This window comes from Camellia sinensis, chromosome 2 (genome assembly GCF_055761805.1).
Source record: "Camellia sinensis isolate YWXY chromosome 2, ASM5576180v1, whole genome shotgun sequence".
NCBI classification, from domain to species: domain Eukaryota; kingdom Viridiplantae; phylum Streptophyta; class Magnoliopsida; order Ericales; family Theaceae; genus Camellia; species Camellia sinensis.
The window spans coordinates 19,537,636-19,681,814 of NC_138962.1; the positions used below are offsets into that span (position 1 = coordinate 19,537,636).

Here is a 144,179-nt window from a genome sequence, read left to right on the forward strand (position 1 = left end):
TGTTCTCTTTGGGTATAAATCCGAAAATTATCAAATCAGCGTCATTAGAACTGGTTACAAGTCTGGCTTCTTACATTTTGGCCTTGCGTTGATTGCTTTTGTATACTAAGATAACCATTAATTTATTTAAAATGCTGCAAAAAACGACCTGTTCGGGTATAATTAATTGTAAATAATTATTTTGATAAGCAAATCAAGTAAAACCAATTGGGTTTGAAACTTATGATATATTAGTTGATATCTGCAGGGTTTTGGAATTTTTCGAATAGCGTAGAGTGGGTTTTTAATTTTCAGAGTTAGTGAACAGTTCGGGAAAACCTATCAAAAATTCTATTTTATCTCAAAGTCACATTTAATTAAGTTCCGACCGGAACCCATGTCTTGGGTGATTTTAGACCTTGAAGAACATGAATTTAGGTAATATTTAAGAGTAACGGTGAGTTGGGTTGAGCCGTGTTAGTGCGCTTTAGTTGAGGTTACTTAGTTCCTATTCTTTAGTATTTTTAAATTAGTAGTGACGTGTAGTTTTTATACTTGGTTCAGGGCACTAGTTGGACTTTTACACTCTATTCGAGGATTACATTATTTCATTTCCAGGTGAGTAGTTTCATGCTACATATTTTTATAAATATTCCCTTACCCTGAACTGTTGTTAAATTAAATTGTTGTTTCATGACTAAATTGTTTTGATAAGTTATTATATTATCAATGTAATCAAATTATTTCTGAAATATGTGTGAACTTGGCATACTATAAACTATTTGTTTTGATCTCATGTTTATAATGATGAACTATCATGTTTTGTGAAACTGATGTGTATTGATTACTAGGACCATCTGTGTATTTAGTCTTGGGAAATTATTCCACTGTGTGTAGTGACTTTGGCCACTAGGGAACAGATCCGGGTTGGGCCGTGATGACTCTAGTGCTCAACGATTGTAAGGAAAAGACCTAGGTTAAGCTAGGTGGTGACCTTCAATCGAATCGTCTTTGAGAAAAGGCCCAGGTTGCCACCCTGAGGATGACTCTTAGTTCGGTATTGGATCCAACGGGGCTTATAGCCTTGAGAACTGTATGGTATGTTACTGTTTATTTTCTTGGTACCTAGAAAATTATTGGTGTTCATGTTGTAATATGTTTTAAGTGAAAAATGTCATTTATCATGTTCTCGAGAGACATGAGGATTTTAACTGTTGAACTGTGGAACCTTCTTTTTGAAACAGATTATCTTTACCAAACTGTATGCCAATCTAGTTCCTATGATATATATCTTATTTTGGAATTGATCCCTATTTTCAAAAATGTATATATTATCCATGTTGCTGCTCACTGAGCTATCAGCTGACTTAGTTGTTTACCATTTCCAGGTGTAAGAAGGACTTAGAGTGGACTCATGGCATAGCGGGGACTCAATTGCATGGATCTCTAGGACATTCATTTATTTTGTTTTAGACTGTTATGTCAAGTTTGTGCATATTTATATTCATTTTTATTGAGGTTCATTTAGGATTATTTTGATATGTAGGTTGTTTTTATCCTATAAGTTTGGATAGTATTGATTACGGTTGATTTTGCCGTTTATACTTGTGGCATGACACTGGATTGAGTTTTGGTTATTTATTAATGGACTATTTTATAGTTATTCAATGTGTATGGTTTCGTATTTAGGCTTACGTGTGCCTTGGTCTAAGGCCCTGTGGGCCATGGCCGGTCATACCCGGGTTTGGGATGTGACAATTGTGGTATCAAAGCTGTAGTTTATCGAGTTATATATCTTGCATTTCATCATTTAGACGAGATCCGAGTCCCTATAGTCCTTAGTAGTGTATGGTTAAGTTAGTTTTGTTTAAGCTTGTATTGATCTTTCTTGATTTCATTTTAAAGGTTATGAGCTGGTACCTAGATATTTACACGGATCGTCTATTCCTTGTGAGCCTTTGATGTTTGTATTACCGTGTCTACTCCATTCGGAGAAATAGTAGTGTTAGGGGATATTTGTAGATCTTGTGAGATAGAGTTAGATGGTAGAATTTTTCCAGTGGATTTGGTTTCTTTAGAGATGAAGGATTTTAATGTGATTTTGAGAATGGATTGGTTGACGAAGCATCATGCCTCTATTGATTGTTTTAGAAAGAGGATAGTTTTTGCTATGCCAGGGCAACATGAGTTTTTCTTTTAGGGAGATGGGAAAGGGTCTTCTATTTGTTTTATTTCTTCCATTCAGGCTAACTGAATGTCGAGAAAAGTGTGTCATGGTTATTTAGCTTGTGTAGTGAGTACCGAATAGCCATGGCAGAGGTTAGAGCAGTTACCTATAGTGAGGGAATTTGTTGATGTTTTTCCAGAGGATCTACCTTGACTTCCTCCAGATCGTATGGTAGAATTTTCCATTAACTTGGTCCCTAACACAACACTTATTTCTAAAGCGCTCTATAGAATGGCACCGTTAGGCCTAGTGTTTCACCTTGGGGAGCACATGTGTTGTTTGTAAAGAAAAAGGATGGGTCTATGAGATTATGTATTGATTATAAGGAACTGAACAAAGTCACAGTGAAGAATAGATATCCTTTGCCACGCATTGATGATCTATTTGACCAATTGCACAGAGCTTAAGTATTCTCTAAGATTGACTTGAGGTCAGGCTATCACCGGTGAAGGTAAGGGATAAAGATGTTCCTAAGACCGCTTTTAGAACCCATTATGGGCATTATGAGTTCTTGGTGATGCCTTTTGGTCTCACAAATGCACCAGCCGCATTCATGGATTTGATGAACAGAGTATTCAAACCCCGACTAGATAAATTTGTGGTAGTGTTTATTGATGACATTCTAATTTATTCAAGGAGTAAGAAGGAGCATGAGCAGCATTTGAGGGTAGTACTACAAATCCTTAGGGAGAAGAGACTGTATGTAAAATTTAAGAAGTGTGAATTTTGGTTGAGTAGTGTATCCTTTTTGGGTCATGTGGTGAGTAAAGACGGGGTATCTGTGGATAGCTCGAAGATGGCAACAATTTTTGATTGGCCACGACCTACTTCTGTGACAGAGGTATGTAGCTTTCTAGGGCTTGCTGGATATTACAGACAGTTTGTGGAAGGATTCACCCGTATTGTTTTGCCACTTACCAATCTCACCAGGAAAGGGGTAAAGTTTGAGTGGAATAATGATTGTGAGTGTAGCTTCCAAGAGTTTAAACAGAGATTGACATCAGCTCCAATCATTTCCTTACCTATAGACGGTGGTGATTTTTTGATTTATAGTGATGCTTCACGACAGGGTTTAGGATGTGTGCTCATGCAGCATGGGAAGGTGATTGCTTATGCGTCACGACAGTTGAAAGTACATAAGAGAAATTATCCTACGCACGACTTGGAGTTAGCAACAGTGATTTTCGCTCTTAAGATCTGGTGACATTATTTGTATGGAGAGTCATGTGAGATTTACACTGATCATAAGAGTTTGAAGTATATTTTCACACAAAATGAACTAAATTTGAGGCAAAGAAGATGGCTTGAGTTACTAAAAGATTATGATGTGAATATTTTATATCATCTGGGGAAGGCAAATGTGGTTGCAGATGCCTTAAGTAGGAAGGTCGCAGTTGGAGAAGGTCGCAGTTGGAGATGTAGTTGCTTTGTCTATTGAGAGTTGTTTAGTGGAAGACATGAGACGTTTGAGGCTTGAGGTTGTTACGCCTGGTGATAGGGCTTATTATAGTCAATTGACAGTTCAGCCAACCTTGAGAGAACGGATTCGTTTAGCTCAGGAGATTGACCCCCAGTGTGAGCGTATTAAAGGAGAGATGGCAGAGGGTAAGCATGTAGACTTTGTGGTTAGTGATGATGGGTTGCTTAGATTCCGTAGCCGAATTTGTGTTCCTGCTTGTGGTGATTTGAGGAAGGAGATTATGACGGAGACACATAGTTCTAGTTACAGCATTCATCCTAGAAGCACTAAGATGTATTGGATTTTCATGAACATTTTTGGTGAAATGGTATGAAGAGAGATATTGCAGAATTTGTGGCTCAGTGTTTGGTATGTCAACAGGTTAAAGTAGAACACCAGAAACCTATGGGGAAACTACAACCCTTACCTATGCCAGAGTGGAAGTGGGATCATGTTACCATGGACTTCGTGTGTGGATTACCTCGTACTAGTAGTAATCACGATACAGTTTGGGTAGTTGTTGATAGATTAACCAAGTCAGCACATTTTATTGCAGTACAAATGAACCATTCTCTAGCTCGATTTGCACAGTTGTATGTGAAGGAGATTGTTAGATTGCATGGTGCACCTGTGTCAATAGTGTCAGATCGGGACCCTCGTTTTGTGTCTAAGTTTTGGGGTGCATTACAGTCAGCTATGTGTACTCAGTTAAATTTTAGTTCAGCTTGTCACCCTCAGACAGATGGGCAATCAGAGAGGATTATTCAAACCCTTGAGGATATGTTGAGGGCTTGTGTTTTAGAATAGAGAGGTAATTGGGATGATTATTTTCCACTTATGGAGTTTGCATATAATAATAGTTATCATTCTAGTTTGGGAGTAGCTCCTTATGAGGCTTTGTATGGGAGGAAGTGTAGGTCTCCTTTGTGTTGGTATAAGGTTGGTGAGAGGCAAATGTTGGGACCTGATTTGGTTGAGGATGCTACACGGAAAATTATCACCATCAGAGAGAGATTATTGACTGCTCAGAGTAGACAAAAAAGTTATGCTGATCATCGTATGAGAGATTTAGAGTTTCATGTGGGGGATATGGTATTCTTGAAAGTATCACCATGGAAAGGAGTCATCAGATTGGAAAGAAAGGAAAGTTGAGTCCTAGATACATTGGTCCATTTGAGGTATTGGAGAAGGTTGGTGAGGTTGCGTTCCGTGTTGCTCTACCCCCTAGATTGGTAAGAGTGCATAATGTCTTTCACGTGTCTATGCTGAGGAAATATGTGCACAGTTCGTCACATGTGATAGATTATGAGCCGCTTCAGATTAGAGATGATTTTTCATACGAGGAGATGCCTGTTTAGATCTTGGATTCAAAAGAAAAAATGTTGCGTACAAAGGCCATTAAATTGGTTAAGGTACTGTGGTGTAATCATCTAGTTGAAGAGGCGACATGGGAACGCGAGAACGAGATGCTCGAGAAGTACCCACATCTATTCTCATGATTTACTCAGGTTAGTTTCAAGGACGAAACTTTTCTTTTAGGTGGGGAGAATGTAAGAACCCGAATATAAAGATTTAGTAAATAATTAAATAATAATAAAATTACAATCTCAAATATTTTATTGTGAATATTTAAGTGCAAATTAAATCCTATTGGAGGGTCATTTAACTAATTTTAAAACCTAAAATAAATTTATAGTGAAAGTCTTTAATTTAGAAGGAAAATGTATTATTTATAAATAAATAAATGTCAAATTAGTAAGCATATGTTGATCAAATAATATTTGTATTTTATTTAAATTAATGGAGAGAAAAAAAATAATATAAAACAAAGAATATTTATTTAGAGTTTTGTTTATATATATATATATAACAACCCTAGGGTTCCTAATCAACACTATAGCGGCAGCAATAGAAATGTGAGAGAGGAAGAGAGAGCAAGAGATAGAAAAGAGAGAGGGAGAGAAAGCACCCTTGTGTCTCAACAACTCTCTAAGGTATTAATCAATCTATTCTTGTTCTATTATAATATGTTGTTTACATAGTTATGGTGCTTGTGGGTGTTGTGAGTTGGTGGAAGAAAAAGGAATGGATTGGCTGATTGTGATAGTATTCTAAAAATTTTAATTGAATTCATAATGTTGCTCCTAAGAATATTAATCTGCCAGCAAACTTTAGAAATCATGAAATCATATCAAACGAATAAATTTTGAACTAAAATTTTTACAGTAGATCAATTACATGTTGAATTGCATATCTGAATTTTTTCATAATTTTTGGGAGTCAAATCCATATAAACTGATACGTTCAAATCTGTCCAGAAAATTGGTTTAAACAGTAAATTCGGGAGTGTTGTTCTTTTTGGGTATAAATCCAAAAATTATCAAATCAGTGTCATTAGAACCGGTTACGAGTCTGGTTTCTTACATTTTTGGCCTTGCGTTGATTGCTTTTGTATACTAAGAGAACCATTAATTATTTAAAGTGCTGCAGAGAACAACCTGTTCGGGCATAATTAATTATAAATAATTATTTTGATAAGCAAATCAAGTAAAACCAATTGGGTTTGAAACTTATGATATATTAGTTGATATCTGGAGGGTTTTGGAATTTTTCGAATAGGGTAGAGTGGGTTTTTAATTTTCAGAGTTAGTGAACAGTTCGGGAAAACCTATCAAAAATTCTATCTTATCTCAAAGTCACATTTAATAAAGTTTCAACCGAAACCCATGTCTTGGGTGATTTTAGACCTTGAAGAACATGAATTTAGGTAATATTTAAGAATAACGGTGAGTTAGGTTGAGCCGTGTTAGTGCGTTTTAGTTGAGGTTACTTAGTTCCTATTCTTTAGTATTTTTAAATTAGTAGTGACGTGTAGTTTTTATACTTGGTTTAGAGCAATAGTTGAACTTTTATACTCTATTCGAAGATTACATTATTTTGTTTCCAAGTGAGTAGTTTCATGCTACATATTTTTATAAATGTTCCCCTACCCTGAACTGTTAAAAAATTAAATTGTTGTTTCATGACTAAACTGTTTTGATAAATTATTATATTATCAATGGAATCAAATTATTTCTGAAACATGTGTAAATTTGGCATACTATAAACTATTTATTTTGGTCTCATGTTTATAATGATGAACTACCATGTTTTGCGAAACTGATGTGTATTGATTATTAGGACCATCTGTGTATTTAGTTCACGGAAATTATTCCAGTATGTGTGGTGACTCTGGCCACTAGGGAACAGATCCGGGTTGGGCCGTGATGACTCTAATGCTCAACGATTGTAAGGAAAAGACTTAGGTTAAGCTAGGTGACCTTCAATCAGATCGTCTTTGAGAAAAGGGCCAGGTTGCCACCCTGAGGATGACTCTTAGTTCGGTATTGGATCCAACGGGACTTATAGCCTTGAGAACTGTGTGGCATGTTACTTGTTATTTTCTTGGTACCTAGAAAATTATTGGTGTTCATGTTGTAATCTGTTTTAAGTGAAAAATGTCATTTATCATATTGTTAAGAGACATGAATATTTTAACTGTTGAACTGTAGAACCTTTTTTTTGAAACAGATTCTCTTTACCAAACTGTATGTCAATCTAGTTTCTATGATATATATCTTATTTTGGAATTGATCCCTGTTTTCAAAACTGTATATACTATCCATGTTGCTACTCACTGAGTTATCAGCTGACCTAGTTGTTTACTAGGTGTTAGAAGGACTTAGAGTGGACTTATGGCGTAGCGGGGACTCAATTGCATGGACCTCTAGGACATTCATTTATTTTGTTTTAGACTCTTATGTCAAGTTTGTGCATATTTATATTCATTTTTATTGAGGTTTATTCATGATTATTTTGATATGTGGGTTGTTTTTATCCGATAAGTTTGGATGGTATTGATTACGATTGATTTTTCCGTTTATACTTGTGGCATGACACTGGATTGAGTTTTGGTTATTTATTAATAGACTATTTTATAGTTATTCAATATGTATGGTTTCGTATTTAGGTTTACGTGTGCCTTGTGCTAAAGCTCTGTGGGCCACGGCCGCTCATACCCGGGTTTGGGGTGTGACATAAACGGTTATAAGTTTCATTATATATACCAAAGGCTCTAATGTAAACAAGTTACAAAAATCAGAAAATATTCTTTGATCTATAATCACTCACATCTATTCTCTGAAAAATTCTATGAGAAGTGTTCTTCAATTTACATCCTCTTTCAGAAATTTTACACTGAGGCGTATAGCTTTAAGCACATCTTTCCTATGTGAGGTTTACAGAAAAACCAGAGCTTTATTTTTGTATCTATCTTTGAGAGATAATTCTTGTAGTTTTCTGTGAAAGTAAAAACACTTTCTTTTCAACATTGTAAGAGTGTAGTACACTCGGTGTTCTTAACTTAGAAAGTCTATATAAAATCCGTAGAGGATTGCTCTATTTGTAAAAAGGTTGCTAGCACTCCTGTGAAGTTAGAGCATAATGGAAAATCTCAAGTGAAGCTTGAGGAGTGGACGTAGGCCGAGTTGAAACGAACCACTATAAATTTGTTTGCCTCTCTCTCTCGTATCTCTTTGTTTTATTTAAATTGCTTTAGTTATATTTCACATTTTCACTGTGCTAAAATCATTAACTGATATAGTTGTTAGAACACTTGTTTTAATTATTTTTGTTTCATTAACTATATTTATCTATTGGACTAGTCATAATTTTTATTAGAGTATTATTAATTTTTAATTGTAAAAACCTAATTCACCCTCCCCCTCTTAGGTTGTTTTTTGGGTAACATATATAATTAAAAATGACTTAAATATACATTAAATTTTACAATAAGAAAAATGACTAAAATAATGTAAATTGAAATATCGAATAAAAAGTAAACAACCTATAACAAAAATTACTTATTTTTTTTGGCATTTTTAGTTGTAAGATTACTAATCTAGTTCACTTAATCCAATTTTTAAATTGAATCATTTTTAATGGATAATTTTTTTTTTTAATCTTTCATTTGACATAATTGAGTAAATGTAAGATTTAATCAACTTTAATTTGAAAAGAATAATTGTAAGTAGTATAGTCAATCATATTCTATACATAATTCATATATTTGGAAAATAACCATTCAATAATTTCAAATAATTTACCACATCAATAAGTTTTTGATTTCTTCCGATAAAAATTTATTAGTTTTAAATAATTTATCATCATATCAATCATCTATTAATTTTAAATCATAACAGATTTTTGTTTAGATCTTTTAAATTTCAGTGAGATTTTTTATAAGCTAATATAATAATTAACAAAATTTAAGGGCCTGTTTTTTAGTCAATTTTTCAGGACTCAAAGTGACAGCTTTGCCAACTTATGCCGAATGCTGGCCTTGTACTCATCTATTATTTGATTTTATTTAAATTTGCTTCTATTTACAAAGATAAAAAACAATGATAATGATAATAATGGTGAGCTTTAGTTAAGTAATTTGAAATTTTGTAGTGAGAAAAAATAAGGAGAATACATATATGTAATTAAGATGTACTATAAAAAATATTTTATTTTAAAATTTAATATATATTATTTTTATTAATAAAATAATATTAAAATATAATAAAAAATAAAATTTTGATTAAACGTCCTTAATAATTTTTTCAATGTAAATAGAATCCCCATCTGTCGTATTAGCTTGGGCCGCCCACTGCTGCCCAGTAGGCCTTTTTCCATTTAGCAAGTCATGCAAGTAGAAGTGAAACTTGCCAAGTTTGGCATGTGATCAGAAAGTTGAAATATTAAAAATTTATTTAAAAAGTTATTATTATTTATTAAAAGTTAAAAAATATGATTGTATAATTTTTAATCTTAACTTTTCCTTACATACTAATTTATATAATTTTTTAATACACATTTTTTTATAAAAAGTTTAAAAGTTAACCTAAACAACCATATTTTCTTTCTTAACTTTTTAGTCTAAAAAATTAAAAAGTATACTTATTTAGAACATCTCAAACAATCCATTCTACTTTGAAAAAAAAAATTGAAAAAAAATTGGAAAAAAAGTTGTGGGTTTCATATCATTACTTCCATGCATGCTTCTGTGGAGTGATCCAGCTAGCATGGGGAGCGTGGTCATTATTCCACATGACATGACTGACCAATACCCTTTATTCATTCTAACCTCCTTATTATTTGTCAGAAATTATTCACTCTTTAAATTTCTCTATTATTTGTCAGAAATTATTCTCTCTAAATTTTATTAATGTACATTCTTAGAATACATGTTAAGTCATTTTAAAACATCGGATATCATCACTACAATATATAAAAATTTTAGAGATTAAATTTTTTGATTTTTAAAAATAAAAATTTTGTTACAAAAGATATTTAAAAATCAATTTCTATCGTCATGATAATAGTCGTTAAAAGATCGTCTCAAAAAGTTAAAAAAAAAGTTTTTAGTGACAATTTTAAAATTGTCACTAATAAATACACTTGTAGAGACAAAATAATTTGGTTTCAAAAAAGCTTATTTTTAAGACAAAATTTGATCCAAAAAGATAATAATTCAACACTGATGTCCAATTTTTATTGTTAAAAATATAATGATGACACTTTTCGCAATAAAAATATTTAGTTCCTAAAAGTAATTATCTTTATATTTTGCTTTCTAAAACTTTAATTTTTTTTTGTAGTGTATCATAAAAATGAGTGCAATTAAAATGTTCAATATCTTTTAGGTTTTCTTAACATATATGCTTTAAGAGTTGATGTTAACAAGACCCTTCAATCTTTTTATAGTAAAGTTAGATGTTGCTCTAAATTAACCCTTCAATCTTTTTATAGTAAAGTTAGTTGTTGCTCTAATTAATAGATATCGATCTAAACCATATGGTGCATCATTTTTGTATTGGAGTTCTAAAAGATAATGCGTTAAGTATCAATCTGTAAATAAAATAAAGTATCGCTAGAAAAGTATTGAATAATATCTTCATATTTGTTGGAAAAAAAAAAAAAAAACTTGAGACGCTTGAATTTATATATAATAATGTGGACTACTCTATGTTAGTTATTAATTAGTTTAGAAATCAGTCATCCGCCGCCACATTAATTTATAAGTCATGGTTAAAAAATATCAACATTTCTAATAAAATTGCACAATAAATGTTAAGACCACCAAAATGTGCGGAGAAATGTTTTACTGTGCAATATACACCGTATGTAACTTTATATAAAATTATGTAAATTTTCACGAATTAACATTAGTTCATAAAAATTTATGTAATTATGCTAATTTATGTTGTAACTTACTCATTTTTGTGAGAGTACTTATATAAGTTCGTCAAAATTTACGTAATTTTGTGCAGGTAGTATATGGTATGCAATGCACGCCAAAGATTTTTCCTTTTACCATTCATACTTTTCACATTTTGTAGGTTAATGCTATCTAGGCTTAAAAATTAGATTCACTTTTTAAATCCAATGATATGATAATCTATTAAAATATCTAAGGCAGTAATATATTCTCTAATTATTAACTAATTATCTCATTTACATTATTAGGTTTAGAAAGTAAACTTATGTATCAAATTTTTTTTTTTTTTAACATATGCACCTCTTTCTGAGGATGCAAATTATTTCCCCTTGCTTGGAACTCATTCAAGCAGTCATGGCCTTGCACTTCTGTTATATTGCAGTTATAGATTCTGTCACGTTCTATGAAAAAGAAACAATATTGAGATGGAACACCATTCTTTGACAACCACACTTATAATAGCTGTAAAAGCTTCCTGTGTTGGTCATTTGTGCTTTTGTGTCTAGTTTAAAAAACTTATGATATGAAAAAAGAGAAAATTAAAAAAGAAAAAGAAAAAGAAAGAAAGAGAGAGTCACAATGTGTTCTACGAAAGAGAGGTTAATTATTTGATTTGTCTTTAAGTGCAGTTGCATGGAGTCGTGCTTTTTCTTACATAACATATTCATTCACAGAACCAAACACATATGTCACAACAAACAACAATCAAAACTCAAAGCTTGATGACGACCACACACAAATACAATAAAAATCCACACAATTCCAACAAACGACACATAACATGCCTAACAAGACGAGGCGAAAAAATAAATAAAACAAAAAATAAAACAGAGAAGCATAACATGAAAACAGGAAGGAAACAAACTAGGCAGAGAATAAGAAGACTCTCCACCATTACTACTACAACTTAAAGCTTAATAATGTTGAACTATAACAGTGTACTCGACAGTGGCATTACCCGAGGCAGCATTGAAAAAATAGGTGTTTGTGCGTACTGAATTCCACACTAGATAAAAGTGGATCGGGGCTCTGCACTCAGTTGGACTATCCAGGGACTGAGGTTCCTGCCACAGGGAACACTGTTACAGCTGCCCGGCCGGAGTTGGTCAGATAACCCCTCCTGTGTGGGAATTAGCAATCTGAGAAGAAATGCATAGAGAGTTGAGTTTGTATCTAAGTGTGATTTTTCTTGGAATAGTTCAGTTACCTTCAACGTGAAGTACATGTTGTATATATAGTGTTCCTTGCTTGCTTCTCAAGGTGGGTTCATGGAGCTTGGATGCTGCCAGATGTCCTTTTAGCATTGCTCAAGGTGGGGGACCACCTGGTAGTTGTCATTGAATGCATATACTCATTGTAGTCATGCTGATAACAAACCACATTCCTTTGATTCAACAACTTCCGTGATTCTAGGTGTAGGGGACCAGTTGAGGTGGCAACTTGCACATGCACACATTCACAACTTCCACGTTCCCTTGGGAGGTTTCCTCAGCTCGGTACCGATGTGCCTCAGCTCGGCATCATTATGCCTTGTCTCGACCTTTTACAGGATCATTCATGGAGATGGGCTGATCCATTTAGATATCTTTGTATGGGCTCGGCCTATTTTCAGTTCAGCCCATAGGTTCAGTCTTGCAGCTCGGCCCAGCCCAACACCACGGCTGCACTAGCCTTTCCACTGCGGGTTGGGCCCAGGTGCTTGAGGACTTGGGCAGACTGTTGATCATGAAGTTGAGCTTAATTGGTTTGCCCATATACTCATCCAGCCCACTTGGATTCGGACTTCAGTGGATTTGGCCGGCCCAAGGCTTGGACCCGACCCATTTCACATTCAGCCCCTTCATTTGCCCCCTAGCTCGCGCTAAGGTTTCCCTTGGGGGGAGCTATTGTTCTGCTTCCCAAGCGTCGCGTCATTTCGGTTTTCCCCAGTTCGGCCTTGGTGACGGCTCAATCCTGACACAGAATTCCTGCATGCGTCCTTTCATGGCGACACATGGCGATATGAGATAGGTGTGCAGAGATAGTGCGTCGATTCCATACTGAAGGTCGTGCTCCCTGTACCTACGCACCGGCTAGTGCAATTAATGCTCTGGCTATCAATACAAATCCCTTCGTCTGCTTTTTCGTTCCTCTAGAGAGTTTCAGAGAAAGAGAAAGAACTTTTCCCGTTCCTTTAAACCAATCTCGTTGGTGCCCTACTCAGACTTTCTCGCCGCTGATCTTGCTCTGCTACCACTGTTCTAATCTCTGTAAGTCTTCTTGTGATTCCTCTTCTCTTGCCTCTTTTATCTTACTCATCTTGTTTGGCCCACTCGCTGTTTGTGTTCCACACTCTGTTATCTAAGTCCTACATCTTTCCCCTTAAGTTTGTTAAATGGGGAAGTTTCGTTCACTGGTTGATACCCCCGAGGCCATGGCTATGTTCCGTCTGGACTATAATATTCCCAACGATGTTACCCTTTCATTGATGAAAGTAGACGCCAAGCGTATGGGCACAAGGAATACCGTTGCTTTTCCCATCGCTGCCATAGTCGATGGAGGGGTTCGATTTCCCCTTGATCCGTTGGTGCGCCGGTTTCTGCATCAAGTCCAGTTAACCCCAATGCAAGTATCTGTGAACCTTTTCCGTGTTGTTTGCGGCGTATCCGCCCTCAATAGGCAATTGGGTTTGAACCTTGACATATGAGATATCCTTGGTTGTTATACTCTTTCTCATAACAAAGACCACAGCACGTATTACTTGCGTGTTCGCTGGTTTGATTGCCATTTGGTTACTGGGTTGCCTGATTCGGATAAACACAACGATGATTTCTTACAAGTTGGTGGAAACTGGGAGTTCCCCGCCGGAACTGAGTTTCAGTCTGAGCATATGCCCCAAAAAGACGGCTACCCAGGTTCGGGTCCCCTCTTCTAATGCCTTTTGTATTCCTTACTTTATTTTGGATATTGCTCTAATGGGTCACTTATTTTTTTGCAGAGGCCTCTCGTTTCCAACGAAGACCGAACCGAGAAAATGCTGAAGCCATAAAAGCTGCCCTGAGGTATAAAAAGAGATCTGCACCCGAGTTATTGGACTACCAGTCTACTTACCGCTCCATTATTCCAAAGAAAGCAAGGCTCGCTGCTGCCCTTGTGGACTCTAATACCGAGACTGACACGTCTCTTACTCCTTTGGTCACGAGGCGTCGCAGGAGTCAAGGTGCACTTTCTGAGAGAGCGCCCTCCCCTGCCCCTGGTTTCACAGGGGGCGGGTCTGTGGCGAAGAGAAGGGTGTTGGTGGACTTAGAGGCCAAGGCTTTCGGAGCCTCCGATGCTTTGGAAACCCCTCTGGAAAAGACCGAGGCGAAGACCCTCATGGAAGTAAAGATGGAGGTGGGAGCTTCTGGGACCCCTGCGACTGCTACCGAGCCCTCAGCTTGGGTTGTTGCGTGAGCAAAAAAGAGAAGAAGAGAGGCTGGCAAAGTAGTGGTGGGGGAAGCTTCTGAGGATCCTGCTGAAGGTGAGGCTTTTGAGAAATGGGAGCCGCCAATGTCGCATGAGGGCAGGCCCATTTCCACTTCTGATTCAATTGTGGCCTCACAAGATTTTGCCTTTGATTTGACTAAGTTTTTGTTGTTGTCGGTTGACATCGCTGACCACAATGGGCCCCGTGATATTTCTATCCTGAAGAGGACCCTTCAGATGATGACTACTGTAAGTGTTTCCTCGTTTTACTTGTCTTTGTTGTTGCGTTGCTGTCTCATTTTCTCTTAATTCTTCGTTGTCCTTTACAATGTATCCAAAGAATGCATCTTTCCATTACCCGTGCTGAAGAGCTAGAAAGGGCCGTGTTGGAGGCCGCGATGAACGCTGAGAGACTGATATTAAGCTTGGAGACAGAGAAGGAAGGACGCCGAATCACGGAGAGGGAAGCATTTCGTTTGAACAAGATTGTCGCTTCAGCTGAAAAATCGAAGGAGGCTGTTATTGGGACACAGGCTCAACTCGAGGGGAAGGTGGCCGAACTGGAGGCCGTTATTGCCGTGATGGCTGCCGAGCGTTCTGTGCTGGAAGCCAAACACTAGCAATAGGGTTGGGAAGAAGCTGGAGCAGCCTATAAGGAAGAGGTGCTAGTGCTGCGAGATAAACTCTTTCTAAAGGGTTGGACGAGTGCTTTGGCTGCTGTGCTGGTTCCTGAAGGCTTTTCCCTGTTTCAGGATGTCCCCGTTCCTTCGAGATCCTTGGGTTCGAAGACTCTTTCCATCCCTGTTGTTCTTCCAGCCGAAGTTTCCCCAGAAGCTGATTCTGCAAGCAAGACCCAGGACAGTAACGTTGTCGCTGAAACGATAGATGTTGAAGGGATTGAAACCCTGGAGACCGAAGCCGTGCAAGACATGGTTAAGGAGGCTTCTACTTCTCAGGAAGTTAGAGCTGCCTCTACTTTTCCTCCCGCAGACGGCCTGGACAAAATTGTTGATGCTGCTCCTAAGTTGCCCTCTGTTAATGAAAATTAATGTTGAAAGGATTTGAACTTTTTTGCTTTTCTGTTTTGATGTATTGTGGCTCGGTCTCCATGACGAGCTTTCTTTCTACACATGCCAAGACAATTTTTCTTTTCTCTTTTCTTTTCTTTGCTGCTAGTTATGAGGCCATCTGTGCCTTTTGTTGGATGGTAGAATTTTCTTTTTGAACTTGCGATCTGATGCTGTTTGGCTTCTATGTTTGAATGTTTTCTATACTACCTGCCCCCGGCCGAGCACTGTCGGGACCTCGGGGTCGAATAGGTGCTCGGTCTGGTTCTGTACTGCTTGCCCCTGGCCGAGCATTGTTGGGGCCTCGGGGCCGAACTGATGCTCAGTGTGGCACTGCACTGTTTGCCCCCGGCCGAGCACTATTGGGACCTCGGGGCCGAACTGGTGCTCGATGTGGCTAACTGATATGTGGTATGGCTGTGCTTGAGTTTGTAAGTGGGTTTTACTTAGGTCCAGGTTGGTTTTGAAAGAAAACAATTGTTTGCCCCCACCTAGAGCTAAGTAAGATTGGTACTGAAGATTGTGCCCTTGTGTAGAATTGCTTGAGTCGGTTTCAACTTAGATAGCATAGGCGCATTTGAATGCCATAAAGGCATGGAGAGGTGTCTTACTCAGGTCCAGGTTGGTTTTGAAAAACAATTGTTTGCCCCCACCTGGAGTTGAGTAAGACTAATGCTGGAAGTTTACTCCTGATAGAACCTGGGCATGCTTGTTCCAACTCTATTTGTTTGAGTCAGTACTGAAGTGTTGACGTGTTGGTACTTAAGGAATTCAGTGGATTCAAAGTTGTTTACTTAAGATATGTTAGTGTGGTTTCCACCAAGCAATTCCACTTGGCTAAAGTCCAATTTAGTTGCCAAACATTATTCCACCAAGCAATTCCACTTAGCATGTTTGAGTGCTAACCAAATTTAAATTCCGTCCAGTCGTTTTGAAACTAAATCCATTTGGGTTAAAACCAAAGTTAATTTCGTTTGATAAACATCAAAGCTAATTCCATTTGGTGAGGACCAAAGCTAATTTCGTTTGATAAACATCAAAGCTAATTCTGTTTGGTAAGAACCAAAGGTAATTCCGTTTAATAAACATCAAAGCTATTTCCATTTGGTAAGAACCAAAGCTAATTCCGTTTGGTAAGAACCAAACCTAATTCCGTTTGATAAACATCAAAGCTAGTTACAAGAATTTGATAAATTTGAGAGAAATGGGGGAGCATTTGCATTGGTCAGCAGATAAATGCCTTTACATCCTGATAAAGAAGTTGGGGGATAATTCTATTGATAGTATTTCTTGAGATTTTCTACATTCCAGGGCCGAGGTATAGCTCTGCCATTCAAATCCTATAGGTAGTAGGCTCCATTTCCAACAATAACTGTGACTTTGTAGGGACCTTCCTAGTTAGGCCCAAGTTTGCCCTCACCAGGCACCCTTTTGTGATTCATAACTTTCCTCAAGACCAGTTCTCCTAGTGTAGATTGCCTCGGGAAAACTTTTTGATTGAAACTCTTGATGAGCTGCTGCTGATACGCTACGAGTCTGATCAGTGCTGCTTCTCTTCGGCCCTCTGCCATATCTAGTGCTTGTGCAATAGCTTCCTCGTTACTGGTGCTCTCAAATAATTCAGACCGAAGGGTTGGGAGGCCGACTTCTAGTGGGATGACGGCCTCCATTCCATAAGTTAGTGAGTAAGGTGTTTACCCCGTAGATCGTCGTGCTGTGGTTCGGTATGCCCATAGCACGTGGGGTAACTCTTCAACCCATTTGCCTTTGGCATGCTCAAGCCGTTTCTTTACTCCATTGATGATGGTTTTGTTTGAGGCTTCAGCCTATCCATTGCTTTGCGGGTACCCTGGAGAGGAGTTCCTATTCTCGATCCTGAGGTCAGTACAAAACTTTCTGAAGATCTTACCATCAAACTGTGTTCCATTATCTGCAATCAGTACCCGCGAGATGCTGAAACGCACTACCACATTTCTCATAACAAACCACCTCGTATCTACTTCTTTGATATTTGCCAATGCCTCGACTTCAACCCATTTAGTAAAATGGTCAATTGCTGCAATGAAGAATCGCCTGTTCCCCGTGCCTCGCGCCAATGGTCCGACAATATCCAGACCCCATTGGGCAAAGGAACATGGGTTGGTGAGTGGGGTGAGAGTTTTGGCTGGCTGATGAATGAATGGAGCAAACCTCTAACATTTATCACACTTCTGTACGTACTGCTGCGCATCTTGTTGCATCCGTGGCCACCAGTACCCGTGAGTGAGGGCTCGATGTGCCAGTGACCTTCCACCAACGTGGCATCCACAAATCCCATCATGAATTTCGTAGAGAACATTCTCAACCAGATTTGGATGCACATAGAGGAGGTAGGAGCCAAGATAGGAGCATCTGTAAAGCTTCCCAGATGGTGAGATCCAGAACAGAGCTGACTTATGTCTGACCTTGTTGGCTTCCCTTTTGTCTTCGGGGAGTGTACCAAATTTCAGAAAAGCAAATATCGGATCCATCCAGCTCGGCTCTAAGTTGTTGCAGAGGACAGGAGATGCAATACTTGGTTCTGGTACAAACTCAACCCAAACTTTTCTAGCATCCTTCGTATCCACTGATGAGCCGAGGCATGCTAGAGCATCAACGTGGCTGTTTTTGTCTCGACTGATTCGTTCCACTCGTATGGATTGAAATTTTCTAAGTAGGTCCTTGGCCTTGCCTGCGTACATAGCCATTCTTTCAACTCGTGTTTCATAGACCCCAGAAAGCTGGTTTACCACTAGTTGTGAATCGTTAAAAACAAGAAGTTGTTCTGCACTGAAGTGTTCGGCGCTACGTAAGCCAGCTAATAATGCTTCATACTCGACCTTGTTGTTTGAAGCCTTCCAACTGAGCCTGAGAGCCTGTTCCCAGATAAACCCTTCTGGTGAAATAAGTACTACTCCTGCCCCCGAGCCTCGGTCATTGGACGATCCATCAACATAGAGCTGCCAGATGTTTCCAATAAAGAGTTTCCATGCATCCGAAGCACAGGGTTTTCCTTGTTCGGTGGTGCATGGCACCTGTGCCGAACTCGGATCCCCCGATTCGGTACTCTAGGTGAGAGCAAATTCTGCGACAAAATCCGCTAAGACCTGGGCCTTGATCGCTGTCCTGGGTTGATATCGAATGTTAAACTCACCAAGTTCTACCGCCCACTTTGCTATTCGGCCAGAGAAATTGGCTCGGCTGAACACAGATCTGAGGGGGAATTCAGTGAGGACGTTAATGGTATGACCCTGGAAGTAATGTTGCAGCTTTCTTGAGGCGATAAGCAGCGCGTAGGCTAATTTTTTCAACGGCAGATACCGTGTTTTGGCATCTAGTAAAGCCTTGCTGACATAATAGACAGGCCTTTGTTCCTTGTTAACCTCTTGAATTAATACTGCACTTACAGCATGATCTAAGACTGCTAGGTAGAGGTATAGCTCCTCTCCTAGCTCTGGAGTGGACAGAAGGGGAGGTGTACTGAGGTATTTTTTGAGACTTTGCAGTGCTTCAGTGCACTCGTAACTCCATTCAAATGCTGCCATTTTCCTCAAAAGCTGGAAGAAGGGCTTCATCAGATCTGAAGATTTGCTGATGAACCGATTCAGTGCGGCCGTCATTCCGGCCAGTTTCTGCAGCTCCTTAGCCTTTGTTAGTACTTTAAGATCTTGTACTGCTTTTATTTGGTCCTGATTCGCCTCAATTCCTCTGTGAGTGACCATATATCCCAAGAACTTTCCTGTTCCTACCCCAAAAGTGCATTTCGAGGCATTGAGGCGAAGCTGATGGTTTTTTAAGATGTCAAAAACTTCTCTCAAGTCTGTAAGATGGTCTGTAGCGAACTTACTCTTGACTACCATATCATCTATATAAGCCTCCATGGTTTTTCCCAGTTGGTCCTTGAACATCCGAGTGACCATCTGCTGGTAGGTTGCCCCGGAGTTCTTGAGGCCGAATGGCATCACTCTGTAACAGTAAGTTCCTCTTGGAGTGATAAATGCTGTCTTTTCTTGATCCGGACCGAACAGTGGTATCTGATGATAACCGCTATAAGCGTCCAGAAAGCTCATGTGCTCATGCCCTGCTGTTGAGTTTACTAGTTGATCAATGTGAGGCGGAGGAAAGCTATCTTTAGGACAAGCTTTGTTCAAGCAAGTGAAATCAACGTAAACTCTCTATTTTCCATTCTTCTTCTTGACTACAACTATGTTGGACAACCATTGCGGGTACTGAACTTCTCTGATTGCTCCTGAAGCCAGGAGTTTTTTTACTTCGGCAATTACTGCTTCGGTGTGCTCAATTGAGGATCTCTAACTTTTTTGCACAATGGGCCAAGCTGAAGGGTTGATGTTGAGCTTGTGGCAAGCAAATTCTGGGTCCAACCCTGGAGTATCATATGCTGACCATGCGAAAGCGCCTAGCGAGGTACTGATAAGGAAGTACTTTTGTGGGTCATCCTCTTTTACCAGGACTTTCTCCAAATCCTCTACTATTTTCTCCTCTGGAGCTCCCCCTACATATTCCAAGACTGGCTGTTCGGCCACTTCTACCATCTGTACCCGATTGCTGAGCTGCTTTGCCTTTAATGCTGCCATGAAGCAATGTTTGGACGCAACTTGATCTCCTGAGATCTGCTCTACTCCGTGTTCCGTTGGGAAACGGATGAGCTGGTGATAGGTTGAAGGGACTGCCTCCATTTGATGAATCCACGGACGGCCAAGTATGGCGTTGTAAGAGGATGGTGTATTAATTACCAAGAATTCTATCTGGAGGGTTTTTGTTCCTGCCATGACTGGCAACACTATTCTGCCAAGCGGCCATTCTGGCTGTGAATTGAAACTGACCAACAGGGCTGCTGCTGGGGTGAGGTGCTGCTCGGAGAGACCAAGCTTTCTGAACAAATCGTAATACAATATATTTGTTGCACTGCCTTGATCTACTAAGACTCGTTTTATATCAAATTGTTTCCCAATTCCCACAGTTATAATCAGTGCATCAATATGTGGGTGATGTATGCCTTCTAAATCCTTTCTAGTAAATGAAACAGTGCACAAGGGGGATTTAGGTACTATACGTACCTTTTTCGATACAGGCTCCACTGACATGACCTGCTGAATTTGCGCAGCCTCAGTGATCTCTTCCTTTAGTGCCTCCTCAGATTCCTGAGTCGCTGTCCCGTGGATCACATTTATTATCAGCCAAGGTGGATGCTCAATATTTGGTTCTGGCGGTGGGTTCCCCAGTTCAACCACTTCCTTATCCTAATCAATGTAATCCCTTAGGTGTCCAGCTGCCACTAGGTCTTCCAAGTGTTGCTTCAGTGCCCTGCAGTTCTGAGTCATATGCCCCCTGTCTTGGTGGTAGGTGCATCTGAGCTTCTGATTGCGCCGAGCTGGATCTCCCAACATTTTCGACAGCCAAACAAAGAAGGGCTCTCTCTTGATCTTTTCCAAGATTCGATAGATTGGCTCTTTGAATACAGTCACAATGGCTTTGTGGGATTTGGACTTATCCACTTCATTCACTGATGTTCTCATCGATCTGTTCTCTTTTTGTGCCAAGCTGTTTGTTCTATTGACACTTCCTCGATGGAGATCTGACCATCCTCGAGGCGAGCATACTGTGCAATCCTGGCACGCAAATCTTTCAAAACCGTGGCCGAGTGCTTGGTAAGTGATTGTCTCAGCTTACTTTCCGGGCGCAGACCATGCTTGAAGAACATAACGGCCATCTGCTCACTGCACACATTTTCCTCCAGGTCATTGTACTCTTCCCAGTACCTCCTAGCATAATTGCGCAGCGTTTCCTCCTGCTCCTTTCGGAGGCTGAACAGTGTATCCGGCTCTTTCGGGATCTTAGTGTTGGAGACGAACCTGGCTAGGAACTCTTCGGAGAGCTGTTTCCAACCATGGATTGATCTAGCAGGGAGACGATCGAACCATCGAAGTCCAGTTTCTCCCAAGCTAGATGGGAAGACTTTACACATCAGTGCCTCATCTTGGTTCCATAGGGACATCATCTGTCTATAATGGCTAATATGTGTTAGCGGGTCTGACTTCCCGTCGTATGAAGTGAACTTTGGTGGGGTGAATTTCTTTGGAGGTCTCATGGTCTCAATCTCCGGGGAGAATGGCGAAGAGACGAGCCTGTCCAGCGCCTGATGTTCTCTCTGGTGAACAGTACGGTCTAGGTGATCCTGATGTTGTTCGTTCTGCCTATTGCCTATCAACCAAGTACGAAGGTCCTGAGGAGGGTATTCAGTCTGTTGGCTAACTGTCTTCTATTTCTTGGCCCTTCTCCGGCGTGACCCACGGGTGTGACTGCTTGCTACCTCACTCTGTACCGGGATAGGCTGGCTTTGTTGCCCAGACTCATTCTTGGGGAATTTCTTCACTGGTGGCTCTCTGGATGAGCTCCTCTGTCGCAAACGAGAGGGCTCCGCTTCCGTCTTCTTTTCTATCGGATCACCCAACACCCTCTTAAGTTGGGCTTTCAACTCCTGTATCTCCATCTCCATGGAGTCTATGATGCGATCTCTATAATCCTTTTCTAGAAGAAAGTGATGAGAAGAACCTCTAACGAAGAGTAGTCGATGCTCGACGGATTCGGGGGTTCGATTATTGTTTCCAGTTTGCTCCTCCAGGACTGTTGGGAGTGCCAAACATTTGTCCTTCGTTTTCTCCGTCTGTGGAGTATGTGTCGACGGCGGAATGTCCTCAATCCCCATCGCCGGAACTGAATGCAGAGCTCAGAGATGAAGTGATCCACGCTCACCGCACCAATTGTGCGTACCGAATTCCGCACTAAATAAAAGTGGATCGGGGCTCCGCACTCAGTTGGACTATCCAGGGACTGAGGTTCCTGCCACAGGGAACACCGTTAGAGCTGCCCGGTCGGGGTTGGCCGGAAAACCCGTCCGGTGTGGGAATTAGCAATCGGAGAAGAAATGTATAGAGAGTTGAGTTTGTATCTAAGTGTGATTTTACTTAGAATAGTTCAGTTACCTACAACGTGAAGTACATGTTGTATATATAGTGTTCCTTGCTTGCTTCTCAAGGTGGGTTCATGGAGCTTAGATGCTGCCAGGTGTCCTTTTAGCGTTGCTCAAGGTGGGGGACCACCTGGTAGTTGTCATTGAATGCATATACTCATTGTAGTCATGCTGATAACAAACCACATTCCTTTGATTCAACAACTTCCGTGATTCTAGGTGTAGGGGACTAGCTGAGGTGGCAACTTGCACATGCACACATTCACAACTTCCACGTTCCCTTGGGAGGTTTCCTCAGCTCGTTACCGATGTGCCTCAGCTCGGCATCATTATGCCTTGTCTCGGCCTTTTACAGGATCATTCATGGAGATGGGTTGATCTATTCAGATATCTTTGTATGGGCTCGGCCTATTTTCAGTTCGGCCCATAGGTTCAGTCTCGCAGCTCGGCCCAGCCCAGCACCACGACTGGACTAGCCTTTCCATTGCGGGTTGGGCCTAGGTGCTTTAGGACTTGGGCAGACTGTTGATCATGAAGTCGGGCTTAATTGGTTTGCCCATATACTCATCCAGCCCACTTGGATTCAGACTTCAGTGGATTGGGCCGGCCCATGGCTTGGACCCGACCCATTTCACATTCAGCCCCTTCAGTGTTTAACAGAGCAACACCACGGGCCAACCTGAAAACACCAGTCCCTCCGATCACTGGCAATTCGCGTTTCGTCTGAGTTACTGGGTTGGAGCCCAAAACAGTGAGAGTGCTTCCATTGTAGGTTCCATCGGTGAAAACTATATCAATGGTCATAAACAGACGCATGTCCTCTTTTGAGGACAAACCGTACAGTCCCTGGGCTCGACCCACCACCTTGGAAGCTTGTGAAGGACCGACTGTTAGTGGATCATCCACCATGTAGGTTAGGCCGAAGAAAGTGGGGGATGTGGGGCTGGTGTTGGATTGAGCCACGATGGTTGTGGTTATGCCCCTCAAGTCTTGGAGGTAGAAATGAAGTTTGGTCACTTTTTGGTTTGCTTTGTGGTGAGGTCGTGGAACCATTGCTCCACTTCTTTGGGATCCTCGGCAATGCTACAAAACACTGGCATGGCAATTGCCATTGAGCAAAGTACTACAATCATGCCTAGCTTCCTCATCACTCTGAACCTCTGTGTGTGTGTGGTAATTTAGTTGGATAAAATGAGGGTAGACTATTCGGACCTTCTTATAGATGGCACTACAACAAAAACACATTTTAGTGACACCATACTAGTGGCATGTTCTTAAAAAATGTCACAAAAAGAATATTTTGTGGCATTTTTTAGAAAAATGCCATAGAGCCGCAAACATACAAGGCTCTAGTGACATTTCAATTAAAAAAAGTGTCACTTCACTACAACAAAAATGTCACTACAACAAATTTACACTTTAGTGACACTATACTAGTGGCATGTTTTTAGAAAATGTCGCAAAAATAAAAATTGGCATTAAATGTTTTTGAAAAATGTCACAGAACCACAAACATATAAGGCTCTAGTGGCATTTCAATAAAGAAATGTCACATCAATTTTATGGCATTTTATAAAATAATGACATAAAAAATTATGTTCGTGACATTTACTAACAGATGCCACTAAACTTTAGTCGCAATGACATTTTTTAAAAAATATCAGGACACTAGATAGGTGCAAATTACTTTTTATGGCACTTAGGTAAAAAGTGTCATAAACAAATATTTTAAAGCATTTTGAGAAATGCCACTAAGCCAAAAACTTTCCAAGCTTATAATGGCATTTTTGCAAAAACAAAAAATGCCAATATATTTTCTAAATTTTTAAAATGCGGTAACTGATTAAAAATAAATAAATTAAACTTAATATACACTACAGGAAAAAGCACATTCGGCGACTAAATTTCCTGACCAAAAAAATTTGGTCGCTGAAAGTATAGCTTTCAACGACCAAAACAGCATTAGTTGCCAAAAGTAAAATTTTTTAGTGACTAAACAATTTTAGTAGCCAAAAGTCTACAATTGGTGACTAAAACTAAGTTTGGTCGCTGATTATATGAGTTTTAGTGACTAAAAAATTTTTAGTAGCCCAAAGTAAAACTTTTTGGCGACTAAAAAAATTTAGTAGCCAAAAAGTCTACAATTGGCGACTAAAAATAAGTTTGGTCGTTGATTATATGGGTTTTACCGACAAAAAAAATTTTAGTAGCCAAAAGTAAAGCTTTTTGGTGCCAAAAAAAATTTTAGTAGCCAAAAGTCTACAATTGGCGACTAAAAAATAAGTTTAGTCGCCAAAAGTGGTCTTTTTTTATTTTGCTAGTAAATAGTTTATTTTACAAAAATTATGTTCAATAAAATAATTATGTTTATACATATTAATATGGATGTATGTACTATATAAATAATATATGTTGCATATATAATCATGTGGTACTATAGAGGTGTAGTGGGAAGAGTGTGGTGTATAAGGTTTATGGTGCGGGAGGTTAGCGGTTCGAGTCTCCGTAAGAACGGATCAAATTGTTCTACAACGAACTATCGTCATGAATGACACTTGATAGCGTCACGAATAGTGCCTACCATGACATTAAAGTGTCATTGAAAGGTTTTAGTCTTTATGGTGTAATGACACTTATAAGTGTCACTAACTCTTTTTTTAATGGCGCTTGATAGTGCCACAAATAATATCTACCATGACATCAAAATGTCATTAAAAATTTTTAGCCATGATGGTGTGGTGACACTTGCAAGTATCTACCGTGGCATTAGTATCTACCGTGGCACGGATACAAATGTCACTTGTTCAAAATGCCACAACACTAAAAAAATGTCATTAAACCAATAATTTTGTGGCACTTTCAAATGTCACTAAACTAAGAAAATGTTGTAGTGTGGGCTAAGTAAAAAGGTAGTAATGGTGGATGTATAACACGAATGCCGGACAACAAGATTAATGATATAAAATAAAAAATAAAAAAAGTAAAAGAAAATTTATAAAGTAATATTTTTAGTTATGAGTCTATCACTCTAAATTTAAAATTTTCTCAAAACACATTGTATTTATAAAAAAAAAAAGTTACTATGATGTAAATCTAGTGAATTGCTTTGTACAAAATTTTGGGAAAATAACTTCAAAAATATTACAAATTCAAACTTATCTATCCAGAAATGATTTAGAATTATTATATTGTGGTTCAAATTTATTCTATACATAAATCACACACTACATAAATTCGATCTCAACCACATACCTTCATTTGGGATAAATTCAGTATAGTTAAAGTGAAGTTCATAGGATTATTCAAATAATTTTTTCCTTGAAAAAATTATTCCAAAATGCATCTAAAATTTGAATGCATATATAGTTCAGATTTTAACTTAACGTGTGATGTCAGTTATATCTGAATCAAATCTAATTCACACATTTTAAATTGGAGAATGCCTCCAATATTTAAAAAGAACAAGAAAAAGAAAATGCTAGTACGTATAATCTTATTTTTATTTGATTTTCACATTCTTCAAGACAAGTGAATACGTCAATTGTGGGGTGTTTTGGGAAATTAGTAAAAAGTTGACTTTTGACTTTTTACCAAGCTTTTTGACTTTTTTAGAAAGTGATTTGGGAAGTTAGTAAAAAGCTAGCTTTTGGCTTTTTGGGTTAATATTTGTTTATGGCATCAAATCAAAGTAAAATGACCAACATACCCTTGCCAAACTTTGGAATTTTACTATTTTACCCATGTGCGTGTTTTAACAATTTTTTGGGAATGTAATATTAAAATTTTTCAATTTTATGCAGTGCAATTTATAAAAGTTATAAAAATATTTAAAAATTCAATGTTGCAGTACACATGACATGAAAATTACAAATATTATTAAAAATTCAATGTTGCACTACAGCCCAAGTTGATGTCAATGTCACACCAGCTCATTCTGAATTGATTTTCTCACTTCGTTCATATGTATGTCATCATCGCCCTCTGGTTCACCATCGTCGTCATCAGAAACACCCCCAACATTTGGCATGTCATTGAAAGTAAAATTCTCTGCAGTCGCAACCCTATTGAACGCTTCATTGTCATTGGAGTTTTGGCGTATAAAATTATGTAGTGCTATTGAAGCCCTAACCAATGGCACCTGCATTTTCCCAAAATCATATCGAGGCATGTTATGTAGGAATCCCCATCGCGCTTTCCAAACTCCGAACGTACGTTCAATTGCACTCCGTAAGGAGTGCATTGTGTTGAAAATTTCATTTGCATTTCTTGGCCGTCCAGTAGTGCGAAACTCTTTCTGATGTTAGCGGCATCCCTTAAACGGCGCCAAAAGCCTTTATGGTTCTTTTACTCCGCATTAACAAGGTAATATTTTCCTGATTGTAAGTTGATAATTTTGCATTACTAACATCATTACACATATCAAATGCAAACAACTAATAGAAAAATTGACCAACCCTTATTTAGCTAACCCTCCTCTGGGTTGGGGAATTGTTTGGTCGGGTTGTGAAAACCCGCATTTAATTATTCTAAAAATAAAAATAAATAAATAAATTAATGAATAAATTGTATCTAGAGTTTGTCTGAAATATATTAGCGTATAAGTTAGTTTTAAATTAATCTAATTAAATCACTAACAAAGACATTATTAAGAATAATAATTTTATGGGTATTCAATATTTATTGTTTATAAATTATTTTAATTAGGATTTAACATGATAATTATTTTTACTGAATACCTTAGTTAAAAATCTTAGTGTATCAATTTTGAAAAATCCATACAAATACACACACACACATACACACAACAAAAACAACAACAACAACAACAACAACAACAACAAAATCTGAATCGAATTCTCAGTGGCAAAATAGTGCCTCTTGTTTGTTTAAATGTAGGAACCCTCACCTCATCATACTTCTTGGATTTAGAAGATACGAAGTGACTAGAGAATGATGAGAAGAGAGAGAGAGAGAGAGAGAAAAGCCTCAGCCTCAACATTTTTATATATATATGCATGCTACTCTTTGATTAGAGAATGTAAAGGAAACCTAATAAAAGAAAATCTGCGAAGTGGAGTGAGTTAACAAGAGGAGGAGGTTAAGAAGGTTGTATATTTTTCTACCATTTCACTATCCCATTTCAATCCTACAACTAAGTAAGAAAACCCTCTCAACCCTTTCATTTTTTTTAATTGTTGAAATTTTTAGATTATATTCATATGATAAAATGACTAAACTTACAGATAGAAATTTTTATATATATGTATATAAATTTTGTGATGTGTATATCAAATATTTGAAGATATTGATAGTCTTAAAGTCATGGTATTATTGTGGAAATAGGTTTGCACGTGTAGTTTATACCATTAAGGAGAGGATTGAATATTTTATTTGGTCCTTGAATCTACCAGAACATTTGTACGACTTTTTAGACAATTTTATACTCAAAATTTGAAGATAATTTCTTTTACAAAGTTGTTGAGAATGATGTCTAGTTCATCCAGAAATTTTGGCAACAATTATTGAGCTTTGTACAAATTTATACAAATTTTTAATTAAATTTGAAACTGTAAGACAGATTTTACTATATGTTTGAAAATTTATAAAAAAAAGTTCTATATTAAGCCAAATCTGGTAATTTCTAACTAAAAGATGAAATTTGAGAAGTCTAGTTTCATGATAAATTTTTAGATTATGGAGTTGATCTATGAATTTAAGTATGGAATTAATTTAAGAAAATGTAATAAATCTGTGTCATAAAATTTCTAGAAATTTTACAGAATTATTTATAACTTATGTTTTGGGAAATTCTTTCTAAAAAATTACTTAAACATCTTTATTGAATATTCTGTACATTTGCACGAATTTTAGAATTGTATAAATAATTTATTTATAATTTTTATTACCTAAAGTATAATCTAAAATTTTCTAGACAGGTTTAAGATCATCACTTCAATCATTTATTTGGATAAAAATCAATTATTGTGTTCGTCTAATTCATCAAATATTGTAAATTAGTAATCCATGTATGGGTGTATTGTGGCTTATTTAATATTGTGCTAGTCTAATTTTGTAAATTAAAAATTCATGCATGTGTGTGATTATGGTTTATTTTCTTTGTACCTAAGTTATTATATTCATACTATGGTTTAAATTAATTGTTTATTTAAATTTTGTACATTGAATTATTATTGTGTGACATGTGTAATATTTTATGTTGGGAATTTTAATAAGTTGGTATAACATTATTAGTGATTGAAATTTGTATAATTTGTGATTAATATAAAAACTAACCAAAATGATTAATGGTATATGTAAAGTTAATGATAGAGGGTTAATACCGATTGTTCAGAGTGAGCCCTGATTTTTAATAATTTTTACGTAAATTGTGTCGCGAAACCCTAAGATGGTAAGGGGCTTATTTGAACCCTTATCGGTATTTGGTTTTGGAATAAGGGTGGGTGTGCGAGTGGCACGCAGGGAAGTTACGTACCCTTAGCAGACCGTTCCCTTGGGGCAAATCACGGATACCACGGCTTGGCTATATAACTCCGAGCGTAGGCATCTTTGGTAGTTCTTGAATATTTGACCAAGGGGGGGTTTCCAAATTAACCGTGGCCATGACTTAGTGGTTGCTAAGAAAATCTCTTGGGTGAAATTTTAAGCGTCACCTAAACTATTAAAATTGTCGAAATTATTATAATAGTTGTTACGTTTATCATGCTATTAATTATTATTATTATTTTAATTATTATGGTTTGATTATTTTCTCTTAAAAATGATGGTAGGTTGATTATATTTTCTTACTGTGTTGCAAAACTCATGACATATATTTTGTTACCTTGGCGTTTCATGCCAGATTATGTTAAAGAAGGGATTGAGGCTGAATTTGGAGCTGCTACTAATATTGAACCTTGGCTAACTTAAAGTCAAAACTTTATCAAAATAAAATTTTATTATCTCTTGTATTAGTATTTAAAAATGTTGTGACGTTGAATGTGAATTTGTAATTTTATTTTTGTTGTTGAACTTTGACTATTTGAGAATTTAAATTTCCTATTTAGTTGTTAAAATTTTGTTTAGCAAGTTATTTGTTATTTAAATTTTATGATGTTCCAAAAAGAAATTTAGGGCGTCACACGGGTCCTGTGTTACTTCGTTAAAAACTATTTCGTTGTACATACTACCCTCCCATCTGCAAGATATAAAAGTAAAACACAAGTCGAAATCACACATTGCGAATATGTTTTGCGTGTGTCGTCCTTCACAGCCAAAATATAGGGCTGCCTCCCACGGCGGGAGATGAGCCTCCATGTGTTTGCCATTAAGCGCGCCAATACAGTCCTGCACAAGCATACAAACCAATTGCGTAAATGTAAAGGACAAATGCTTTAACCTGAAAATTGTTGTCCCTTCTTTTTTTAATGTGGTTACAATTCATGAAATGTTCGAAAAATGATTACACTCACTCTGAATGGCAAATATTTTCGTCGGGACTCTAAGTACGGATGTTTGCTGTGTTGTGACCTTATCGGTCGACAGTGTGCAATCGTAAACAACTTCATCGCTTTAAGAACTCGTATTACATGGCGCCATACTATTTCTGTCGAGTGTTGGAAACGGTCTTCAATATCCCAACTCGGGAAACCTCGCAACACGAATATGAACATGCCGACACTCTTAACAACATCCACACCATGGGGACACTGTGGTAGTGGGAGGCCAAAATTCTCAACTAATGTCTTGCACAACAATAAGAACACATCCTATGACATCCGAAAATTTCACTGAAATGCTTTATTCCGACCTTGAAGCATCTCCTCCATCCACATGCGACCAGTGAATGAGGATGTGTGAAACAGAGTCCTGTCAACATACGCGTACTCATTGGCAACGCGTGCAATTTCCATCCAAATCATTGATGTCGTCGATTCCATTTCTCCGATCGTCTCTCGTATCCACGCATTTATTTTGCCATTGCATACAACTCCCGAGCTTGTACCCTCTTGCGATTCCATAGACGTTCAAATAAATAGAAAAAAAAAATTACAGGTTGTAGTTCGCATTTGCAACATGGGTCGATCAACTCCATCATATATAGCCCTTGTTTCACATCTTCAAGTACCACATATCATACTGTGGCCACGTGATTACCCAAAGATGAAATAGGTGACAATATCACGTGAATGGTTGTACATTCCCCAAGTTTGTACAATATTCTAGTCTGACTGATTCCATATAATTGAGCAACCAAGTTTCATGGCCCGTGAAAGTTAGTTTGACACATCAAAGAACCTAAATATTGCATCAGATATTTTAGTTTAAAGAAATCTAAATAATTAAGTAAATCATACAAAAATTTGGAATTAATAACTCAAAACGAAAATATAAATAACTAAAAAATTACCACCATAAATTACTAAAGCACAAACTGGAAACCAAAAAAAAAAAAAAACAATGAATAGAATTAAAAAATAAAGAATTGTACTGTACAAAAACTAATCAATGACCACGAACTTTTTTTTCGTAAATATAGAACTACAATTACATAAATATAAATAAAAGATTAAATAGAACGAAAAACAAAAAAAAAAAAACTGTATAAATATATATGCCATACATAAATCGACCACAAAATTACAACACAAATAAAAAAATACAGATATACCATTTACAAAAAAAAATAGAACCACAAACCAGTCAATAAATAAATCATACTGAGTTATAAATAAATAGACTTTTTACAAAACACGAAAAATAAATAATTATACCAAAACCAACAAAAAGTACCTCCAAACCAAAACAAAGTTAAACCTATGTTTGCACTACATATATAGGGCCTGAACAAAAAACAAAACATACATGATGCACCAAGCATAGACTCCATGGCCATGAAACAACAGTGTTATCTTGTGCCTTGTACACTCAAGATAGTGCCCACGTCCTGCACATTGGGTGAAAAGCTAACTACGGATTCCAACATTTATAAATTAATAAACGTCCAAAGCCAAAACAAAAAAAAAAAAAAAAAAAAAAAATCCAATGTGCACCACAAAAAAAATAATAATAATAAAATAAAATAAAATTGTAATACAAAACAGTCCACGAAAACAACAACTGAAAACAAACTACAGTCCCATGGTAGTAAATATTAAATGACAATCCAAGCACAAAAGCCTAGTCCAAGTCAACAATGCCATCACTCCGGAACAACTCTGTCCCCCGTTCATGATCCCTGCCAACATTGGCCGGTGTGCATACACACTTCTCGGTCAACCAGTTCACAATGTAATCCACGGGGAGGGCCATGATGATGTCCCGATTATCGGGTGAATTCATTATACCGCATGTGAATAAGAACAACTTATCGCTGGGCTCCAATCTAGGTGTGCTCATAAGCCTTGCAAAACAGTCCCCCACAGTGTTATCACACTTTCCAGTGACAACATATTGCGTAATTTTCAACTCCCGGCTTTGCTTGCTGACTGCTTCCACGAGGTTGTCCATACTACTAGCAATAGTACCAAGCGTTGGCCGCTTGCGACATTTTGCATTGGTTGATCTGTCCAAGGCTAACTGCGGGGGAGCATCGTCGAAGAAGGAACTGTCCACCACATTCCCCCCGACAGTGTCATGGCCCGGCTGTGGTGGTGTGCCAGCACTGAGAGATCCCATCCCGCTGTCCTCATTGGCATTTGCCGCGACAGTAGCATCATGGCACACTTCAGTTGGAGTTCATGCATGTTTCCCAGTTGCAGCTTGGCCAGAGTAAACCCGCTCTATGACGTCCAAGTGCTCTAGAGGCTTGGTCCTGAACTAAGCACATCGGTTGTTCATCTAAGACAGAAGAAAACACATATGTAAGTAACAAATGTATTTGCTGGCCTGAAAGTGTAGCACCAATGACAATAAAAGCAAATAACAGTTAACTACGTAATTGAAAATGTACACCAACCAATTGTACCGTTTTACTTTAAGGGATTAAATGTTATAATAATAAAACTATAAATGTAAGCATAAAATTAAGTGTACACATGGCAAGTTGTGCGGCGCCCAAAATATAAAGTAAAATAAAAAAAGTCGCAACTAATGAAACCGATACAAATAATTTTTCTAAACGTGCCACAATTAGCTCGTTGGATAACATTACCATATTAAATAAGTGCTTTGATTTGTAAAAGTAGTAACGTAAACAACATATGGCACTACAAATCACAAATACTGGTACTAGAGTAATGGGAAAAATAAATGGTTGCACTATGTGCCGCTTGCATTTTGGCCCACCAATGGTCAGGTGCAATGAACAAACCCATCTCATGGTTGTACCCAAGCCCTGTCAAGCCATGGTTGGCATTCTCCAGCTTCTTCCACGCTACCCAATCTTTCTTTAAGTTGTCAAATTTGTTTTTCATTTGTTTGGCCAAATGTAGGAGTTCGGTTTTGTCCAAAAATTGGTTCGCAATGTTCTTATACCCAGTTATCGACAATCTGCACAGTTGTCGATTACCAACTTCCATTTCAACAATGATGAGTTGAAGAAATAGCTTTGTATTGTCACTACCGAATTGGCATTTGTGGACTGGTTGTTATTGGGTTACTATACTTTCTTCTATTTTGGTGGATGAACAGTTTGTTGCCATGACCAGTGCGCTTGTTGTAGCAAGAATTCGGCGAAATGCAAGCCTGCTTGTAAATTAAATGAATTATCAGTTTAAAAGAAAGTATAGTACATATTTTCTTTCATGTCCGAACATGAAATCGAATTCCATAGACAATTACTGAAGTTATATAACAACTAATAGTACAAAACGAGAACTCCAAAGACGGTTTCTATAACATGTTGGGGAAATATTATGTAACAAAGGACGAACACATAATCCACAAAAAGTACATAGATACTACAAAAAGAAACTATGGATGTAACATCCATGCTTAGTTGCACAAAGCAGGAGCGGGAGCAGGGATGCGTGGCCATGTAAAGGAGTCGTAATATGGGAGCGCTTATATATTATTTTTATTGAAATATTTTTAATTTATCTATATAAACATTTTAAAAAAAATTAATTAACATATATATGTTAGAAAAAATTTATTTTTATGTAATATTTAATTAATTAAATACAACATAAAAAATATTTTTAAAAATGACTAACAAATAAAAGTAGTGAAGTGATATTTTTCAGAATACTAGTCATTATCTTTGAATAAAATTTATTATATTTTATTTAATAAAACAACATTTATGTTTTATTTAAATATATTTTTTTATTTTTCATCTTATATATTATTTTTATTGATAATATTTTTAATTTATATATATATTTTTTCAAAAAATATATATAAATATATTGTGAGATATAATTTTTTTTTCTCCAATTAATATTTGAAATATATTATAACTATCATAACTTGTTATAAATTATATTTTATTTTGTGTTGTTAGATTTTACTTAGAATTAAAATCTATTTATTTTGTGGATATAAAAATTAACATCAACTTAATATATATATAACCCATTACATTTATTTATATTTATAAAGGTAAAATAAATAAATAGAAAATATATGAGAATAATTATAAACATTTAATATTTATATTATAATCAAGAAAGAGAGAAGAGAGACTCAGCCGAATCAAAAAAAAAAAAATTAAAAATTAAAAAAAACAAAAGAAAGAGAGAAGAGAGACTCAAACAGAGGAGAGAGAGAGAAGAGGAGGAGGCGATCGAGAGCGAAGAAAAGTAGATCGAGAGACGAGACGAGATCGATTGACGGAGAGAGGAGACGAGATCGATCGATCTAGAGAAGACGAGTCATGAGATTGAGAGAAGAGGGACAAACAGATCGAGAGGAAGAGAAGAAGACAGATCCGCGACCAGATTCGCGTTTCTCTAGCATCAAACTCGCGATTCTTCTACGAATCTGAGTCAGAAGCGCAAAATCGTGCTTTTGAGGAAGAATCGTGAGCAAGTTGAACGACTCCTGCTACTAAGCATCCATGACAACGCATCACATACGAAACAACACCAAAACAACGACGTATAAAATATTGACCACAGTCCTAAGCGTATGTAGGCTCTGATCTATGCGAACAATGTCCGTCCGTAACCCCATATCGACAACATTATGTGGGTGGTCAGTAGCAAATCTGTCGTTGCGAAACTCGTCACACCAACCAACCCACACAACACACCATTGCCGTATAAAAGTGAAATAGATAGTTAGCATGCATGTTATGCGACAAAACAACAAATGAACAACAACATGACTAACTGCATAAGAGAAGGGCAACACAAATGCACTGTACGACTAGGGCAAGCGTAGTACGCACGACCAGGGTTTTCAGCAAATCTGGATATCTTGACAACGCAATGTCCAAAGCCACATGCACACATCCTCGGTGGCCATGATGAAGTGGCAGTTGACATGGAGGACACCATCTCTATAATCCTTCTATTTTGTTGGAGATGTTATAAATTGAACTAACATGATGTGGTGTGAAGAATGAAAGAGTATAACTGAAAGAATTAAAACTATATGAACAATGTCAAGCCATTGAAAGTTAGTTTCCAACAAGGCTCATTGATATGCCCAAACCTTTTTTCTTTACTCTCAGTTAGAGAATCCAACCTTTCAAAACTTTTTTGGACTCATTTAGCTTCATGGTGGTACTTTTGATTTTAGGAGCAAGCATTCATTGTTTTCACTAATTCTTTAAATGCTCTCATGAGTGATGGACGCAGGACAAGTTGTACCTGTCTATCATACTCTCTTAAATTTATATTTAAATGTTAAAAAAAATGAAACTTTGGCAAAAAATTTATATGAATTATGTTGTTTGTAATAACTTAAATTGGTTGAAGGCCATAAACAAGTGTGAATTCTCCTAAAGTCATGAATGGTTGAAAATCAATGGCCCAAACTCGTGAATTAACTTCTCTACCTGTTATGGACCAGGGCTATAAATGAACAAAGTCTAATTGGAATGTAAGTAGTTGTAGTTTAATTTGAAAATGTATTCAAAATGTACTTGTTTATCAATCAAATTAATCTCAACAGAATTTTAATCAAACTTATCAGGAGCGGAATTCAAGTAACTCCATTTTTTATAATGTATATCATTGATTCATACCAAATAATAATTGTTCGAACTTATTTTGAAAACTTCATAAGATTTAAAATGTATTAAAACTTAGTTTATTTATATAAAAGCTTATACAAATTATTTTGTAACAAGTCAAACATAAATTAAGCTCAAATAATTTAATCCATTGTATTGTCTTACCAGCACTGTCGCAACCACCACCAATTATGAAGCTATTCATCTAGTTTTTCCTCTTCTAGAGCATGGAATTGTATGTACCTTGGTTTCAATTCCACTAATTTCTAACAATCTACCAATAATGTGTGTACATAAGGAAAAAAATGGCTATCACAAAATGTGAAATTTCACATCTCTTTCTCTGTTGTGGTGTCTTCAGTTATGGTAGTTAAATGAGAGTTTGTCTTCACAAGATGGCTAAAATCCAAAGCCCTCTATCTCCCTAGGATTGGTCCCTCCTTCTGTAAATCTTCTTTACGATCAAACAATCTGTAAAATTTTCCCTTTTTCACATGCCCTTTTTGATCATGCGTCTCAATTATAATATGGTTTAGAAACTATAATGGCATCATAAATTTAGCTTGACAGCTCTATTTAGAATCCTCCTATCTAATTTTTTTCTTCACCCATTTCAATTAATCAACAATTGATCCCATAGATAAAAATGGTGTAAAAAATTGAATTGTTATATATATGGTGATTACAGAAATACGGTGAAAAAACTGGAATTATTCAACAATTGAATTATTATATAATCAACAATCGATCCCATAGATAAAAATAGTGTAAAAAATTCAATTAATCAACAATTGATCCCATAGTTCACTAATTCTTTACAGAAATATGACAATTCCTATAATAAAATTAGGTGTCGTTTGTCTGTGTTCACAGAATATCGACGCCCAAACATCGGCTATAGACATCACAGAGGGCAGGATCTGACAAGTGGAAGCAAATATGGAGCAATATTACAGCACACAAGTGTTATACACCAGCTGATCCCTTGTTTTTTTAACGAATTTTCCATGCAATTTGTTCAGCACATAGTTGCAAACAGACCACAACGGAGGAGGGTTTGTGGGCTTACCTGATCTTGCAGACCCATCGACGACAAGTATGTAGACGGCGATTCCGGAGGCAGCGTTGGCAGGCGACAACTACGTCGTGGGTTGTTAGAGGGAGTTGCAGAGTAGGGCAACGGCGAGAGGAGGAAAGCATAGCAGCGGGTTTAGAGGAGAGAATGAGCAAGTGTTTTGCCCTAGAACCCAATTTGTTAACATGGAGGGCATTTACATAAGTTGATAGGGCAGCGTTTTTATCACTTCCCAAATGCTGTTAGTGTTGTTGCGTTTTCGGCTGGCTCAGCGTTTTTTCGCATCAACAAAAACGTTGCATTTTACTACTCTTCCCAAAATGACAGTGTGTGTTTTATTGATGTGAGCTCCATTAGTTTGTGCCTTAGGCCTCATTTGAAACATATTATTTTAATAATTTTTTAATTTTTTATGAAAAAATATACAAAAAAGTAAAAAAAAGTTATGTAATAACTTATAATGACTTTTTGTTTAAAATATATAATTGACAAACGAGATCTTAAAGTGATAAAATGAAATTACGTATAGGATTAGGTTTCTCTCATGTTCATACCTCAACGTGAGAGAATTTGAAGGAGCCGTGAAGCCCACTATAGATCTTGATTCAATGATCTGAACCGTTTACATTGAATACTCATTGAGTAAAATATTAATGCAAAAAATCAAGATGATCAGATATTGGTAATTATATGTTTAAATCAAATTTGTATTACAAAAAATGAATGATTATTATTCAAATTATATTTGTTGTCCATTTTTTAAAAACAAATATGATTCAAGTATATAGCTACCAATATTTAATTATCTTATTTTTTACATAAATATTCTACACAACAAGTCAAAAAAAGTAAACGGTTCAAATCACAGAAATCAGTTCTAAAATGGGCTACCAAGTTGCTTCTTTAGTTATGGGCATTGCTACTGTAATTCAAAAGTTAGATTCAATTTTTAAATTCAATAATAGGACATTCAATTAAAATATTTAAGATAATTTCATATCTTTCATATCTTCTTTAATCATTAACTAATCATCTATCTTACACATCACTAAATGTAAAACGTGGATTTATATATTATTTTTCTGTTAGGAAATTTTTTTCCTCCAACACAAAATGTAAGTATTCCTACAATCCAAGTAATGTGGTAAAACCTGATAAACAAAGAGAATTCTATCTTTAGGACAAAATTTTCGATGTTCCAAAATTTTCATTAAAAAAAAAAAATTGGATAAAGAAAAGAATAAAAATTCACTAAGCTAACAACCCCATCAAAGTTATGGCTTTCCAACATATTCACAAAAAATAATAATAATAATAAATAATAATAATAATAATATTTATATTGGAAGTTGCAGGTCTATTATTTAATTTAATTCAAACTTGATGTTAATTAGGCACAACAACATAATGACTTGCAGATACAAAATAACAAACGTGGTCTCCACCGACACTAGGGCTTGTTTGGTTTGTTTTTAGGAGAGTTATTTTTGAAAAAAAATTTTGAGAGAGAGTTTAAAAATTTTTTTGGTTTGTTTGGTTGTATATTTTGAGAGAGTTGTTTTTTGGAGAGTTTGGGATGATTTGATATTTTGGGAGAATTTGAGTAGATATGTGTGAGAGAAAAAGTGATTGAAAAGAAGAGAGGAGAGAGAAAAAGTGATTTTAAAAATTTTTTGAGAAAAACTCAAACCAAACAATTTTTTAGAAATTTTTTTCTAAAACTTATCTCCCAAATTCAAACCAAACATACCCTAAATTTTTAAGGCTTAAACGAAGGTGGCTTCCTAACCTTAGAAGCCTGTTCGAACCCATAAGCAATTTCAATGAGTTTAGGCTCAGAACCTCTCAATCCTCCGAAACAAATCCCGTAAGGTGTCCCACCTTCATCGTAGCCTGCCGGAACAATTATTCCAGGATATCCTCCAATTGCAAGCACCGGAGAACCTTGTGCAAATGGTGTCACCAATGCATCCAATTTGTATTTTCCCATCAACCTCTCAAACCCATATTTGGATGCTCTTGTTAAATTCAGCAATGCTTTCTTCTCTAATTCTCCTATTCCATTTGTTTTTTCAGATTCCAAGAAGTCGTCTTGACCATACTCGCCAATTTTTTCCTGCAGAGCCATGAAATTTGTTCAAAATAAAATTGCTTTAATCTCTATTGAATTTAACCCAACCAACTTCGATTTGTTTAATAAATGAGCGGATTTGAATTGAGTTCTGTGGATAAATAACACATTTTGATTTGACCATGCCCGCCTGTTTTCCACCTCTACTTCTAATTAAGATCACCAACTATATATTTTATAAGATCAGATCTCTTAATGTAGAATCAAATCCAAAACAACACCTCTTAATTGTATACCACTATAAATCAAGTTGTATTATCACTTTGGGTTGGGCTTGTCTCGACATGAATTTTGGGCCTGTGTGCCCATCACAATCCTACTTTGATAGGCTAATCAGTTTATTTTATAAATATCTATGGGTAAATAATTAATGAAAAAATAAACGTACAATAAATGTCATTTTAAAATTAAATTGTTTATTCTATTTCAAGACAACTATGATGAAACATGTAATTATAATTATTAAATTAATCTGATTTTATTTTATTTTTTTGTAAACGACTTAAAAACAAGAGTTTAGAAAATAAACCAATTGAATCATCAAAATAGGTCTATGATTGGTCCATAGATCTAAATTGAACGATCTAAGAAGACTGAAGAGATGTCCTACCCAATCTCTTTATTATGTAAAATTATGGCAAAGAGAAACTTAATATATACGAAGAGATGTGGCCATAAACCATGTGTGTGTAAAGCAGTTGAACAAATCATGACAATTTTGGTGTGTATACTATATATATAATACTGTGAGTGATAGTGTAGCATATATTGACCTAATCAATCAACACTTTCATAACACAGGACATGGTACTTACCAAATCAGAGAATTTGTTGTTGAATGCTATTATATCTGCCAATGATCTCACTGGAGAAGTGATTAGCCCTTTGAGATAAGCATTTAGAGACAACTTCAGCTCAGCTGTCATCGCTATCTGCTCACCAATGAACATGGAATCTTTGATGGTTTCGTAGTTTGGTATTTTAATATGGTCAACCAAAATTGCACCTCCTTGCCTTAAATGTTGCACAAGATTTCAGAATATAATGTCAGGGTTAAAGTTTACATAACAAATATAAAGAGTGATAGTGTAATGTTTACGTTACCTTAATGTCTGCAAAGGCTGCTTAAAAAGTTGAGAAATGCCTGAATTTTTTGGGAAACCAAAATAGAGATAATTTGATATCCCTAATCTCTTGCCCCTAAGCCCATCAGGCTTGAGAAATTGCACATATCCACCATTTGGAATGTATTTTGAAGCTTCTCTTGTTGCCACTGCATCATGGCGATCATAACCCACAATGGCATCCAGGACATAAGCAGCATCTGATACCGTCCTGCAGATTGGCCTGCAATAGTAAGAAATGACCAAGTTTTATGTGGAGATGAAAAGGTTAATCAATGCTGTTAGAATTAGTACAGATATCCAACTCAAAATTCATTGGGGCAGGTTGCATGAGAGACGAAAGAGGTAGATGGGAGTTAAGATCACCCATGTGACAGAGCAGACGAGGGACGAAAGAAACGGACTCTGGTGGAGGCTTCGTCCACTAGAGATCATCCAAAACCTAACAACGATACTATGTTCAAATTATTAGCGACATCTGAGTTAAAATCAATTGACAATGGATAGAGAGAGATCTCTTGATTAGATAAAACCAATGCCGATCATAGGCATAGGCGAGCAAAGCCACCGCATAGGGATCTCTTAATCTCATGTTTTAACTAATGCAATAAATTGTGACATACCCAACAGTGTCTTGCCTAGGGGTCAGTGGGATGACACCTCCTCGGCTAGTGAGGCCTACTGTGGGTTTGATCCCAACCACAGAGTTGAAGCTGGAGGGACATAGTATGGACCCATCTGTTTCTGTACCCAGTGATATTGCTGCCAAATTTGCAGCTACTGATATTGCTGATCCTGTGCTTGATCCACATGGGTCTTGTGACTCCACATACGGATTCTGCATCAAACATGTTTTCTACATTTTTTTAGAGACAGCTATATATTATCAGGATATTTATCGAAACTTTTTGCCTTTTATGTCGACTCATCAAGTTTCTATTGAAACATGATCCAAACAAGAAAAACACTTGCCATTCGTAGGTTATTTTCAGCATCTCAAAAATGTTTGAAATATGATTTTCAAATTAAGTTTTGAATTAGTGGATGCTACCAAAGGAAGTGAAGAGATCATTACACAAGAAGGAAAAGACCCATAGAATGGTTGAATTTATTATTTCTAAAATTAAATAAATCTTCTTAAATAAACAAACAATGTTTGTCGTATGAATATAAGTCAGAAATAAAAATAAACGCAATAATAAATATCACTTTTTCTTTATTTATTTATTTATTTTAGTCCAAAAATATTATGGACCATTAAAAAATTATCCCAAAATCCACTCCTGAAAAAGTTGAATGTATTAACTAATAATGATACTTGGAAAAATAAAATAAGACCCAATTGAATAATATAACAAAATGCCATAACAACAAAATATTTAAAATTTATTAATTTACAGAGCATTAGTTTTAGTTTAATCCAACATGTATGCACTGTTTGGCATATCCAGAACCAGTTGAGAAACAAATAAAATAGCAACATTACCACAGCTTGGCCGGTTCGAGCACACCAACCACTAGGGGCCTTAGGGGACCTGCCATGAGCCCACTCGCTCAAGCTAGCCTTTCCCAGTATGATAGCACCAGCTTTCCTAAGCCTCACCACCACCCCTGCATCCCTCGGCACCACCGATCCCAGCAGCGCATACGACCCCGCCGTCGTGTTCATCTTATCCTTAGTGGCAATATTATCCTTCACCAGAATTGGAATTCCATGTAACAGAGACCTCGACACGGTTGCGTTGGCCTCTCTCTTTAAATCAGCCTTTCTTGCCAGCTTGACCGCATCAGGGTTGACCTCAATGACTGCTCGAAGGACTGGGTTGAGTCTTTCGATTTCTCTGATGTAGAATTGGACCAGTTTTTTGGAGGTGAGTTTGTTTTGATGGAAAGCAATCTGGATATCGCGCACTGTGGCTTCTCTGATTGGGAATTCACTGCTCACGGTGTCAATGTTGAACCCGAATAAGGCTAGACCTAGAAACACTAGCAGTGTGTTGTGGAAGTGGAATGTGGCCATAATGACAGACTGGAGAATAAACTTCGATTTTGTTCAGGTTTGGGTAATCAGAATTCACTTCTTTATAAACGGGTGCAAAGCAGTGGGGAGTCAATAAATTAAATCGGGGCGGTCACTCATTAATTATAATATTAAAAAATTTATAAAATATTTTATATAAATTTTTATGATTAACTTGAAGAAAGATAAATATATATATATATATATATATTATTTATAATTAGTATATCATGGATAATATATATAAAAAAAAAAAAAGTCACGGATATAAGTTTAAAATAAATTATATAATGATAAAATAATTTTTTATAAAAATTTTTAATAAAAATTTAATATAATAGTAATATCACGTCATCATTGACATATAATATCACCACCCAATAACAAAGAAAAACATAGAGGATAAACCACACATGTCAAATGTACCTAATAATTCAATAAATTCTAAATTTTTATTGACATTAATTATAATTGTATGTCAATAATTATTATCCAAAAAAATAACTTAACAGGGGGTGAATTAGGTTTTTACAATTAAAATAATAATACTCTAACAAAAATTATGACTAGCACAATAGATAAATATAATTAATGAAATAAAAATAATTAAAACAAGTTAACAACTGTGTCAGTTAATGATTTTAGCACAGTAAAAATGTGAAATATAATTATGGCAATTTAAAATAAATTAAAGAGATAAGGGAGAGAGAGGCAAACAAATTTATAGTGGTTCGGCTTCAACTCGGCCTACGTCCACTTCTCAAGTTTCACTTGAGATTTTTCACTATCTTCTAGTTTCACAGGGGGGCTAGCAACCTCTTTACAAATGAAGCAATCCTCCACAGATTTTACACAGACTTCACAAGTTCAAACCCTTGCAAATCTTAGGTGATTTACAATCACTCTCAAGATTTCAAGAATACAGTGTTTGCAACAATTTATAAGATGAACTGGTATTTTTACTTTTAAAGAAAACTTACAATAAATATCTCTCGAAGATAGATATATAAAATAAAACTTTAATTTTTTTGTAAATCTCACACATAAAAGATGAGCCTAATACTATAAGGTTCAGTGTATAATTTCTGAGAATAGATGTGAGTGATTATAGATCAAAGAATATTTTCAGATTTTTTTTGTAACTTGTTTACATTAGAGGCTTTGGTATCTATAATGAAAATTATAGCCGTTTATAGCCGTTGTAGTCATTTGAAATTATAGCCGTTTATAGCCGTTGTGCTTCCATCATTACCAATTTGAATATGTTCCACTCCATCATTACAAATTTGAATATTTTCCACTTTAAACTTTTGAACCTTTTGACCTTTTGAACCTTTATAGCCGTTTATAGTCGTTGTACTTCCATCCTTACTAATTTGAATATCTTCCACTTGAACCTTTTGAACCTTTTGGCCTGCTGCTGTGCTAGGCTGTTTGAACCTTTGTTTTGAACTGTTTGAACTCCTGATTTAATCAAATATTAAATACATTCTAACAACATTTAGGATAAAGGTTTAGGTGAGAAATAATGAGATAAAATAAATTTTAATTATTTCTTTTTCAAATAAATCATCAAAATAAATTTTGATTCTATTTTTCTTTTTCAAATAAATCATCAAAATAAATTTTGATTAAAATATTATTAAATAAATTATCAAAATAAATTTTGGAGTCTATTTTTCTCTTTCAAATAAGTTAATACATAATTAAATAAATCATCAAAATAAATAAGTCTAACAGATAGACATCACGATTGTATTGAAATTTTCATAGATAATAATATGACTTATCGTAATATCTTTATTTTCAATAAAAAAACAACCATTATTATCCTCATAATTTTAAAAATGTCATTGATATTTCACTCTAAATAATATTTTATAATTTTTTTTTGTTTAAAATATTTTCTTTATATTTACACAAAAAAAAAAATTTATTCCAAAATCCAGGGGGGGCACGTGACCCCCCTGGTCTAGCTGTGGCGCCGCCACTGGTGCAAAGGCTAATGCTGTTGGGCACGGGATGTTCTATATCCAAAACGCGTGTATCCGGAAGTTTTCAAGCATGAGAAGAGAGAAATTCTAACAAACACAGAAATAATAACACTTCTTTATAAAGGGTGCAAAGGCTAATTCTATTAGGGGTGTTTGGTGGAGCTTTTTTGAGCCAATTTATGGCTTTTGACTTTTAAAAAGTTATTTTGGACTGTTTTGTTAAACTTATTTCAAACAGTTTTTTATTCTATCAACTTATTTTAAGTTAAAAAAAACTAACTCTGAGAAGCTGTTCACCCCTTATTTCTGATTATCAGCTTTTACTGTGGACATGTTAATTCACGGTTATACTCTTAGATTTTTTTTATTTTTTATTTTTTTTTAAAATAGAAAAATACCCAAATGGACTATAAAATATTATTATTATTTTTTATGAGAAATGTAGACAAATAGTGAATAATAAAAAATAAAAGTTAATTGAAAAAGTTACCCACAGCTTATTTAACAAACACTACTCAGCAACTTAAATCTATAATCCAACAGTTATACCAAACAGATTAACAACTTCTGATTAAAGTCATAATCTATAATCTATAATTTGTTTTAACAGTTACACCAAACAAGACCATTGTGCAAAGGATGTCCTACAATTTCAGAATTTTTACTATGAATTTTTTCGACTTATTCCCTGTAGTTAGTGGCCCAAAGAGTTTTACTGGTAAAGAAATTCATACTGAAGACCTTGAAAAAAAGTAAACCCCCATCTCTCAAATATTATCCACCACGCTAAACCCTAGGGGTTGCAACACCAAATTCCTCACAGCCATACAAACATAATACCCAAAAAATCTGAATTTTGATTTTCTGGAACAGTAACATTAATCATAATAAAATTTACACAAGTTTGTTTTTTTGAGAAAGTGGAAGGGCATATTATGCACCATGACATGACCCATTGTTAATCTTTTGTTGTTATTGCTTTTGATTTTTGGCACTCAGAAAAAGATAGTTGTTGCCCCCAGAATGGTGGACACAGCGACGCATGCTTGTCCCTAATTCCACTTTTATCTGTGTTGTCTAAATCAAGAAAAATGATTATTTTGAAAAGTTGGTTAAAATTTAATTTTTTTAAAAAAATATATGTAAAATGATAGAGAGATCATAATATAATTCAAAATAAATTAAAAATTTAAAAAAATAATTTTTTATTTTGTTCCCAACAGAGGCCTATTTGCCCTTTTTAGTTGCTGGAATCATCATTGAAAATTTGAAATTGTGCTTTCAAAAAGTATGCTAATGTTCTTACAAGTCACCTCCAGAAATGAAATCATTAATGTCCTGTTTGGTAACGTTTACGTTTTCAGTTTATATTTACAAAAATTTTATAAATTGGTTTTTGTTTATTTTTAGAAAAACATAAACTACAAACGTGTTTGGTAATTGACAAAATGTTTAAAAAAATTTAAAAATATAAAAAAGAGTGAGAAATGGCAAGTGGTGGCAAGTGGAGGCAGAAGACGGTGGTGGAAAGTGGTGACGGTGGGTGGTGGTGGTGGTGGTGGGTGGATGGGTGACCGTGGCGGGTGGTGGGTGGTGGCGGTGGTGGTTGCGGCAGGTGGTGGGTGGTGGTGGCAGGTGGGTGGCGGATGGCGGGTGGTGGTGGGTGATGACGGGTGGATGTAGGTAGCGGGTGGTGGTAGCGAGTGGATGGTGGCAAGTGGGTGGGTAATGGTGGCGGGTGGTGGGTGGTAGCGAGTAGATGGTGGCAGGTGGATAGTGGTGGCGGGTGGTGATAGTGGGTTGGTGGGTGGCGGTGGTGGGTGGTGGGTGGTAGTGGTGGTTGTGGTTGTGGTTGTGGCGGATGGCGGGTGGTGGTGGCAGGTGGGTGACAGATGACGGGTGGTGGTGGTGGTGGTGGTGCTGCTGCTGGGTGGGTGGGTGGGTGGCGGTAGCGGGTGGTGGTAGGTGGTGGTGGTGCAGGGTGGGTGGGTGACGGTGGCGGGTGGTGGTGGTGCTAGGTGGGTGGGTGATTGTGAGTGGGTGGTGGTGGTGGTGGTGGTGGTGGTGGTGGGTGGTGGTGGCGGGTGGGTGGCTAGTGGCTGGTGGTGGTGGTAGTGGTAGTGGCGGGTGGTGGTGGCGGGTGGGTGGTGAGTGGTGGTGGCGGGTGGTGGTGGCGACGAGCGGTGGATGGTAGTGGCGGGTGGTGGGTGGTGGCGGTGGTGGCGGCGAGGGGTGGGTGGTGGTGGTGAGTGGGTGGCAGGTGGGTGGTGGTGGCGAGTAATGGGTAGTGGTAGCAGGTGGGTGGTGAGTGGTGGTGGCAGGTGGTGGTAGGGGGTGGGTGGTGGTGGTGAAAGACGGTGGTGGAAAATGGTGGTAGGTGGTGGCTAGTGTTGGGTGGTAAAAAAAAAAAAAACTTAAAACTCAAAACAGAAACATTTTTTTTGAGTTTATATTTTTTGGCTAAATTTATAAACTGAGACCACTGATTTATAAATCAAAAATTTACCAAACAAGTTTTTATTTGAGTTTTTAAAATTTTTATAAATATAAACTGAAAACTGAAAACGTAAGTGTTACCAAACGGCACCTAAGGAATTGTCTTTTTTTTTAAGTGGTTGGAATGGGTGATTGCAAATTGCCCACTTAGGAGCCTGTTTTGGGAGGCCCAATAAGTCTGCTTTTATTCAAGCATTCTTATTGTAAATAAATAATATATTTTTTTATTAGTGTAAAATAATATGACTTATCATTTTGAATGAGATCAATATACTTTTTGAATATAAGATTCATATTTTGTGTATTGTTCACACGTGTTTTTGAAGCGGAAGCTTTGAAAGCTTTTCTCAATGAAGTAATATGATGTCAACCCAATTCCTTCAAAACTAGCATTATGAACTTAAAATTAAGAAAAAAAGGACAAACAAAACATGAATCTTACATTGAATACTTTTATTTTTTTATTTTTTATTTTTTTAAAAATAAAAAAAAGACCCAAATGGACTATAAATATTATTATTATTTTTTATGAGAAATGTGGACAAAAGTGAATAATAAAAAATAAAAGTTAATTGAAAAAGGTACTTCACAGTTTATTTAATAAACACTACTCAGCAACTTAAATATATAATCCAACAATTATTCTAAACAGATTAACAACTTCTGATTAAAGTCATAATCTATAATCTGTTAAGTTATAATCTATAATCTGTTTTAACAGCTATACCAAACAAGACCATTGTGCAAAGGATGTTCTACATTTTCAGAAATTTTACTCTGATTTTTTACTTTGAATTTTTTTGACTTATTCTCTACTGTTCGTGGCCCAAAGAGTTTTACTTATAAAGAAGTTCGTACCGAAGACCTTGAAAGAAGTAAACCCCCATCCCTCAAATATTATCCACCACGCCAAACCCTAGGGGATGCAACACCAATTTACTCACAGCCATACAAACATAATACCCAAAAAATCTGAATTTTGATTTTCTGGAACAGTAACATTAATCATAATAAAATTTACACAAGTTTGTTTTTTTGGGAAAGTGGAAGGGCATATTATGCACCATGACATGACCCATTGTTAATCTTTTGTTGTTGAGCATTTACAATAGACATACTAAGTTGTGTATTAGTGTCGATTGCCAACTTTTGGCTAGTTGAGGGTATTGTTTGGTGTTGCAGTGGGCCTGTTAATGTGTGTGTTAGGAGTGTCTGTTAAAATCAGTTGCTAAGTTCTTTGTTATCTGCAGCGAGTGTTCTAGCGATGGAAGGGAAGCGTTTTTTTTGTCTTACGGTTGATCGGTCAACGGCAATTTTTTTTTTTATTACTTTTTGGGATTTTTTTTTTAGACTTAAAATTTTTGATTAAACTAAATTATATTATTTATTTATTTTACTTATTATATACATATATATATATATATATTTAACACACACCTTAACACAGTCCTTAACACATCCATTGCACCACAACTCACTCTTTAAAATTAACAAACTCTTAACACATCTTAATAAATATTTTTGAATCCTATTTTTATCATTTTTTATCATATAACTCACTTTAACAAATAATTTTAACTATCCTATTGTGATGCCCTTATTGCTTTTGATTTTTGGCACCCCGAAAAAGAAAGTTTTTGCCCCCAGAATGGTGGACACAGTAGCGCATGCTTGTCCATAATTCAACTTTATCTGTGTTGTCTAAATCAAGAAAAATGATTATTTTGAAAAATTGGTTAAAATTTAATTTAAATTTTTTTTTAAAATATGTGTAAAAAGATAAAGAGTTAATATGGTTTAAAATAAATTAAAAATTAAAAAAATAATTTTTTATTTTGTTTCCAAAAGAGGCCTATTTGCCCTTTTTAGTTGCCGAAATCATCATTGAAAATTTGAAATTGTGTTTTTAAGAAGTATGCTAATGTTCTTACAAGTCACCGCCATAAATGAAATCATTAAGGAATTGTCCTTTTTTTTTTAAGTGTTGGAATAAGTGATTGCAAGAAAAATGATGGAGACTACTAATTAGTGATTGTATTAGGGATGTGACAGTGGGTCCCACCCACTGTCACATGTGTTTTGTATCTTAGTTTTTATTTATTTATTTATCTTTTACTTACAACATCATTAATGGTGGTATTAATAGTAAAAATTTAATAGTATGTAACATTATTGGTGATTGCAAATTGTCACTTTAAGAGCCTGTTTTGGGAGGGCCAATAAGTCTGTTTTTATTCACACATTCTTATTGTGAATAAATAATATATTTTTTTATTAGTGTAAAATAACATGACCTACCATTTCGAGTGACATCAATATACTTTTTGAATGTAAGATTCATATTTTGTATATTGTTCACACATGTTTTGAAGCGGAAGCTTTGAAAGCTTTTCTCAATGAAGTAATATGATGTCAACCCAATTCCTTCAAAAGCATTATGAACTTAAAATTAAGAAAAAAAAGACAAAAACAAAACAACAAAAATCACTAATACAATTTTATTTGCACTTTTTTGGGGGTATAAAATTACTAATAAAATTTGACTTTAAGCTAACCATTTTAACAATGCATCATTAGAGATGCTCCAAATTTTGTCCAATCACATTTTGTTTAACCTCTTGCAATTTTGAAAGAACTGGCTTAAGCTTCTTAGAGGATCCCCACCGGTTTTCTTAAATTTTATCTTAAAATATTATTAAAAAATTTATTCTCTATTTTAGGAATCACTTTTTCATTTATTTCTCCAAACAAACTCCCTATTCTTTCTCTATTCTATTAACAAACTCTCTATTTTTTTCTTTATTTTATTAAAATATAATTTTTAATTATAAATTTAATAAAAATAAAAATTATAAATGTGTATTGCAGTCCTTAAACAAAGCAAAGCAAAGCAAATATATATATATATATATATATAAGGGAGCTACAGTAACTCCCTACAAATAGAGAGTCACTGTAGCAAAAACTAATTTAGGAAATTATTTAGGAGATTTGATGTAGGTGGATAGGGAGTCATTTATCCCTTAAAATAAGGAAGGAAAGGGTTTAGGGGCTTTGGTTGGGATGCTCTTAGTGTAATATTGCACTTTCCTTGAAATCACCAATTCTTTAGTGTTAAATCATTTGGTCCAAGCCTGTACAACTCATATTTCTCAATGAAACAACAGAGATACACAGATTTCCCTCAGAAGATCCATAGGCAAATTCATAAAACAAGGCCTTGAATGTCAAAATTTAGACAGATGCTTTCTCACTTAATTCTGACGTGGAGAAACAAGGAGGCCTCCGAACCTTGGTGGCTTGTTCGAAGCCATAAGCAATTTCAACCAGCTTCGGTTCTGTGCCTCTCAACCCTCCAAAACAGATGCCAAATGGCATTCCATCACTGTCATACCCTGCCGGGACAGTAATAGCAGGGTACCCTCCAATTGCCAGAATGGGGGAAGCACGTGAACCCGGTGTCACCAACGCATCTAAGTCATTCTCTTTCATCAGTTTTTCAAACCCCTCTTTTGAAAGTTTTTCTAAATTCTCCAATACTTGGATCTCTTTCTCACCAATCCCTGTTGACTCTTCAGCTTCAATGAAAGTTTGTTGACCATACTCTGCTAGTTTTTCCTGTAATGTACGAGGACTAATTTTGTTATTTTCATCATATATATTAGCAATGAAAACAAGCATAAAAGTTAATGGCTTTGAAACAGAATCCTTAATTCTATGTTTGGTAGGAGAGATTGTAAGGAGAGAGAAAAGAAAATAAACTATCCAAGATTTGTAATGAATTCTAACTCCCAATTAAAGAGATCAAGACATGTCTACCGGAAATGACATCCCACCTAAGGATAAAATTCAAGTTCGTCTGCCAAAGAATATGAATCACTGTAATATAGGAAGAGTTAAACAATATTCATTAGAGAATCCAATACTTACCAGTTCAGGATTATTCTGGTTGAAGGTAATAATGTCTGTCAGTGACCTCACGGGCGAAGTGATCAGCTCTTTCAAGTAAGCATTTACGGAGATCTTGAAATCAGTCGCCATCACCATTAGTTCCCCACTTCGATGGGGATCTAGAATTTCATCAATATTTGCTATGTGCAGATTGTCCACTACAATCGCACCTCTTTTTCTTGAATTTCCAAGAGGGCAATCACATGATATCAGTACAGTTACGATGAAATTTCAGGTACATAAACTATAACACTCGTGTACACAGGCACCCCTTGTTTCTGTACTGTTTTTTCACATCTTAAAAATTAGCCATGCATGGGAAGTAAATTGAGCCCAATCGGTGTGAAATGTTATGCATGGTCATTTATATTATCTATCCCTCTTAACTTTAGTTGTCCATTCTTGAATTGTTTGTAGAGTGGCAAAATATGAGAGAGAGATAATAATTCTTACTAGTATAATACCTCAATGTACTGAGATGATCCTCAAAAGATGCAGCTATGGCTGAATCATGAAGCTTATCCACAAATGGACTTCTGACAACACCCAGTCTCTTTCCTTTCAGACCTTCATTCTTGAGAAACTGTTTATAACCACCCTCGGGAATGAACTGGGATCCTTCTCTTGTTGCTTCATCATCCCTTGGATCAAACCCTGCTATCACATCAAGCACATAAACAGCATCTTCTACGGTCCTGCATATGGGCCTGTAATAAATATTGCCATCATGAACATTCATCAGTTCAGACTAGAGCTGGGAATTTCACTTTCATTTCACCCAATCAAATCTATTTCACATTGGGCTTGTGATTTGTGAAGTGCATGTTTACCCAATGGTGTCCCAACGGGGTGCACAAGGAATGACTCCTGCTCGACTGGTAAGCCCAATAGTGGGTTTGAGTCCAACAACCGAGTTGTGATCTGATGGGCAAATAATGGAGCTGTGGGTCTCTGTCCCTAATGAGACTGCCACCATGTTAGCAGCTACTGATATTGCAGATCCACTGCTTGACCCGCAAGGGGACCCTGATGTTATGTAAGGATTCTGCACATTCAAATCAGATATTTCAGACAACCAAATTAATTTTGTTATGCATAGAAAGTCGACTCAAGTAATTAAATTGCACATATGAGATATCCAATTAATTTACTCAAGTAATTAAATTGAACATATGAGCTGCTCGAGTAATTAAATTACTGAATGGGAAATTGCACATAGAAGATCGAAACAATGCTTTACGGTTGTTTCACCAAGACCATTTCTGGTAAATCATTGAAGAATACATTTGAGTTTAGATTCAAAACCCTCAATCCTCCGAAACAAATGCACAGTAAGCTAACCGATCATTAATCGTGACATTATCAACCCTTTTAAATCTGTTAAAAGACTTCAACTGCAGAAATTATTCTACATGACTGTCATAGTCTAACCTGTCACCATAATTTTAGTATATGGAAAGTAACGGTGTCACAAAAATCGTCATCTCTTGTCTCAATGCAATGCATTCCAACTGCAAGATCAAAACTCTATATTTCGTGTTTCGAATATCTCCTCATAATTTTGATTTGGAAGTACAATTGGTACAAAGATACATGAATTCTGTAACAGAAGATTCGTGGTAGAAACTAACACGCATATGTCTACTAGAACCTACAAATTCAAATCCACATGTAACAAGTGAAAAGAGGCCAACTTTGGGATAAGTAGGGCAATATAAAGTACAAAGTTATGCAAGCTCGACTCCTGTTTAACTAATTAAAAGTTCAATTAAAATCAATTTATTATGTAAATAAGTTAAACTTACACATATTTTAAAACTTGTTAATTTCTTAGCTCAAACTACAAAGTTCCGCTCGTGATTAATTTTATTAGGGTTACATCACCTTGAAAATAAACAAATTGAGATTAAACATATTTTCAAATCTGGTTAAAATTTCAAAATCAAATTTAAACATCCAACTATTAATCAACTCAACTCAACTAAACTGCTTAAACTCCATTAATACATGAAGTAAGATCATTCATCATTCAGAATTTAGAGAGAGGAGAAAGAGCTAATTACCACTCCTTGTCCAGATCGAGCACACCAGCCATTAGGAACACCATTGATAGAACGAATACGATACCACTCGCTCAAACTAGCTTTCCCCAATATCACCGCACCAGCCTTCCTCAGCCTCTCTACAACCCCTGCATCTCGAGCCACCTCCGATCCGATCAGCGCGTACGAACCAGCCGTCGTGTTCATCTTGTCTTTCGTACCAATGGTGTCCTTCACCAGCAATGGTATGCCGTGCAGATCTCCCAGTGATCCACCATTGCTCTGCTTCTCCCGGTCTGCCTCGTCCGCTAGATCTCGAGCGTCCGGGTTCACTTCCACTACGCCGCGAAGCACCGGATTCAGCTCCTGGATTCGGTTCAGGTAGAAGTCAACGAGCTGTCTTGATGTGAGCTTGTTGTCTGCAAATGCTTGCTGGATTTCTCGAATTGTTGCTTCTTCAATCGTGAACTCCTGGCCGTTCATGGTGAGGACTAAACCGGTGATAATCAATAGAGAGATGAATGTTTTGGGTATGACTGAGGAAGCTGGATCGTAGATCACCATGACTTCCTCATTGGAAATATTTTTACATATATATAAAATGTTGTCGCAAAACTGCCTGTAATTATTCAATATTATTTTTCACATGTTGTTTATGTAGTTTTTCAAATCAATTAGATTATCTCTAGCCTTGCATCTAATTTTTTATTAAATTTAAATTTGATGAAAAATGTTAACATTTCAGTTCTAACTATGATAAAAAAAAAAAAAATTGAAGCTTTCATTGTTAAAACGCTAACATTTTAGCTCTAAGTATGACAAAAAATTTGAAGCTTTCATTATTCATTAAATTTCTGGAAGTAATCATTACTTACCAAGATATCAGACGACCAGAAAGATGTCTGCGTGACAACCTGTGTCAACCGAATGGAGAGAAATAAGTTTCACAATTTCTTATTCAATTCACATTGGCTAGTCGGACAATCAAATTTATAAATCTGAAGAAAATTTTAGTTTTAACATTGGAATATATGGTATCAAATCAAACTTTTTCATAAATTTTTACTTAAATTTGATAAAACTTTTGATTCAACATTAGAGATACTCTTGACACTTCCAAATTAACTTTTAAAATTTTAACAAAAAATATTGGATACCGCACTTCTAATTAATAAATATTAAGTTGAAGTATCATGTATATTTATTTCAAGACTACCATATAATTTTTTATTTAATTCTAACTTTTGTCCCTAATCTTCTAATTTTATAAAGTAAATTCCAGAAACTCCAAAAAAAAAAAATTTCTCAGTTTAAATGGTCTTTTAGTCCTCAATTTTCAAATTTTGTAGTAGGTGTCTATTTCTTCCTTTTGCAATTAACAATAGAAATTTTTTGAGTGCACAAAATGGAACGACAACAAAACCGAAGACAATCTTCTCGCATGGGGTGCACCACCAAGCATGTAGGTATCATCCCGATTGTGTTCAATTCTATGGAAGAAAAAGAGTTGTTAACAATATAACAAGAGACTAAACGCACAATATTGAGGGCTAATACTCCTGAAACTCTGCTACTATCGATTATGTGTCGGTTTGCTGGTTGCCAAAGCAGAAGATATGCATCTGAGTCATGTCCTCTGCATATTTAAAGAAAATTTGCCAACAGTTTCATACAATGACACCAAACATATCACAAGTCACACGTAAGCATCCTTATTCCATTCCATTGATAAGGAAAAAGGAGGTCTCCTAACCATGGTGGCCTGTTCAAAACTGTAAATCAAAACACAAAACATGCAGCGGAATAAAGTGTTTAGATCATACCTCGTTTGATCTAAAACCTCGTGGATAAATCACGTGCTTCCATACTCAATCAATCAATCCCAGCAGTGGGGTGATATTACAATGGTCAATATCACCCACACAAACCACAGTGCAAAATGACTTTGATCGTTATTTTTGGGAGAGAGTCAGTAACCCATAACCATATATCAGATATATATTATATTTATCTCATTTATCCATTGGTTAAATGAGATAATATCTGATATCTATATCATCTATCCATATCATGATATGATAGATATATATCCTGAGTGGCTCATCCAAATAGGTTTGAATTTAAATTCAAAACCCATTTGGATGAGGTTCAAAAGGTTCTAAGGGTCATGCCACATGGGCGCCCAATTTCTAACATCTCCCACTCGGACATGAGTTGGCATGACACTGCCACGTCTCAATCTCAATCTCCCCAAAAATAAACAATCTCATACTAGCCACTGCACCGTGCGACTGCTGAGAACACCTGCATGTGGGAGCTCTATACTAGAAACTCAAAATGAGCCAGCATAGAGACATCAACCCAAAAAGAATAGAAATAGTGTCTCATATACCCCAGACCCATCTAATTACACCGGTCCAAAAAACATCTCTAATCCCTCAAAAAGAGCATGTTTGACCCTCTCAATTCTTGCAATATATTCACACTCAATTCGCCTCTCATACAGAGCAATGTGAGTTGCCGGCAGTGAATATACAACAGTGGTGTAATACTAGATGATCTTCCCTTTGCACTCATGCCATTTAGTTTAGGATTGACCGCTTTCCCAGTGATGTCCCTTAAGGCCGAATCATGCATGACCGCAGGCAACATACCAAAGTAGCAAAACATCAACCACTTACCTTATGACATAGTCAAAAGTCACAAAAGGGTACATAAATGAAAGTCATATCAATAATGACTCGTAAGACTCACACGGTGAGGAAGCAAGGATCCATTCTCTCACCTCATTACTCGGTCGCTAAGCACATATAGTATGAATATATGTTACGGTGGAGTAACTCTTCCATAAAGAGTGACGTCATACTCGATACACCGTACAGATATTAGTCTAGTCGCTTTCTAGCGCCTAACCCGAATTCTCTATTTGCTCGCCTTCTAGGCGCCAAATGAGATCTCGAATCTGGCTAATCATAACAGGCACAACATGGAAAGTGGGTACTAACATCCATGTTTGGTCCTTAACACGACCTCATCTTGGTTATAACCAAGGCGACATACATAGTGGATGATTTAAGCCTCTCTTGGCTCCGAATAAAAATAAACCACCAGTCTCATCCTTGCTCGCTCCCAAGCGCCAAGGGCGATTGCTCGTGTGAGTGAGCCAATCTTGCCTGCTGACATCATCATTTGCTAATCATTATGACACAAACCATAATAGTGTCAACATCCCATCATCTCAAAATAAGTGATCGATTTAAAAAAAAATTGACCACAGCTTGCGCAATTATAGATTCCAAACATAAGCCTTATCAGCACCTCTTGCGATAAGTATATACAACGGAATCCACCATGTGCGCCTCACATGAAATGATTTAAGATCACTACCTCTTGCGCAATAACCTCTCTAAAGATATTTTTTGGTGACCAATTTGCGTTCATTCTTAATGCGCCCAACTAGCGCAGATGCGCCCAACTAGCGCATTGAATTTTACAAGGAGCAAATTAATATGCTTCTAATAAAGCATTTTATCCACAGTCTAATGAGCAAGGTCAATGTCTAAACAACTCAGTTAACCATTTATCAAAGATAAAACTTATCATGCCGAATACGCCCACATAGCGTACTTTAGGCTCCCACAACAAAGAAAAAATCAAGGAATATAGGTCATCTGTTTCTCCCAAAGACAATCTGAGGATTCACTCAATAGCTAAGGCTCTGGCTTTTACCGATAGGTAAGTCAATGGGTTTGCAATTTTGCATCTAGAATCGTTCTAGGATATTCCTTATGTAAGTCATCGAAGACAAACCGAGAATTTTCCTAAAACAATCCCTAAGGATCGTACATCCGAGCATATGAATTACATCACCCATGTCCATCATATCTAAAATGGAGGACTGCCCACCCTAGGTGGCGACAACCTTATAAATTCCTGGCTCATAATGACTAAGTAAGGAAAAACTTCTTTTGGACCATTGATCATGCCTCAGTGGTCTTCATCGATCATCGTTGCCCTATCATGGATTGACGAAATCTAAGAACCACTGTTTGGATAACTGCTTTAGGCTGTAAAAGATTTATTGGAACTAGCAACCTTTTTGCGCTCCTAACTTTTCACCATAAAAGCAGAAGGTAAATCCCTACGGATCTACTTATCCAATTCTCTAATGAGAAATCGGGTCACAATGTCCACAAATCAATGTTCCGAACTTATGTCAATTATAGCCTAAGTCAAAATAACCTCACTCCCCAGGAGGAAGTCTTCTCATGGTCTACACTTTCCTCAATGGTGCGACCATTCGGTATCTAGCGAGCCTTATGCCTCAAAAATGACTATCCAAATTACGCATAACTTTATAACAGTTTTGCGTCATAATGGAAAGTCAACCAAATTATAAAAAATGGTTAATCCTCAAAGACTTTGTCTTAAACTGCGCAACATGGATCCACTTTCTAAAAACAGGAGACTAGAGCCTTTGGCATTATCCTAGGCTCTTTATCATCTTGCGGAGCAATCATGAATGTTTCCCTCTCAATCACCCAGTGATGACGTGGAAAATTTTCACATTTGCTACCACGCAACTAAGAATGTAGAGTATTCTGCTCTAATGGAGTAATCCATTAGTAGACACATCGCTCCCACTGTCCCTAGGATATTGGAAATTTCTTTCCATTCTCAACTAGGCTACATAGAGCGCTATGCTTGGAATTCTCCATCTTATAGAGTTCCGAAAACTCTATTCACGTCACCTTTACTAATAAAACTTTATGTGACTTAGTTACACTACCACAAAGCTGCTTACCTATATGCACATGACCCGGAGGGTTTGCATGACCGCATACAATAATACGCCACACGACCCTTTGTGTTTACAAGACAGCATACAATAATGCGCTATAGAACCCTAGGTCTTAACTTCGCAATCTTATGAGAAGTAGAATAAAGATAAGCTGCTTAATGGTTACAGATCGCCCATAGATGGCTCTCTGCTAACCCATTACTCAAAATGGAGTGTAAAAACTGATATGGAGGGCACTTAGTTAGGGATATAGGCAACAAACTAGTGCAATTCCCAATTGGGAAACATTTTGCACCATTATCTACCTAACATTAACAATATTTAATTCCTTATCTCTACTACACCAGTGTGTTGTTGAGTACTAGGAATAATCAATGTTCTAAGCATCCATCTCTCTTCACAGAGTTTTTCTGAAAAAATAACTCAAATAGATACTCGCCACCTTGGTCAAAACTAAAAGCACAAAAAACTCTTATCTAATTGATCTCGACCTCATATGTGCAATGTCAAAAATCATCTCAAAACTTTTGACTTATGGGAGATCAAATAGTCTTGACTCAGATGCGTATCGTAATCTATAAATGTGTCGAGATTGAGGCTTAGCTATTGTACCCTCACACATATCTAGTCACAAAATATCATAGTGGACTAAATGCGCCAAAACAAATGACCTTTTGCGGCTTTCCTACTTACTTGTGCGCACCCATTGCGAACAAAGTTACACATTCACATGAGAGCAGGATGTCATAAGCGAGTGGGCCCGAGAAGGCCTACTCAAACCATCGTGTCATCATCTCATTAATGTGATTAAGTATAATAAGCCACTGGTTCATGACCAATGTCATAAACTAATTCCAATCATCTTAATGTGTGAGTTCTCGAAGACAAGTTTTAAAAGTTTAGGCCCAACTAGGTAATGACTCACGACTAAGTCATATTCACTAGATCATAAAAAGGATGTCATGGAGATATCAACTGCGCCTAAGTCGCAAATTTAACTAGTAAGTGCTAATCCCCTGCACCTTCAAGTCAATTTTATTCTCCATACACTTTAATACATCTAGTTGAAAGATGACGATACTCCTATTGCCATCTCTATTTCTCGCTTCATAGTTACTTGCAATTAATTCTACTATCCACAAGAAGGAGAGAATAAGCTATCAACTATGATAGCTCCTGAAGTAACTTAAGCGCGAATTAGGCTAAAGAGTCTAATTCAACACAATGCTCTTACAAGCGATGCGTTAAATTCTTAGAGTCATAACAACCTTGTCAGCCTTAACCTTTTCATTACTATGCTGCAACGTTTGCGCTTAGTGGTAAATGTTATTCAAAACGTTAGCCTAGTAAAGGAATCACACAAAGAAGCACCTCATCCATGTTTCACACTCAAGTGTGGAAACAGTAAGTGTCCACACTTAGACAAGTTGGCAATGCTAATAGATTTTGCAGCCACTAAGCGCTAATCTTTTCACTCAGTGTTAATAGATTTTGCAGCTTCTAAGCGCTAATCTTTTAACTTCACGTGATATTTCAACGCACACTATTATAGTGCATGAAATTTCGCTCAATCCACTCCCAATAATTGGGTAGAGAGCAAAACACTGCTCGTACTGGCTACTCGTCTTACACTTAATGACTAATTTATTTAAGCTCGCATTTCTTGGATGACGTGACTCTTGAATGTTACTTCATCCAATGATGTAACATTATTTACAAGTCAAATTACAAAGTCAATCCGCGCAGCTCATTAGTCAAGATCATATACAGATCTATTGAGGGCTTACTAATTTCATAACTCCAAAACTCGCCAACCAAAACTATGTAGCGTGCCGCTAACTATAGCGCACACATTAGTTTTTATTGTGCCAAACAAGGCAACAAAAACACGGCGACTTTGAGTCATGTTTCCTTACTTTGGCTCAATTAAGGTTTGACCTAAAGTCTCCAAGACTTTTTCTCATCTAAAGAATGGGATTAGTTTGTTCACATTTGAACATCTCTACTAAGTTTAGGTCAACCAAATTAACTTCCATAAGCTAAATCAATTTAGAGAGAAATTCGCATTGGGATTAATTTGATTAGCATAATATAATTTTGCCGCAAAAATCTAAATTAAATAGTGACAATATTACACAAGTCGCAAGATCGAAAATCCGCTATGCTCGTAATCATCTCTTGCGCCACAAGTGACAATTATCCAAAATTTAGTTTAATTTATGCGCAAAATATTGGTTTTCGGGAGTTAATCTACAAAGATTTCTCTCAACCGAATAACCTCCCACTGACTATGGCATATACAAAGCATGATAAATTCCATACAATAGCATTTTAATGTAAATCTACAAATAACTCATGCTATATTTATTTAATAATGGAATTCTAATAAATAAATAAATAATCATGCTCTTCTAATTACAACATATTACAAACCCAAAAAAATATGCTGTATTCAATATTTAAATTATGCCATAACAGAAAGTACATCATCCTGAAATTTTCTGGAATTTTTCTGAAATATTCTGAAATTTTAAATAACTAATAAACACACATAAAATTAGAAATAAAAAATCCAGAAACTGATAAACTGAAACAATATTACCAGTAGATAGTAAAACATTTCAGAAGTCCACAATAAAAATTTCAACCCCAGAAAATTAATTATGCAATACCAGAATCATTTTAAAGCAAAAAAAATGCATTATTAACACGGGAAAAATATTAAATATTTTCGTAAAATTTTCAAAATTTTACAGAATATAGAAAAATTAATTCTGAGTCTAAGGGTACTAACCATGCTTAAAACAAAGCTATAACGAATAAATTATGGCCAATTAACGCAATTCAGAATTAAAAAACAAACAAACAGAGCCTTAGAGCCAAGCCTGGCGGAAATAACGGCTCGGCTCTGCTCGGCGCCGCTCAGCGCAACTCGGCGTGAGTCGGCTTAAGGGGCGGCGCGGCGCGGCTCGGAGCTCGGCTCGGAGCGCGGCTCGGCGCTCGGCTCCAGCACGCGGCGCGCGTGCGAGGCGCGGACGGCGCGCGTGCGTGGACAGCGCCGCCGACGCGCGCGTGATGGCGCGTGCAGGCGCGTCAGCAGGGCATCCAGCGCGTGGTGGCGCGTGGCTGCGCGTGGTGGCGCGTGGCGCCGCTGGGAGGCGTCATACAGCGCGTGTATCACACGCGCCGCCTTCCCGGGTGTTTTCTGGTCCGATTTTTATACTGCCGGACTCCTTTTTTCAAAATAAAACCGTTTATGGTCTTAAAAAAGACATTAATGATCATAAAAATGAAATATTTTGGATCTCACTATCTTTTATAAATATACACATGATAAAAGAAAGCACGAAAATATCCATCAATGGCTCTGATACCAATGTAAATCAAAACACAAAACATGTAGCGGAATAAAGTGTTTAGATCATACCTCGTTTGATCTAAAACCTCGTGGATAAATCACGTGCTTCCATACTCAATCAATCAATCCCAGCAGTGGGGTGATATTACAATGGTGAATATCACCCACACAAACCACAGTGCAAAATGACTTTGATCGTTATTTTTGGGAGAGAGTCAGTATCATGGGTAGAAACAAAACATATGTTGTTTCTCTCTTGGTTACCCATAACCATATATCAGATATATATTATATTTATCTCATTTATCCATTGGTTAAATGAGATAATATCTGATATCTATATCATCTATCCATATCATGATATGATAGATATATATCCTGAGTGGCTCATCCAAATAGGTTTGAATTTAAATTCAAAACCCATTTGGATGAGGTTCAAAAGGTTCTAAGGGTCATGCCACATGGGCGCCCAATTTCTAACAAAAACCATCAGCAATCTCAATCAGCTTCGATTCTGTGCCCTTCAAGCCTCCGAAACAGATCCCAAATGGCATTCCATCGCTGTCATACCCAGCCGGGACAGAAATTGCTAGGTACCCTCCAATTGCCAGGACAGAGGAGGCACCCGAACCTGGTGTCACCATTGCATCCAACTTGTTCTCCTTCATTACCTTCTCAATGCCATCTCGCGACAGATTTTCCATAGCCTCTATTGCCATCCTCTCTTCCTCCCCGAGTCCATTTGTGAATTCTGAAGCATAAAAGATTTTGGTTTTCTCCTACGGAGACCAACTCCATATTCGTTATCTTCATAATAAACAAGAACGGACCCAAGATTTCAATACAGAGGGAACATGAACAAAAAGTTTGAACTACAACATCAATTTATACCAGTATAAAAAGTAATCTAGGATGCCCTTCTTGGCCGATAAATTAACACCATTTCTCTAAACTTTTTCTTTAACCAAAGATGATTGTGGACAATTACATACCAGATCAGCGTGAGATGATTAAGTGGACACTTACATACCAGATCAGCGTTATTCATGTTGAATGTAATAACATCAGACAGTGACCACACTGGAGAGGTAATTAGCCCTTTCAAATAATCATTTCTGGCCAGCTTGAACCCGGCCAGCATAACCATTACTTCACCGCTTTGATAGCGATCCAAAATGACATCGACATTTGTTATCTCCAAATTGTCCACAATAGTTGCACCACCTTGCCTTCAAATTCCAAATAAACATTCAAAAGGCATCAATAATTCTAAATATAACAAATACCTTCGGTAAATATTTGACTAGAGTTTTACCTTAATGTGTATAGATGATGCTCAAAGGTTGCAACAGCTTTGGACCTATTTAGAAGGGCCAAAAACGTATTCCTCACCACACCCAATCTCTTTCCTTTGAGGTCATCTTTGTTGAGAAATTGTTTATAACCACCTGCAGGTATGAACTTGGCTGCTTCTTTTGTGGCTTCAAAATCTCTTGGATCAAAACCCACAATTGCATCAAGCACGCAAAACTGCATCTGATACTGTCCTACATATAGGCCTTCAAACGAAAAACTAGGAGTGATAAATCTCTTGATTATGTCTTTTTAACAGACAAAGAACTCATATATAAAAGTGTGTGACTTTTACAAATCGCATGAACATGGCCATCTCTTACTATCATAAAAAAGGCTATATCATCTGCACCTAATGAACTCTACCTAAGTTTTTTTTTTTTTACCTCCCAATATCTGCCCAACTTGCTCAATGTGTAGAAATAGGATTTATGTTTGCGAGGTTCAAATTCTATGTAGTTGGAACAGGGTTTTGGCAGAGTTAAGTGAATAGAGTACTTACCCAATGGTGTCCTGTCGGGGTGAGATGGTAACAACACCCGCTCGGCTGGTGAGACCAACTGTGGGCTTGATCCCTACAACAGAGTTGTGATCAGCAGGGCAGATGATGGAGCCATCTGTCTCAGTACCCAGTGATACAGACACCATATTTGCAGCCACTGATATTGCAGATCCACTGCTGGAACCACATGTGTTCCCTGATAGGACGTAAGGATTCTGCATGGTTTATGGTGAAATATTGTTATGGTTGTGGGGATATATTTTCTGAGTACCAACACGTGGCCAAGGTGACGCCGACGTGTCAGCCGAGATGCCACGTGTCCTAGTCGTGACACCAAAGTGATCTCGGCTAAGCCGAGGTTATCTCCGAAGATATCGGAATCCGGGATAAACGAATAAAGGACAAGAATCCTAGAATGAGGAAGGCCTTCATCCTGGATAAGGATAAAGCTCTTAGGGAGTTTATCTTTATTTATTGGAGAGTCCAAGATAAGCACTGAGCAGAAGTCTATTGAAGCTAGGCATCTATTGGGACTAGGATTGTATTGGCTATAAAAGAGACACCCCCATGGGTTTAAGGTACGCAATTTATATTCAGAACAGTGAGTTAAGCACTATTGATTATCTTTGAGAGATATTTGATTATTGACTTAATCATCGGAGTGTCCCCGGGTGGACGAACCACCACCAGAATCTCTTCTTTCTATTGCAGGTCGTTTGGGCTTATCCTATTCTGCCAGTTCTCTCCAGTTGAATACTGAGTTGGCAGTGTGGTCGGAAATTCACTCACACAATTTGGCGCCGTCTGTGGGAAAGAAAGGAGAATAGATGACCAACGACGAACAGAAAGAGAAGATTGGGGATAACACTCCTATTAGGAGTGGGAGACCTATCGACCTTGACATCGAAGAAGACAATTATAACGAAGAAACCCATGACCAGAAACACGGAGGAAGAGACGTCAGCCAGGAAGGCGACATACCAAAGAAAACAGATCAAAGTGGGTATTATAACGAGGATAACCTCTAGGTATGGAAAGACAGATGCCTATAGAGGGACGAAGAGATGAAGGAGATGGCGAACAAATTGGCAGACCTGCAATCAGTCGTCAATTTCATGATGCAAAACAATGTCATGCAGCCACCGTTCCCGCTGCAGGACACGCCGATTCTAGCGGCCAATGCCCAAAAGGGAGGGCAGAAAACAATTCCTGTAGCCCCCCAGCATGCTAGGAGCGAAAAACACTCTCATCAGCCGTCAAGGGAGGTCGGGCGAGGAGAGTCGAGAAAGGAAGAATCTCGAAGGACACATCGCACCAAAGAGGCAGACCTTAGAGAACATCAGCATGTTCAAAGATAGGAGTTGTGCTTTGACACAACTAATGGAGAAATGTCGAAAAGGACTCACAACGAAGCTGAGAGCAGTGCACCTAAAAGATTGAAATCAGGGGATAGTCGAGCTCCTGGCCGGACCAAGGAGGACTTGAGAAATTATCTCAAGAGGAAGCAACAAAATGCCGAGGTAACTTCCCCTGTTAAACCAAGAACACCATTCTCGGTGGAGTTGGACAAATTTGAGGCACCAAAAAAATTCAGTATGCCGAGGTTCTAGATATACGATGGGAAGTCAGACCCCAACTTTCACGTCGGATTATACCTAAACTCAATGGCACTGTACACTGGGAACGAGCCGTTGCTCTGCAAGGTGTTCCCCTCATCCTTCAGGGAGATTGCATCGGACTGGTTTCACAAATTGCCGAAGGAAAGTGTGAAGGCCTGGGAAGGCCTGGCCGAGATGTTCGTGGCCAAGTTCGTGACAAACAAACTATAGCCATTAAGGGTGGACGCCCTGATGGCTCTAAGAATCAGTGAGGATGAAGGCCTTAGGGCCTACGCAAAAAGGTATTATGAAGTGTTCAACCGAATACCCGAATGCAACCAAGAGGTGGCGGTTGTGTCTTTCAAGAACGGCCAAAAAGATGATTACGCACTACGAAAGTCATTGGCAAAGACATTGCCAAAAAGCATGGAGGAGTTCATGGCCAGAATTAAGAAATACACCAGAGCCAAGGAAGACACGCCAGGGATTAAGGCGACAAAGCAGGAGAAAGCAAATGGCTCGCCGAGGTAACAACGGATCCAACAAACAAGAGATAGAACTGAGAACCGCACAGGCAGTCACGATTGTGTTCCGAATCCCAATTCACAAAGTCCTGGAAAAAATCCGAACCCAACCCTATTTCAGAGCACCAACAAGGGTTCCAAGAGAGTTTATGGGAAGAAGCCTTGGGAAGCATTGTGCTTACCATAACGAAGATGGGCATTTGACTCAGGGTTGCAGAGCCCTAAAGTCACACTTGGAAGACCTGGTAAGGCAGGGCCATTTGAGGGACCTTGTAGATGAGGCTAGGACAAGAGGAGCAGGCAAGACTGCCTCAGGCACCAGCAGCTCCACCTCCCCCAACACAGCAGCCGCAGGTAGACGGACCTCGGGTAGTTAATGTAATTCACTCGAAGGTCAACGAAAACGAAATACGGGGGGAGACACAGAAGGGAAAGCACCTACAGCATGTGTACCAGGTCCGGCAAAAAAGACCTCGGGCTGAGGAGTGCCAGGGACCAGTAGTGTCCTTCTTTGAAGCCAACTTGGAGATGGTACAACATCCGCACAACGATGCCTTGGTAGTATCCCTCCAGGTTGGGGAGTGCCAAGTAAAAGGCATCCTAATTGACCAAGGCAGCTCTTGTGACATCATGTATGTCAGATGTTACACGGAGCTTGGCCTTCACCCAGACGATATGGAACAATCCAATGGCCCAATGGTCGGATTCAATGGAACACCGACGTGGCCACTGGGAGCAACAAACCTAGAGGTGCAGGCTAGCACTAAGAGGGTGAAGACAGAATTCACCATAATCGACACACCATCCCTTTACAATGCTATACTGGGGAGACCATGGCTGCATGCAATGGGGGCTGCACCCTCAACACTACATCAGCTATTGCGATTCCCAACAGAGCATGGGATAGAAGAGGTCAGAGGGGATCAGCTGCAGGCAAAAAATTGCTCCATGGCAGCAATGAAATCCACCTGCAGCATACGAGAACCAGAGACAATAGAAATCGAAGACGAGGACGTGGAGGTCCTAGAGGATGTCGGCAAAGAGCCAGCCGAAAAGAGTGAAGAAGCCCTGAAGAAAATCCTTGTCCAGCAAGAGGATGAGGAACGCTTCTTCCTTCTCGGCTCGGGCTTAGCAGAAGAAGAGGAAAAAGAGCTGGAGGAGTTCTTGAGGGCAAACATTTAAGTGTTTGCCAGGACGCCTTATGAAATGCTAGGCATTGACCCCGAAGTCACTTGCCATAAACTGAACATGGACAGGTCGGCCAAACCCGTGATCCAAAGACCGGCGTTGCTGCATGTTGAGACAGTGGAAGAGGAAGTAGACAGACTTCCGGAGGCCAGAACCATTCGAGAAGTAAATTACCCGACATGACTATCAAATACAGTGGTAATCCGAGAAGAAAAATGAGAGCAAAGGGCTGTTTACTATGTAAGCAAAACCCTGGCTGATGCAAAAACCAGGTATTTACCCCTAGAGAAGTTGGCACTAGCATTAGTAATGGCTTCAAAGAAGCTGAACCATTACTTTCAAGCCCACAAAATTGTGGTGCTAACTGAACATCTTTTGAAGTCCCTGTTGCAATAGGGAGATCTGACAGGCAGAATAGCCAGATGGGCAGTGGCCCTGGGCTAGTATGACCTAGAATACAGACCTAGAACAGCAATCAAAGGCCAAGTCTTGGCCGCTTTTGTGGCCGAATTCACTCCAGGAGCCATCGTACATCGGGCTCCGTTGAGCCGAGTCGAAGGCAACAGAACAAAGGAAAGAGGAAAAACTCAAGCCCTGCAGCATTTACATCGGCGACTCCTTTCGACTGTTTGTTGGTGGGAGTTCAAACCGACAAGAAGCAGGGGCAGGAGTAGTACTGGTATCTCCAGATGGACAGATACTAGAACAATCCATTCATTTGGGGTTCAAAGCCTCAAACAATGAAGCAGAGTATGAAGCACTGATTGCAGGACTGAAATTGGCAGTAACAGTAGAAGCAGATAAGGTGATAGTCTTTTGTGACTCTCAGCTCATAGTCAACCAAGCAACAGGCGAGTTCGCAACCTGAGATGAACGTATGTCGGCATACGCAAAGGAAGTAGGCAGATTGGTAGCCTTGTTTCAAAATGGCCAACTACAGCAAGTTAGCCGAGATGATAACAATCACGCCAATGCCCTGGCCAACCTGGCTAGTGCAATACAACCTGGGAAGGCAAGGACGATAATGGTCGACTACTTGTCGGGCCCGAGCATCAAACCACTGACCACAGAGCATGAAGCAATGTCTGTGGACATGGGACCAAGCTGAATAGACGCAATAACAACATTCCTGAAAGAAGGAAAATTGCCATATGATAACAAAGAGGCACACAAGATCAGATTGAAATCGACAAGATTCAGTCTGACAGCAGAGGGACATCTCTACAGAAGATCCTTCACTGGACCCCTTTTGAGATGTATACACCCTTCACAAGTTGGAGATTTTCTGTACGAAATACATGAAGGAATATGTGGAAGCCACGCTGGGGGCAGATCACTTGCCCATAGGGCCATTACCCAAGGATATTGGTAACCCTACATGCAGAAAGATGCAGAAGCCTATGTCAAGAAGTGTGAAAAGTGCCAATGGTTTGCACCACTGATACACCAACCAGCAACAGACCTAAACCTAGTATCCAATCTTTGGCCGTTCGCCCAATGGGGCATGGATCTTGTTGGAAAACTGCCCCAAGCAACTGGGCAAAGGAAGTACCTGCTAGTAGCAACAGATTACTTCACCAAGTGGATAAAAGCTGAACTCCTTGCCAAGATTTGAGACGTGGATGTGAAGAACTTTATATGGAAGAACATCATCACCAGGTTTGGGATCCCAATAGCACTAATTGCAGACAATGGAACAGAGTTTGACAGTAAGCTAATCAAGAGCTTCTGTGCAAAGTTCAAAATCAAGAATTATTTCTCCACCCCAACTTTTCCTCAAAGCAATGGACAAGCAGAAGCATCCAACAAAGTCATCTTGGATGAGATTAAGAAGAGGCTGCAAGCAGCAAAGGAAAAGTGGGTGGATAAACTGCCAAGTGTATTTTGGGCATATCGGAATACGCCGAGAAGATCAACTGGGGAATCCCCATTTCCCATAGCTTATGGCACAGAAGCAGTCATTCCTCTAGAAGTCGGCATCCCAGGAATCAGAACTCAAGGAGTAGAGAACGAGACTAATGATGTACTATTAGCCCGAGATCTGGATATACGAGAAGAAAGAAGGAAGAGAGCTGCAATTCAGCTGGCAGCATACTAGCAGCAGCTTGCCAGGGCTTATAATAAGAAAGTCAACCCAAGAGAGTTTCAAATCAGTGACCTCGTCTTGAGAAAAGTCGTTGGTAACAAGAAGGATCCCAAAGAGGGCAAGCTTGGCCCGAATTGGGAAGGACCCTATAGAATCATCTCGATGTTAGGCAATGGGGCATATCAGCTTGAAAATAACGAGGGCAAAGAGTTGCCAAGGCCCTAAAATACCTGCAATCTGAAATTTTTCTATCATTAGATTTTCTTGTTTTTTATTATTTGCCGAAGTAATAAATAAAGTTTTAGCTTGATTTTTCACACTTGTGATTGATAAGATACTTGACGAGGTTTCTGGAATACATGCATAATGAAAACCCAAGTGAAACTTCAGTTCACATTATGGGGCAAAGAATTGGAAAATGATTTCTGAAAAGATAGAATATACAAGCTAAAATCAATCTAACACTTGTTGAAATTTGTGAAAAATTTACAAGTTGAAGTTAGACCGAAATCATGTTTAACACTTGTTGAAATTTGTGAAAAAATATACAAGTTAAAGTTAAATCGAGATCATGTTTAACACTTGTTGAAATTTATGAAAAATTTATAAGTTGAAGTTAGACCGATATCATATTTAACACTTGTTGAAATTTGTGAAAAAAATTACAAGTTGAAATTAAACGGAGATCGTGTTTAACACTTGTCGAAATTTGTGAAAAAATTTACAAGTTGAAGTTAGACCGAGATCGTGTTTAACACTTGTTGAAATTTGCGAAAAATTTACAAGTTGAAGTTAAACCGAGATCGTGTTTAACACTTGTTGAAATTTGTGAAAAATTAAACCGAGATCATGCTTAACACTTGTTGAAATTTGAGAAAAATTTACAAGTTGAAGTTGAACTGAACACTTGTTGAAATTTGTGAAAAAATTTACAAGTTAAAACCAAGGTTGCATTAAGAGAAGTACTTCTGTACTTACCGTGGTAGATTACCCTGAGGAAATTACACAGATAAGGTGTATGCTTGAAAGCATGCAAAATTATTCTAAGTCTAGTATCATACAAGACAGTAAAAGGAGGACAAAGATACAAACATTCAGGAGAGACAATTGTATTTATATTCAAAGGAAGGCACATCGGCCACATGAAGTGCTTACATTGTTCCCGAGAAAGAAAAAGTACAAGGAACAGAAAAAAGAAAAAGAACATCAAACTAAGATTCTTCAGCGCCACTAGCAAGTTGGGTCTGGAGCTCGGAAAACTGCTGAGAAGACATGTCGGCCGCCTTTTCAGCCGCAAGCTCGGCATCTATTTCTTGGAGGGTTTGCTCAAGGCTCTTATCAGCTATAGACGCTTCCAACGTTGCCTTCTCAGGAGTAGCGTCTTTGGGAACCTCCTCACCCTCCTCGTCTCGAGTCAAGTCCAAGACTTGTTCATTTTGAGTAGGGGACTTGACCCCAGCTGCTTCCTTTGACTTCCTCACCAAAGCTTCCTCCTCAGACTCAGAATCATCGTCAGATTGGCTTGGAGTTTGAGGGAATGGCAGGGCAAGGACGTCGGTGTTCCTGAGGGGGGAGTCCTCAAGGACTTCAAGTTTTTTTAGTAAAGCCATCCAACCAAGGGTGAAACCCTTGTTGCATGCCTGCTTCACCTGACGCTCATAGTCCGCCGTGACATCGGCCACCCCCTCAGCGTATGCCTTTTCGTCTGCGGCCTTGATTTCAGCCTCTTTTGTGGCCAAGGCATCGTGAAGTTCTTTCTGGGCCTGGGTCATCTTTTCCTCAGCCTCTCTCTTTTCAGCCTCGAGAACCTTCTTGATGGCCTCAGCGGCATCCGCTTTTTCTTCAGCGTCATCCTTAGCTTTGATAGCAGCCTCGGCCTAATCTTCTAAAGTCTTCATTTTTGCATCGACCCTTTTGCTGGCCTTCTGCAGACTAGCAACTTCCCTAGTCTTGTCGGCCAACGCCTTCCTTGTCTCAAAAGATTGCATTGAGAAGGTGTGGGCGTGCTGGATTGCCTGATGAAAAATGGATAGAACAGAAGTTACTAGAAAATTTTCTAAGTAAGAAAAAGAGAAAGAAAGAAAAATTACCGAATAAAGGGTCTTACTTTAGCAGAATGCTGCAGCATCAAGGCAAAGTTTTCATACTCAGTCATCTCGGCATTGCGGTCAAGATCCCCAGGGAGGAGCAAGGCTGTAGTAAGGGCAACACCGACGTTGATGTCGTCGGCACTATCATCGACTTTGACCGGCCTGTCCTCCAAAGTAATGGGTGGAGCCCAGGGGGCACCAGACTTCATGGAGCCCGACGTTGTGGCTGACTCTGACCTCGGCCTTTTGGACCGAGTTGATTGAGATGGTTCGGCATCGGCGGGCCTCTTCTCGGTAGCAGAAAAGGTCTTCTCACTCTTAGCTAATTTAAATTGGTAAGGTGTCCTCAGTATCGATCTGAGTCACCATTGCCTTTCGCTGAGCCTTCTTGAGTCTTTTTTGCTTTTGCTTTGGTTGAGGCTGGGTTTATGCTGGTTGAACGTCAACGTCGGCAGGGATGCTGGCTAGGAGGTCTATAGCAACTGCTTTCTGGCGACCCATCTCAACAGCAAAAACAATTCGTCGTCGTCGTCGGCGTTGAGATGGTCGGATCAGTTGTGGAGCTGAAGTGGACGGCTGCTCTGTTGGATCTGAGGTTGACCCTTGATCTGGCCGAGATGTTAAAGTAATGGAAGGAGTAGTGGCGGACGGAGGAGATTGACTCTTCTTCTTCTTCTTTGGAACGTCGGGAAGAACCGACTTGTAGGTAGGAATGAAATTGAACAGCAAAGGGGGCTCTCCGCTTGTGGACTGGCAAATCCAATAGCTTCTTCAAGTCCTTGCTGGGGAAGAAAGACTGGCGAAAGCCCTTTGGTGGCTGAGGAAGAACTGCAAAAAGAAGAGCATAGACATTAGAACAAAGTATTGAGAACTTTAGAAAAGAGAGTAAGAAAAGTAACACGTGGCCCTTACCATCTCCTTCCCCAAAAACTGTTCGGCTTAGGGAATAAAGGTGGAGGTCATCATTGGGCTGAAACTCCCAATTGCCCGAGATGATGAAGTAATCGTCTCCAGCACCTTTGTTTGAGTCTGAGAGGTCGGCAATGAGCTTGTACTCAGTGGACCTCGGCTTGAGGTAATAGATGTGGCCTTTTCCCGATTTCAGGCGACATATAGTGTAATAGTACTGGAAATCGGCAAGAGTAACCCTAACATTCTCTTGTTTGGCTAAGGCTATTGTACCGTTAATAACTCGGTAAGAATTGATGGCAAGTTGCATTGGGTTCAATTTATAGTAATGAAGGACTTCTCGAAAAAAGGTGTCATGTGGAAACCTAAGTCCACACTCGATAAAGGCCACTACTGGAAAAGACATGAGGTTCACATCGGGCATGATGGAGTCATCCTCCCCAGCCAACCTCAGATGAATGTTGGCTGGGATGTCGAACTCCTGCCTAAAGTGTTCTAACTTGGTCGGGGTATCTACCCTATGCTTCCACATACCCATGTTGTCGGCTTGAGGAAAAGGTGTAGGATTTCGGAAGAAAGTGTTTTGTAATGGTTTTTAAAGACCTCGGTTAAAACCTAAATGTGAGCTGGGGTAAGAATTTGTGGAGATCGTTTCAGTTTTTCCTAAAATTTGTGGGTTCTACGAGCAAATCCCAAACCTAGATCTATAGAAACGAAGATTGAAGGCACGAATCTGGAAAGGAAACAGAAAACAGGCATGTAATTCAAAGTCAAGAACAGTGATGAATCATCAAGAAACACAAGACAAAAGTTTACGTAGGTGTGTCAAGCCAAGAACAACGGCAAAAATCAACAAGTGTGTGAACAGTGTGAATTCAAGAAACAGATGTGGCAAAAACAGAATCATGAGACAAACATGTGGTGGAAAACAAGATACAAGTTGAAATATCAAAGATATGAGCAAGATTGTAGAGGCAGAGCAGTGGAGTTCAGTAAAGCGAAAAAAAACTAAAACAAGAAGTTAAATCGGGAAGAAACAGTAACTCACCGAAGAAAAGAAGCCGATGTTGAGTTCGCTGAAGTCAGACGAGCGAAAGCAGTGGAAAAGACTAGCAAGAGCCTCCCCGAATGAGGTGAATGGCGGTGGTAGCAGAGCTTGAAAGCTTGGAACAATGAAGGATTTAATAAAGCAAGAGAGAGAGAGAGAGAGAGAGAGAGAGAGTTTGAACAAAGACGATGATAAGTGAAAAGACGAGGAGAGAGGTAAAGAGTTTTGTCAAAAACTTGAAGAGGGGGCAAAATGCAATTAAATGTGCCTGGAACGACGTATCCGACAGACGGCGCACCCAGGCACGAGGCGATTTTATGGCGCGTATTAAACACGGTCCAATGGGGTAGAAGCGCATGGCAAAAACAGTTGGAATGTTGTTTGTGACAGCTCATGCGCGTGATAGAACTCTTAGAGTTCTTGGCTAAATAAAGCAATGACCTCAGCTAGTAGGAAGATATCGGCTAAATAACTCGAATAAACTTGGTTAAAAATTCTGTAGCCTTGATGAGACAGACTACAGGACTTGGTTGTGAGGAGCCGGTGTATTATGACCTCGGTAAATTTATGATACAACAAGATAGCCGACATGAAGGATATAAGTTCCTTCACCTCAGGATCCCGAGGTAATAGAACCTAGGGGGCAGTTGTAGGGATATATTTTCTGAATACCAGCACATGGCCAAGGTGAAGCCAACGTGTCAACCGATATGCCACGTGTCCTGGTCGTGACGCCGAAGTGATTTCGGCTAGACCGAGGTTATCTCTGAAGATATCAGAATCCGAGATAAGCGGATAAGGGACAAGAGTCCTAGAATGAGGAAGGACTTCAGCCTGGATAAGGATAAAACTCTTAGGGAGTTTATCTTTATCTATTAGAAAATCCAAGATAAGCACTGAGCAGAAGTCCATTGAAGCTAGGCATCTATTGGGACTAGGATTATATTGACTATAAAAGAGAGGCACCCCCATGGGTCTAAAGTACACAATTTATATTCCGAACAGTGAGTCAAGCACTATTGATTATCTTTGAGAGATATTTGATTACTGACTTTTTGATTACTGACTTAATCATCGGAGTGTCCCCGGGTGGACGAACAACCACCGGAATCTCTTCTTTCTGTTGTAAGTCGTTTAGGCTTATCCTATTCTGCCAGTTCTCTCCAGTTGAATACTGAGTTAGTAGTGTGGTCGGAAATTCACTCACACAGTTACCCATAATGATGGACCATTACTAGCATACCCAAAACCAAAAAACCAAAAAAAAAAAAAAAAAAAAGGCCTAGTTTAATTAAACAAGTTAGCCCTGCAACACGGGTATCATTGCAAGAGCTTTAATCATGAACGACAAATCAACCTAATGAAAAGAAAACAGATTTGGTGTAAATTGTAAATGAAATATATAGTTTTGATTACTAGCTAAACGAAAAATTCACAGATTTGGTCTCCTCTTTTCACCCATCTCTTTAATTCCGTGTTTCTCACTCTTTCAGATTTGGTCAACTCCTTGCAAAACAAGTTAATGATTTTCAACCTCTTAACGACTTAATCTGTGACTGTAGGTACCTGTTGGACCAACTTGGAGTGGAGGAAGTCAAGCACATATAGAGAAGCAAATGCATGGGCGGATGCATTGGCAAATAATGGAAGCACAAGGGAAGAAGGATTGCACCTTTTATTTACGGCACCTAGCTATACCGTAAGGCATTTGCTTGCTGATGCTAATGGGAATGTGTTTCCCGGAATTTTGTCAAACTCTTATTAACTATTTATGTTATTTCGTCTATCTACCAAATATATATATATATATATATATATATATATATGTATAGGTCATTTTTTGATAAATTCAATTATTTTATTCTATTTAATCTATATTCTTTTTTAAAATTTCATTAAGTATTGTTTAATGTAATATGATCAAATCATCTTTTTTAATTTTTTACACATTTTTTATTTTGAAACTAATACATAACAATAGTTTATCATTTTATAGAGAAAATTTCTTCCTCATTCTAAAAAGAAAATCTTTTCCTTATTCTATGGAGAAAAGCTCCCTCTTATTTTAAAAAGAAAATCTCCCCTTATTTCATAAACAAAATCTCAAATTATGAACTTCGAACATTTTTATAATTTGAAAATTTTAAAAATAACACAACAAAAAATCTGAATAAAAATATGAATACAATGTGAATGTTCACAATAAACAATAAGCATACAACTAACTTTTGAAAAAAATAAAACACATACTAAAGTGCAATATGAATGTTCACAATAAACAACAAATATATAATTAACTTTCGAAAAAATAAAATTCATACCAAAATATAATATGAATATTTACAATTTATAATTAACATACAACTAGCCTTAAAAAAATAACTCATACCAACGTAAACATTTATATTGCAACGTGAAAATATAAAATGAAATTGAAAAAAAGTGAAAATCGACTATTTCAATTGTTCAATTGTAACAAAAATAATTATTCAACTAATAAACATGGTAACAAAAATAACAAACATACAATTAACTTTCAAAAAAATAAAACTTATATCAAAATACAACTTGAATATTCACAATTTACAATTAATATATAACTAGTTTTTTTAAAAAATAAACTCATACTAATGTAAACATTTACACTACAACGTAAAAATATAAAAATAAAATTTTAAAAAGTAAAAACGGACTATTTCGATTATTCAATGGTAACAAAAAAAAATATTGTTCAATTAACTAGTAAAAATAAAAATAAAAATTTAAAAATACGACTAACTTTTAAAAAAAATTCAAAAAAAAAAATTCATACTAAAATACAATATGAACGTTCACAATTTAGAATTAACATGCAACTAACTTTAGAAAAATTAAATTTATACCAACGTGAACATTTACATTATAACATGAAACAAAATTAAAAGGGGAAAAAAAAAAAATCACACACTAATCATGAAAGATTTTATACCTTTAAATTAAATATACAATAAAACACCACACTAATCAAAAAAATAAAAAATTTTCATGATGCATTTTATGATTTTTTTTTTCATGATCCTTGAGAGTTCGGATTCTCGGCCGCCCTACCCGGCAGCCCCCAAAACGACGTCGTTTTGGAGGCAAATTTTCAAAAAAAAAAAAAAACGCAGAGGAAGAAATGGAGAAAGGAGAGGAAGAGGGAGGAAGAGGGAGGGAGGAGGAGGTGGAGGTGGAGGAGGAGGAAGGGAAGGGCCGGCCGGACTGGAGGGGGCCATAACCAGTGGGGGAGGAGGAGGAGGAGGAGGAGGAGGAGGAGGAGGCGGAGGCGATGGCGGTGCACAGCTGCTGCGACGAGCTGGACGGCTGCGACGGCCGGCGGCATGGCGACGAGCTGCGATGGCGCAGCCTCCTCCCTCCTCCTTCCTCCCTCTCCCTCCCCCCTCTGGCTTCTGTGAGAAGAGAGAGAAAACAAGAACAAAGAAGAAGAAAAGAAAAAAAACAAAACAAAACAAAAAAACCCCAAAACGACGTCGTCTTGGGGGGCTGCCGGGTAGGACGGCCGAGGATCCGGATTCGATCCTTGAAGGAGATGATACGTACCAAGCCCTGACCACTTCTCGCACACCAACCTTCCGGAATGCTCCAAGACCTGAACCCATACCACTCATTCACATTCGCTTTCCCCATTATCACCGCCCCCGCCTTCCTCAACCTCTCCACCACCGTCGCATCCCGCGCTACCACAGATCGTAACAACGCGTACGATCCGACCGTCGCGTTCAGCTTGTCCTTCGTACCTATGCTGTCCTTGAGCAGCACCGGAACACCGTGCAGGTCTCCCAGAAACTGACGGCCCTGATTTCTCTTCCTCTCTCGATCGGCCTTCTTCGCCTGATCTACCGCGTCTGGATTCACCTCAATGACGCCGCGAAGCACCGGGTTTAGGGTTTCGATCTGGTTTAAGTAGAAGTCAACGAGTTGTCTGGAGGTGAGACGATTTTCGGTGAAGGCGCGTTGGATGCCATCGATTGTGGCTTCCTTGATCGTGAACTCCTGACCGTCGATGGCGAGCACTAAGACGAAGAGTAGAGAGATCAAAGGTGAGGAGGCGAGGAGAGAGAGTGAGCGAGTGATCATGATCGCCATTTGTTGGGATCTCTCTAATGGTTTTGCTCTTCAAAAGCAGTTTAGAAATGGAGTCGTCTCAGTGGAAGAGAGACATTGTAGTCAAGGTTTGACTTTCGAGAATACCATAGCATAGCATGGCCAGTGAACTCACCTTTCATAATATTTTTTAAATCGCCATACTAATTTAAGAGTATTTGGAATGATTTAAATAAATATATTTTTTATTTTTTTATGAAAAAATATTAAAAAAAATAAAAAGGTGATGTGATAAAAAAAAATAAAAAGAGAAAAAAATGAATTATTTTTAAATGTTCTAATCCACCATTAATGTGATGAAAAAAATAATAAAAAAAAAACAACACATATTGTGTTAGTGGGTGTGTGTCACATTATTAATGGTAACTTTAATTAGAACTCTCACTCATTTTTTATATTTTTTTTTTATAATTCTCAATATTATTTAAATTAAAAATTTGATTTAGGAGGTTTTTGTAAATATTAAAAAAAATGACTAATTGAATTTTTTTTATATAAATAGTTTGAAAGATATATTTTATGAAGAAATAAATAAATTTTTAATTTTTAAATTATTTTATTAATGAAAACAAAAAAAAAATTGTAATAATATGATATGATAGATGTTTACTTTTAATTTGTTATATCTTTAGGGTGTGTTTGTTTGGACAGACTGGATAAGGAGGGATTGTAATCCATCAAACTATTAGTCATGGGATACATTATCCCCAAACTATTTGATTAGATTGGATTTGTATCCTATGCTGGTTTAGTCATGGGATTAGATGTCTGGATAGGACTATTTTTAATGAATCCAATATTTGTTTAGTATATTATGGAAAAGAATAAATGCTCAAATGATTATTTTATCATTTTCAATTATTTACTAAGTAATAGTAATATTAAACGTAGTTTTAATATTTTAAATAAAATTATTTTATTTTTAAATTGAGACATTTAAATTTTTTTAAATTTTACTAAATATAATACATAATTAAATACTAGAGAGCAAAAATATAATTTCATTGTCTAATCCCATGAGATGAGTAATCCCATGATTTCTATCTCACCCCCCATGAGATAGGATAGTCTCATATTTGTGGGACTAATAGTCCGAAGTAAAATATTTTAAACAAATAATAGACTATTAATTTGATGAGACTAATAGTCAAATCTCACACCTTAATTCTTTAAAACGAATACAACCTTAATGATATAAAGGCCAACCCTACGTGAATTTGTGGGTAAAAAAAAAAAAAAAAAAACAAGAATCTCTAATATTTCTCTTTTATTAATTGATAATATAATCTAATAAATAAAAAAATATACATATCATGTCAGGAGAAATTTCTCAATATTAAGGGTTGGTTTGGGGTGTCTTAAAAAAGTACACTTTTTGTCTTTTTACGAAAAGATGTGCAGAAAAGTAGAGAGGTGATGTGATGGAAAAAAAATAAAAAGATGGATTATATAGTAGATGCCAAACCAAGCCTAAATTATTCCACTTGATAAGACTTAAATTATTTATTTGATTTTGTTTTTAAGTTAGCTTAAAATAGAATAAAGATATTGAAACAATCTTTTGTGTAAAACAAAATAACTTAAAATCAAATCAAATAAATAAAATAAATTACTTACAAAATTTATTTACTGAACCGAATAAGTACAAAAAGATCAAGTCAAGTGTGTGACAGTTTATTCTTAAGATAGATTCACCCCGTTTCGGTGCTTACGGATGAATGGCGTAGATCTCCCAGGATATAATGATCTTCACAAATTAAAGTAGCACTTCATATAATCTGTAGGGCTCACAAACCTGTGTTCTATACTCTCTGAATTTTTTCTTAAAAATAATATGAAGAATAATGCAAGCAGAGTACAAAAACGAGAGAGAAACAATTTTCTGAATGTATAAAAATGCTGGAAGCAGGTCTGCTTTTATAGGCAGATTGGTGACCATTGAACAAATCCGAATAGGTTCAATTTTGAAATGAACAGGTGCAATTTTGAATTGAATAGATACAATTCAAATTTGAACCGATCTGTAGCAGTTTGAATCTGTACAACTGCTGGCAGTTTTAAAACTGTTAAAAATAGTTTAATCTGTTAGAAAATTTTGGATTGGAAGAGGCAACTTTTGGACATAAAATCGTTCAGAAAAATTAATTTTTCCTGTAAGAATTTTTGAAAAAAATTCAAATAAATTTTGTTCAAAAACAATTAATATTAGAACTGACCTGACCCACACCTGTGTACGGCATGGCTCGGCTCGGCTCGGCCGGTGGCGCACATGTGTGATGGTTTGGGCTAAAGCCCCCTTTATCCATAACTCCTCCCTTCTACAAACTTGGGGTGCCCCCTTAAGGCCCAACCCAAATATTCTCGCCTAGAGCTTACAAACACATACAAGCTCTCTTCAAGTTTCACTATGAGACAATTCATTTCAATGAAACCCATTTTTGACTCTTCAATTGTCCATTCCATGAACCTAAAAACGATGTCAACTTTCCATTCACTTATAAATGGTTTTGACGAATTGTTTGCATCGTGTGACTTGCTATACGGAAAGAAACACATCACCTCTTTAGACCCACCTCAAAAGACGTATGCAATCCACTCAAATTTGGACTCAAAGATGACCCAAAATAAGCCTATAAAAAATCATAAATTGTAACAATACCCACATGAATGGAATTTGACGAAGAGAAAATGCAACAACATGATCTAATTATTGAGAGTACAAAAATTGAAAATATTCTACAAAGGATATGTAGCTTTTGGCTTTGAACCTTCTCTTGTGAGACACTATCAGATTTACTAGCTAACTAGTGAACATGATGTCTTGAACTGTTCAGCCATTTATGCAAATCAAGACAATAGAACTCACACAGAGTATTACCAGACACATTTCAATTCTCACTATCATGTTCATTTTGGCCCTGAACAACCTAGTCTTTCATGAGTGCTCTAGAGAATTGCAGTCCTTCACAAATCTCATAGAACCGACCCAATTCACACTCATATAGATGATTCTTATGAAGAGTATCATGCCATACTCCACTAGGTATTCCTAGATATAAGAATCATTAAAAGTATTACTTAACCTAAAACACTGTAACCATCACTATTTCATCATAAAAATGGGTAGGAGTTTGACTCCCCAATGATCCTTATGAGTCATACACAACTCGGTTGTCCTTTTGAAACTAGATCTTGGGATCTCCAGTCAATTAGGTTAGGTTACCGTTGTGGTAACTCTTGTTTAATAGACTTAAGTCTCATTCCACTCGATGAATTCTCAACTAACTCTCTTGTTAACCCTTTGATTAGTGGATCGACTATGTTATCTTTAGACTTTACATATTCAATGGAAATAATTCCATTAGAGAGTAGTTGTCTCACGGTGTTATGTCGACGATGAATATGTCGTGACTTACCGTTATACATATGACTCTGTGCTTTACCTATTGCTGATTGACTATCGTAATGTATGCATATAGCAGGCATCAGTTTTGGCCACATTGGAATATCTTCAAAGAAGTGGCAAAGCCATTCTGCTTTTTCTCCAGATTTATCTAAAGCTATAAATTCTAATTCCATAGTAGACCTAAGAATGCAAGTCTATTTGGAAAATTTACAAGATACAGCCGCTTTACCAAGAGTAAAGACATAACCACTGGTGCATTTTGAGTCTCTAGTATCTATAATATCCAGTGTACATCACAGTATCCTTCAAGTATTGCTGGATATCTAGTATAATTTAGCCCAATATTACAAGTAAATCTGAGGTATCTTAAAACCTCTAGCGCCTTCAAAATACAGAAGAAATATTATATATTCATTCATCAGAGTCTTCTTTACAAACGATATTACATGTTAGCAACAAAATAATGCCCTATGGGCTTACAGCTTTCCAAGTTATCACTTGGTTACAACAAAAGAAGAGTTCTAACTCTATACATAAAAAGCCCTCGGTTTGGATTTACATTTAACACAAAATATAAATAACAAAACGAAGTCTTCAACTCCTAAACCTCCCAAGCTAAGACCTTGGAGGCGGCATATCCCCTGTACCTGAAAAATGGTGTCCCAAGTAGGGTGAGCCAAAACCCAGTAGAGATATGCTAAACAGTATATGAGAATTAACTAAAACATTAGCATTCGATAAATGTTTAACACTTATAAACCATCTTACATCCTTACCATAATCAATCGGCATTGGCACACATAGTTCAATTCACTTTTAATCATTTACCCAAGTCAATTCATTAACATAGTTCATTATCATATAAACAATTCAAAATGAGACTACAACTCAATTATCAATACTTCAATCATAGACATCATTCACACACTTCCATATCTTGCCATTTTCACTACAACAAGTTGGGTCTTAGATGACGAATTTTTTTTGTCTCCAAAGAGCTAATTTCGTCACTATAGATATTTGTGAGGAAATATTTTCGTCACCAGGTTCGTCATTGAATGTTTGTCACTAAAAAGCATCGTGACGAAAAATAATTTCGTCACCAATGAAATTACTTCAGTGACGAAACTTTTTGTCACCAATAAAATAACATTTTGTCATTAAAAATCGTCATTTTCGTCACCAAATAGTTATTCACTACCACATTTATAATTTTAATTGACGAATAAATTTGTCACCCATGTTAATCATTGATGAGGAAATAATTTCGTCACAGTAAGATGTAAAGTTGACGAAATTTTTCGTCTCCAAACGTCATACATGGGTGACGAAATATATTTCGTGACAAAAATATATGTATGTGACAAAATTTTTAGTCACCAAACAACAAAATTAATGAAAACTTTCAAAGATAAGCTGCAATAATTTTTGTCACAAAAAATATTTATTAGCGACGAATAATCACTTTGTCATAATAAGTACAAATGACGAAAAAAATTCGTCACTAAACTTATTTCATATTTTGTATTTCAATTTAAATTATTATTTCACAAATATTCCTACTCATATCTCAATAGCCTTTTAAATGCAGTAAGAAATCCATTAGCTACTATACTTCACTCCACACAAAAAATTCACTAAAAAATTTATATTATAAATCAAAATATATCTATCAAACAAATTTAATAATAATCCATTAAGTATAACAAAAAAAACCATCAAAACAAATCCCAAAACAAACTAACATGGACTCCACAAAAAAAAAATAAATAAATAAAAATTCAACACTTGATCTTCATTTGCAACAATGCTTCCAGACGTCATGAAAAACCAATCTGCAAAGAAAATAAAGAAAAAAAATATTAATATATTATCAATTACATCTAAACTCATATTTAAATAATTTTATTTTATAAACCAATTTCGTAGAGATGCATATAACAATCCAAAACTTCAAATAGTTGAGGTGATCCTTGATGATAACCAACATGGATAACAGAAGATGACAAAACATTGCAAGAATATCATGTATCACTAGCACTACTGCCAACAGGAACCAAAGAGAATCACAGGACATGTTTGACACAAACTAATTAGCCCACGGTTTTTACAAGAGTTAACATTTTCATTGAAATCTAAATATGTTCCTGTTTTATTTTAACCTCAACGAGGTAAAAAGGTCCAAACACACACATGCAAGCAAACATAAAAACAAAAACAAATACACATGAATAGATATTGAAATAAAAACACAATTACCTCCATGTTGATTCTGCAAATACCTTGAGTGCATTTCAGATATCTGCGACCATTCTTCATCTTCTCCATTTGAGCTCCTAGAAACTTCTGAACGCTTGGGAGGTTGCCCAGAGTTACCTTAGAAAGAAGAAAAACAACTTAACTCCTTGGGCATACACATTGGTAATTGCACATTTGTAAAAAAAGTTCTAGATACCATCATATACAAAGTCACATAGAGATATAATCTCTAAGTATATTTTTGGGGGGGTTCAAAATTCCCATATTGACAATCTCATATATCATAGAGAGTACTGCCTAACAGTTTATTCATGATAAACAAAGTCTTCAAGAAAAATTTAAAGGATATACTTTCATAACTTTTTTGCTCAAAGCAAGAGAGGACACAAACATCATTATATTACTTGATACAAAGAATTTCAAAAAAAGAAATGCCTAACACTCAGGTTTCAGAATGGCCTACAAAAAATTACATGCCATACCATCTGTGGCTTGAGCAATGGATGGATTCTTCTCAAGTAATGCCTATCAAAATAAGCATAACATGTAAACAAAAGAACGGAGATTGACAGGTACATCAAATTTTAATAACATTTCGAAAGCATCAGAAGATATCTTTTCATAAAATTAATACCATCAGGAGATACTAAATTATTTGCTAGCAAGAGAAAACGCACAATCATATATGCAAAAAACACAAACATTTAAAAATTGAAGGCATATAAAGTACTCAGTTTAAATTCAAAGAACAGAAGGAAACTTGAGATAAAAAGGAAGTAGTCTACTTATATTCCAAATTTCATCAGAGAGAGAGAGGAAGAGACTTGAATTGAGTCCATGCCTTGCTACTAATTTTTCTCCTAAAACACACCTGTTGGAGTGACTATTTGCTTTTCAGTAAAAGGCAAATGACCAAGTCCATGCTCCACAACCTGAAAATCAAAAACAATAAAAGCAATGATGATTGGTAAGATTTAAAATTTTTATTCTATTAACCTTTTGTAAATCAATGAAATTTGGATAAGCTAATTGGTTGAAAGTACTAGACAAATAAGCCGATCTGAATAAAATACAAAATCATGCTTTGATATATAACGATCTCAAATTAGCGTATGCATACCTCTTATTTGCAGCATGGGTCTCCAGTATGATCATAACTACAACTCAAGATAAATATTCGCCTTTGAATCACAGGGAATGAAAAAAATGTTAACAAAATTCTCGTTCCTTTATGTCAATGTGAATAGCCCATATGCAACAGCACTCTAATGTTAACTCACTGGTTTGTTGTTGTTACTGTTCATTATCCCCAAAAAATTATTTATACAATGTGCCACCATCCCCATCCCAGAAGCAGAAACCACATCTTAGTTGTAAAGCAGTGGCTCACGGTTAAAAAGCTGTAGCACAACCTTACTTGAGGTCAGTTTTTGTATCTACCCAAGATTTAATTTTTTTGTATCCCCCCTCCTCTCAGAAGTTTGTCAAGATCACTGATCAATAAGATTTTGGGTGATTACCCATAAAAAAGATGGCCCCCACCCCCCCACCCAAAAAAAAAAAAAAAAGAGGCTAAGACCACCATGGGAAATGAAAATAATAATAATAATAATAATAATAAATGAAGATGATACAAAAAGGAGTACCTAGAATGTCGATTGAATAACATAAACATTTGAATATATTTTCCAAAGGTTATGCTGACCAAGTTTTGTGCGGATATGTTGGACAATTAAAACAACAAATAAAGCAAAAAGAAGAGACCAAGAACCAACAAAACCATAAACCGACTGCAAACAAAAGCTACCAGCATGGCAAAAGAAAAAAGAAGAAAAACCAGACCAACAGGCCAACAGAAACAACAGGCCAGCAGCACCAACATGCCAACAAGCTAGCACCAGCACATAGCAGAACCAGCACACAACAAATACAGCAGGCCAGCAGAACAGCACAGCAGAACAAACATCACAGCAAAATTGCATCAGTAAGGCAGCACAACAGCACAGCAGAACTATGGCAGGCTATCAGCACAACAGCATATCAACACCAGCAATAGCGGTATAATCATCATATACAACAAATGACACAACATGAAGCTATGTTTATATGCATGATCATATAGAAATGCTAGAACTACAGTTTGCAAGGAGGCAGGGTGTCTATGGCCATCAGAAGGAAGTTATCTGCAATGAACATGTGCAGAGCTAATACACAAAAAAATAAAAGCAGGGCAATTGGTCATCCTAAAAGAGTGAAGCTGACCTCAATAACTCAGGCCTGCATAGGATATTTAACATGACCTTTAAGCATTGAATCAACTATGTTATTCTGAAATGTAGCCTCATTAGACAGAGACCTTTATTGTGTACAAGTTTTTCAAAAACCAGACAGCACTGCAACAATAATGGCCTACAAAACAAAGCTATAATAACAAAATTGCTACTCAAATGGATAATTTTATGGGATAATACATGAGCAATAATTTGAGTGGAGGAATGAGACCAGTGTCAACAAAAATCTTCATATTCATCAAGTTACGGACATGTGGGTCATGGAAAACTAGAATTCCCTCTAAGATAATTACATCAGATGCATTTACCTGACAAAGAATGTTAAACTGTAATTCAAAGAAGTTGAAGGAAAATTCATAAATCATCAAAACAACATTGTCAATATCAAAAACACAACATTCTTTCTCCTTCTCCCTCTTTGAGACACTCGGGGCAGAGCAAATATTCTTGATGCAGACAATAATTACAATGATCCTCTTGTATATGATGAAGATGACTCCTATTTCAGACCAAGAGCTTCTCCTAACATGGAAACAATTTTCAAACTCAGGCCTCTGAAAGTGATTTGAAGTCTTGGCTATTGACAGCATGCATTTTTCTTTAAGTGGTGTGATATTGAGGAGGCATTAACCAAATTCTGGACATTGAAAGAGTTTGTCTTATTTCTTTTTCACTATCATGAAATAGCTTTCACTTGGAGACAACAGGATTGGCCTCAAAGGTGGACTCAACGTGCTCCACTCACATAAATACAAGAATCACCAATTTATTCTTTTTTCTATAAAATAAATAATGACGCAAGCATTAACAGTTTCTTTGTCTCCCAAACTGCAATGAAATGCAAAATCAGCATTAGAAGTAGTCCATAAATAGGTGAAACCTGTGGTTAGTTACTTTGCTTGAGATGCCTACATAGTGACCATGTTATTTGACTGCAATGAAATGCAAAATCAGCATCAGAAGTTTGCCATGCTAGTTGTCCACTATAAATTGAGGTATGCCATCTATTCTTAGGCTAGGACCTGTTTCCTCTTTCAATAGGCAGGGAAAAAATTTGAGTCTGTAAGTTGTCAGTAAAATAAATAAGAAAAGCAATCCCAATGACGGATGGAAAAAGATTAATTTACTAGCAAACAGGTGTGTAGAGCTAACTAAGATTATTAATGCAAGGCATAGGCATGACCATGTCTGGTCAAATCGTAGCTAACGCAGAACACAAATGGATAGAAACCAAGAGAAGGAGCTTGGAGCCTAACCAGGAATACTTTCACAACTTATTTCTACTTCATTCAGCCTAAAGAGTTTGTTATTCAAAGAAAACTCCGTATCTCACAAGCTCTCTCATGGGCATTGAAAGCATCTGCCCCAAATGTTCAAAACTGTGAGAAAATTTGATCCACTCCTTTCCTCAATGAGATCAAGGACTTTAAAAGCTAAATTCAGAAACGGATTCTTGCCCACACCCCTAACAAACGTAATTAATAATACCCAACCCAACCCAACCCAACTCAGCCCAGCCTAACGCCCTCTTTTCCCACACTAGAATCGTTAAAAAGCTTGGTGTTTCACTTGTGAGGTTAATGTGGTAAGATAATATTAATGCAGGTGAAATTTATCTGAGAAGGGTCAAAACAATTATTGAATTTGCAATGACTTAACAAGTCTTCATGGCTCAGAGATATTCTACGGACCTTGACCACAGCATGTAATAAGGGAGGGCATGCATAGCCAAAATTAGGATATTAAAATGAATGATTAGCAATAACATAAAACATAGAAGTAGATTCATTCTTGACAAGTTCAAGGTCACAGCAATTCTCAACAAAATTACATAAAGGAGCTGAGAAGCTTTTATCAAGTGCTATACATATCGACTACCACATTAATAGTACATACAAAATGTTGCATAGAATATTACTTGCCGGAAATTGCCTGCACACCTGCGATGGTTTTTAAAATCATATATTGGGACCTGGACAGATTCGCTACTTTTGAGTTTCTCAATGCACTCTACAAGCTGTTCGGAGTCAAAAGCATCTACACACAAGCAAACATATATTTGAGATTTGCACAAAAGCTCCTGTGCATTCTACTGAATTCTAGTTGCACCATATAGTCAGCAAAGCGGACAAAAGCACCAACAGAGTTTACGTACCAATTAAAGGCCTATAGCAATACTTAATTATAAATTTTATTACTAGGATGATCAAAGTTATATTCATGCACTCGTTGTGCTTCTTTAGTTGTCAAGCCACGATAAAATGAATCCTACATATAAGCCACACCAAACATATATCAGGCAATTTGAAAGGGAAATTTGCGTTCATAAAAGAGTGAGTAATCCAAGCCAATCAACCAGGTGTCTATCAAAATTCCTATTGCATTCCATATTGTAGCCATAGAATCCTAACAACAAAAAGTTGAAAAATATACATATCATACATGACATTTAACTCTTTGGTAAAAAAATCCCAACCATACACTGCCAGGCATCACTCACACTTACGATCATGGCCATAATACCAGAAGGCCGTAGTAAATCACTTAATAAAGTGAGCTGGGTTTTTACTGGGGTCAAATATCATTCAATGAAATAATAAACTAAAAGAAAGAAAATTATAGAAAAAATGAAATTTAGAAAAGAAACCAAGAGAAATAAAGTGTGCAGAACACAACAATTGGTTAAAATTATCAAAAAGTTCGTTACATTCACCACCGCAGTAGTACATTACACTGAGCATCAGATTTTAAATAAGAATTACGTATACCAGCTCAAAAGCACCTATCAACGAGAGCATCACAGAAAATATAATAATAACTAACTAACTTGATATTCCAACATAACAAAAAATCATTACAGATCAAAGTATTCCCAAAAAAAATTTGTATTACCATACTTAAGAGAGAGAAAGAGGGAAACTTTACCCATAGGAGATAGACAACTTTGACCGACCCTAGCCTTAAAAAATCACTTGTTAGGGTTACGAAAATTAGAAGGAGAGGGAAAGGGGCAAAGTGAGATCAACAAGCGAGTGAGAGAGAGAGAGAGAGATTAACAAACAATTGATTCAGAAGGAAAACAAATAAATTCGATAACAAGACATGGTGAAAGAAAACCTTTGAAGGTGAAAAAGGCCAACATGCTACACATTAAGATAGAAGGCGAAGGTAAACCTAGTCAGCTGAAGAGATAGTAATAAAAATAAATAAATAAATAGGCACTAGCCTTTCATTGTAGTCCCAAGCATTTCCCTCACACCTTTGACGGTCTGTATGTTCAGAATAGAATTTCATTTGGCAGCCCATGAATTATTCAAACATTAGAAAACTGTAGCATGTGTTCATCATCCAATAGAACAACTAAACAATATGGCCCATTTTAAAAATATTACTGCAAATGTTCGATAAACCAAAAAATGCAGAATACAAATGAGAAGGAAGTTAACTTACCTTGTTACTTCATCGAATACCAAGGATGTTACCCATCTCACCTTCTCCAAACCCACAGAGCATTTCCTTCTTTTTGTGACCTCGATGTAGAAAAAAGGATACTCAATTCAATCCCATTGCTCCATTAAGGAAGCACACAAACATTTTAAGGTAAAATAAGCATACAAATAAACAATTGACAATCAGGCTCCAACATATTCATATGCATAAACTGATCCAATTTTGGGGAAAAGATATAATAAGAGAGAGAACAAAAAAGAAAGAAAAGACCATCCATACTTCAAAGGAAAAGCAAGCACATAATAAGGGAAAAGAAAAGATTAAGCCCCAATAGATAGTTTGTTTTCTAGAAGTAGGAATTGAAAGTATAAAAGTTAAGAGTAGTGTTTTTTTTTTCTTTTTATCTCCTCATTTATTGAACAGAGAGGATAGCATCAATATCGATTGGTCAAAAGATTGCAAAAGTCTCAATATTTGATGACAACCTTCCTACAAAAATCTAAGTAAGAAAGAATTTTAATCTAAAATGCAACACTTATCTAAAAATACAATTGATACACCACAACAAGCCTATTTAACGTTATGTATCAATTTCAGAGATCTAAAAAACCAACTAAATGATTAGCTCTAAGTCGTGTTCCAGACAAGAAAAACACTAAGTGATCTGGCTCATTCTTTAAAGGGATAACAGGAATCGTGACAAACCATCAACAAATTTTACCAACATAATCTCCCAAAGGAGAAACTAGACGAGACAAATTAACGAACTTTCTAATAGGAAATTCTGAATCATGTGTACACTACGTGTCTCATTAGTTTCAAAAATTAGGGAAAAAATTAATTCTGAAATTAGGGAAAACAAAGATTAAAAAAAACAGAGAAATTGAAAGAGAGAGATAGAGAGAAAGGACCCATACCTGAAAATAGAAAATTAGAGAAATCGAATAATAAGAAGAGCTAATGGAAGAGAACACGCGACACTGAAGGAGAAGGGCGGACGGGCTCGGAGATGCAACGTCGGCAACGGCACTGAAGGAGGAGAACGGGTAACGTCGGCGGCGGTGCTAGAGGAGAACACGCTGAAGGAGGACAACGGGTGCTAAACGAAGAGACCTAACTTGTGTTTTGCTTTGACACAGAGAGAGAGAGCGAGAGAGAGAGAGATGAGAGAGAACTGATCAACACAACCCAACCCAAAAAAAACAAAAACAAAACCAAAAAAAAGGGAAAAAAAATTTCTAGTCTATTTTTCATCACTGTAGAATATATCAAAATTTTCCCTCCAAAATTAGTGATAAAATAATTTTTTCATTAAAAAATTTAAAAGTATTAAAAATTATTAGTGATGAAAATATGTTTCACACCAAATGATTTTAAAATATTTAAAATCAAGTTTTTCAAAAAAATAAATAAATATTGGTGACGAAAATATACTCCTCACTAATAATTTTATAATTTTTGAAAAAAAAATTTCTCACCAAAAGTTTCAAAATTTTGGCACCATAAAAAAAAAATTAATGGGAAAAATTTAGATGACGAAACTTAATTTTTTTCTCACCTAAAAGTAAATATTTACTGACGAAAATAAATTTCGTCACCTATTATTTTTATTTTTTTATTATGCGTGACAAAATTTATAATTCCTCATGGGTTATTCTTATTTAGTAATGAAATTTGTTTTCTTCACTAATTTTGGTTACCATACCAAAACAAAGAATAAGAGAAAAAGACACCAGAGAAAGAGCAAAGAGAAATCACGTACCAAATCACCGAGTGAAGAAGATGTGACAGTTACCGGCAAGGCTACTAGTGGCGGCGGCGGCGATCGGCAAGGCTAAAAGAGGCGACGACGATGGCGATCGCCGTGGTGGAAGAGCAAGAGGTAAGACAAATTAATACCCTATTTTGAGAGAGAGAAAGATGATAAACAGAAAAAAGGTTTAAAAATTAATACCCTATTTTTGTTTATTGCCGTTCAATATATCAAAAATTTCCCATCAAAATTGGTGACAATATTATTTCCTCACCAAAAGATATCAAAAATATTAAAACGTTTTGGTGACGAAAATATATTCCTCACAAATAATTTTATAATTAGTGACAAATTTTTTTCTCACCAAAAGTCCTAAAATTTTGGTGCCACCAAAAAAAAAATAGCGGGAAAATTTTTGGTGACGAAACTTAATTTTTCCTCACTTACAATGAAGTATTTATTGACGAAAATAAATTTTGTCACCTATCATTTTTATTTTTTTATTATATGTGACAAAATTTATAAATTCCTCACGAATTATTTTTATTTAGTGACGAATTTTATTTTCTTCACTAGTTTTCGTCACTATAGGTTACTTTTGTTGTAGTGTTTACAGAACTACATCCGAGGGAACCAGCACCCAAATATAAATAAGATTCGGGACTTTCACCATGGACACTCCAGCCAACTTAATTATCCATGGAGTCCATCCCCAATCTCCTCCCAAACAATGGAGTACATCACTTATCTCCTCCCAAACAAAGATACATATACAATGTATTTAAACACGTTGTCATATACAATGACCAATTCAATCACATATACAATGTTTACGTCCAACCGTCATATTCAATGACATATTCCAATTGATTAATTTCAATTTACCTAATCATCATGCAGTTTCTACAACAATCATGGCTATCATCCACCGATAGCCCAAAACAGATATATCTAAACAGATAAATAAATTTCTCAACAAATAATTTATCACATTTTCCATAGGTGAGTGATTTATTAATCCAACTACACCATTTAATCACAATTTCCTCCAATTTCATGATTCTCAAATCAATTTCATATTTCCATATTTATTTCACTATTCATACAAAATAGTTATTTAATTCAAATTAGGCCATTTTCTCATTTTTCTCAAACATTGCTCCCAAGGCCAAATTTCACCCATTCTACAGAAATAACCCCATTTTCAAGGACCCAAATACATATGGAACCCAACATTAGGAAACTTCTCTTTCATAATTTCAGAATCAACCCTAACTTTACCCAAAACTCCCAAATCCCACCATTTATACAAAATGACCAATATTTATGTCAAAACTCATACTAAGGAGTAAATTATCCCTACCTCAAATGGAGAAGCTCAAAAGAGATGAAGAAGGAAACTCAAGATGCTCCAAATCCATACTTTTTTGGATCAAAATGAAGCCCACACAATGCTCTACCTTTTTAACAAAGGGGAAAATGTAGAAAACCTCAAGAACAAGGTGCATTTGTAGAGAGAAAGGGAGTGTAGAGAAAGAGACAGCTGGATTTAGGGTTTGGGGTGAAAATGAGATGAGAAAGTGATGTAAAATCACGCTACTGCGATCTGATATATACGGGGCTCGCTTAAGCGAAGGAGTTGTCGCTCGAGCGACCAGACACAAAAGAACCTCGCTCGAGCACAAGAAGCGTTGCTCGAGCGAACAATGCAAAGCTTCAGGTCTGCAACGCAGAAGCACGCTCGAGCGCAAGAAAGCTCGCTCGAGCGAAGGAAGACATAACACGGGTCTCGCTCGAGTGAAGAATACCAACCTTCAGGTCTTACAGAAACGCAGACGCACGCTCGAGCTCAAGAGTACTTGCTCGAGCGAAGAGACACATCACACAAAGCTCGCTCGAACGAAGAATCCAAATTCTGGGCAGCAACCTTTTGTTCCAACACACAACCAACATGTTCCAAACTTGCCCAACATATCCCACAACTCAAATACAAAGAATAAATGATGGAAATAAGGTATAAACAACGACATACAACCACGGAACCCAAGTCCGGAATACACTAAATGACGGGTGAAAAATCGGGATCACTACAAAAACCCTTATAATAGTTTTCCAGTGTTCTACTCTTAGTTGCACGAATGGGGGCGGAGGCAGGAGTGAGAGCAGGGAAGCGTGAGCTGGTAGAAGTTTCTTAGGTTGGGAGCGCCTCGGGGAGCTTATATATATATATATATATGTATATGTGTATTATGTATATATAAATAAAAATTAATTCAAAATTTTAGCATGTATTTATTTTTTTGAGTGGCTTTATTTAAATATAATAAATTTGAGGACTTACATTGCTACACAAAAATATAATGGAATCCCATTAGAAAATTCATCACTAATACAAAATATCATTAATCCTTAATCATCTAATAACAAAAAGACTTGACAACTAAAAGAGATCTCTAATTCTCATAATTTCCAAAAAGTAAGCAACCAAAAAGAAAGTAAAAAACTAAGGTAAAAAACAAAATATTACAACTCCACAAAACAAAATATTTCATTTCTTCTGCCTTTTTTTTCACTTCTTCTATCTTTTGCCACGTGTTTTTTCAAGTCTCCTTTGTGCAGCTACTTGTTCCATTGAATGCTCTTGAGAAGTAGAAGGTGTAAATGATGAAGATGTAGGCAATGGTGTTGGAGTTGGACATGGTTGAACATCTGAAGCTGCAAGAGTAATATCATCTTCACTGTCTGAAAATGATACATTATCTCTTTCTTCTATAGCCATAATGTCCTCTTCAATGTTGGCATCTTCTGGATGTGCATCCCAATTTTTAAATTTTTCATAGTCCTCCTTATACCTTGACAAGAGGCTATGATTATAGTGCACAAAAACCAACTTTTCAGCTCGATCAACACTCAACCTATTCCTTTTCACATTATGAATGTAGGAATAGGTACTATAACACCTTTTTGCACAAGAAGTATTTACACTTTGAGACAACACTTTCAATGCTAAAGAGTATAATTCAGGTGCTGCCCCACCATACAAATGCCACCATGATAGTGCATCCATGGTTGCTCTATCATTTACTGCTTGAGGTTGTGAAAAAACTCCTTTGCAACTAACAAAATCACTAATTTGTTTTCTTATAACAGCAACTTCAATTTGATCACAAATCATTTTTTCAATTGCCTCAAGATACCCCTTTTGCACCTCAACATCAAAATGAGGTTTTTTTCTTCTCACACCACCTGGGGCAGATTTTGACAACCAAGAATTTGTGTAGTACTTAGGAACAAGAATATAGGCTAGACAATGCAAAGGCATGTTCATCTTATCCCATCTTTCCACCACAAAATTGATGTATCAAATCATAAACAATAGGATCATTTGAAACGTATCCTTAATGTTCCCTAACATAATATCCATCAACTCATAAACCTCTCAACTCACAGCCTTATCAGAATTTGAAAATCTAAGCATCTTATAAATGTGTTTTGTGATGGTGATGATTGTTTTTGCTTTTCTCCAAAAATCATCATCCATAATGGTTTGGTGGACAATGCCATGCTGATGAGGAGATGATGTCTTTTTTCTGAAATTTTCCCATTGTTTGCTTAGAGCCATGGACAACAAAGCAGGTCTGACTTTAACAAGACGTTGTAAAACAATGAAATGATGCCCAAACCTAGTCTTCTTTGCTTTGAGAAGATCCAGACCAGAAAATGTTTTGAACAAGTATTGACAAGAGCTATGGTTTTTTATGTATTTTACCACTTCTTTACCCCTCTTATATGATTCATCAACAAATAACAAAGTTGGATCCTCACATTTGACTATGTCTTTCATCAAGAGATTCAAAGTATGAGCTAAGCAACCTGACCAGAATATATGGGAATACTTGTGCTGAATTATTGCTCTAGCTGCCTTGCAATTAGTGGCATTGTCAGTAACTACTTGGACCACATTGGAGGGTCCAACAAATTCAATTGCTTTAAAGAACAAATCAGCAATATTTGTTGCATTTTTCTCCTTTGAAGAAACATCATGTCCATTAATAAAAATGGCCTTACCACCAGAAACAGCCATGATGTTAATCAAAGTTTGATTCTTCAAATTTGACCAACCATCAGAAACAATGGAAACTCCATGTATGCTCCAATCTTGCATTAAAGGGTTGAGGGATTGTTGAACCTTGCTTTGTTCTATGTCCAACAAGTTGGTCCTCACCTTCTCATAATTAGGAGACTTGTACCCTTTTGGAGCATTATTAATGGCAGTAACCATATATGCCCACCATGGAGACCTCATAACATTAAAAGCAATGCCATTGCTATAAAGACACCTAGCAATCGTTTGGTCCACTTTTTCTCTGTTTCTTACATGAAACATGTTGTCAATTGAAACTTTGACTCAGTGTGGCACATCAGAGGACCTAACAGTTTGAGATTGAATCTGTGATGTTGAAGTGGACCTAGGAAATTTTCTGGCCTTGGCATTTCCCAGAAACATTCGTTGTGCACCTAGCTTCTCTTGTTTTAGAAACTCCCTCTCAGTCTTGTTAACCTTTGGACATAGTTGTATACCTTGAGCTCGGTGGCCTGGTAATTTGCCTATTAAGTGTGCACGGACTCGGGAATAAGAACCAGTATAAGCCTTCAATTTGCAACCAAAATTGCATATAAATTTTGCAGAGCCACCTCCACCTTTGGAATTGGGTGATTCATCATAAATTTTTGTGATATATTTCCAAAGTGGAGTAGCAGTTGGCTCTTCAACATCCTCATCTTCCACAACTGCTTGAGAGTTAATGCTTTGGCTTAAATCCATTCAAAATATGTAGTGTGAAATCATTCAAGTATACAACAAATTAGAAAAAATAACTAATAGAAAATAAATAGAAATGGAAACCAATAGAGAAAATTATGAATGTATATAAAACGGTGCTTGCCTTAAAAGCCAAAATCAGCTTGCTTGAACTCTTTAGAAGCTCTGGTTATATATTTGTCTATATATACAACTTTAACTCCACTTTGAAGAATGAGATGGATGTTGATGGTTATATAGAGTTGGCGGGAGTAAGAGTTGGCCGGAGTAAGGATCAGAAATATTTTTTTTGAGATACACCTATTGATTATTGAGAATAAAAACATACACCATCTACCAAAATAATAATAAAAAAATACCAAAGGTCTCCTCGCTGTGTAGCTGATAGCTTGTCATGCATTAAATGCTAGTGCATGCTTGTCATCTCGGTATGGTGGATATATTGAGTAGAAGAAGATCAAAAGTTTTATTTTATTAGTTTGGTAATCATTAGCCCCAAAAAAAATTAGTTTGCTTTAAAAAAATGAGTTTGGTTTGGTTATTGAAAAATAGTTTGGTTTCATGTTTATCTTGGCACGTGATTATTGGTGATGTGAAATATTTCTAATGCTTACACTTTTTTTTTTTTTGACATATACAATAAGATAAAATTCAAAAATTATTCAGTTTGTTTGGTTTTGATTTTTAATGATTTTTTTAATATTTTAAGTAATTTTTTTGTAAACTTTTTTAGACATGCCTAACATAAATACACTTAAAAAGTATAATATTTGTGATTTTTTTTTTAAAAAAATACACTAAATACCAAAAAAATAAAAAAAACAAAAAAAAAACAAAAAATAAATTTTTTTTTTCTGTATTTATTAATTTTTTAAAATATTTTTTTATAAATATTTTACTATTTAGATACATCTAAGTAAGGTGTATCTAAAAAAGTAAAAAAATTGGTTAAAATTTAAAAATATTCACTAAAAAAAAAACACACACAAAAAATAAAAAACTCAATTTTTAGAAAATTGAATTCAGAAAACTGAAACTAAACACACTAATTATTTTAATAATTTCAACAATATTATACTGTTTTAATTTTTTTTTAATTTTTATATTGTTGTAGAGATGTGTTGATAGTAAAGGCCACAGTGGTGGTAGTAAAGATGAAAGGATAACAATTATGGTGATAATGATGGTGCTGTTGGTGGTCACTGGTGGTAGTGCAAGTAGAGTGGTAGTAGTGGTGGTGGGATAGCGGTTGTGGTAATAATAGTGTTGATGGTGGAATGGTGGTGTAGTGGAGGTAGAGTGATGGTAGTGGGGGTGGGGGTGGAGGTGGAGGTGGAGGGATAGCGGTTGTAGTGGTAATGATAGTGTTGTTGGTAGAAAGGTGGTGTAGTGGAGGTAAAGTGGTAGTGGTGGGAGTGGAGACGGAGGGATAGCAGTTGTAGCGGTATCGTTAGTGTTGTTGGTGGAAGGGTGGTGTAGTGGAGGTAGACTGGTGGTGGTGGAGGTGGAGGCGAAGGGATAGCGGTTGTAGTGGTAACAATAGTGTTATTGGTGGAAAGGTAGTGTCACTACGCCAAAACAGGGCATTAACGGCGGTTTTTTTAACGGCAGTTTTCGTTACCGTCGTTAAAGATACTATTAACAGCGGTTTCGTTACCGCCGTTAAAAATACTGCCGTTAATGTATCTTTAACAGCGGTTTCGTTACTTCCGTTAAAAAAATCGCCGCTAAAGTATCTTTAACGACGATAATGAAACCGCCGTTAAAAAAACTGCCACTAAAGCCCTCTTTTAACGGCGGTAACGAAACCGCCACTAAAGCCCTCTCATTACCGCCGTTAATGACGACGGTCTTTGCCGGTGGAACTCCGGCGAGTGGTGACCATTCGCAGCCAGAGGTTGAACATGACCATCTACAATAAAGAAAAAGTAATGTTTAAATATTTATTTAGGGAATATATTTCATATAAAGTGGCTGTGGTGGAGTGGTTGGCGTGCGTGGATTAGAGGTCAAGGGTTCGAGACTTAGGGGGTGCAAGAAGAGACAATTACTTTTTTAAAAATTTGAACCTATTTACGGCGGTAAAGAACTGCCGTTTTTTATTGACTTTTAACAACGGTAATTTATCCTTTTACGACGGTTGTACTTTTTTCGACATGAGTATAAACGATGGTCCTAAATTACCACCGTTAAAGGCTTTAACAGCGGTTTTACATCCTTTAACAGCGGTAAAAAACTGCCGCTAAAGCCAAATTTTGGCGTAGTGTGTAGTATAGGTAGAATGGTGGTGGTGAAGGTGGGGGTGGACATGGAGGTGGAGGTGGAGGCGGAGGCAGAGGGATAGCGGTTTTAGTGGTAACAATAGTGTTGTTGGTGAAAAGGTGGTGTAGTGGAGGTAGAGTGGTGGTGGTGGAGGTGGAGGTGAAGGGATAGCAGTTGTAGTGGTAATAATAGTGTTATTGGTGCAAGGGTGGTGTAGTGGAGGTAGAATGGTGGTGGCGGAGGTGGAGAGATAGCGGTTGTAGTGGTAACAATAGTGTTGTTGGTGCAAAGGTGGTGTAATGGAGATAGAATGGTGGTGGTTGAGGTGGAAGGATAGTGGTTGTGGTGGTAATGATAGTGTTGGTGGTGGTAGAGTAGTGGTGTTGGCGGTGGTAAGACAGCGGTTATGATTTTTTATTTGTCTTTTTTGGACCTTTTTCAAATGTATATATATATATATATATATTTTAATTTGTCTAGTTGAGAAGAATATAAAAGTGTTGATTTTTTGAAAAATCTTTAAAAAAAATTCATTTACATATAAAAAATTACTCCCAAATATCCACTAAATTTGGATTGCTTAGGTGCAATTGTTTGATTATCTAGTGATTTTGGGGAAAAAATTCAAAAAATTTGAACCAAACAAAATTTAAGTGTATTTATGTTAGATATATCTAAAAATTAAAAAAAAAACTACTTAAAATATTAAAAAAATTCAGTAAAAATAAAAAATATATAAAAAACAAAAGAGTAAAATTTTTGAAAATTGAATTTTGAAAATGGAAATCAAACAAAGTGATTATTGTCATTGTATTTATGAAGGTTGTGCAACCATATTATTTATTTTATTTTTATTTTGTTCTATGTTTGGAATAAAAAATATATTTTTTGTACAAAATTGGAATATGATAGTAAATTCAAGATGTTGGACTATTTGGCTAACCAAATATAAAAGTGATAGTCATATAATTCACTAGTGGACAGCAATAATCATTTGACCCCGCAATTTTGACGTTATATATGATAATTTATGTACAAATGATAAAAATAATTTAACTTGAGACAGGGATTTCATTTAAATTTTTTTTTATCATATGTGATGAAATTTTAATGTAGTATAACAAAATAGTACTATAATTATAATTAAAACATTATTATATATAAATCATATAAAAAAATACTACAATTATTTTTGTAAATATAAATTATATTTTGAGAGTTTTATTTTATAATGAATAGTAATCTTCACCTTTTCTTTTCATTTAAATTTGAGTAAAAAATTAGTTAAAAACTTGATTAGATATAAAATACTTCAATAATTAGAGACTATGCGTGTTTTTAATATAAATAAAAAAAATATGTTGAAAAAAAAAAATGGTGTTTTTGGTTTGTGTTTTGAGATAAATTTTCAAAAAAAGTTTTAGGGAGAGAATTTAAATTTTTTTTAGTTTGTTTGGTTATATATTTTAAAAATAGTTTTTGGAGCTTGGGAGTTTGTAATGATTTGGGCCTTGTTTGGTTTGTTTTTCAAAAAAAAATTTTGGGAAAAATTTTCTACAAACAAAATTTCAACAGTAATCAAACCAAACAAATTTTTCCAAAAAAAAATCTCAAAATTTTGCTTGGTTACCTACTTTCTAAAATCACACTCTCTCATACACATCAAATCAATCACTTTTTTTAAAACTCTGTCCTCAAAACAATTTTCCAAAACCATTTCTGAAAAAAGGCAAACCAAACAAGTTTTCGTACTTTTTATCTCAAAAACTACTCTACAAACACAAACCAAACACACCCTTGATATTTTGTTGTAGTTAAGTACATGTGTGTAAATGTGTGTGAGAGAAAAAGTAATTGATTGATATGTATGAGAGAGAGTGATTTGAAAAAAGAAATTCAAAAAATTTGAACTAAATAAAATTTTAAAAAAATTTCTTAAAAATTATATTTTGTGATACAAACCAGCTGAAATACTCTATAATTATTTATTTATATTAAACATAATTATTCAATCTCTATCCCACTAAACATAATTATTTTAATCTATATTTCCCTCATTCTCTCTATTTTTCTACTGACTCTCTTCCTCTTTTCCTCTCTTGTCTCCCACTCATTCTCTCTCCATCTACCCCTCATTCTCTTTCTACCTATTACACCCACTTGCTGACTCTATCTCTATCTCTGCCTCTGCATCTTCCTCACTCATTCTCTCTCACTCTCTAACGTCTCTCGTTCTCATTTCCTTCTCTCATCCTCTCTCATTTGTCAACAGATACCATCTCTTCTCAGAGCTCAAATAACAAACCTCTAGTTATTTCCTTTGCTCGATCTTCCTCTTCAATGGTGGTGGGCAGTCGTGGAGCACAGGCGGCGATAAGTCGTGCCCCTTCTTTCTCGTTCATTCTTACTCTTATTTTTTTTCACCCTATTTTCTCTGAAATTTGTGATTTGATTTTGATAAATCATAAGAAGTCAACACTCATTTCAAAAGCTTTTCAAAAAGTATGAAAAAACAGCACTCATTTCCCAAATTAAATCCATTTCAAAACCCATTTTATGAAATCAAAACCCATATTATATATATATATATATATATGTTATAAATGAAAGAGAGAGAAGAGAGAGAAAACGAGAGAGAGAGAAAGAGGCGAAGATCAAGAGACAGAGACCGAGAGACAGAGATCGCGATCATTTCCTTCTCTACTGTAAGTTTCTCATTCTGTATTTTTGCTTTTCTTTTTGTATTTGTGCTTAAGATCCATTACCCAAAATCTGCTTCAGATCCATATTTTGAGTTTAATCTATTGCTTCTGAGTTGTTTTATTTCCACCAACGATCCTATCTTGGACAAGAACGCATTTCTCTCTCTACAGAAACACGATTCTTACACGTTTCTTTCTAAGAAACGTAGAATCGCGTTTCTTACAAAGATTCGTCACCTGGTTACATGATTCCTGCAACTAAGGTTCTACTCCTGGATTACTCGTACATCTACTTAATTTACTTACTGCATAGGCTATATCTAAGTGAGTGCAGTTTATCGAGTACATTAAGCTTCTAATAATTTGTGAATACTCTAATTGAGAAATACTTTTCTGTACATTTTTAGAAAGAAACAAATTTACATCCACAAGTGTTCTAGCAAGATGATCATCATCTATGCTAAATTTGTCAAATATTTTCTCTATGTAATGAGATTGTGACAAAACGTAACCTTCTGATGTTTTGGTAATTTTTATACCATGAATTACATCAGCAATCCCGATGTCTTTCATGTCAAAATGTGTATTCAACATTTTCTTGGTAGTTTTAATCATGTCATTATTATTACCTATGATGAGCATATCATCCACATAAAGACATACTATAACATAACCTTTGTTTGTGTTGTTAATATAAACTGAGAGGGTGATTTATGATCTGGAGTTGGGCCGAGATATCGACCGATCAGGTTGAGGGCCCAGCAGTGCATTGGGCCGAAATGATCCACTGTTCGCCCAGAGAAGGGCAGCCAAAACTTGGGCCGGGCAGAGTTTGAACCGAGTGTGTGCCACCCCGGACCGTACAGAAATTGCTCGGCCAGGAAGTGACCGGTCAGACCAGGATGCTCGGTCCGAGGATGGACGAAGCCAGACAGGCTGAGAGACCGGCGCCCGGAAAGGCGCGGTCAATCGAGGTAGTTGATTGACCGGCAGGAAGGCCAACCAAAGGAGGTGCCCGGGCAACGCTTTGCCGAGATGCCGCCTAGCCCGGTCATCCGCGTGTTTGTCCGGCTAGGCGCGTGAGTATGAAGCATAACACGGCCGAGGAAGAGCAGCTCAGCTGCCGAGCTCCAACTGCGAAGTCAGGCAGTTGAGGTTAGGTGGTGAATGGCATGGTTTATGCTGACAGATGCGATAGCAGAGCCACGTGTCAGGAGACGACTGGGAGTGGATATGGGGGTCAGAAGGTATATAAGCATGTTTGCGCCCCCCATACGCAACACACGAACACATCTGTAAGAATTTCTTACACTCAGACACTCTCCCTTCTCTCTATCCATCCTAAGGTGTGTGCTAACTTGACCGTCGGAGGGTTTTTCCGGCCACACACCGCCGGGTAGCTCACCATTACTTGCTCGCAGGTGATCGGACATCGACGGAGCTCGGAAGAAAGGAATACGGGCACGCCGGAATATTTGCTCTCCGTACATAAACACAATTGTCACATTCATTAATCTTAAATCCATTTGACTTCATTGCCTTGTGAAATTTCTCATGTCATTACTTTTGCGCTTGTTTTAAACCATATAATGATTTAATCAATTAACACAATTTCTTTTCTTTTCCTGGAACAGAAAAACCTTCTGGTTGTTCCATGTAAATTTCTTCATCTAACTCACCATTTAAGAAAGTTGTTTTAACATCCATTTGATGAATTTTTATATTGTACAAAGATGTAATTAGCATTCTAATATGGATATTTTTCTAGTAACTGGTGAATATGTGTCAAAGTAGTCAAGACCTTCTTTTTTTCTATATCCTTTGACCACAAGTCTTACCTTGTATTTGTCAATTGATCCATCCTTTTTTATTTTTTTTTAAAAATCTACTTGTACCCAAAAGGTTTACAACTTGGTGGTGAGTCCACTAAGTCCCAAGTGTGATTTTGCAAGATGGATTTAACTTCGTTATTTACAGCCTCTTTCCATAAAGGAGCTCCAGGACTAGACATAGCTTCTTTGAAAGTTAAAGGCTCATTTTCTAACAAAAATGTTAGAAAATCTGGACTAAAAGATTTTGAGGTTCTAGCATATTTACTACGCCTAGGTTCCTCTTTCTCATTTTGATCTATCTCTTGCTCTTGTTCTTGTTCTTGATCTTTTCTTGATCATGACTAACAATAACATCATAAGATCTTTTATTAGTACTAGTCTCTTGTCCAGCTTTATTTGGAAATATATTTTCAAAGAATGATGCATTCCGAGATTCAATAATAGTATTTACATGCATTTTGGAATGTGCTGACTTATAAATCAAAAACTAATATGCACTACTGTTCATAACAAAACCAATGAATACGCAATCAACAGTTTTATGACCTATCTTAGTCTTTTTAGGACTAGGAATAGCAACTTTAACTAAACACCCCCACACTTTTAAGTACTTGTAAGATGGTACTCTCCCATGCCACATTTCATAAGGTGTTTAATTCACTTTCTTTCTTGATATTTTATTAAGAATATAATTAGCAGAAAGTATTGCTTCCCCCCACAAGTTCTGAAGTAATCCAGAATTTATTAACATGGCATTCATCATTTCTTTTAAAGTCCTATTTTTCCTTTCAGCAATTCCATTTTGCTGAGGTGAGTAAGGAGCAGTGGTTTGATGAATTATTCCATGTTCTTTACAAAATTCACCAAAAAGTGATTCATATTCACCACTTCTATCACTTCTAAGTTTCTTAATTTTCTTACTAAATTGATTTTCAATTTCATTCTTATATTGAATGAAAGTTTTTAAAGCTTCATCCTTGGTTCGAATTAAATAAACATAACTATATCTAGTATAGTCATCTATGAAAGTGATAAAATATTTTTTTGTCACATCTAGTTTGAATTGATTTAAAATCACAAATGTCACTATGAATTAATTTAAGTGGTTCTGTACTCCTTTCAATTGTATGAAAATAAGTCTTGGATAATTTTGCCTCAACACAAATTTCACATTTATGATTTAGATCAATTTCAAATCTACGCAAAGATCTATATTTAACATGTCCTAGTCTACCATGCCACAAATTTGAAGACTCAAGCAAGTAAGAAAATGTATTTTAATTAATAACAGAAGGCACAATAGTTATTACATTTAGTTTGGAAAGGCCATCAGACATGTAACCGTTCCCTACATACATCCCGTTTTTGGAAAGTATAAATTTGCCACTTTCAAAAACTAGCCTAAACCCATTTTTACTCAACAGAGATCTAGAGACTAGATTCTTGCTAATGTCACATGAATTCTTAATAATTTGTCACTTTTAGCACATTGTTGAGAGTGAATTCCTTTTCAGATGTCATCTTCAGAATAATCTTTCCTTGTTCTTCAATTTTAGAAGTCAAGGAGTTACCCATGAAAAGTTGTTCACCGCTGTCCATCACAGAATATGATGTAAACATCTTTTTGTCGGCACAAATTATAATAACCCCGACCTGTGATTAGCTTCAAACATGTGATTAGGGTGCTTAATAAGTAGTTAAGATGAAATCATGAGCTAATTACAGGTGCATTACATTATTTGAGTTTCTATCTGTCTCTCATAGAAATATTAGTTTGCATTTCTGTTTCGTTTTCTGAATTGAAGGCCTTATCAGCGTCCGATCAAGAAATTGACTTGCTTTATGTGTTGTTTAGCATTTTTAGAATTTTGTGGTAGGTCAAATTGAAATTTGATTCCGAATGAAATAAATTAGATTAATTAAACCCATTGTCTAGCCTAAATTAATTAAGGTGAATTAATCTCATTTGTGGATTCCAAATAAGGCTAATGTTAAGCCTTAGAGCCTTTTACACTCTCATCTCTCACCTTTTTGACTCCAACATTAGAGAAAGAGAGAGAGAGAGGGAGAAAGATCAAGTGTGAGCTTGGAAACTAAGGAGAGGAAGGTGTTGACCTTCAAGATTCAAGTATTTGGACATCTAGAACACAATTAAGCCTCTATGGTAAGAAATTCTAGCTTTTAGTTTTGTAATTTAGTTGGTTAATGTTTGGAATCACGTGCGATGGGTGCATTTATACAAGAATTGAGCTAAAGGTTGGAATTGAGAATCAATTCATGGATGCATGCATGTTTTCCTATATTTTGAGTTTTATTGTCAAAATTTTACTTGCATGTGACAATTGTACCATAGTTTTGGGAATCCTTTTTGTTTTCCATCATTCCACCTTATGTAATTATGATTTGGAGGCTTTGAATTTAATTCATTGCATGCATGTTATGTTTTTAACATTTCAAGCTTGATGTTGCCTAATTGGCTTACCTTTGGGCTTTGATTTTGTGAAATGGTTTTAAATTCTTGATATTTTGCATGTTTATACAACTTTCCTTCAGTTTTTGGCCCAAAGGAGTGAGTTTGGAGCTTTAAACTCTTGTTTTACATCTTGAACAGCAATCTAGAAATTCCAGAATTCTACCTCTCTACTCAAGCGACAGAACCCGTGCTTGAGCGACCACCTTTATTTTGCACTTTCGCTCGAGCGACCAAAAGTTGGCTCGATTGTGAAATGCAAGCTCCCAGAAGTTTACATGTTTTGTAGTCCGCTCGAGTGACAAAAGTTGCACTCGAGCAAAGAACTTAGTTTCACGTTCGAGTGACCGTCGAGCATCCATCAAGCATGAAAATCACACAACCAGTACTTTACAGACCACTCGCGCGAAAGAAGTTGCGCTCGAGTGACCACTCATATTTTTGCGTGTCCGCCCAAGCGAATGAAGTTGTGCATATTTGATTAAGTGTTCTCAAGTGCATTTTCACATTCTCATTGCATCCTAGGCATTCTTAAACTAAGATTAAGACATAATAATGAGGATAAGACTTAGAAACACACTAAGAACGAAACGTAACGAGTTAAGTATATACCAAGCATGTGTTTCAATGTGTATCTGCTATGTGTTTGTGTAGGTTATGCGCCATAGACTATCTGAATCGCCGCTTTCTCTATTGTGCTATCGGAGCCATCTGTGAGTAATAACTCTATAAAGTTATGTTTAATTTTAATTATTTTCTTATGATATGAAATGAATAGTTTTATGAAATGCTATGTTTATGTAAATGAATGATTGTCCAAGTTTCTGAAATATATTCGTGGCATCCTTAGTATCATATGATATGCATCCCTTTATAGATCATCGAAATGTTTTTATGGTCATCCCTTTATGGCTCATTGGAATGCCTTTATGATCGTCCACTTATGGGTCATCAAAAACGTCTCTATGTACATGAGTCATCGGAATGCCTTATGGCTATCCATTTATGGGTCATCAGAATGCCTTCACGACCGTCCCTTTATAGGTCATCAGATTTGTTACCACTAACGGATGTACCACGTACTATCATATGAAATGTATGAACAGTGTAGACGAATATGATTATGTATACGAATCTGTTTCTACTTTGACATCAGATATTGTACAAGATTCTGTTTCCGTATGGACATCATTTAGTAAAACCTTTATTGTGTTATTATTCATTGGGCGTCCGCTCACTATATATATTATGTATGTAGGTGACCAGGCGCGTGACCAGGCTCAAAGTTGATGACCTGCCGTCTCAGTTTTGTCAGCCAACCGTTGTACCTCCTAGGAGGTTCCTTTTTGTGAACGGGTCAAGTCTAAATGGCTTATGTTTAAGACTTTGTCTTCTTTTTGGTATAGAACAAGTTCTGTTTATCTGTGCACTAGGCTGAGTCCCACTTTTGTTTTATCTGTATATAAGAGTGTTACACAACTAACGTATATATATATATATGATATCACATGTGTGTTATTAAAGTTTAAAATTATCTGTCTTATTTATGTCTGCACAGCTCAATGGACTATGTATAATTTTTGTGTATTTGCTTCCACAACCCTTAATTATATGTTATTCTGTTCAGAGGCCTTTGGTAATTCAAGGATTACTGGCTGGTTATGACACTAAACTTATAGGGGCAGGTTTGAGTCATGATAGAGTGGTATCAGAGCACGAGTTATACCGCACACATGAGGCCATATGAGCTATAGGAGGTCCTAGTGAGAAATAGGGACATTTCATTTCTATGTGTGAGTATGTGTAATAATTTCTGTAACTATGAATATTGAATCTGAACATGAACATATGATATTGGAAAGAATGAATTGGAACTAAATATGCTGAACATCATGAGAAGAATTATCTGCCTATGTTTATTAGTGCCTGTTTACTTATAGCTAATGGAATATACGAGAAATAATGATGCTACCGAATCCTTTGACGCCCGAATGACCCATATGGAACATCAAACCATTAAAAGCAGAGACATGGTTGCTAGAGATGGAGAAATTATTTGAGGTCTTTCCCTACTCAGAGACTCAAAAGGTTCTTTTGGCCACCTACACCTTAAAAGATGAAGCCCGTAGATGGTAGTTGCTGATCCGAAGTAATAATGGAAATATGATATGAGCTCAATTCAATGAGATCTTCTACGACAAGTACTTTCCCCAATGCTTCAGAGATCAAAAAGTGTCAGAATTTCAAGAACTCAAGCAAAGCAGAATGTTAGTGGCCGAATATGAGGCCAAGTTTACTGAATTAGCTCGTTTTTTCCCACACATAATGGACACAAATTATAAGAAAGCTCGAAAGTTTGAAGGAGGACTGGATCTAGATGTGTTTGATCGGGTAGGTGTCTAAAACTACCCACGTATGTGGATGCATTTGATAGAGCCCTCATGGCTGAAGCCAACTTAGTCGCAAAAAAATAGACTAACGCTTCGAGCAACGGGTGCCTGTTTCAGATGTGGTAAAACCAGCCATGTGATAAGAGATTGTCCTATTAGGCTCGAAAATGCCAACTGTTCAGCGGCAAGTTCAGTTGGATCTGCTTCTGTATCAAGAGCAAATACGAGAGCTAACACAGAGAAGGAAACCTTAAAGCAAGGTCGAGTATTTGCACTCGTGCCTAGTGATGTACAGAACACTGAGTCCGTGGTGTCAGGTATACACCCTATTTATACTCAAACGCATATGTGTTGATAGACTCTAGTTCTACACATTCATTTGTGTCGCATGCTTTTTCTCGAAAATTGACTAGACCACTAGAGCCCATGACATATTTGTTAGTTGTATCTACGCCGGCTGGGATTCTATGATGTGAGCATATGTGTATCCTGCGTGTGAAATCATGATTAGGGATGTGTTATTATATGTTAATTTACTGCCATTGGACATTGTTCATTTTGATTGTATTCTGGGTATAGATTGGTTGACCAAATATGGCGCTATAATTGATTGTGTGAATAAATCCATTGTGTTTCGACCACCTGGTTTGTCTGAGTTTGTGTTTAGAGGGAGTGGTATAATTCCTCCTCCATATTTGATTTCTTCTATGAAGGATAGTAAAATGTTGAGAAAGGGTTGCCGGGGTTATTTATGTTGCGTATCGGTCAAGCCTACAGATAGTACTAATGTCGAGAACATCCTTATAGTCAACGAATTTTCTAATGTGTTTTCTAATGATTTGCCCAGAGAATTGATAAATAGAGAAATTGAGTTCATCATTGATGTTGTACATGAGACACAACCGATCTCTAAAACCCCATACCGAATGTCAACTTCTAAACTGAAATAATTAAAAGTTTAACTCCAAGTTTATCCGACCGAGCACTTCACCTTGGTGTGCTCCCACTCTATTTGTTAAAAAGAAAGATGGATCTTTGAGGTTATGTATTGACTATCGAGAATTGAATAAAGTAACTGTCAAGAACAAATATCTTCTACCCCGAATAGATGATCTATTCGACTAACTCCAAGGAGCCCAAGTGTTTTCAAAAATTGACCTCAGGTCTGGATACCACCAATTGAAAGTGAAAGCAGAAGACATAGAGAAAACCGCCTTCCGCTTGGGGTAACTATGAGTTTTTGGTAATACCGTTTGGGGTAACTAATGCACCTGCAGCATTCATAGACTTAATGAATACGGTGTTCAAATAATTTCTTGATGAATTTGTTGTTGTGTTTATTAGTGATATATTGGTCTATTCTAAAAGTAAAGAAGAACATGAACATCATCTGAGAATTGTGCTACAAACCTTAAGTGAAAATAAACTTTATGCAAAATTCTCCAAATGTGAATTCTAGCTCGATTGTGTGATTTTTTTGGGGCATGTGATCAATAAAAATGGCACATCAGTTGACCCACAGAAGATTGAAGCAATTGTAGACTAGCCAAAACCGACAAATATATCTGAAGTTAGAAGTTTTTTGGGGCTTGCTAGCTACTACAGAAGATTTGTGAGAGACTTCTCAAAAATCTCTATGCCATTGACATAGTTGACACAGAAAAATATGCCATTTGATTGGACTGATTAGCAAGAATCAGCCTTCCAAGAATTGAAGACTAGATTGATAACTGCACCTATTTTGACCTTGCCTAGCGGAACCAATGGGTTTCAAATTTATAGTGATGCTTTCCACAAAGGCTTGGGGTGTGTGTTAATGCAAAATGGAAAGGTAATTGCCTATACTTCTCGATAACTCCACCTTTATGAATAGAATTATCCGACTCATGACCTTGAATTGGCAGCTGTTGTGTTTGCCTTGAAAATCTGGCACCATTATCTATATGGAATGACTTGTGAAGTGTACACTGATCATAAAAATCTAAAATATTTCTTCACCCAAAAAGAACTAAATATGAGACAGAGGAGATGGTTAGAGTTGATAAAAGATTATGATCTGCAAATTTTGTACCATCCAAGAAAGGCAAATACTGTCAGAGAGAGTTGTTATATGACCTGGAGAGGAATGAAATTGAAGTAGTTTTGCGTGAACATGGTGGAATTCTAGCTGCCATTTCTGCACAACCTGCTATACTGGAAGAAGTTAAAGAAAAGCAATTGCAGGATGAATTTCTAAAACAAATTGTGGATTAAATTGACTCAAAACTGAGGCCGGGATTTGCGATTGAAAATGATGTGCTGAAATTCCAAGGTTGACTGTGTGTATCAGATTATTCTAATATAAGGAAACGTGTTATGGCTGAAGCCCACAACGCCAAATTTGCTATGCATCCGGGAAATACAAAGATGTACCATGACTTAAAATAGAATTTTTGGTGGCCTGGAATGAAGAAAAACATTGCCAATTTTGTGGCTAGATATCTACATTGCCAACAAGTTAAAGCCGAACATCAACGACCTGCAGGATTACTTCAACTGCTTCCAATACTGGAGTGGAAATAGGAGCACGTCACAATGGACTTCATTGTGGGACTGCCCCGCTTTTCTCAAGGTATGGACTCTATCTGGGTTATTGTCGACCGTATGACTAAGTCTATCCATTTTCTGCCTGTTAAAACTTTTTATAATGAAAACAAGTTAGCTAACATATATGTGAATGAAATTATGAGATTACATGGTGTGCCAGTATCTATTATGTCTGACAGAGATTCCAAGTTCACATCAAGATTTTGGCAGAGTTTGCAACAAGCTTTGGGAACCGAACTCAGACTGAGTAATGCCTACCACTCACAGACAGACCGCCAATCTGAACGAACCAATTAGACATTGGAGGATATGTTACGGATGTATGCCCTAGATTTCCAAGGGAATTAGGGGACTTACCTTTCTCTAGCCGAGTTTGTGTATAACAATAGCTACCACTCAAGCATTGGAATGGCTCCTTATGAAGCTTTATACTGAAGGAAATGTCGTTCTCCGATTTGTTGGGTCGAAGTGGGTGATAGACCATTGTTGGGATTGGAACTAGTGTAAGAAACAACTGAAAAAGTGAAACTGATCCAACAACGCTTGAAAACTGCACAAAGTAGCCAAAAGAGTTATGCAGATGTCCGAAGAAAAGATAGAGAATATGAAGTCGGGGACCATGTGTTTATCAAAGTGACTCCAATGAAAGGTCAAACACGATTTGGAGTAAAAGGAAAGCTAACACCACGGTATATTGGGTCGTATGAAATTCTTGAGAAAATCAACCCAGTAACCTACCAAGAGGCCTTACCTTCGGTTATGGAGAATATGCATAATGTTTTTCATGTTTCAATGCTTCGGGAATATTTGCAAGATCCGTACCATGTGATTGAACCAACCCATGTGCTTCCGAAAGATGACTATATGTACGAAGAGAGACCAATCCAAATTGTGAATCGCCGAATCAAAATATTAAGAAACAAGGAAATCCCATTTGTAAAAGTAGATTGGCAAAACCACGTAGGGACATATGCAACATGGGAGACAGAAGAGGACATGAAGAGGAAATCCCCTAACATGTTTCCGTTGGACCCGATATTCTACCAAAATGAAGGTAATTTGAGTTTGGAGGACCAAACTCTTTAAGGGGGGAAGACTGTAATAACCCCGACCTGTGATTAGCTTCAAACATGTGATTAAGGGTGCTTAATAAGTAGTTGAGATGAAATCGTGAGCTAATTACATGTGCATTGCATTATTTAAGTTTCTCTCTGTCTCTCGTAGAAATATATGTTTGCATTTCTATTTCGTTTCCTGAATTAAAGGCCGTATCGGTGTCCGATCAAGAAATTGACTTGGTTTATGTGTTGTTTAGCATTTTTAGAATTTTGTGGTAGGTCAAATTGAAATTCGATTCCGAATGAAATAAATTAGATTAATTAAACCCATTGTCTGGCCTAAATTAATTAAGGTGAATTAATCTCATTTGTGGATTCCATATAAGGCTAATGTTAAGCCTCAGAGCCTTTTACACTCTCATCTCTCACCTTTTTGACTCCAACGTGAGAGAGAGAGAGAGAGAGAGAGAGAGAGAGAGAGAGAGAGAGAGAGAGAGAGAGATCAAGTGTGAGCTTGGAAACCAAGGAGAGGAAGAAGAATTGTAGAGAATTCTAGGTGTTGACCTTCAAGATTCAAGTATTTGGACATCTAGAACACAATTAAGCCTCTAAGGTCAGAAATTCTAGCTTTTAGTTTTGTAATTTAGTTGGTTAATGTTTGGAATCAGGTGAGATGGGTGCATTTATACAAGAATTGAGCTAAAGGTTGGAATTGAGAATCAATTCATGCATGCATGAATGTTTTGCTATATTTTGAGTTTAATTGTCAAAATTTCACTTGCATGTGACAATTGTACCATAGTTTTGGGAATCCATTTTGTTTTCCATCATTCCACCTTGTGTAATTATGATTTGGAGGCTTTGAATTTAATTCATTGCATGCATGTTATGTTTTCAATATTTCAAGCTTGATTTTACCTAATAGGCTTACTTTTGGGCTTTGATTTTGCGAAACGGTTTTGAATTCTTGATGTTTTGCATGTTTATACAAGTTCCCATCAGTCTTTGGCCCAAAAGAGTGAGTTTGGAGCTTTAAACTCTTGTTTTACATCTTGAACAACAATCTAGAAATTCCAGAATTTTGTCTCTCCGCTCGAGTAACAAAACCAATGCTTGAGCGACAACCTTTATTTTGTACTTCCGCTCAAGCAACTAAAAGTTGGCTCGAGCATGAAACGCAAGCTTCCAGAAGTTCACATGTTTTGCAGACCACTCGAGCGACAAGAGTTGCGCTCGAGTGAAAACCTTAGTTTCATGCTCGAGCGACCGTCGAGCATCCATCGAGCATGAAAATCACACAACCAATACTTTTACAGACCGCTCGAGCGAAAGAAGTTGCGTTCAAGCGACCACTCACATTTTTGCATGTCCGTTAGAGCGAAGGAAGTTGCGCTTAAGCGAGACTCCTGTTTCCAGCATATTTGACTAAGTGTTCTCAAGTGCATTTTCGCATCCTCATTGCATCCTAGGCATTTCTAAACCAAGATTAAGACAAAATAATGAGGATAAGACTTAGAAACACACTAAGAACAAAACATAACGAGTTAAGTATATGTCGCGCGTGTGTTTCAATGTATATCTGCTATGTATTTGTGTAGGTCACGCACCATAGACTATCTGAATCGCCGTTTTCTATATTGTGCTGTCAGAGCCATCTGTGAGTAATAACTCTGTAAAGTTATGTTTAACTTTAACTATTTTCTGATGATATGAAGTGATTAGTTTTCTGAAATGCTATGTTTTATGTGAATGAATGATTGTCCAAGTTTCTAAAATGTATTCGTGGCATCTTTAGCATCATATGATATGCGTCCCTTTATGGGTCATCGAAAACATCTCTATGCACATGAGTCATCGAAATGCCTTTATGGTCATCCCCTTATGGGTCTTCAGAGACGTCTCTGTGCACATGAGTCATCGGAATGCCTTATGACTGTCCCTTTATGGGTCATCGGAATGCCTTCACGGCTGTCTTTTCATTGGTCATTAGATTTGTTACTACTAACAGATGTACCATGTACTATCATGTGAAATGTATGAACTGTGTAGACAAATATGGTTATGTATACGAATTTGTTTCTGCTTTGGCATCTGATATTGTACAAGATTCTGTTTCTGTATGGACATCATTCAATAAAACCTTTACTTTGTTGTTATTCACCGAGCTTTCGTTCATTACTTATATTATGTATGTAGGTCACCAAGCGCGTGACTAGGCTCAGAGTTGATGACCTGGCATCTTAATTTTGTCAGCCAGTCGTTGTGCCTCTGAGGAGGTTCCCTTTTGTGAACAGGTCAAGTCTAAATGGCTTATGTTTAAGACATTGTCTTATTTTTGGTATAGAACAATTTCTGTTCATCTGTACATTGGGCTAAGTCCCACTTTTGTTTTATCTGTATATGAGAGTAATGCACGACTAACATATTGTAGACACCCCATTTTTGACCGACCTTAAGACTTAGACGTCACCGTTTGTGCATTCGATGATTGTGCATGTTTGTGCTCGTTTTGAGTGCCTGAGGTTCTCGGCGGAACGCCTTGTCTCTAGGCCTCTAAACCCTCTTTGTTTTTGTGCTTGTTTTTGGACCAAACCTTGGAGTCTCTTGCCTGGAAGGAGGAAGGACCTTGTCGACCACTTTTGGCCTTTGTCGGCCACTTTTCCCCCTTTTCGGCCACTAAAGTGGCCGGTCGGCTAGGGGAGGTGGCCGGCCGGCCACCTAAAGTGGCCAACGGCCATTTTTCTCATTTTTCAAATATTTTCTTTGCCAGCTATTGATCACTGAATGCCATCTCCATACACGTGTATAGAGGGATGAATGCAAGCCATATAATGGGGGGTCTCTCCCCCATTTGAGGGGCTACAAAAATTTGTGTTCAAATTTTCCTCTCTCTCTCTCTAGAATCCTTTCTCTTTCCCTATTTTGTGCTTGAAAGTGAGAATTCTCTATACATTTGCACTAAGACCCTTGACCAAACACCTTCATCTTGGAGTTGAGGTTCTTGGAGGCCTAGTTTGAGCTCATAGGAGTGGTTTTAGCTCAGAATTGTTGTTGTTTGTTGCTGTGCTTCAAAGGTATAAAGCTTCCCTCTTTTAAGCTTTGTTTTAGTTGATTGCTTGGCCATATTTTTACACTGTTTTGACCTAGTTTTTCAACCATAAAAAACTCTGTTTTTAAGGTTTTAAAATGGTGGTTTGAGTCTTGTTGAGTTAGGGGGTGGTCTCCTTTTTTTGCTCTTTGGCTTGTGAAGCCTTTTGTGCTATTTCTTGCCACCTTTTCATCAAAATTTTTGGCCCTTTAAACCACTAAATTCCAGGGGAATTTCAGTGGCAAAAACTTGGTTTTGAGGTCCAAAATAGGAGGGGGTGGCCTCCCCTCCTTGTGTCTTGTTTGCAAGTGTAGATAGTCTAACATGTGAGCATGTTTTTCTACCCTTTTGTGACATGATCTCAGTATGTTTTAGGCTCTAATTTGGCACGTTTAAGCTCTATTTTGAGCTGTCTTGGTCATATGAGCCTTGCCTTGCATGGTTGTAGTGCAAATGCCTTCACTAGCTTAGTGTTTTAAGGCCTCTAACATGTTGTACATGTGTTGTTTGCATGTCGTAGCATCATTTTACATATAATTTCAGTGCATATAGCTTTGTCACACTCTCACTTGTTTCACTCTTTCATTGCTTTCGAGAGTTGTGTCTTGTGCCTTGTTTGCGAGCTAACATGTGAGCATGTCTTTCTAGTCTTTTATGCTTCTATCTCAGCATATTTTAGCCACTGTTTTGGCATATTTTAGCTCTGTTTTGAGCTTGTTTGGTCGGTTGAGCTTGATATTGCATGCCTCTAGTGTAGTGCTCCTCACTAGCTTTAGTGTTTTTGGCTCTTAACATGTTGTACATGAGTTGTTTGCTTGTTGTAGTATTATTTTGCATGCCATTTCAGTACTAAAAAGTCTGCAACCTCGCTCTATTCTTCACTTTTCATTTTTCTTTGAAAGTAGCCTTGAGCCCCTTGTTGGCTTGAGTGTGAAATTGAGACTCTCATGCCTAATGGTTTTAACCCTCTCTTGAGGGTTCCTCTTAACTAACAACATGAGACCTCTTTCATGCTCAAGGTGCTTGTGGATTAGGCCATCTTTCCAATTAGAGGACTCTCATATTGGACTTAACCGGTTAAACGATTAATCGGTAATCTAAAATGTGTAAACAAAATGAACAGAGTAAAACATGAACAAGATAAGCATTTGTGTTGTATTGCATGTGTTTGGATTGGACATTAATCCAAACACAAGAAATGTGGGACGTTTCATACTCAAAGTGATGAAACGTGTCACATTTTTTGGTCGCCATCACCCTTGATCATGCATGATAGGGTGATGGCCATTTGAGTCTTATTTGTGCATTCATTGACTTTGTACAAGCTTGATTCTTTGGCCATCATGCATGAAAATGCTTGATTGGTGGCTTGATAGCCAAGTGACATACTCCTTTGAGCTTGAGAAATGATAAGGAGAGTGGCAGTACACACATTCCTTGAAAAATACATTGCTTTGCCTCTATTTCTTTCTGTTGCAGCAAAACCAAAAGCTTGGAAAAAGGGGTGGCCGATCGGCCACTTGCAGTAGCCGACCAGCCACTTATACTAGCTGATCGGCCAGTTAAGGTATCCGGCAGCCACTTTTTGTGGCCGACCGGCCACCAGTCCATTTTTGTGCAAAAGTATTCTTGTGTTGGAGTAGTCTGGAAGTTGGTGCAATTTTCAGAGATCAAGGCAAGTGCAAACAGAGGCAACCGACGACAAGGTGATGGATTTTCGGGAGGAGCCAACCGAGCATGCATGTCTCCCCTGCCCGCGAGGCCACTTTATTGCTTTATTACCTAGTTGTAGCTAATTAATATATGTGTTGTAATTAATTAGATTAATCTATTTTGTAATATTTTAATTAGCTTAACATAGCTAGTTGTTCAATTATGTTATAATAATTAGTTAACTAGAATAGTTAATTAGTTCGTTTTATAATAATTAGCTTAGCTTAGTGTAGCTTAGCTTATTCATTTGAACCCTCTTTCGCGAGGGCATAATGTTGTAATAAGTGTGCATGCGTGTGTGCATATCTTCCAACCCCGTGTCTTTCTCCCTTTTATTTAACCACTTTCGATGGTTAGTTTAGGGTCATGTTTCAATTAGCATACCTTATGCTTGCATATTTGCATTATTCATTTGTCTTGCATACACCAAGGCTCGGCGCATCATTCAAACTCCATTATATTTCAATACACTTCTTTGAATACGTGTTTATCACATGTTGTTCAAATCGAATCATATGCCATATTAGTAGCCGAGCCTATTAATTGCATTATTACATGTGTGTAGACACCCAATTTTTGATTGTCCTCAAGACTTGGACGTCATTGTTTGAACACTCGATGATCATCCATGCTCGTGTTCATTTAGAGTGCCTGAAGTTTTTGGCGGAGTGCTTTGCCTTCGGACCTCTCGACTTGCCTGTTTTCTACTTGGTTGTGCACCAAGGACTTGCATCTGCTTGGTTGTGCACCAAGGACTTGTATCTTTGCTTTTAGGGGAAGAGGGTGGTCTACCGGCCAGCCCTACAACCCATCGGCTAGGCCTTGCTTCCATCGGCCATCAGTGGTGGCCAGTCGGCCTCACTAATGGCCGGTTAGCCATAAGTTTTGGCCGAGGCCCTTTTTTCTGCTTTTGCAGATATTTTTGGTACCAGCTGTTCCAGCTGTTGAACACTGAGCTCATCCTCCATACACGTGTATGGAGGGATGAATCAAGTTTTTTGCTTGCATTTCCTATATAAGGGGAGCTCCCTCCCCCTATTTGGAGGTTCAGATTTTTCAGAGCAAAAATCTCTCTGTCTCTCTCTCTCTCTCTAGAATTCTCACTCTCTCTATATTGTGCTATTTTGAGCCTTAAAATGTGTTTTCTTCACACATTTGCACTAAGACACCTAGTCAAACACCTTCACTTCGGGGTTGAGGTCTTTTAAAGCTTGATTTGAGGTCTTGGAATTGGTTTTGGCTCAGAATTGTTGCCATCTTTCTGTTGTCTTTAAGGGTAAGCTTCTTTCCTTTTTAAGCTTGTTTATTGTATACTAGTTTAGGACACCTTTGCATGCTCATTTTGGCCAAGTTGTCAACTACAAAAAAATCTATTTTTGAGTGTTAAAAATGGTTGTTTGAGGCCCTGTGGGAGTTGGGGGTGTTTCACCCCTTTGTATGCCTTATTTGCTAAGCTTTTGGGCCATCCTTTAAAGCTTTTGGAACTATCTCTTTTTGGCATTTTAACCACTGAATTCCAGAGGAACTTCAGTGGTGTAAATGTGGTTTTGAGGTCCCAAATAGGAGGGGGTGGTCCCCTCTCCTCTTGTCTTGCTTGCATGTATTGATGGCCTACTAAATGAGCATGTGTTTCTACTTCTTTGTGGCTTTGTTCAAGCATGTTTTTGTGACTTTTTAGACCTGCCATGAATTTGTTTTTGGCTTGTTTGATCATCGGTTGTTTGCTATTTGCACTTGTAGTGTAACCTTGCTCACTAGCTTTGCATGCTTGCTACTTTAGCCCATCATTCTAGCTTATTTTGGCTATGCTCCAGCATGCTTTTACTCATGTTTTAGCATGCTTTAACTCTGTTTTGAATGGTCAAGATCATTTGAGCATTGCGTAATATGGTTGTAGTATAAAGGGCCTTGACTAGCTTTGAGTTTTGAGGCCTTTAACATGTTATGTAATGCCCTCAAAATAATAACATTAGACCCATCAAATATGACATTTATTGACAAATGAAATAACCACATTCTTCTATTCATCAGAGTTTCATTACATAAGTATTACATGTTAACAACAAAAGTAAAATGCCCTACGGGCTTACAGCTTTCCAAGTTAACACTTGGTTACAACAAAAGAGTACTAACTCATTTACACATTAAGCCATTGGCGTGAATTTACATGTAATACATCAAAAATAAAACGACAAAAGTATGTCCGCCTCTAGCCTCCCAAGCTATGTCCTTGGAGGTGGCATGCTACCTGTACCTGAAAATGACATTCCTATATAGGGTGAGCCACAGCCCAATAGAAATACACTAAACCAAATATGAACAATGACTAAAAGATTAGCAATTGATAGATGGCCAACACTGATATTTTCCCTTATCACATTTTACGGTTTCATGACATACAAGTCCATATTACAGTCCATTTTCCAATTCCTTTCAATTCTCAATTTACAACCATGGCTCAGAACTTGGCCAAACAACTCATATGAGACAGTAACTCATATCAAACACTTCCCATTTCATAATAGATAAGCATACTAGCTATATCACACAACAACAGATAAGCATACAAGCTATATCATTACTTCCACAGATATGCATATGAGCACTATCACACTTCCAATGACAAGCATATGAGCTCTGTCAACACAGTACTAGATAAGCATATGAGCTCTATCTACGGAGTCCATCCCATATCTCCTCCCAACAACATCCGGTTTAGAGGTCCATCCCCTATCTTCCCCTAAACCGTGGAGTACATCCCCTATCTCCTCCAACATAACACAACGCATATAAACAATAATTATACACATCATCACGCAACACATAAATTTAACGTGTTCTTTCAATCAATCGTAATCAATGACTCATTCCAGTGATTAGTTTTCGTTTACCTAATCATCATGCATTGTCTACAACAATCACAACTATCCTCCACCGATAGCCCAAAGCAGTTATTTCTATACAGTAAATAAATGCAGCAAATGGATATAAAATCAACATTTTCAACTAGGTGAGTGGCATGAGATCCAACTACACCCTTTAATCCCATGTATTCCCAATCTCAACATTTCTATTTCATAACCTCATTTTTTACGATTAATTAACCCAATTAATCAAACAATGTAATTAGGGCATTCTCCATAATTAACATTACAACCCTTAAGTCCCATTTTCATCAATGATTCAACATTAATTCCATTTCTCTATACCAAACATGCATCTAGGTTTATTATAAATAAAACCCCAACCTTTGTAAAATAACACAAAAGCCCCAAATCTTCACAAGATTGCCAAACTAACCCCAACGTCTCAAAATACCAAAATTTAAAGACAAAATCCATAGAGAGGAATAGGATATCCCTACCTCAAATTCGGAGCCCCAAGGGAGAAGATGACAAAACCTAACGTGCTCCAAATCCCGAAATTTTCAGATTAAAATGTAGCCCTCGACGATCAACAACTTTTTTGTAAAGGCCAAAGATGAGCAAATCACTCCTACTAGATCAAAACCTAGAGAGAAGGTAGAGTTCTAGAGTGAGAGGCTCAACAATGGTGTTTTTGGAAAAGTAGGAGAGAGAAGAGAAAGTGAAAAAGTGATTTGAAAAGTCAAAACACGGAACTTAAACCCAGTCGACCCGCTCGAGCGTTAAACACCCCGCTCGAGCGTCACTCACAGACTCCCGCTCGAGCGTCAACAATCCCGCTCGAGCGGCGGATACACACTCCCAGAACTTTTACAGAACCAGGTCTCCGCTCGAGCTTCCAACTCCCCGCTCGAGCGGCACTCACACAACCCTGCTCGAGCGGCCAACTCCACGCTCGAGCATCCAACACTACACAGGAAATACTGGATGGGTGCAATTCCCGCTCGAGCGCCAAAACCCCCGCTCGAGCGGACAGGTAAAAATCTGGGCAACTAGTTTTGGTTTCTAAACTCAACCAACCTGTAACAAACCTGCCCAACATATCCTATAACTCAAATATAAGTAAAAGGGATGTAAACAAGATAATAATCAACTACCAACATCCACGGACACATGTCCGGATCACTGTACAATAAGGGTAAATCCGGGATCGCTATATGTTATGCATGTGATGTTTGCATGGTATGGCACCATTTAGCATGTAATTTCAGTGCATGTAGTGTAGTCACACTCTCATATACTTCACTTCTTCATAGCTTTTTAGGGTTGCGCCTTATGCCTTGATCATGAGCCAATTTGTGTGCATGCTTGCCTAAGCTTTTGGGCTACCGTTTCAGCATGTTTTAACCTTTGTTTTGGCATGATTGAGCTCTATCCAGAGTTGGTTTGGTTGTTTAGGCTATGTATTGCATGCCTTTTGTGTAAAGCCCTTGACTAGCTTTGAGTTCTAAGGACCCCAACATGCTATACTTGTGTTGTTTGCATGATATGTCATCATTTGGTATATGATTTCAGTCCTTGTACCTCTGTCATTCTCTCATATATATCACTCTTTCAATGTGTTTGAAAGATAAGCTTTGTGTCTTGCTTGCGAACAAATGAATGAGCATGCATTTCTTACTTTTTGTGCCTAAGTTTTAGTGTGTTTTGGCCACTGTTTTGGAGTATCTTAGGTCTGCCCATAGCTGGTTTGACCATTTGAGATTGATAGTGCATGCCTCATGTGTAATGTTCTTCACTTGCTTTAGTGCTTTTGGCCCCTTAACATATCTTGCATGCATTGCTTACATGATAGAGTCTTGTGCATGCCACTTTAGCATTGAAAGATGAACATGTTGTTTGCATTGCATTGTGTTTGGATCGGACGTTAATCCAAACACAAGGAATGTGGCACGTTTCATGCTCAAAGTGATGAAACGTGTTGCGTTTCTTAGTCGTTGTCACCCTTGATCATGCATGATAGGGTGACGACTCTTCGAGCCTCGTTTGTGCATTCACTAACATTGTGCAAGCTTGATTCTTTGGCCATCCTGCATTGAGATGCGTGATTTGTGGCATTGCTATGCCTCTATTTGTACTCTGTTGTAGCAAAAAGAAAAATTCAAGAAATCAATGGCCGACCGGCCATCAAAGCCAGCCGATCGGCCACCAAAGCAGCCGACCGGCCACTAGTACTGGCCGATTACCACCAATCATGGCCGATCATCCCTCAGCATGTTCCTGAGATGGGTCAGAAGCAATCTGGAAGTTGGCACAATTTTCAGAAATCCAAAAGTCTGCAAACAGAGGCACCTGAGGCAATGTAGTGAATTTTCGGGGTGAAGCCAACCGAGCATGCATATCCCCCTCATTTCCCGAGGCCGTTCATCTGAATTGTTTAGCTGCTTAGTTCAGTAGCTTAATTGTTTTACAATTAATTAGTTAGTGTTTAATTAATTAATTCGGTTTGTAATTAATTAGCTTAGTGTAGCTAGTTATTCGATTCGGTTTTGTAATAATTAATTAGCTAGAATAGTTAATTAGTTGATTTGTAATAAATAGCTTAGCGTAGCTAGTTAGCTTATTTATTCGGACCCTCCGTCGAGAGGGCATATTGTTGTAATAAGGGTGCGTGTGTGTGTGCATGTCTTCCAACCCCATTTCTTTCTCCCTTTTATTTAACTGCTTTCGATCGTTAGTTTAGGGCATATTTTGATTAGCATACCTTATGCTTGCATGTTTGCATCATGCATTTGTCTTGCATGCACTGGGCTCGGCGCATCATTCAAACTGCATCGTATTTCAATACCTATTTGAATATATGTTATCAAGTTGCATTCATATGTCATCTTAGAATAGCCGAGCCTACTTAGTTGCATTATTGCATGTGTTGCATTAGGCACTATTGACGTCCCCGAACGTCCCGGGAGGGAAATCCCGTGTTGTTCATTGGGCTCACTACAGTTCAGGACTCAATGTCACGGTCCTGTATCTAATCTCGCAGAGTGTAACGCAAGACCGATGAAATCATCAAAGAGTCCAAAATCTGGCAAATCGTTTTTGAAAACAGATTTTTTGAAAGAAGTTCCAAATCATGGACTGCTTTACCAGATACAGAGTCGCCACCAAAATATTTTATTTTGGGGGAATTTAGAAAACCCTGACTTGTTGCCTAAGACCATGCGTCCGTCATCACCAAAGTTGCCTCGGCTCGAGAACTTGGGTACGATTGGGAAGGTCACTTCGTGAGCACCCCCGCTCGCCCGATCAAAGATCGGCCTCTACTAATCATGATATCTAGTTTTGAAAACATTATGTGCTCTTATTTCGGTTATTAGCCTAGATTTACTATGTGATGCGCACAGCATACAAGTATAGACTGGATCGCCTGAATTGGAACAAAACATTTCATGCTTGTTTATTTGAAAATAGTTTGATGATGCTACTCGTAAGTAGGCTAAGACATGGATTTGCCACCCTCAGGTGGTCTTAGAAAACAAGATGATTTGCCACTCTCAAGTGGGCTTAAAACTCATAGTCGATGAATTGTTCTAACTCAGAGAATCCAACCTTCACCTACAGGTATTCAGGCAGGTATATCATATAAGCAATTAGCCTCATGGTAAGCATGCTATCATGGTAGTCACTCACACACATACAAAGATGCTAAATAATAAAACTTACCGAGTACTCCAAACCAAAACAGAAGCTAATTAGAAATCCATGCATGGTCCTAACTATACAATAATGCCTAATGCAACACATGCAAAATGCAACTAAGATAGGCTCGGCTATTCTAAAGATGGCATGTGAAATGCTACAACAAACAAGTATTCAACTCGGAATTGAAATACAAATGCAGTTAGTATGATGCGCCGAGCCCGGTGCATGCAAAACAGATGAATGAATACAAACATGCTATCATGCTGTATGTTAATTGAATCTAACCATCATAAGCTGGTAAATAAAAGGGAGAAAGACGTGGGGTTGAAAAACATACATCACACACACGCACACTTATTACAATTGTGCCCTTGCTCGGAGGGTCCGAAAGAATAATACAGTTCGAATAAATAGTACAGTCCGAAATGAATAATTAAATATTACAAAACCCTAATTAATTAACAAATTAATCTAGGAAAGCGAGTAAATCAGCATGCAAGCATATGGACTGCCTCAGCTCTATTCCGAATGATGGGAGATGCATGCTTGAGTTGCCTGGCGCGAAAATCCATTGCGATGCCCCGATTCGCCTCTGTTTTCAATTAATGCCGGAATGCTGTGCAAGGCTTTAGAAAGCTGCTGATTTCTGATTTGCTGCAACAGAGAGCAACAAAGGGGCATGGCAAAGTATTTTCACATATGTATGCATGACTACTCTTCAGGGAGTGTAGTCCTCGATCCTCATGCCATCAATCACGCATATCGATGCATGATGGCCGAGGAGTCGAATTGCACGACTCAATATGAAATAAATACACATGAAAACACAACAAGACCTAAACTCCATCATGGGTAATCCAGAGTGTCAGCGACGGGGAATTGAGACACGTTCCGTCACTCAGAGTACGAAACGTTCCTCGTTTCCCGTGCTTGGGCTAACTCCTATCCCAAACATAATGCAAATGAAATGGCATACACAATGCGACTAACATACAACCTAGCACACACAATGCTATGAGATGGCATACCCAATGCTCGATGTAACATGGCATACACAATGCACTAACACGCAACCTAGCATACGCAATGCTATAAATTGAAAAGGCATACACAATGCATAATGAACTTACACCAACATGAGTGGACCTCAGCCACATTCACATCAGTAGTCGTTGGATGAAAATGAGACAATCGAAACGCGTGCACACATGCACGCAAACCGAGGACCGAAACTAAGGCATAAAATACCACTCTACCAAAGAGTGGCAAGGATGAAGCATGGCATTCAAACATGAAAATTTCAGCACTGAAACATGATGCTAAATGGTCCCGAAACATGGAAATATGGCACCCGAGGCATGGAATAAGCCCCGAAACTCAAAACTAGTCCAATGCATTGAACCACAAGTATACAAGTCAAGAATTATTTGATCATGAAGTCAAAAGACAGAGCCAAGGCAATCCCAAAACATGCACATTTCTAGTTTAGAGCATGGCCAAAAGATGCTAACATGATGGACTAAAATAGCCTGCAACATTGGCTAGCAAGCATGGTTTACATGGCATGTATATGAAGCGAATGAGAACTCATCAAACCAACCAAAAACAGTGAATAAAACAAGCCAAAATATGCCCAAATAATCACTGAAATGCAGCCAATGCATGCAAAAATGAGGGGCTTCTTTGGAGGGCCTTGCAAGGGGTTGTTACGCACATACAAGATAGACACTTAGCATGACCAAACCAACTCTGGAAATGAGTTATGACGGCCCTAAAACTTACAAAATTGGCCCTGAAATCAGTCAAGGAAGCATACGATGAAAGGCCCCCTCAAAAGGCCTTGAATGGAATTGTTCTACACATGCACTATAGACATAAAATATGATCAAAAGGGCCCCGAACAGACCTAAGTCAGACCTTAAAACCCACAAAATTGGGCCCAAAAAGTGACTTCAATGCATGAAAAATAGGGCCCCTTTGGAAAGCCAATGATGCTAGTAAAGAAAATGAGGGGTGAAAGGGTCACCCCTCTATGATTTCAAAGCTCAAAACCTCATCAAAGCCACTGAAAATCCCCTGGATTTCAGTGGCTAAGAGGCCAAAACAAGTCCAATGCAAATGCTCTAATGCATAGCCCTAAATATGAAGGAATGAAGCATGCAATGAAGGAGATGACTCCAAACAGAAAAGTGACCTCAAGAAAACTTAAAGAGGAGGTCAAATAAAGGCTTTTTCTAGTTTATAAAAAATCTCAAAAATGTTTACAAGTAAGGCTAAAGTATGATACAAAAATAGCCCTAAAAGAGAGATAGAGGGTAAGGGGAAGTAGATGACCTCAAACAGCAAAGTGCCCTTAAACAAAGTTGAAGAGGAGCTCAAAATATGACACTTTCTAGTTTATGACAAAGCCCAGAAATACTTTAAAGTGAAGCTAAGTAATGAAGCAAAAAAATGCAAGTTTAAGGGAAATAGACACTTACCCTTGAAGAGCCGACCTCTAGCAACTTTTGGACCAAGTTGGTGAGCTTTCAACCTCTGCAAATGACTTCCAAGGTGCTGGAATGGATGATGGAGGTGTGGTGCTCAGGGTTGTAGTGCAAATGGACCAAGAAAATTAGGGTTTTGGAGCTTGGAATAGTGACAATAGAGGAGGGAGGTTATAAGCTTTAAGCAAAAATATTCCACCCCTGATATGAAGAGGAGGGCCTCTCTTATAGAGAAGAGACGCCAAAGCTTTTCTTGGAAGCTTCAAAGATCCTCCATACACGTGTATGGAGGATGCACCAAATGCCCCCCAGCTGGCACAGCTGTAAAGCATTCAGAGAGGGCAAAAAGCAAGAAGCAGGCCAGCCAGTTCAAGTGGCCGGCCGGCCACTCCCCCTGGTCGGCCGACCAGGAGTCAAAAGGTTCAACCAAAATTGTTGGTCGGCCTACCCAGAAAGGTGGCCTCCCAGATGAGTAGAACACAGCTCTGTAGAGAAAAATCAGAAAATGTGACCTAGGAGAGAGAAAAGCTAGCTTTTAAGTAAGGTTCAAAAGGGTCAAGATGAATTTCTGGCCGGCCTACCCATATTGGTGGCCTCCCAGATGAGCACAACACAATGGTGGTATGAAAAGCCAGAAAATGTGGCTCAAAAGTGAGAGAAACTAGCTTTCTGTCCGAAAAATCGGCTTTTGGAGAGAGAAAATGAGAAAACTGACTTTTCAGGAGAAGAGGTGGCCGACCACCATCCTATCACCTCCCTAACAGTGAAAATAGGGTCTCTACAAAAAATGGAACAAAACGGATGCAAAACGAAGGTTCGGGGGCCAAAACGCGCGGTTCAAGGCCCTGAAAACAGGCTGTTAGGCACCGGAAGTGGCGTATGACCACGAAGGTGGTCTCCAAGGCCACAGTGTTCCTCTAAAGGGAGGAAATAAGATGTGTGCCAAAAATCGGAGTAAACGGAGATAGCTAAGCCGTCCCGAACTGAGGCACACAGCCGACGGCTCCGAAAACTAAAAACCGGGCTCCAAATGGGAAAAATGGCCTACGACCACGAAACATAGCCTATGCCCACTGAGAGATGGTCTACGAGACCTCTCCCTCCCTTCGGGAAGAGAAAACGGAGAAAATAAGACCCGATTCGCAAACCGAGACAAGGCACAAAAAGAGTCCCGAAGTCCGAAGGCAAGGCTCGCAGCCGAGACTTTGAAACCTCAGAACAAGCACAACATGCAACATCACCGAACGCTCAACTGGTGACGTCTAAGTCTTAAGGTCGGTCAAAAATGGGGTGTCTACAAGCACATTAACATAGCTAGGATCATGCATTGATTTCTAACTATTTTTCTGTTTTGGCTCGGAGTACACTGTAAGCGCTTACGCTTTAGCATCCTTGCATGTTTGTAAGTGAGAGGGAGATTAATGATATGGACTTTGTGCCAGACAGATTTGGGCCGGGCAGAGTTGTGCCGGACAGATTTGGGCCGGACAGAGTTGTGCCGGACAGATTTGGGCCGGGCAGAGTTGTGCCGGACAGATTTGGGCCGGACAGAGTTGTGCCGGACAGATTTGGGCCGGGCAGAGTTGTGCCAGACAGATTTGGGCCGGGCAGAGTTTGGACTGAGTGTGTGCCACCCCGGACCAAACAGAAACTGCTCGGCCAGGAAGTGACCGGTCGGACCAGGATGCTCGGTCCGAGGATGGTCGAAGCCAGACAGACCGAGTGACCGGCGCCCGGAAAGGCGTGGTCAGCCGAGGTAGTTGATTGACCGGCAGGAAGGCCGACCAAAGGAGGTACCCGGGCTAGGCTTTGCCGGGATGCCGCCTAGCCCGGTCCTCCATGTGTTTGTCCGGTTAGGCGCATGGATATGAAGCATGGCATGGCCGTGGTAGAGCAGCACGGCTGCCGAGCTCCAGCTGTGAAGTCAGGCAGTTGAGATTAGGTGATGTTCAGCAAGGTCTATGCTGACAGATGGGATAGCAGAGCCACGTGTCAGGAGATGACTGGGAGTGGGTAAGGGGCTCAGAAGGTATATAGGCATGTCTGCGCCCCCCATACGGGACACACGAACACTCTGTAAGGAATTTCTTACACTCAAACACTCTCTCCCTTCTCTCTATCCATCCTAAGGTGTGTGCTAACTTGATCGTCGGAGGGTTTTTCCGGCCACACACCGCCGGGTAGCTCACCGTTACTTGCTCGCAGGTGATCGGACATCGACGGAGCTCAGAAGAAAGGAGTACGGGCTTGCCGGAATATTTGCTCCCCGTACAGTAAGTGATTGCCATGATAGCATGCTTGCCATGAGGCTATGTGCTTATTTGATTAACTGCATGAATGCTTGTGGATGAAGCCTTCATTACTTGAATTGGAACAATTTATCAAAATGTGAGTTTTAAGCCCACTTGGAGTGGCAAATCATCATGTTTTAAGCCCACCTTGTTTGGTGGCAAATCCGTATTTCTAAGCCCACTTGAGGGTGACAAATTCAAACCATTTTCGAAAAACAAACATTGACTTGTTTTGTTCCAATTTAGGCGATCTAGTCTATACTTGTATACTATGCGCATCACATAGTAAGTTAGCTAATAATCGGAATAACAATACATGTGTATATGAAAACAACATATCATGTTAGTAGAGGCAGATCCTTTGATCGGGTGAGCGGGGTTGCTCATTTCATGACCTTCCCCCCCCCGGTACCCAAGTTCCCGAGCCGAGGCAACTTTTGTGATGACGGACACGTGGCCTTTGGCATGACTCAGGGTTTCCTAAGTTTCCCAAAAAACAAAACATTTAGGTGGCGACTCTGTAATCTAGCAAAACAATCCATGTTTGGCACTTCTTGATTAAAATCGATTTTCTAAAACGATTTGCCGGATTTGGACTCTTTAGTGGTTTATCAATCTTACATTGCACTTTGTGAGATTAGATACAAAACCATGACAGGGGTACGAACTGTAATAGCTATGAACCCAAACCCGCACCCTCTTCGAAAGGGGGGCAAGCGGAGCAAGTTCGGGGCGGTCTACAATGTGTTGCATTAGACATCTTGTATAGTTAGGACCATGCATTATTTCTAGCTAGCTTTTTTTGTTTTGGCTCAGAGTACACTGTAAGTTTTACACTTTAGCATACTTGCATGAGTGTGAGTGTTGTCATGCTTCGCATGCTTACCATGAGGCTATGTGCTTAAATGATTAACTGCATGAATGCCTGTGAATGAAGACTTTGTTGCTTGAATTGGAACAATTCGATGATTGTGAGTTTTAAGCCCACTTTGCGAAGTGGCAAATAATCATGTTTTAAGCCCACTTGAGGGTAGCAAATCCGCGTTTTAGCCTACTTGAGGGTGGTATTTTTAAACCATTTTCGAAAACAAACATGAGTTGATTTGTTCCAAGTCTTGCAACTTAGTCTATATTTGTTGCTTGAATTTGAACAATTCGATGACTGTGAGTTTTAAGCCCACTTTGCGAAGTGGCAAATAATCATGTTTTAAGCCCACTTGAGGGTAGCAAATCCGTGTTTTAGCCCACTTGAGGGTGGTATTTTCAAACTATTTTTGAAAACAAACATGAATTGATTTGTTCCAAGTCTTGCGACTTAGTCTATATTTGATTGTGTGTGCGTCACATAGTAAAGTTAGCTAATAATCAAAATAAGAACACATGAGGTTTATGAAACAACATATCATGATAGTAGAGGCTGATCTTTTGATCGGGTGAGCGGGGATGCTTATTTCAGGACCTTCCCCTCTCATACCCAAGTTCCCGAACCGAGGCAACTTTGGTGATGACGGACACGTGGCCTTTGGCACGAGTCAGGGTTTCCTAAATTTTTCAAATATAAAATATTTAGGTGGCGACTTTGTAATCTGGCAAAGCAGTCCAGTTTTGGCATTATTTGATTCAAAATTGATTTTTCAAAATGATTTGCCGGATTGAACTATTTGGTGTTTATCAGTCTCGCATTGCACTTTGTGAGATTAGATTCAAAACCATGACATGTGTCCGAACTGTAGGACCAATTCGAGCTCCCCAAAAGGGGGCGAGAAGAAAGTCAAGTCTACACATATGCATATATGATGTCACATGTGTGTTATTATAGTTTAAAATTATTTGTCCCATTTATGTCTACACAGCTCAATGGACTATGTATAATTTTTGTATATTTGCTTCCGCAATCCCTAATTATATGTTATTCTATTTAGAGACCTTTGGTAATTCAAGGATTTCTGACCAGTTACGACACTAAACTTATAGGGGCGGGTTTGGGTCGTAACAGAAATGTGGCGAGTAGCACTAGTGTCCACCTACCACTCTTTAGGATTTCCGACAGGATTTGCCTCGGAAACAACTACAGAAAGATTTATGTCATCTACACCATTGGAAATTTTGTCCACTTTGGTCATATTGGCTTAAGCAAGCTTCTTGCTTGATCTTCTTTTGCTTTTGCCCTTGCTACAGCAATCTTTGGCCCAATGTCCCTATTTGTCACAGATGTAACATTTGCCATTAAACTTGTACTTCTTAGTTTCCCCTCATTTAAAGCCTTGTGCGGAACTTTCTCCAGAATACTTTCGTTTATTTGCTTTTAGAGCATGTTTCACCACATTTTCCTTGGACTCCATTAGATTCTTACTAGCTCGTTTCTGTGAATTGTGGTTGTCTTCCTTGCACTTGTGTTTGAGGTAATTTTTGAATTTCTTCCAGCCTTATGGTAATTTTTCAATTAAGGCAGCAACTTTGAAGGATTCACTGAGAGACATGCCTTCTGCATGAATGTCATGCAGAATAAGTTGGAGATCTTGAACTTGGCTGATCACAGTCTTAGAATCAATTATCACAAAATTCAAGAATTTGCCAACCACAATTTCTTTGACCTAGCATCTTCTATTTTGTACTTTTTCTCCAAAGACTCCCAAAGTTCCTTTGCCGTTTTAATAGGACTATAAACGTTGTACAATGTGCTGTCAAGTCCATTCAAGATGTAATTTCGGTAAAGGAAATCAGCATGGTTCCAGGCATTGACCGCAGCAACCACTTGCCGGTCAATTTCATTCTCTTTCAGACTAGGAGCATCCTCACGGAGAAACCGTGCCAGGTTGAGAGTAGTAAGATAGAACAACATTTTTTGCTGCCATATTTTAAAATCAGTTCCTAAGAACTTCTCTGGCTTTTCACCGTAATTGACTGGCACAGTCTCAATAGGAGGAGGGGTTGGCGCAATTGCAGCCACCATACCAATACTTGTTTGAGCGTTAGTTTCAATAGCCATGAATTCTAAATTATAAAATAAAATTAGAATTAGAATTTTATACTACACAGAAATTGTAAACCTTAGACACAAAATTTAATTCTATAAAAATAAAAGAAATAAGAATTATAACTTTTATTTTCAATTAATTTGAAAATAAAATTTTATTTAAACAAATTAATTCTACACAGAAAAATATTTCTGTAACACTTCAAAAATTAAAATACTAAAAACAAAATTTTAATTAATGAAAACTCATAAATTATTTCTGAAAACCAAAACTAATTTCTGACCAATTTTACAAATAAATATTCTGAATTGTTAATGACTACCAGTATATTAGTATTAGTTGTCAAAGAAAATAAACAGTATATTACTACTATTTGTATTTTCCAACTATAATATCACTTTGTAAACACACAGAAAATTAATTTCCGTAAGAAGAATGAAAGAAGAACATGAAACAAACGAAAAATTCTGTATAAACAGAATAATTCAAATCTGTCTTAATATTGTTGAAACAATCTTTTGTGTAAAATAAAATAACTTGAAACCAAATCAAACAAATAAAATAAATTACTTACATAATTTATTTACCGAATTGAATAAGTATAAAAAGATCAAGTCGAGTATGTGACACTCTATCCTTAAAACAGATTCGCCCGGCTTCGATGCTTACAGATGAATGGCGTCCATCTCCCAAAATACAATGATCTTCACAAATTATAGTAGCACTTCATATAATCTGTACGGCTCACAAAACCTGTGTTCTATACTCCCTGAATTTTTTTCCAAAAATAATATGAAGAATAATGTAAGCAGAGTGCAAAAACGGGAGGTAAACAATTTTCTGAATGTGTAAAAATGCTAGAAGCAGGTCTGCTTTTATAGGCAGATTGGTGACCAGATCCGAACAGGTTCAATTTTGAAATGAACAGATTCAATTTTGAATTGAACAGATACAATTCAAATTTGAACAAATCTGCAGCAGTTTGAATCTGTACAACTGCTGGCATTTTTAAAACTATTGAAAATAGTTTAATCTGTTGGAAAATTTTGGACTGGAGGAGGCAACTTTTGGACAGAAAATTAAATTCAAATTTGGCGCAAAATTTGAATTAGTTTCATTCAGAAAAATTAATTTTTCCTGCAAAAATTTCTGAAAAAAATTCAAATAAATTTTGTTCAAAAAAAATTAGTATTAGAATTGACCCCGACCGACACTTATGCACAGCACGGCAAGGCTCGGCTGGCGGGTGGTGGTTTGGGTTAAGGCCCACTTTGTCCATAACTCTTCCCTACTATAAACTTGGGGTGTCCTTTGGGGCCCAATCCAGGTATTCCCACTTAGAGCTTATAAATACATAGAAGCTCTCTTCAAGTTTCAATGTGGGACAATCCATTTCAAGGAAACCCACTTTTGATTCTTCAATTGTTCATTTAACAAACCCGAAAACGAAGTCAACTTCCCATTCAATCATAAATAATTTTGACGAACCGTTTGTACCGTGTGACTTGTCATGCAGTAAGGAACACGTCACCTCTTTGGACCCACTCCAAAAGACGTGGGACCCACTCAAATTTGGGCTCAAAGATAACCCAAAATAAACCTATAAAAAACCATAAATTCCAACAAAAGGTGTCTGGAAAGATAATTTTTACAAAAAGTTTCATTTTCCTTATTTTTTTACAAATCTTTTTTTATAAAAAAAAAATTAAAAAATCACTTAGAAAGTCAATTCCTAAATGACCCAACAAATTTAAATCTCAAGAAATGCATCACATGTACATAGGTCCGAAAGAGAGACAGAGATCAAATTTAACATCGTAGACACAAGAAATTGGGGTGAGTCCAAAATATTTACTAAGTTTACAAAATCTAGAGTTTAACATCCATTTCTTTATTTTTCCTCATAGAACAATCACTCAAACTTACTCCATGGCTAAAATAAGGAAGCACCCAAACCCTTCTAATTCAATCCTTCATGATAAATATAACAATATGACAAGTTCAATTCCCAAATCACAATAAGGAGAATTGGCCAATTCAACACATCAATGCACTCTATTAAACATAAATATGACCGCATATATAGTAAAAAACAGCCTTTTATATAAATTAATAAATTCAGAAAATGCGGAGGATGATGATCACTTGCAGGGAGTGAATTTGCAGCTGACTTTTCCACTGCCAGAATTAGCCCTCATGAAGCGTATTGCCGTGTGGAGAACAAGCCGAGTGGAGCCCAATAAGGCCCAATTCATGTGATGGATCACACCGAGGGGATGGTACGGAAACTGGATGCTGTTGTAGGAGTTGAGGAGGGCCGTTGTCCCTTCCCTCAGTAGGGTCCTGTAAGGGTCTCCCCTGCCTTCCATGCCTTGCCTTAGTGTCATGTCTGTCCCATATCTCCGCGCTGCGATTAAGCCAAACACAACGGCTACTTTCATGTCTGGCGTCACCGCCTTCCAGTAGCATTCGTAACCCGGCATTGTCCAATTCCTACCAATTCCAAAAAAAAAAATGTCAAGCATGGCCAAGTAATTGGTGTGGTCTTTGGATTGTGAAATTTGGGTTGGAATCAGTGAATTCAGATGGGGCATTTAACTAGGCAAAGACATAGATCGTTTTTAAACGCGCAGACATGTGAAGGGACAAGTTATTTACCCAATTAGGCTAATTTACTATCCATAATTGTATGCTATTAAGTATATAAATTTTGCTAAACATGTGTACAGATTTTCACATTTATATTTTCAGAACAATTCTTCTAATTTAGTGGTATATGGAAACATGAGAAAGAGTAAAAGAGAAGTGAAGGAATTTGAACAGACAGTAAAGAACTTCTATATATATATATAGATGGTGACACATATGGGGGACTTTGGTTCAATTTCGAGAAAATCCATAAACCAAACCGTATCTAATGGTTTTAGGATTTTGACAACCAAACAAAAAAACAAGTTCAATTCTGGTTTTATTAATGATTACACAAAAAAGTTGAGAAAAAAGTTGAGAAGGGGTGCTTGACCCCCAGTCCTATTTTTTTTTTACGTCTTTTCGTAAAATATTAAAAAATTATTAAAAAATCAATTTTCAAACCAATCCTAACTCAGCCCGTGGCTGGAACTTACCAGTACGGACAAGCAGAAGCCTCCAAGGATGGCATTGGTGGCAGCGGTGGCAGTGGCGGCAGCCGTGGCATCGGTGGTAGTGGAGGCAGTCGAGCCACTGGTGGAGGCTCGACTGGCACCGGAGGTGTTACAGGGATTACCGGAGCAGACACAGGGGCGTAAGACCTTGGACACATGGACATTGGCTGAGCAGGCTCAGAAAGCAGAGGATCAACAGTATACATTTCCATATCAAAGATCCTAAACACGAGTCTTAGACTCTTGGCTGGACCAGCCACAGCCACACAATCATTTGACCCTTGTCCACCACTCCCTGAAGAAACCTGGGCATAGCACCCACTCAAGTCAGGTGTGCCATCAAACTTCATGGCATAGTTTCCAAACCAATTTGTAGTCTCTTCTCTCAACAATGTGACTTGCCCATTACTGTCCGAGCAGGTTACTGCAACTTTTACTCCTGCAGGGACCCGAGTATTAAAAAGAGTAATGATATATAAACATAAATGTAATTAAACTATATACAAAATTATAGTCCATCATTGTTCATTCATGTGTATTCTGTGTCTGATTTCTGTGTTTGTAGAGATTAGATGAACTCACCATAGAGGGGATAATCAAAGAGGGAGATTTGGCCATCTTTACATTGATCACAGAAGACAGTGCCAGTGAGCATGGAAACAGCTTGAGCTCCATGAATGGCTGCAGATGCAAGCAGAAGAAAAGCTGTAAAGAGGAGATTGATGAGTGGCCAATCCATGAAACTTGTGAAACCTTAAGAGAGACCAAAGAGAATGGGTTGGGTGAGATGACTGTGGAGAAGCAGAAGAAGAGTAAATAAAAGGGGCAATGCATTGCAACTCTCAACTGTCTCCATTTATGAGGTGTGAAAAGAAAGTGTTTGAAAGTAAGAGATATAAGGCTAACTACGGAAATTCATTTAATAATTTTTGATTCCACTGTGCAGTTAATGCCATCTGCCAACTTTCATAGAATCGTCCTGTGTTGTTAATATAGCCAAAAAAAAAAAAATTGATGTATTGCGCTAATTGGCTTGTATGCTAATTGATGCCACAATGTTGCTCATTGCAGCATTTAAATGGACAATAATTGATATTTTTGGGGGGGTGACTATGAGTAATTCATATATGAATAAGCCTAGATGCACATATGAATATCAGAGAACGTGTTACATTGTCAGACAAATAGTGAATTCCACATGATTTGGCGCCCACCCTTTATTCTTCTTCTCTTTTTTCTTTTTTTTTTTTTTTTTTTTTTTTTTTTTTTTTTTTTTTTTTGTGTGTGTGTGTGTGTGTTTGGATATTTACTTTTTAAGTATTAGAAACTTTTTTTTTCCTTTTGAATTTATTTTTAAGGATTTAGAGTCTACGAATCTTATGAAGAAGAGTTTTTGAGCATTTAGGTTACCATAATTAGATGGCTTTTTATTCTTATGATATTTGGATTTTATTTTTAAGCAAAGGTATTTAAGGATTTAAAATATATTTTCAAGAATTATTTTTATCTTCTTTATTTAAATATTATTTTTGTAGTTTTAGATTCTTGCAACTTTGGGCCCTAAGACTAAAATGGAAATAATATATACGAGAAATGCAATTTTAAGTTAAATTGAATATGGAACACCTGTTTTCAAATGAAAATCTTTAATAAGGATTCCTGAAACTGATTATCATTATGTCGCTATGCATGATTCATTAATGACATCTTACAGTGTTGTTAATGAATGAAGACTAGCTGTAAATAAGATTTTTTTTTTTTTATGTTTATTGTAAATTACTAATTATGATTGAATTGTTTGGGTTAATTTGGCTTCTCCCAGGTTGAGTATTTGAACTTAGTGGACCCCTTATAAGTCTAATCTGAGTAATTCAAACAGTTCACTTTTTAGAATTTATTGAGAATAATATTCATATAAAAAATCAAGATAATTGAATTTCAGTAGCTATATGTTTAAAAACACATTTGTCTTTAAAAAATAGACAGTTATTTTTGAAATTATAATTGCCGTCCATTTTTTATAAGATAAATATAATTCAAACATATAATTATCAAAATCCAATCATTTTGATTTTTTACATAAATATTCTTCTTAACGAGTACTAAAAGTGAACTGTTTGGATCACCAAAATTGGGCTCACAATGAACCCACTAATCCCAAATGCTCTCTCAAATTAAATTGTGAATATGAAGAAGTCAAACCCGAATCGTTTTATAGATGCAGCTTGAAACCCTTAAAACATTACTCTCAAATTTACCTAATTCATATTTCAGCAATGCTACATCCATATAACTTTTTCATCCCCAAATCTCCCAAATGAAGTGGTAAGACAAAATGTATGTAAGGAAAGTTATGAAAGAATATTAGATTGTAACTCAACTTTATAAATTTTGCTTAACATGTCATTTGGAGAATTTGAAAGAAAAAATTGTGTGAATGAATTATTTTCTCCATATTAATTATTGATCTGTTTAAAAATCAATCATTTGAAATTCAATCATGATCCCATCATTAAGAATAAATTTGAAAACTAGATTTTGGGAGGAGAAACATGGCTCTAAAATGTAACTTTTTAGCCAAAAAGAATCATCCTTACAAAATATGCATCCAATATTATTCTTTTTTTTATTTATGAACTTAACCGCAATGATATGTTGGATCGTTTAGCTAAACTGAGATGAATATAAAAAGAAAAAAAAATTGACATAAATTTATTACAAAAAAATCCCACTAAAGATTAAAAAATGTCAACAAAAAAAAAAAAAAAAAAAAAAATCTAACATCCAAAAAAACCTAATGAGCCAAATACAAGACTTGATTGACTTCAAAATTTGTTCATTGATAAACTCATCTTGAACAAATTTTTAATCTCTAACACGAAATTTATTTCAATTTTAATTGGGAATAGAATAACCGACTACAAGCCGCCTTGATGAGGAGGAGGAATGCTTGTGTTGTGACAAAACGTTGGTTGTGTGAGAAAGAAAGAAAGATATACATGTAAAAGCGTGTGTAACCTTCCCCACACCTACCTTCTTCATGAAACTGTCTCCATTTTTACCCTCTCTCTCTCTCTCTCTCTCTCTCTCTACGTACACACTCAGATTCTGACATACAAAGAAAATGTTTTAATTTTTTCAAAATTTAAAGAGACGTGGTTGGTCGTGTTTACCGTTGGAGAGTATTAGTTAGCTTAGCTGTTAAAATTGGGTGCAGGAGCATTGATGATGATGAATCGAATACCAGTGAAGATAGTAATGTGAAATTCCAATTTAATGCCCAAGGAAAATACAAAATGATAATATTAGGGATACCAAATTTTTTATCAAACAAATGATTAAATATCTCACATAATGTGGGGTCAAAAAAAAGTGAGCCTCACACCCATATAAAATATTAAATCATTTATTTAATAGAAAATTTGAAACTTATAATATTTTCCAATAAAAAAAAAGGCCTTTCAAACTCTTAAATCTTGTTCCTGCTTTTCACACATAACTTTTAGTACAAATCCCTATCTATGGATTCCCTTGAATCAGAGTTTTTCGTTACCTCCAAGGAATAGTCATGGCAAAGATATGCATTTATGTGTGTGACTATTTGTATAAAAATAACAATGACAAACATCAATTATTTAAAGAACCGCATAAATTATTGTCTCTCCAACAAAGGTAATAGATCCTACTAATATATGACTGTTGTAGGAGTCATTACAACTTTATAAGAGAAATGATAATTTATGCAATGTTCTAAATACGAATTTATATGTCTCAAGTAAAATATTCATTTGGGTGAAATTTTAAAATCTAATCTATTGGTACACACCACTAACCTCCAACATCACTACTAGCCATTGCCACCAGCATAAACCCCCTTCCTTCTCTACAAACCTTTCCTAACCCCATCAGCCCTCCACCACCCCCTCCATAGCCTCCTTGTTCCTCCCTCTATTGCCACCCCCTTCCTATCCCTTTTTCTTCCCCATTGCCCCTTCCTAGCCCGATAGCCCCTCCACCACCCTCTCTCCAACCCACTCATTTCCACTTCTGCCTCTTCATATTGGAGTTAGAGAGGTAGCGACTAGTGTTTTGATGGTGATGGGAGGGTAGGAGGGAGGGTGTTGCAAGAATAAGGGATGTTGTTGCGAGACTGAAGAAGGATGATGCAAGAGTTTGGTGAGGGGGAGAGAATGTAGGAAAGGAAGGGGACTAGGGAGAGAGGGGCAACAAGGACGGGGAGGAGGTAGGGGAAGGGAGAGGCAGGGTGGCGTGGGGAGGGGAATCGCAGCAGCTATAATGACAAGAAGGGATGGGGGATTACAATAGCAATAACAAGAGAGAGCTAGAAATAGGGATGGCAGAGGCAATAGGTAGTGACTATTGGGCTACTATTAGGGTTAAGGTTTGAGATTAAAGAAGATGAGAGTATCTTGGTATTATTTGAAGATTAATAGCAAAAAAAAATCAAATTAAATCTAATGTGAACTGAGAGGATTAGTGATATGCAAATAGAACTGCCTTTCAAAGGGTTGTGTGTTTTATATAATAGTATAGATATGGACAAATCTAAACTCCAAAATCTATACTATGAATTCACTTTAGAATTACAAAGGAATCAGTTATATCCGTGACTCAAATATGCGAAGCAAAATTTAGATTCAACCCAACTTCTAATTTCTTTATAATTAGAAAATTTTAACATTACAAATTTTTTTATCAGAATGATATTGTAGTGACAATTTTGTAATTAAAAGTCATCTTTATGTGGTTTAAAGTGACTATTTTGTAAATAAAAGTCATCTCCGTTCATTTTTTTGTTTTAAAATAATAATTTTTAATTCAATCACATTATTATTGTTAGGTCCCTACTTGTTGCCAATTCCGTAAACAAACTTATTTAGTTGAGTTGTAATTTTTCCTTATTTTTTGCTTGTCCCGCTCGAGCGGAGTTTGCACCTTCTCAGTAGTTTGGCTTTTCTATAAAAATACTAAGAGGCGTGTTTTTGCGCTCAAGCATGAGTTCTAGCAGTCGAGCGTATTGTTTTATCGCACGCGTTTTAGTGACTCTGCTCGAGTGGCAAGTCCTGCGCTCGAGCGGGGTACGCGACCCCTATTTTCTATATATATGTGTTTAAGTCCGTTTTTATATTTAAGGCTTCCAGATCTGTTTTAAGGGCTTTAGGGTTTTCTTTTGGGGCTATTTTGCTAGTTTGCCTTTGATGTTTGCTTGAGTATTAAACTCACATGGTTTGATAATACACATCAAAAGGTTGTTTGAGTGATCATCTTCAAGAGTGTTCTTCCTTGGTGGAATCCAGAGATTCAAGCTTGGAGTGTTCGAAGCTGTGTGCGGTCGTTGAGTCGACGTGGATGTTGTGGAATCAACATCAATCTAATCAATTCTGAGACGAAGGTTGCAGTGGAAGATATACAAATCGTTGAAGACAAATTGACAGAATTTGGGTAATTTGTTTAAGTATTTTGTATTCTTTCTTTCCTTCATAGTGGATTGTTTTGTGGCGTTTCGCCCGTGGTTTTTTAATCACAATTGGAGGTGCTCCAATAGTGATTTTTTCCACGTAAAAATCATTTGTGTCAATTTATTGTTTTTGAAACAACAATCTAAGTCACTTTCGTACGTGCTTGATAATTTAGATTGTTAGTTTTAATTGTTTGGGAATTGGTACAATTAAATCTTGATCTAATCACGAATCACTTAGGTTTTTCAATTGATATCAGAGTAGGTCACTCTTTGTTTTTATCAAAACTATTGGAGTATGATTTTGTATGATTGGTCATATAGATTCAATTTGCGAAGGTAACTCGACCCATAGACCTCCGTTACTTGATGGTACAAACTATTCTTATTGGAAAGCTCGTATGAGAGCGTTTTTAAAATGTATCGATGAGAAAGTTTGGCACTGTATGATCTATGGGTGGAGTGAACCTGTTGTCACCATTGATGGTGTTGATATTCCCAAACCTCTTGATAAATGGGGCGCATTCAACTATCAAAACTCGAGTTGGAACAGTAAGGCTCTCGATTCCCTCTTTTGCGCCGTCACACTTGAAGAATTTCGTCGTATTTGCATGTGTGAGGTAGCAAAAGAGGCTTGGGACATCCTTGAAACTATTCAGGAGGGAACTACTTCTATTAAAATGTTAAAACTTCAACGTCTCACATCTTCTTTTGAAACTCTTTTTATTCGGGATGATGAGACGTTTGATGATTTTTATGCTAAACTCAGTGACATCGTAAATTCTTGTTTCACACTCAGTGAAAAAATCCTTGAATCTAAGGTTGTTGGAAAAATTATGAGGTCTTTACCCGAAAGGTTCGAATCAAAAGTTACAACTATTGAGAAGACTCATAATGTTGATACCCTCAAGCTTGATCAGTTGGTTGGAAATTTGCAGAGTTATGAAGCCCACTAGATTTCTAAGAAAAAACAAAAGACAGTGTGGCCTTTACTAGTGCTCATGAGACTGCAAAGACCCCTGAGATTGAGTTTGATCTAGAGTCCGAAATGACGACTATATTTACTAAACAGTTCAAAAAAAAATTAAAGAAAAAGAAGCCTAATTTCAAGGACCTTATTTCAAGATAAGAGTAATGAAAAATCCAAAACTTTTCCACCAAAAATTGCTCCAAAAACTAAAAAGAAGACTATGAAGGGGTAAGGTGTCAAGTGTTACGAATGTCAAGGGTTTAGACATATTGCTTTTAAATGTCCATCGAAAAAGAATCGGAAGAAAGTCTATACAGTGACTTGGGCTGATGAAAACGGATCAAAGAAAAAACCCGAAGAAACCGAATCCGGTGAAAACAGAGATAGTACTTACATGGCATTCTGGTCTACTATCACTCAACCTCCTCCAAAGCTAGTGGCATTTGCTCGTGGTCAGAATTTACATCGTGCTCCTATCTTTGATAGGAGTAATTACCTGTTCTGGAATATCAGAATGAGAATGTTTCTGAGAGCTCAGGACCCTAAAAGCTGGCAAGCCATTGAAAAGGATGTTGAAACCGCTGACAATCCGAGTAATCAAAGAGTTCTGACTACTATTCGTGAAGCAATTTCTGACGAAGAATTGTAACGGATTGCTCACTACACAAAGGCCAAAGATGCATGGGACATTCTGAGTCAATTTCATGAAAGAGGAGAGTCATTTTCACCACCATCTATCAACTTTCATGCCTTAGTTGCTCAACTAGATGAGGTCCAGGAGAAAGAAGAGCAAAAAGAAGATGATGAAACCTCAGAAGACAATGATGAGATTGATGGTGATGACCTACAATAAGCTTATGAAAAGCTTCACAATGAATCTCTGAATTTGTCCAAAATCAATGACAAACTCACTCTCAAGCTCAAAGCATGTGAAAACGAGAATGTCAAGCTAAAGGAAGAGATTGGAGCTACAAAAAAGGATGTCATCAAGATCTCAAATGATAGGCAAGACCTCTGTGGAAAACTTCTAACTTGTGAAACTGAAAAGAATGAATTTCTAAGCATCTATGCCACATTTGAAGAGAAAATTGGAATCCTTGAGATGTCACAAGCCACGTTGGAAGAGCTAATTGGTCAGAAAGAAGAAGAACTCAAAATTGCTAAAGTCACAATTGATATATGGAACAAAGGGTCAAAGACACTTGAAGGCATTATCGGGTCTCAACAAATGAGTGGTGATAAAAGTGGGATAGACTATACTGCTACAACACTTCAAAAGGGACAGGCCTCTACATCACATGACCTGAAGACTCAAGCAAAGGGAAAGCTCAAGGGTGATACTTCTCTTCATCAACCCAACGGGGGTAAGATCGACAAACTGGAGGTAAAACCTATGTTTGTTTGTCATCATTGTGGGAGGTATGGCCACATTCGTCCTTATTGTTTTGAGTTGTTTGGTAAAGTGTATAAAAAAGGTAGAAATTCTAATACTTCTTAAGTTAGGAGACAACCTTACATGTCTAGGCGGAACATCAAGATTTATGAGGGTGTTAACAACGCTAAGACATCTACTAAGACTGCCAGTTCTGCTTCCACTAAGACCAAAAAGATATGGGTTAGAAAGAACCACTTAACATGTTCGTAGTTCACACTGCACTGAAAGCACGTGACTCACACATGTGGTATCTTGATAGTGGGTGCTCTCGTCACATGTCTGGTGACAAATCCTACTTTACATCTCTTGATAAATATGAAGGAGGAATTGTTACCTTTGGAGATGGTGGCACTTCTAGAGTCATTGGTAAAGGCTCTATAAATGTCGCTGGTCTTCCTAAACTTGAAAATGTTTTGCTTGTTAACGACCTTAAAGCTAATCTATCAAGCATTAGTCAAACGTGTGATTCCCATCATGAAGTATTATTTTCAAAAAATAAATGTGAAATTTTGGATAATAAATGAAATACTGTCATGCATGGGGTTCGCACATCTGATAATTGCTATGGGATTGTTACCACTAATGATCTTACTTGTCACTCAGCCATCATAAGTAACCTTGACCTGTGGCATCAAAGATTAGATCACATAAATTTCAAAGACCTAACTAAGATTGTCAACAAAGAGCTTGTGAGAGGAGTACCCAAAATGGGTAAGAATGTGAACCATGTGTGTGGTCCGTGTCAACTTAGGAAGCAAATCGTGCTCCTCATAAAAAGGTGAATAGTTTCAAAATCAAATGTCCTCTTGAATTAGTTCATATGGATCTTATAGGACCCGCTCGCACTGAAAGCATTGGAGATAAAAGATACATTTTTTTAACCGTTGGATGATTATACTCGTTTTTCATGGATAAATTTTTTAAGAGAAAAATCTGATAAGTTTGATGTTTTCTAGGCCTTAGTTCTTAAAATTCAAAATGAACAGGGTGTTTCTATTGGGTGTATCATAAGAATCCAAAATGATCATGGTTATGAGTTTAAAAATAGTTCATTTTCAGATTTTTGTGATATACATGGAATTAAGCATAAATTTTCTGCACCAATTACTCTACAACAAAATAGAGTTGTTGGGAGGAAGAATAGGGTTATTCAAGAGATAGCTAGGGTCATGCTCCTTAGTAAGAAAGCTCCTTCAAATTTTTGGGCTAAAGCCTTAAATACCGCTGTTTATGTTGTAAATTGTGTGTATTTAAGGCCCGGCACTTTACAAACTCCATATGAATTGTGGAAGGGATTGAATCCTAATGTAAAATACTTCAAAACTTTTGGAAGTAAATGTTACATTTTCAAAGATAGAGAGCCCTTGGGCAAATTTGACTCCCGAAGTGATGAAGGTATTTTTCTAGGGTATTCAACCTCTAGTAGAGCTTTTCGTGTCTATAACCTGCGTACTTTTTCTTTAATGTAATCGATCAATGTGGTTATAGCTGACACAGGTTCTCCTACTTTAGCATTAAATAAGGAAGAAAATGGTGAGTCTCCAATCCTGGATACTGAACTACAAAGTCAATAAGAAGTAGAGGACCAAGCTCAAGAAAGTGAGCCAGCACCAACTTCTAAGGTAAGTCTGAGTCCAAAGGGTGCACCAAGAGACACCACTTCTGATGTTCATGTCACTACAAGTCTATAATGCAAACCATCAGTAAGGGTGAAACTGAATCATCCGGCTCAACAGGTGATTGGAAGCGTCTCAGATCGAATGAAAACCCGAAAACAAATTCGGGAAGAGGTATCTCATATATGTTATATTTTATTAATTGAACCTAAGAATGTCAAGGGTTTGGACATATTGCTCTTGAATGTCCATCGAAAAAGAACCGGAAGAAAGTCTATACAGTGACTTAGGATGATGAAAGTGGGTCAGAGCAAGAACCCGAAGAAACCAAATCCGGTGAAAACAGAGATAGTACTTACATGGCATTCTGGTCTACTATCACTCAACCTCTTCCAAAGCCAGTGGAATTTGTTCGTGCTCAGAATCTACATCGTGCTCCTACCTTTGATGGGAGTAATTACATGTTCTGGAATATCAAAATGAGGATGTTTCTGAGAGTTCACGACCCTGAAGACTGGGAAGCCATTGAAGAGGATGTTGAAACCGCTGACAATCCGAGCAATCAAAGAGTTCTGACTACTATTCGTGAAGCAATTTCTGACGAAGAACAGCAACAGATTGCTCACTACACAAAGGCTAAAGATGCATAGGACATTCTGAGTCAATTTCATGAAAGAGGAGAGTCATCTTCACCACCATCTATCAACTTTCATACCTTAGTTGCTCGACTGGATGAGGTCCAGGAGAAAGAGAAGAAAAAAGAAAATGATGAAACCTCAGAAGACAATGATGAGATTGATGGTGATGACCTACAACAAGCTTATGAAAAGCTTTACAATGAATCTCTAAATTTGTCCAAGATCAATGGCAAACTCACTCTCAAGCTCAAAGCATGTGAAAGCGAGAATGTCAAGCTAAAGGAAGAGATTGGAGCTGCAAAAAGGGATGTCATTAAGATCTCAAATGGCAGGCAAGACTTTTACGGAAAGCTTCTAGCTTATGAAACCGAAAAGAATGAATTTCTGAGCATCTATGCCACATTTGAAGAGAAGATTGGAATCCTTGAGATGTCACAAGCCACATTGGAAGAGCTGTTTGGTCAGAAGGAGGAAGAACTCAAAATTGCTAAAGCCACGATTGATATGTGGAACAAAGGGTCAAAGACACTTGATAGCATCATCGGGTCTCAACAAATGAGTGGTGATAAAAGTGGGATAGACTATACTGCTGCAACACTTCAAAAAGAACAGGCCTCTACATCACATGACCTGAAGACTCAAGCAAAGAGAAAGCTCAAGGGTGATACTTTTCTTCATCAACCCAACAGGGGAAAGATTGACAAACTGGAGGTAAAACCTGTGTTTGTTTGTCATCATTGTGGGAGGTATGGCCACATTCGTCCTTATTGTTTTGAGTTGTTTGGTAAAGTATATAAAAAAGATAGAAATTCTAATACTTCTTGGGTTAGGAGACAACCTTACATGTCTAGGCCGAATACCAAGATTCATGAGGGTGTTCATAACGCTAAGATGTCTACTAAAACTGCTAGTCCTGCTTCCCCTAAGACCAAAACAATATGGGTTAGAAAGAGCAACTTAACGTGTTTCGTTGTTCACACTGGACTGAAAGCGCGTGACTCACACATGTGATATTTTGATAGTGGGTGCTCTCGTCACATGTCTGGTGACAAATCCTACTTCATATCTCTTGATAAATATGAAGTAGGAATTGTTACCTTTGGAGATGGTGGCACTTCTAGAGTTATTGGTAAGGGCTCTATAAGTGTCGTTGGTCTTCCTAAACTTGAAAATGTTTTGCCTGTTGACGGCCTTAAAGCTAATCTATTGAGCATTAGTCAAACGTGTGATTCCCATCATGAAATATTATTTTCAAAAAATAAATGTGAAATTTTGGATAAGAAAGGAAATACTGTCATGCATGGGGTTTGCACATCTGATAATTGTTATGGGATTGTTACCACTAATGATCTTACTTGTCACTCGGCCGTCATAAGTAACCCTAACCTGTGGCATCAAAGATTAGGTCACATGAATTTCAAAGACCTAACTAAGATTGCCAACAAAGAGCTTGTGAAATGAGTACGAAAAATGGGTAAGAATGTGAACCATTTGTGTGGTCCATGTTAACTTGGAAAACAAACTCGTGCTCCTCATAAAAAGGTGAATAGTTTCACAACCAAACGTCCTCTTAAATTGGTTCATATGGATCTTATGGGACCCACTCACACTGAAAGCATTTGAGGTAAAAGATACATTTTTTTAACCGTTGATAATTATATTCATTTTTCATGGGTAAATTTTTTAAGAGAAAAATCTGATAAGTTTGATATTTTCCAGGCCTTAGTCCTTAAAATCCAAAATGAACAGGGCCTTTCTATTGGGCGTATCATAAGAATCCGAACTGATCATGGTCGTGAGTTTGAAAATAGTTCGTTTTTGGATTTTTGTGATATGCATGGAATTAAACATGAATTTTCTACACCGATTACTCCACACCAAAATGGAGTTATTGAGAGGAAGAACACGGTTGTTCAAAAGATAGGTAGGGTCATGCTCCTTAGTAAGAAAGTTCTTTCAAAGTTTTGGGCTGAAGCCTTAAATACCGCTATTTATGTTGTCAATCGTATGTATTTAAGGCCGGCACTTTACAAACTCCATATGAATTGTGGAAGGGATTGGAAGCTAGTGTAAAATACTTCAAAACTTTTGGGAGTAAATGTTACATTTTCAAAGATAAAGAGCCCTTGGGCAAATTTGACTCCCGAAGTGATGAAAGTATTTTTCTAGGGTATTCAACCTCTAGTAGAGCTTTTTGTGTCTATAACCTGCGTACTTTGTCTTTAATGGAATCGATCAATGTGTTTATAGATGACCCAGGTTCTCCTACTTCAGCATTAAATGAGGAAGAAAATGGTGAGTCTCCAATCCTGGATACTGAACCACAAAGTCAATGAGAAGTAGAGGACCAAGCTCAAGAAGATGAGCCAGCACCAACTTCTAAGGTAAGTCCGAGTCCAAAGAGTGCACCAAGAGACACCACTTCTGATGCTCCTGTCACTACAAGTCCAGAAT

At 37.3% G+C, this 144,179-nt stretch overlaps 6 protein-coding genes and 2 pseudogenes across 8 annotated transcripts; all 8 read right to left on the reverse strand.

Moving 5' to 3' along the window:
* Positions 1-21,030: 21,030 nt before the first annotated feature.
* LOC145811193 (uncharacterized) lies at positions 21,031-21,606 on the reverse strand. Its single transcript, XM_082907556.1, has one exon. It carries the CDS (start codon positions 21,604-21,606, stop codon positions 21,031-21,033), a length of 576 nt encoding a protein of 191 aa, XP_082763682.1.
* A 1,446-nt stretch (positions 21,607-23,052) lies between these two features.
* On the reverse strand, positions 23,053-23,397 carry LOC145811208 (dirigent protein 19 pseudogene; annotated as a pseudogene).
* Positions 23,398-31,533: 8,136 nt separating this feature from the next.
* LOC114319524 (putative amidase At4g34880) lies at positions 31,534-42,019 on the reverse strand. Of its 2 annotated transcripts, XM_082913880.1 has the most exons (7): positions 41,425-42,019; positions 40,562-40,776; positions 39,919-40,161; positions 39,630-39,828; positions 36,678-38,799; positions 32,754-33,171; positions 31,534-32,325 (listed from the first exon to the last, which is right to left on the reverse strand). In XM_082913880.1, exons 1-5 carry the CDS (start codon positions 41,956-41,958, stop codon positions 38,443-38,445), a joined length of 1,548 nt encoding a protein of 515 aa, XP_082770006.1. In that variant the 5' UTR covers positions 41,959-42,019; the 3' UTR covers positions 31,534-32,325; positions 32,754-33,171; positions 36,678-38,442. The 2 variants fall into 2 exon arrangements, with proteins under 2 accessions (XP_082770006.1, XP_082770005.1); XM_082913879.1 differs by lacking the exon at positions 32,754-33,171 and having other exon boundaries at positions 41,425-42,016.
* Positions 42,020-49,534: 7,515 nt separating this feature from the next.
* LOC114320691 (putative amidase At4g34880) lies at positions 49,535-53,093 on the reverse strand. Its single transcript, XM_028267757.2, has 5 exons — positions 52,463-53,093; positions 51,230-51,444; positions 50,864-51,106; positions 50,379-50,577; positions 49,535-50,066 (listed from the first exon to the last, which is right to left on the reverse strand). Exons 1-5 carry the CDS (start codon positions 53,003-53,005, stop codon positions 49,683-49,685), a joined length of 1,584 nt encoding a protein of 527 aa, XP_028123558.2. The 5' UTR covers positions 53,006-53,093; the 3' UTR covers positions 49,535-49,682.
* A 7,968-nt stretch (positions 53,094-61,061) lies between these two features.
* Positions 61,062-76,149, reverse strand: LOC114320692 (putative amidase At4g34880; annotated as a pseudogene). The gene is made up of 5 exons (XR_014360640.1): positions 75,478-76,149; positions 62,456-62,670; positions 61,916-62,159; positions 61,631-61,829; positions 61,062-61,379 (listed from the first exon to the last, which is right to left on the reverse strand). The product of XR_014360640.1 is annotated as a putative amidase At4g34880 (transcript).
* On the reverse strand, positions 70,309-73,177 carry LOC114259761 (uncharacterized). The gene is made up of 2 exons (XM_028199786.2): positions 70,854-73,177; positions 70,309-70,769 (listed from the first exon to the last, which is right to left on the reverse strand). Exons 1-2 carry the CDS (start codon positions 71,386-71,388, stop codon positions 70,444-70,446), a joined length of 861 nt encoding a protein of 286 aa, XP_028055587.2. The 5' UTR covers positions 71,389-73,177; the 3' UTR covers positions 70,309-70,443.
* Positions 76,150-92,639: 16,490 nt separating the features above from the next.
* Positions 92,640-93,587, reverse strand: LOC145811224 (uncharacterized). Its single transcript, XM_082907557.1, has one exon. It carries the CDS (start codon positions 93,585-93,587, stop codon positions 92,640-92,642), a length of 948 nt encoding a protein of 315 aa, XP_082763683.1.
* A 36,688-nt stretch (positions 93,588-130,275) lies between these two features.
* LOC114259760 (Pollen Ole e 1 allergen and extensin family protein) lies at positions 130,276-132,454 on the reverse strand. The gene is made up of 3 exons (XM_028199785.2): positions 132,170-132,454; positions 131,570-132,026; positions 130,276-130,937 (listed from the first exon to the last, which is right to left on the reverse strand). The coding sequence occupies exons 1-3, from the start codon at positions 132,324-132,326 to the stop codon at positions 130,586-130,588; spliced, it is 966 nt and encodes a 321-aa protein (XP_028055586.1). The 5' UTR covers positions 132,327-132,454; the 3' UTR covers positions 130,276-130,585.
* Between the last annotated feature and the right edge of the window lie 11,725 nt (positions 132,455-144,179).

Coding starts and splice junctions, on each gene's coding strand:
- LOC114320691 (XM_028267757.2), bottom strand. CDS start 53,005: ATGGTGATCTACGATCCAGCTTCCTCAGTCATACCCAAAACATTCATC. Junction 51,445..52,462: donor CTCGATCTGGACAAGGAGTG/GTAATTAGCTCT, acceptor TTGAATGTGCAG/AATCCTTACATAACATCAGG. Junction 50,067..50,378: donor ACCAGAATAATCCTGAACTG/GTAAGTATTGGA, acceptor CGTACATTACAG/GAAAAACTAGCAGAGTATGG.
- LOC114259760 (XM_028199785.2), bottom strand. CDS start 132,326: ATGGATTGGCCACTCATCAATCTCCTCTTTACAGCTTTTCTTCTGCTT. Junction 132,027..132,169: donor CTTTGATTATCCCCTCTATG/GTGAGTTCATCT, acceptor GGGTCCCTGCAG/GAGTAAAAGTTGCAGTAACC. Junction 130,938..131,569: donor GCTTCTGCTTGTCCGTACTG/GTAAGTTCCAGC, acceptor TGGAATTGGTAG/GAATTGGACAATGCCGGGTT.
- LOC145811224 (XM_082907557.1), bottom strand. CDS start 93,587: ATGTTTCATGTAAGAAACAGAGAAAAAGTGGACCAAACGATTGCTAGG.
- LOC145811193 (XM_082907556.1), bottom strand. CDS start 21,606: ATGAGACCTCCAAAGAAATTCACCCCACCAAAGTTCACTTCATACGAC.
- LOC114319524 (XM_082913880.1), bottom strand. CDS start 41,958: ATGGCCACATTCCACTTCCACAACACACTGCTAGTGTTTCTAGGTCTA. Junction 39,829..39,918: donor CAGCCTTTGCAGACATTAAG/GTAACGTAAACA, acceptor GCAACATTTAAG/GCAAGGAGGTGCAATTTTGG. Junction 38,800..39,629: donor ACAACAAATTCTCTGATTTG/GTAAGTACCATG, acceptor ATGGCTCTGCAG/GAAAAAATTGGCGAGTATGG.
- LOC114259761 (XM_028199786.2), bottom strand. CDS start 71,388: ATGGGTATGTGGAAGCATAGGGTAGATACCCCGACCAAGTTAGAACAC. Junction 70,770..70,853: donor AGTTTTTGGGGAAGGAGATG/GTAAGGGCCACG, acceptor TTCTTTTTGCAG/TTCTTCCTCAGCCACCAAAG.